Raw genomic sequence first — 142,448 nt, 5'->3', positions numbered from 1 at the left:
GAAGCAAGTTTGTTACCATAAGGTCACCCATTTGAATCGTCAGACTGGGTGGGAAAATCAGGGCGGAGAAAGGTAAATATGTAATGTTCTCCCCTCCCTCACCTCACTGCCAACAAAGTGCCTTTGAGGAAGCCACTTAAGTTGCGATGGCAAAGCCGTTCTCTGCATAAACAAAGGCCGAAAAAAAGCTTCGAGAGTGCTGATATCACAGCGGTTTTTCTTTTCAACTCAGTATGAATGAGAATGACTTGAAAGACTTAACGCTGTGACCCTAGATTAGCACTCCTACTTTAATGGAGTTCATTTATGACTATATTGGCCGGGACTTTACATACACACGCCTCTGCGTCAGCCTCAGTCTCACAACTCAATCCCGTGACTCAAGGTCCAACCCCACCTCCACCTCCTGACCTCTGACCTCTCCTCCAAAGGGGATGTGTCAGCTCTTTAGGCTGTCTGATGACCAGTTAGCACATCTGTCCCGCTTTATGACTTCTGAGGTAAATTCACCTAAAGTGCTTGCTCGCTTACTGCTATTTTTGTTTCTTGAATGGAGGATAAATACTGTTTGCTCTCCTCTGGCTTAGCTCAGTAATGCCTTTGACTCACGATGGAGGCTTTTGACCTTGAGGTGAGGACTCATCCAACCACTAACCACCAACCTCCGCCGCCCACACCTCCCCCAGCGTCCTGGCTTTAGCGAGTGTTAATCTGGCCGTCAGGCAGCGTTCAACCGGTGTGAGTGGATTCTGGGAATCAGGCGGCCTTTATGGAGACGGCGAAAAGACAGAAAGACTGAAACAAAGAAACAAAGGGAAGGGAAACAAAGACGATGAGAGGAATTCAAATGCTTTCCTCAAGCAGAGTGAATCCATTAGTGTGTTTGTTCTCCTTTCAACTGGGTCACTGAACTCGGGGGAAAGGGCATCCTGTGTCAAACTGTGTGTGTGTGCGCGAGTGTGTGGAGGTATGTGTGTATTTATGTGCACGCGCTGTGTGTGTGTGTGAGCATACATGCGCATGTGTGCATACTTGCAGAATGGACAGTGTTTACCTTTGAAAGCATGAGTATGCATGCTTGCACAAAAGGTGACGCAAGCATGTGCACACACAGTAGTCACAGAGTTTATTGGTGCTCTTCCATCACACTGTTATTTGGCCGGGGGTTAGTAGTGTGAAAGATGTGCAGCTTCTCCAGAGGGGCTTTCTGTTGCTTCTATGCTTTGTGTTTACATTACTTTGCCCCTGTGCTTAAAGTACCGGTCCTTGAGAAATGGTAAAACATCTGATCTCACAGGAGATAATCCTTCTCGTCCCGCTCTCTCTCTCTCTCCCTCTCTCTCTCTCTCTCTCTGCACTTGGCTGATGTTTGACCCTCCTTCCTCCTTACTGAGTTCACGTGTTGCCCTTCAACTTGCTGTCCCCACCCTCTGTTACTGCTACACCCGATGCAGTACGATTTTCTTGATTAGGAATGCTTTCTGGTACTTGAACGCAGGTCGCAAAGTTGCTCAAATGAAGTTTCCCTCCCACGTTCCCACTACATTCACCTTTTAAATGTCTTCCCAGGGGAGAGGGCTATTGTAGGTAGGATTAGTGTGTGTGTGTGTGTGTGTGTGTGTGTGTGTGTGTGTGTGTGTGTGTGCGTGAGCTCAGGCAGACTTCTGGCTTGGTGGTCTGTCTGTCTAGCAGGGCCTTTTGTGGCAGGTTGCAGGATGTGTCTTGCCAGAACCTGCAACACTCTGAGTCTCTGACAGACCTTGAAGCTGAAGGCGTTTTTTTAATTAAATGTAACTATTGTGGAGGCGGGCGGGGGAGTCCGCCTCTACCCCAAAGGAGTCATTGGGAGCTCTGGATTTTCCCGTGACCACCCCTAACCTCCCCTCCCCACCCACTACCCTAGTACCCCATACAGAGACAGCTGACCCGTGTTGGAAACCATGGTAACCTCTTTTGTCTCTCTCCCAGATGCAGGAGCTGGAGCAGAGGGTGACAGAGGCCGACCAGCGGGCTGAGAGTGCCGAGAAACAGGTACAGCGACAGTTTATTCATCCCTTTGACCGCAGGATCTAGTTCTGGGCGTACAAGAAAAAAACAGATCTTAAAAATATATATATGTAAAAATACATGCTGTCATGACACTGTAAGACACTGTAAGCCACTTTGGATAAAAGTGTCTACCTACCATACTTAAATTATGTAATGTTTTATCCCAACTAGACATCCTTTCACTCCACTTTCTAAACTGAAAAAAGAAAAAAAAAAGAAAAACAAAGAATGAACTAAACCTAATTGTTTTCAACTTATCTTTGTCACATTCCTATAGGCCATGGTCATCTTTTCCCTCAACAGGATATTCTACATTTTTCATTGCAAAGCATTCAATGCATTCACTGATGTATAAATGAATCCCAAAGATGGGATCAATAAAGTTCCATTACTATGGAACATCAGTCCCGCACACATTCAGTTGGATATTGTGTTTCTTAGTGGACACCTAACAGCTAAGGGGGAGCTAGCCTTTTATAGGGCTTAACATAAGGGGTCAATGGTTTTATTTTGTGCTTTGGGGATACGAAACCCTACACCTTTCACACATACTCTCTTTGTCTTGTTCTGTTGGGTTTAATCACTAATTTGCTGTCATTACTGGGTGTTCCAGGTGTTTTCTGAAGGTGGTAATTTGATGGTGCCGTTTTTTTAAAAACCACAAAGTCCCAAGGGCTTGGAAAGCTTTTTCTTGTCAGAGCTTAGAAATGTATCCTTGGTTTTTTCTTCCTGGCTTTGTCCTCTCCAGAACAATTGGAACCTACCATGCAAATGTACTATCTTCTGGTTGCGCTCCTGCATTCACTTATCTTATTATACATTTCAGATCCACGTCATGGAAGAAAAGCTGAAATCTGCAAACATACAAACCAGCGAATCGGAGAGCTCGTTGTATAGAAAGTATCAGGACCTGACCAACCAAATTCAAGAAAAAGATGCTGTGATAAAGAGATTAGAGATGCAGCTGGAAAAACAGGTATGAAGCCAGTGGATAAGGAACAGAAATGTCCATTTATGTTCATAAAATGTAGGTCGTAATAATCTGCAAACCCTGTTTTCTTTGACTACAGATCTTAGTCAGAGCCCAGGAGGCAAAAATCATTGAGGAGAAGGCTGCCAAGATTAAAGACTGGGTCACCTTCAAGCTTAGAGAGGTAAGCTCAGACATGTATAGTTAAACCCCTGACTAAAGAAAGAGCCTCGTGGAAAGCTTTCCCCTTGCTCAGAGACATTCTGTTCCCACTGAAACAAACTAGAGATTTTGTTGATTTGTGGTCAAACAGTGAATATAAACAGATATTCCAATGCCTGGTCATCTATGATAACAATTGCTGGCATATAATATATAACTGTTTACATATTGCTGTTGTCAGACAAAAACATTTCTCATGAAGCGATGATATCAACTTTCAGTTAAAGAAAGAAAAAGTAAAACACCAAACCTGCAGTTATACGTTATTTATTGCAATAGTAGTGGCATATGCGTGCCTGCTGTCTTTAAGTTGTGTTTTATTTTATGTTGTGTGTTGTGTTGTAGATGGAGCAAGAGAACCAGCAGCTGAAAATGGCCAACCTGAAGCAGACTGAACAGATCATGTTGCTACAGGACAAACTACAAGGTGATTTTGAATTAACTACTAGAGGACTGTGGGCTCGTCTTTATCGAGCATTTCAGAGTAGTCAATAGAGAGTCAGTAGAGTAATCAATAGGGCTCCAGATTGGAAGTCAACTTAGTCTATGTATGATTTAATTTTAGTCTTCTTTTGGTCTTTGTTATGCACTGTTGGTTTGATCATGGGTTAGCATGTACTATTGGTTGATTGTAATATTGTCAATCTAGGAATTTAAACTTATCCTACTGTTACACGCATTGTAAGGGTTAGAAGCATCAGTATTTGCAGTATTTATAGTATTTTTAACATTTGATTGGGCATGGATTCATTTATTATGATATATTTCCAGCACTTTTGTGGGAAAGAGGTTGAGTTGCTAGCTTTCTCTTTCTCCTCCAGTTCTCCTTGAGAAACCTGCATCCTGTGGATCCCCCGCCACCTCCCCGGTGCTGGATACCCACCTGGTGCCCAGCAGCCCCCTGTACCCTCCCAGCTGCCCAGGCACACCACCTGCCCAGGATGAGAGCTGGAGACAGCCGAGTCCCCGTGGGGCCGCCTCTAATATTAAGACCTCACCAACAGGTGTGCTGCCCTTAATTCATATTATCTTGGGATGGGCAAAGGGAAGCTTTTGAAGCAGTGGGTGTGTTCTTTAATTCAAGCCGGGAAATGGCCCATCACATGACCAGACAGAACCGGTAAGGGCAGAGCAAACTAATATGGAAAGACTTTGAGCCGAATGGTGAACCTCACCAAAATGCACCCATTGTTCCAAAAACATCACTATGCCCATTCCTACTCAGTGTTGGCTGATTAGTTACTTTGTAATGCATAAGCATTAGAGTACTCACATTACTTTTTGTGGTGACTAGTAACTTAACACGTTCGTTTTTTGATTATTTACATTTTTCTTTCATATTGTTTCATTTTTTGTTAGCGCAAATAAAGAAAATAAGACGATAAACGTTAAAATCCTGTTGCATCTCATCCAGGCAACATGCTGCTAATTGAAAAACCACAATCTAAGTATGCTTGATATAAATGAGATTGGCTTACTGTTTCACAAACAGAGCAATAGTCTTGCATTGCATTTTAAAACAATGATTGATAACACACTTGGCAGCACAAGCCATATTGCTCCGGCATGTTTTAATGAAGTAAATTAACCAACTACTTTCCCAACATTGTTCCTAATGGTTCCACCATCCACTCTCGCCTGACATTATTTTCATCCATGGTGTGGAAGCTGGATTAAACATAATCAGACCGTATTTCTGTCGCCTTTCAGATGTGAAAAGGACTGCTGAAGCGGCCAGTAAAGGGATCTGCCAGGTGGACCTCGCGGCCCACGATGCTCTCTCTCAGGGTCGGGGCAGGGAGGGTCCCAGCAGCCCGGTGTCCAGCAGCGGTCCGGAGCTCCCGCTGGGCCCGGCGCCTCCCACCAGGGAGAGGCCGGAGGGCCGGGCCGGGGGCTCCGACCGGGACAACTCCTCCGACGAACTCAACAGCAAGTTCCGCTCCCAGTGCCTTCATTCGTCCTCATCCTCCTCATCTTCGTCCTCAGCGTACGAGATGGCCCACGGTCCCAGCACCCCTGACACTCTGATTGGCATGTCACCCAAAAGCCCGCTCCTGTCGCGCTCTCCCTCCACCAACCACCCCTTCCTGACTCTCCCCCAGCCTCTGGCTCACCAGTCAGGCACCAGCATGACTTTACCCAAGGTGCGGACTCCGCTGACCCCCAGGGACAGCATCCAGCTGGTCAAGAAGCACTACAGCCAGCCGCAGCCCAGCCTGGACAGACTGCACCACCTCAACGTTAACATAGACATCATGACCCCCTCCTCCACGTCCTCCACCCTCCAGAGCAGCGGCTCTGCCACCTCGCCCTTCGCTCAGGTCGTGGAGGAGACGGACATTGACGATGGGCCACCTGACAGCATGGAGGGGGTGGTGGAGGGGCCGGGATTAGAGGAGCCGTCCCATGACGGAGTCTCCTTTGTGGGGCTGGCAGAAGAACTGGAGCGGCTGGATCCCGAGGTTCTGAAGCCACCGACTCCTCCCTTACATCGCTTCCCTTCCTGGGTAATGATCCAATAGTGTTATCAACTCAATTTCTGTGTTCTGGCTGTATTACTTTATGCTGTCAAAATCATACTGTCAAAATTTCAACTGATGGATACCAAGGCAACAGACATTTACTGAGGCAAATTACCCAATTGCTGTCGTCAAGTGAAATCCTTGTAACTAACTAACTGTAATTTTGGTGATTTTCATGCTTTCACTTCAACTGAAGGAAAACATGGAATGAGAAAAGCCTAAGACCTCTTGGGCTTATGAAAATCTTTCAAAACACACTGGATAAGCTCAAAAATACATTTTGATCAAGCTAAAACAAAGTATCATTATATATTAACAAATTTCAGCCTTTGCCAGGTACACTGAAAGATTTGAGATTTACCCGTTGAAGGCCTCATGATCAAAACATCAATATATAATATCTAATAAGGAGTTTTTCTGATGAATGTGTAAGTGAAGACAGTCTGGAGGAATCTTTTTGGCTTTGTCAATCCCTGCAGGAGAGTCGTATCTACGCTGTGGCTAAGTCAGGAATGAGAGTATCAGAGGCCGGTCCTGGAGCCAGGGGCCCCGGACGAGGTGAGTGTCCTGCAGGGAGAAACAAGAAACCAGCCACTCGCTCTTCACTGACAAACACAATCCCACTGTTACAATGAGGCATTCACCATGGTCCTTTTAAGTCTAAACATTTTAATTTAATTCAGTATACTGCAGTGAGGAAGACAATGAAAAGCTCTTTTTCATGTTTTAACTGGTGTCTAACCCTCAGTGTGTGTGTGTGTGTGTGTGTGTGTGTGTGTGTGTGTGGTGGTTGGGGCGTGGGAGAGTCAGTGCTGTGAAGTGACATGTCATTCAGCTGATGCTTAAACTACCGTGGGGGGTGAGTGTGGTCGGTTCGGATCTGTCATTGCTGCCTTTGATGTCACTTCCTCTTACCTGAGGCTCCGAACACCTGTGCAGGTGTGGGCTCTCTCTCCTTTTTTTTTAAAGAGCCAAGGAAGAACAGGGGGAGAATAGAGGGAGAGGCTGCTTTTTAATCAGCTGTGATGAAAGGACGGGGGCCAAGGTGTAATTACCGCTACGCTTTCTGTCCCGACATCATCCATTTTGTCAGGATGTAGACAGCGGGACTTGACAGCACTCAGAATATTGAATTTACCGACTGCCAAGCCTCTGTTGTGGATTAAGTCATCGCTTGCTTTCAGTTCAGTTTCCTCCTGTGGCTTTGCCTTAGGAGCATCTGCTGTTGACACATTCTGCACACTGGCTGGGCTTGGTTTAATAAGTACCATGAACCAGCTTTACTTTGTTTGTGCGAAAGACTAGTGGACTTTTTTTTTTCACCAGTTTGTACATCTGGAGTCCGCATACCTGCTGCTAATTACTACAAGGGACTGAAATGCAGTGCAACCGTCTGATTTTTTGCATCTGTGATTGAATAAATGTTTGCATGTGTGTGTTGCAGGATCCACCTTACCCCAGTATCCAGCAGCAGGTCCATTCACACACTTGATCTATAAGAATATCAATGTACCTGTGTATACAACACTGAAAGGGGTAAGGGAAATCTGTATTTCATGTTGACCACAGCCTGTAAACTAAATTTTGCATTGCAGTATACTATATGTTGTGTAATGTGTGATATCGTGCTCATGTTCGCCCCTCCCCTGAGTTAGTTGTGTGTTATAATGTCAGTGCAATTTCCACCTGTACTGAAATGACTTAAATGTGTTTTTTTTGCCTTACCTGTGTTTTTTTGTGTTTTAGAAAGCCACTCAGATCAGCAGTGTGCCTCTGCCTGATGATGAGTCTGGGTCGGAGGATGACAGCAGCTCTCTGGCCAGTTTGCGGACCTCCACCCTCAGTCCTGACAGGAAGGGCAGCATCCCAGGGAGCCCGCGTGCCGTCAAGAGAGGTGAGGATTGCAATGTAGGCAGAACAGAAACAGAATCAGCTCCACGTGTGCCCAAAGGTGGCATTAAAGGGAAAAATCAACCCTGAAACACTTTAACACTGTTAAAAAACAGCTATTGGCGATGACGTGACATTACACTGAGTTATCTCCAGTGCAGCTACAATGGAGTTCCATAGCAGTTTCGGCTGTTTCAGCTATCGAAAATATCAACAATGTCAGATTTTGCTGTCAGTCCCTCAGACATAATGAGCAAGGGCTTCTTTCTAGACTTAACATGTTGCATCAACAATCATACAGGGAGAAATCCATCATTGAAGAGGTAGAAAGACCAATTTAATAACCTAATGGACCAGTGCAGCCACAAGATGTGTTGCGTTTTGAATAAAGAAAGTTCTGGGAAACGTAGAAGTAGACAAGGCAGGGAAAGTGGGTAAACCAACAAAGTAAAATTACAACACTTCACTTCAGTGGCTACACCGACATTCAACACTGACACAAAATAACTCCTGGAATGCATTGAACATCACAGATTTATTATATCTAACGGTGTAAGAATATCCGAGAGTGGATTTTTCCTTTAACAGCCAACAGCTCTCTGTCTTGAACCACCTGTTGCCTGCTGGCCCACAATCAAAAAGTAAAAGTCAGACCATTTGATGTGTTTTGTTTCCCTGTGTTTTTTCCCCTTTAGCACCACCTCTACCAACTCTTTTTTACCTTGTTTATGTGTCATCTCCTGTTTTCCCTGTTACTCCGTTGTGCTCCAGGTGTGTCCATGTCCTCCATCAGCTCAGAGAGTGACTATGCCATTCCTCCAGACGCCTATTCCCTGGACAGTGACTACTCTGAGCCTGAACACAAAGTCCAGCGGACCTCCTCCTACTCCTGCGAGAGCACTGGGCCTGTGAGTAGAGCCTTCCTTTCTATTAGTGGAGACCTTGGGCTGTTGCCTCCACTGTATTATTTTCCCATCAAGATGGATAGTGAACTGACCCACTGTCTGCCAGAAAATAATCACATGTGGATAAAATACAAATCTGGATAATACAGAAGTCATAGAAATTAAATAGGACTCATATTCATTTTCAGTGCTAACCATTTGCTACATAGCATGAGTGGTTATTTAATTTATTTATTGTTTAAAAGAAAATTGCAGAGCCATAATGCAACATAAATGCAGAATGGGGAGGCATTCTAGCTCCTACTGTATGAAATCAAAATCATAATACACAAAAAGAAGAGAAGTTTGTATAGGTGAGATTAAAACAATCCCAAGGGACTTCTTAAAAAAATCACCTCAAAAGAAACGAAAAGAAAATCAAGGTGATAGTGAATTTTTTAGACATTGAATTCAGTATTAGACATGTATTTATTATTGTGCATTGAGACCAGTTGTGTTGACTTGAGGTCCTGTGCTGTGTGTCTGCAGGAGATGCTGGAGAAGTCCGGCTACCTGCTGAAGATGGGCAGCCAGGTGAAGGCCTGGAAGCGCCGCTGGTTCATCCTGAGGAACGGAGAGATCCTCTACTACAAATCTCCTGTGAGTCTGCCCCGCTGTCAACCTGCCCGCCCGCTTCCTTCTAAGGATTCGTTGTTTCCACCGAAAACATTGCACGAATATTTCTGAATTCGGTGTGTTCATATGTGTGTGGCTGCAGCTGAAGGCACGAGCACCGTCCAAACACCTTGTAACTGCCAATGTTGTACGACTAGATGTGAAAAGATCTAATGCATGCATGACTGCTGCAATCACTTAGATAACAGGCAGCTCCCAGAAAGTTTCTGACTGGATTCTTGTATAGATGTAGACGTAAATAAATGCTCCTTGTGTGTCTGTGTGTGTGTGTGTGTGTGTGTGTGTGTGTGTGTGTCCTCAGAGTGACGTGATCCGGAAGCCTCAGGGCCAGATGGAGCTGAACTCGTCCTGCCGTATCGCACGAGGAGAAGGAGCACAGACATTTCAAGTGAGTGGTACACACATTTTAAATGGTTTACACAGGACTCAACTCTTCTTCTCCTTCTACTGCAGAAAATTGGCAGAATTGTAATAGTAGTTAGGACCTTTTTATGGACCTGTAATCTGTAAGACTGTGACAGAGAAAACATACTAAAACCTCTATTCCATTAACAATGAGAGGGTAAATGCAGCTACACACACACACACACACACACACACACATACCAATACTCTTCTTATAGCATAGTGTCACAGCGGAGCTTTGCATACCAGAGAAGCAGCTTAAGATGACATCAGGTATAGCATTGCCTTGGAATGTTTTCCTGGCTCTTTGGCAGCTGATTCTGATCTCCTCCGACACGATGATGCTATCAGTCGGCTTGGCTTTGCATTTTTCCCATATTTCTCTTCTCTTCTAATCAGTTGATTACAGAGAAGAAGACTTTCTACCTGACCGCCGACTCACCCAACATCCTGGAGGAGTGGATCCGGGTTCTGCAGAACATACTCAAAGTCCAGGCCAGCAGCCCCGTTACCGTGGAGACCACCGCCAAGCCCACCGTGAGAGGCTGGCTCACGAAGGTCAGGGGTCACAGGTCATGATGTCATTTTATGATATCATGATATCATTTTATGATATCATTATAGGTAGCACTCTTTGTGATTTGAGTTACAAAAATCCATACTGGCCACTCTGAATGGGCATCCTAATTGCAAATATGTAGAGATATGAAACTATTTTTAGTTATGTGCAATTGTTTGAATTTTCTTTGGATTGTACTGAACATTTTATTAGGTTTTGTAGATCAATAATTCAAAGTTTTCATGAATCTCTCCATTGTCTGACTGCTAGAGGTATGGATTAGCCAGGCTTTCTTTCCAAACAGCATGCCAGAAATATCTCATTTTCAGGCAGAGGAAGGTTTAGCCTCCTCATTCAAGCGGCTATAGAAGTGTCTGTCGTGGGGGCGGGGAGGGCCGGACAGAGAGCTCTCAGGCGGATTCTTGGAGACCTCCTTCACGTTGGGACACGGTTATAAGGCCGGGGCTGCTGGAATGCTTAGAGAGCCAGTCGCCCCTCGCTCCCCTTCCACCCCCATCTGGCTCTCTCCCTGCTTTTCCATACTGAGGCCTGTCTGTTAGTAAGGTTAAGACAGGGGCTTGGAGACCCTTTAACATCAGATGGGTGTGTGTGACGGGTCTCTGATAGATGACTGACAGCCTCTTGCTCAGATGATGATGGACCTCCCCTTCTGGCCCGTTGGCTTTGATCTGCTGTTTATGACGTGATCAGTGCTCAGACAGGGCTGTTCTGCACAGCTCACCTCGGCGACCCTGTTTAAGGGATGCACAGCTGGCCTCCTCCAGTGACATCATCGCTCCATTCATATTTCGAAACCTCTTTAAAAGACGTCTGTTTCAAAAAGTGATGTATGATTATTCAGGAGTTCAGGGGTGCAGCAGGGGAATCAGAGTGGGGATGGACGGCTGTGCTGTTTTCAATTGTCTTCAAACTTCTGCTTTGCCTTAGAAACCAATGATTTGCTCTCACTGCCAGTTTAAATGTTCAAATTGTCAGTGAGGTCACTGGAGGGGGGCGCTAATGATTTGCACACCTACCTGTAGACTCCTGGGACATCTGCTGGTCAGATTTGGAAATTATAGATTTCTGTCACACAAAAAAGAAGATTTTGCTTGAGTATAAAAGGACAATACGGAAATATAGTCCTATATATACACAGACAGTGTTGGGGTTTGTCTTGCAGCCTCTCTCACACTTTCTCTCCAATCCTCTCTCTGTTTCAGGTCAAACATGGACACTCCAAGCTGGTGTGGTGTTCTTTGGTCGGCAAAGTCTTCTACTACTACCGTAACCAGGAAGACAAGGTTCACACAACAAGCCTCTCCCTACCTAAACATGCCCTCACCTGCTTTTCATTTTGTCTGTCAGTTGTTAGCTATTAATCAGACCTTGGTTAAATAGTATTTACAAATACAGTACTTCTTAGCAGTTGTCTTAATCAGTGTAGAGTACTACATTTGACAAACGAATGTTTTTTAGACTGTAGACAGTATGGTTTTATGTGATTAAGAACAAACCTGACACTATGTATTGTCCTGGTGCAGTTCCCTCTGGGCCAGCTGCGGGTGCGGGAGGCCTCGGTACAGGAGGTGGACCGCTCCTGTGATTCAGACGAGGACTACGAGGCGGGGAGTCGTGGCTTCCTCTCCTCCCACTGCACCCTGGTGGTCCAGCCCAGGGAGCAGAGCCCCACGTACCTGCTCATTGGCACCAAGCAGGAGAAGGTACTGGAATAAAGAGTGGTGAAATAAATGGTTAGTTAGGGAAGGAGTAGTAGGGATGGGACGATATATAAAAATTCAATATATCGCAATTCAAAAATGTGATTATACGTATCGTGGGGCAGAAAAATGAATCAGAATATTAGCTCCATTTTATTCTGCTGTAGTAATCGTAAATGAGACGACTTGACCATCATAATTTCACAAGCTCTTCATCCAAATTATATTATTTGCACTTTGTGATGACATTTTTAAATTGTTTACATTCTAGCAAGACAGTGCCATTGCTTTGATTTGTGGCTCAGAAATAAACATAATTCTGCACAGTCATACTTTGTTGTCATTGAACTTTTATTTATTACATCGTATCGTGGTTGTATTGAATCATATCATGAGATAAGCATATCATCCTATCCCTAGTGAAAAGGCAATATATTCATGTGTGGGTTCCTACATTCATCTTAAGGTACTTGATCCAAAGCTGGACCAAACTGCATTTGCAAATACCTTTTGTGGGTTTTTTTGTCTACTAGGTGCCAGATGGATTTTTATCAGGGTATTATTTGAAAGTCATTTTAGTATCAAGTACCAGTAAGGAAGTCTCTGAAACTCTGCACTGTGCAATTATTGCTTCTTCTCCTTGTTTTTATATCTGTCCCAAAGCCTTTTAGTGGAAAACGACATCTCAGGCTACTCATTTCAGTTTATACATTAACGTGTTCTGTTCTTCTACACAGGACACATGGCTGTACCACCTGACTGTGGCTGCGGGCAGCAGTGCAAACTTCAAGGTGGGAACAGAGTATGAGCAGCTCATTGGGAAACTCCTGGACGCAGAGGGAGACCCAGGTGAGAATCCTTATTCTTCAGCAAGCAAGCATCGCCAGTATCCTGATCAGCCATTTGTGATGCGTTTGTTCAATCTTACTTTTATTTAAAGCACTGTGATTGACCTGTTTTTGTTAAAAGCGCTTTAAAAATACATTTGACCTGAATTCACTTGGCACAGTTTCTCCAAAGTGTCTTCAGCAGATAATCTTAGTTCAAATGTGAATACAAAGATGCACAGTCTTGTGGAAAGTTACTTTAAAAAGTAATTAGTTACTTTATTTCATCACTTAATTAAAAAGTAACCAGTCATGTTAAAAAAGTTACTCTTTATTAAAAGTGACTCGTTAGAGTACTTTCGTGTTATACACTTTGAAAACATGCTGTAGCAATATGGCTGGTGCTGTTGTCAATTATTGTTTTATAGTGCAATGCAAGAGTATTGTTTTGTTTTTAAAACAGTAAGCCAGTCTCATTTGTATGAAGCATACTTGGATTGTGTTTTTTCAATTAGAAGCATATTGTCTGCATGAGATGCCACAGGGTTTTCACTTTCTTCTGCTTTTTTTTTTTTCAAATTTGTACTAAAAAAAACATGAAAACAAAAATAAATCCAAGTATCATTCTAATTTTATAAAGTTGCTAATGGATTGCAAAAAATTAAACCTTTGGTCTGAATTCTCCTAATGCGTTGCCCCCAACACTGCATCTTCAGATCTTCAGGTTTTGTAAAACCTACTTCAGTAGATGGATCAGGCTTTGCAAAGTCCCTGTACAGCTGGATACAAATTTAGTCAGTAGCATGTTACATGTTATTTTGATCCAGGACAACTTAAAGCCTTAATCCAGACTGCAGACAGTGTTTATGACCGGCATGTGTGAATGTTTGTCAGCTGTTGGGTCACTATAGTTTTGAAACCCAATCTTTCTGTTTTTCTGTGTGTGCGTGCGTGTGTGTGTGTGTGTGCGTGCGTGTGTGTGTGTGTGTGTGTGTGTGTGTTTCTCCTTCTCTTTCCCAGACTCGGCATTGTGGAAGAGCGAGGCCTTGTGCTTCAGTAAGGAGGGCCTGCGCTCCCCTCTCACCACTCTGCCCTCTGAAGCTTTGCAGACCGAGGCTCTCAAACTTTTCAAGGTCAGTCTCTACACCTCTCTCTCTCTACTTTCCCCTTCTGTCTCTCTCCATCCTTTGTTCTATTCCACTTCCTTTTGCTTTCTCTTCCTTTTTATCTCTTTCTCCAAATCCCCGTTTCCTTTTCTCTCCTCTCCATGCCGCTGACCTACATTCCTGTCTGCCTCTCTCACTGCGAGGGTCCCCCTGTCTGTTTGAGGCATCATCCATCCTACCCCAGCCTGTCCCCACCACAACCCCACCCCCCACCCCCACCCATCGCTTCCTTCTCCTGGATGCGCTCCATGCCCCTCTTCTTCTCTGCCCTCCTGCCTCTGAAACAGATCAAAGGCTCAGGGACGGGGGCCTCCGGCTCATTAAAAGTGTGGAAGAGAGATAATGGCCTTGATTATCTGCTCTGATTGAGGCTAACCGGTCCTCTGGTTTACAGCCGGTGTGAAAGGAGCCCCTTTAAAGAGGAGACCTGGGAGGTCAGGGTCCTCAGAGACTGGCAGCAATGGATATAGAAGGCAGGGGAGGAGGGAGGGAGCGAGGAGAATAGGGATCAAGGCTAAGGAGAGCAGAGCAGGAGGAGGGACCTTGATCTTGCAGGAGAGGGAAGATGGAAGTTCCTGTTCCTCTCTTTTCAACTCCGGAGCCCACAGCTCGCCCACCCAGAAGCCCCCTCCCTCCCTGCCCGACTCATGCTTCAGAGACCCGCGGGCGACAGTAGGGCCGGGGTCGCTCCGTGGGATTGGAGGTTGAATTGGTCCGCCTCTCTCTTTGACCAGCCAGCCTCAAAAAACAGTCCCATACACACATAAAGGAACAGAAAAAATGGAGCTTAGGCCTACACTCTTTTCAAGTCTACGCCCCTACCTCAGTACTTTGAAGCACGCGTTCCTGTTTTACTCAGTTCTTTGAAGTATTCATGAATCTGACAAGACTGATGAAAACTATAAAATGGGTCCTTTGTGTTCACCCATACTATTGGATTAAATCAGTGGCTGCTTCAAGAAGTAATGAAGTTTAAATTTCTTTCCTCACACTGGAGCTTGACCCTGGAAAAGGCTCTTCTGGCCTCATATGATGACTTTTGTATTGTGAAAATCTATTTTTCTCTGCTACCCAGAGTTCCACTTGTTTTGCCGCTTAATGTTGCATTGAAAACTTGCTGCTACCAATAAGTTCGGTGTGTCTGGTGTGTGTTTGCCTCCACCTGATGGCAGTGCAGTGGTATTACGTTTCAGACTCCTTTGGAAGCCATCAGCAAACACTAATGCTAATAACATAACTGCATGTTTATTAAGATGTCTGTCCTGCTCTACAGTCCTGTCAACTCTTCATCAACGTGCTGGTTGAGTCTCCATCCGTCGATTACCACACGTCACTGGCCCAGAATGCCTTGCAAGTGTGCCTGACACACCCGGAGCTGCAGAATGAAATGTACTGTCAGCTTATCAAACAGACCAACCGCCGCACGCCACACAACTACTCCCTCACACAGGTAAAGAGTGGTGTTGTTGTTTCTTTTTATTCTCATTCCATTTTTATTGTCATTTGGTTTATTCCTGTAAAGCACTTTGCAACTTGTGTTGAGAAAAGTGCTCTGTAAATAAACTTTATGATTATTATGAACAAGCTTGTTACACATTGCTGTACAGAAAGGTAGAGACACAAAAAGAAAAAAGAAATTGAACAAATACACCACAAAGAAAGAGGGCCAGAGCAGGGTTGTATAGAAAAAGAATTGGAAAAAAAAAGCTTACAAAAGATAAACAGTGATCTTATTGTCTCTTCTTCACACCTCTCCCTGCAGTGCTGGCAGCTGTTGTCTCTGTGTGTGGCTCTCTTCCTTCCTCAACAACACTTCCTCTGGTACCTGAGACAGTACCTGCAGCGCAACGCTGACCCGAGGTGAGCCGCTCCAAGCCTGCAACCTACTCCTGACTCCTGAAAATACGGCAGAAATAGTCCAAAGAAACTCAAACTCTGTCCTCTGTCCACGCAGGAGCGAGGTGGGGAAGTATGCGGTGTACTGTCAGCGCTCTGTGGAGCGGACGCTGCAGAACGGAGAGCGGGAGGCCAAACCTTCACGCATGGAGATCGTCTCCATCCTGCTGAGGAACCCCTACCACCACTCACTGCCCTTCAGCATCCCTGTGCACTTCATGAACAACACCTACCAGGTAACTCACACACACACACACACACACACACACACACACACACACACACATACACATGCATACATCGTCTTTCTCACTCTCTCTCTTTCTCTCACACTCATGCTTTCTCTCACAGATGCACAGATTTTCTCTTTTTCTCTGTCACACTCTCTCTGTTTCTCTCTCTCTCTCTCACACACACACACACACACAGACATACTCACAGTGACACTCTCACATAAGCACACCACACTCCTGCAGACACACACACGCACACATCCTCTTTCTCACTCTCTTTCTCTCATACCCATGCTTTCTCTCAGACACACAGAATCATCTTTTTATCTGTCTCTCTCTCTCTCTCTCTCTCTCTCTCTCTCTCTCTCTCTCTCTCACACACTCACACACTTACACACACACAACACACACACACTCACACACACACACACACACACATCCTCTTTCTCACTCTCTCTTTTTCTCACACTCATGCCTTCTCTCACAGATGCACAAAATGTATATTTTTCTCTCTGTCACACACTTTCTCTTTCACACTCTCTCTCACACACACACACACACTCTCTCTCACACACACACACACACACACACACACAAACACACACACACAAACACATACACACAGAGCAAATACCCGTATATCAAACTCACCTCTGACTCATTGCATTGTATTGTCAACCTCATAATCTCGCCTTATTAACATCTTCTTATCATGTTTCCTCTTGCAGGTTGTGGGCTTCGACGGCTCCACCACAGTGGAAGAGTTCCTCAACACGCTGAACCAGAGGGTTGGCATGAGGAAGCCTCAGCTGTCTGGGTTTGCCCTCTTCACTGACGATCCATCTGGCAAAGACCTGGAGCACTGCCTGCAGCCGTCTGCCAAGGTGAGGGGGCGGGGCATGGGGCGTGAACTGATGGGTGAACAGATAGAAAGAAACACACAGATACTTCCAAACACACCACTGAGGCATATGGCCTTCTGATATGTAATGAATCAAATCATTCAAGTCTCATTTCCCACCCGTGCTTGTTTGCGAAAAGCAAAGGTGAGATAGAGAACATCACTTCTGTTTTTGTGATCGCAATGGAGAGGCAACTAACATTATTTTTCAACAAATGAGAGTTTCAAAATTGCTATGAGACGTGCTTTCATTATACATAAAAAGGCTTTAAAACAAAGCTAAGCATTTAGCATTATACATCTACTGGCAGGGTCAATATGAATGAATGAGGAATAGCATAAGCTGGAGCAATGAGGCTACACAGTACACATACACACTCTTCTTTTTAAGATATCAACGCACTCGTGTCTATGAGTTTTTAAGCCTTGAGTTTATAGTAAATAAACAAGACCAGGTGGGTCCGGGGCCAGAGTGGTGTTCATTTTCAGGTGTGAAGGGTGTGGGAGTTTACTGTCAGCTTTTCCCAGCTAAAACTGACATTTAGTGTGTAAGCTGCTAACTTGCCCTCATGCCCCTCAGACTTCCAATTTTCCATTATCTCAAACTGCTAGTAGTAGTGGATGGTCTCAAATTTAAAAAAAGCACATGTAAAATTCATTGTCTGTTTTCTGCAAAGAATTCAGAAAGCACAATTTATGTACTCAAATGATATAAAACTGAACTGAACCATTCTTTCATTGCAGTTAGATCACTTAGTGCTAATAGTATAAATACTGTGAGAGGATGGGCAGTGGGTAGTTTAGGAATATTTTGACAAATTAAGGCTATCCAAGTGTCTTTTCCAAGTGATTTTCCAATGTAGGCCAATAGCCACATTGCAGCATAGCCCCATTCTCTTTACTGTAAAATGTCTTATTTTTTTTATTTTCCTGAACTTTGAATCTGTCTGAATATGAATATGTCTTTGTGCACTAATAAGTCATTGTGGTCGCTTTGTAAAACTGTTCCATCCCAACATGTTCAACTGGCCCACACACTCACCGGCCCAATGGGATGGTGAATGGACTACATTCATTATTCTGTCTGGCACACACACATTTTCAGTGCGTCCAACATTTTTCAGCCTGTCGGACGGCCCACCATCATCGTCTCTGGCTACTGCCACCTGCTGGACCGGATAAAAACAAGTTTAAAGGTGCAATATCTCTCTGACTTGTGACCTGTTATTCCTTTTCGCCAGATCTGTGATGTCATTTCCAAGTGGGAGCAGGCGCTGAAAGAGCTGCACCCGGGGAAGTACGAGGGGACGCGGATTGTCCGTCTGACATATAAGAGCAGGTAGGATTTCTGTGGTCACATCTGGTTTCTGTACAAAACAAGAAGGGTCCAGCACACACACACACACACACACATCACCTCAGCATCTTTCACTGTGTGGTCAAAGGATCATTCTTTAGACAAAAAGAGGTGTTTGTCTTGAGAAAGGTCCTTTAACCAAAATGTAGACCGCACAATAAAACTTGTTGAAGTGATACGTGCCGGAGCCTCGTGTTTTTCGTCAGGATTATAAACTTTGGGGTTTGATTCGCTGCACCGTAAAGGAGAACACAAGTGGTCTGTGTAATTCCCTGGCCCTACCGAAATCTCAGCTCTGATAAACAGCTTCATGACAGCTTTTTTTTTTTTGGCGTGCAGGCTGTGTTTCCGGGCTCAGGCGAAGGGAGAGACGGAGCGAGAGCGCCTCCTCCTGGCGTACCAGGTGAATGACGAAGTCCATCAAGGCCACTTCCCTGTGAACAAAGAGCTGGCTCTGGAGGTGGCTGCCCTCATGGCACAGGTGTGTAAAGGGCATCCGGGGATACACTCCAAGTTCAAATTCAAGTTAATTGATTACTCACACGGATGACACATTAAAAGACTGGATCTCACACGTCATTTTCCATCTACAAGTCAAACTCTTTAGTAACACATATGAAGACACCCAAAATGTACGCGGTCGAATAGAGCTGTTTCTTTAAAGATTGTTTCTTTAAAACTGGCACAGCAAGTCACTCATTCACTATCTCTCTTTCCACAATCCTCATCTCCCAACCTCTCTATTTTCTCTCTCTCCGTCCCTCCCTCCGGCTCTCGCCTCTCACCTCCGTCTGCAGGTGGAACACGGTGATTTGGAGCGGCCAGCTTCCTCCTCCCCCACCGGTTCTCCTCAACCCAAATCTCAGCTGATTCTCCTGCAGGCCTTGGAGCGCTTCTACCCCAAACGCTACAAACAGGACTGCAGCACAGAGCAGCTCCGGTAAAACAAGCTCTACTGTAACACTACTGCACACTTTCTTATCCAGAAACTGATTTCTATTGTATACGGTTTTGTGTTTACTGTATTCTGCAGTATCTCCTTGCAACAAAGGATAAGAAAAATTGACAACTACAGTGGTGTCATTCTGTGTCATAATGCTTTATATCTATATGGTAGCAAAAATCGTTACATGACGTTTATCATTCAGTATTTTTAAAATATTTAGGTTCCATGCTTCAAAGGTGTTAGGATATGAACAGAAGCACACATGTTCATAATCATCATTTAGTCATTTTTTTCTATTTTGGGGGTTTAGGTCAGATGACGCTAGATCAGATACTATTAGATATTGGAGGGTGCTGCTGTTATGAGTTTGTTTAAAAGAAGCGACTACAGATGAGAGTCTAACCTACACTATAAAAGATAATGAGTTCTACTTGCCCTCTTCCCCTTTCAGAGATCTGACTGAGCGTCTGGCCACTAAGTGGTCTGTGCTGCGTGGGTGCAGTGCATCCGAGTGTGTGAGAATATATCTGACTGTGGCTCGGAAATGGCCTCTGTTTGGAGCCAAGCTCTTCAACGCCAAGGTAAAAAGTTGAAATACTGTCCACTTCTTTCCTTGCTTTGTGTTTAATGCTACGCTCTGTGCGATTTATTGTTGGTTGTTATCTGTTAAACTCACTCCTCCGGTAGAAATCCTATCATTCATAATAAACAAGAGTGTGCTTTTGATAGAAACACTATCCTTCATCAAAAGCAAGAGTATGCTTTTCATTTGACTTGATCCCTCGCATGGCCATCCATCATGCTTGTAAGCACAGGACTGGACTGGTTTGAGACTGGGAAGGGAGCTGACCTAGATAGGAAGCTGTAGTCTTTGTTGGGATGAATTACACCTGTAACTCGACCTTCCTTTGTCTTCCCTGTCCACAGCCTGTCCCCCCTTCTCCGGTTGAGCAGAGCCAGGTGTGGCTCGCCGTCAATGAGGATGGATTGTGTGTGCTGGACTACACCATGGTAAATCTGCTGTTCTGCAGCTTTGAAACTGTGTAGAGCAAATACCTCCATCAAAATGGGCCATCTCTGTCCTGTGGTCTTGTATAAAACTCTGAAAAACGGAGTGAAGTAATTTAATTTATTCAGAATCCACCTGAAAAGCTGTTGGTTTATCATTTTTGCCATTTTCATTGGCTTAAGACTCACAGCTTTATAACTTAAGATTTGAGATTCCTCTTTATAATTGTGGTGCTGGCCAGACCGCAGCTGCTGAGGTTTGTTGTCCCACTGGTCTGGAATGATTTTTATTCTGTGGTGTTTCAAACACCAGAACTCCACAGGAAAGTAAAAATGGACAGCCTCTGATTTGACGTCCTCGACCCTGAGAGATCCAGCAGTTCCAACATGTAAACAATGTTAGCGTGAGCTCTGTAATTTTCAGCAGCCCATGTTGCTCCAGTTCGTTTTTGGTTTGGCGGCAGCGTTGCTCATGCGCTCTCAGTCACTCAAAAGGCAAAATAAAGTGAAACTCGCAATAAATCACTGGGAATTATGTCACGCCTCCTCACACTCGATTTGTCCCTCAAAAAAGCACAAACCAGAATGATTTCCCAAATGATGGTCTATTCTAGGACCTGAACATGCGCCCTGTTTATATTCGTTTTATTGCATGTTTCACACTGACTATGCTGTCATTTTCAGCACACGCTGGTCACATACTCCTACCAGTCTGTGATTACCTTTGGCGGTTGCCGTGACGATTTCATGGTGGTCGTGAGCCAGCAGAGGGAGCCAGGAGTCGGGAAGAAGAGTGTGGAGAAGCTGGTCTTTGCAATGGCCAAACCGAAGGTAAGCGTCCTCTGTACATCTGGACAAATGTTCAGTCAGATTGATTTGTGGACAGTCGCAGACCTCAAAAGCGAAGCCAGGTTTCCGCTCTGCCGCTCAACTCTGAGCCATCATTTGTCATTTAGCTCGATGATCTGAGGCATTAGCAACCGAGGCGTAAAGTAAATGCGGGTGGGTGGATTGAATGGCCGAGGTGTTGAAGTGCAGTGAGGGAGATCTAATAACCATTGAAGATAAGAGAGGGAATTGTTAGCCCCTGCTTTATCCCTATTCACCTGTCATTAGATCGGGTTACCCTCCACTACCTAGACCTAATGGAAAAAGCAGGTCGGTCCTCTTATTTTATGTGCAGAATCTCAAAGGGGCCTTAACGCAGAGTCACATTACTACTGTAGGACATGCTAATAAGGCTGTGTTCTTGACGGCCGGATCATTTTGGGTTCCTCAGGTTTTCACATTGGATTCTAGTGAGCAGCTGTGGGTCTCCAGCTCCCCGGAATCAAATGAAACACGAATCGTATCAAAATGGTAAAGCCATTAATCCCCGGTCCGATCTGACCTGTCTTTGCCCTCTTCTCAGATCTTGGAGCTGACTCTGCTCATGGCCAGCTACATCAACCACTGGACCCCCAGCCTCCCGTCTGCCTCGCACCAGCCCCAGGGCCACTGGGACGTGGACAGCAGGCACTTCCCCTCCATGAACTACACCACCAAGGGCCCGACACTACTGTGAACTGTGCAGACAGCAACCTCCACAAGGTGCATCATAAGAGGCACTAAAACTGTGTAACTACAGGGTATGACAGGAGAGGACTTTGTGCTAAACACTTACAGAGGCTCGATGACGACGGTTCCCTTTTTGTCCGCGTTCATCTGGTGTGCGTTGGGTTGCATGTTTAAGTTTTTAATTTTTGCAGAAGAGGTACTAGGAGATACATTTTTTAATATCTGTGTTTCATATGAAGATTTTGATTTAGAAATGTTAGGGTCAGTCTCGTTAGACTGTATTTATTTCTACAACAAAAGAGTGTTCCAGCTCTGCTTGATTTAGGTGTAAGGTCACTTTCTTACTATTTGTTACATTTTGAACTTGGAAAAAAGACTTTTGAAATAGAATAATGGTCTGAGGACTGGTGTGAGATCCTTTTAGTAGCTGGCAGCTCCTCCAAGTCTTGCCTTTCCTCTGGCCTCCATCTGTTCCAGCCTTCCAGACTAGAATATTACTTAGAAGTAAGAGAACTTAGCACGGCGTATCACTATGTGACTAGTTATTCACCATGAGTGATCACTGGTACTTGACAACCGACTAGAGTTTAAATTCTGCTGATTTAAGAGGTACTGTGCCAGTAGAAAGGGATTTATATGGCATACATTACCACAGACTCTGGATAGTTTTTCATTAGATGTAATCCACATCTAATACTACTTTAATTCTGTATGGTTTTCCTTATAAAATGGAGGAAAACTTCTCTGTTTTTCCAAAGACATCAAGGCCATGTTAATGGAGCCTTTGATAGTGTGTCATTCCCATCCTTTGCATTTGTTTTAACCTACAGAGAGTACCAGATGGGTGAGATTTACCTCACTAGAACAGTTCAGATAGTATCAGGTAAGTTGCCAATAACACAACAGTATACTATACTGGCTCACTAGCAAGTACTTTTCTATGATTTATGAAATCCTTCTGGCTCTCATTGTTTTGCCCTATGTGGCAAATCCCACCCATCTAGCATCAAGCAGGCCAAAGGAAAAGATGGAAAGGATTTGTAAACATGATTTGGCCCAGATCTGCTATAAACGTAACATTACTTTGAGGTGTACAACACATTTTGCACAAGACAATAGACTAGAAACTCATAAAATAGTGATATGTATCTGTGAAATTTTAGCAGTGAAATCTATTTTACTTGTGAATGTTCTTATGTTCATTTGCTTCAGTTCCTCTAATAACAAATTCCCCTGACAGCATCAAGACATATTTTTCTTAGTCAGGTCACTGCAGTCACTCAGTGTTTTTTTTTTTTTTTTTTTTTAACAAACAGTCTAACAAAAAGAGGAGTGGACAATTAAATAGAGCTACCAAAATGTTTTGAATGACTTGAACTGCTTTTGGATCAAACCACTGTCTTGCTCATTTCCCTATTAGTTATTTATTTATTTCCAGCATTTTTTTGGGCTTTTGCTTAAAGGTAATGTTTCCAGAATTGTCACATTTGTATTTGAAAGGTTACATTTTTACTGTTTGCTTTATGTAGCAGAGTAATTTAAGAGCAGAACATGTTTGTTACTTTACCTGTGCTAGTATGTATTATAAAGATGTTTGAAAGATGATGTCTATTAGTGGATGTTTCCTGTATGTGTGTGTCATAATAAAATAAACGGTACAATCCTTTGTTCGATTTTTTTTCATGGACTACTTTTTACTCTCTATTTTTACTTATATTTCATTTTAAATTATTTTAAGCTTTAAAATATTTGTTATTGCTCAATTTTTCTTTCTCATGTAATGCCAAATTTATCCTTTATACTTTGCTGTGTCATGTCTTTATTTTGTGTATGTAAACACACTTGCATAAAGCCGTCAAAGAAAAAATGCCAACATTGTTACAGTACTTCACAAACTTAAATTCCCCAAAAATAGCATCTGCTCCTCTTGAATGCATCATACTGATTTCCTTGGCCTATTTTCTTGCGTTGGAATAAAATTGACTTTTACTAGCTATAGTCGTCACGAAACAAGTTTTTGCCAGTAAGTATAATCAACTCAGGAAACTCGGTGTTCATGCGGTAGTAATGCAATTTATCCATTAGTCCAAGCTCTCTTTGGAGAAAGAACACTGTTGTTCTACACTGTCTCCCATATAACTTCTTCTCTCATTCAGCGTGTCCATAAACTATTCATTTACCCCTGGTGCTGGTTGTATACAGCCCATCCAGTCTACATGTTTTACTGGAGTTGAAGTTCTAGGGATGGAAGCAGCTTTGCCTTTCTTTATCCAGAAGGGTCAAAGTGGTAATGGCATTTTCCTGCCAAATGTGTGCTGTAAATCCTACATTTTTATGGCTTGTCTGAAGCTCTTGTTGTTCCATAGCTGCTCTTTTACAAAATGAAATGCTCATTATAGGGCTCACTGCTGAGCTGGTGCGTGCCTTCATTGCTCATCAAAAAAGAAAATAACTTCTCTAATTTTTCCATGGTGCAATACGGCTCCGGCTACATGCTTTATAAGATTTTGAATCAACTTGAATTTGAAATAAAAGATGCCAGTGTGGGACAGATGAGCAGCTGGTTCCAAACCCTAATTTTACTGGCTGACCGTATTATTGCTACCATTATGTATGTTATATCAATTATGGAAGGGGCATGATTTGAGAAGCAATAGCTAGAGTAGTGAATGTGTGTGTGTGTGTGTGTGTGAGCAAGCAAGCTAGAGAGAGAGAGAAGGGGGGAAGGTTGCTATGATTCTAGGTATGAAAATATAAGTTTTAATCTTTAATATTAAAGAGGCGTTTAGCCCGTATCATCTATTTGTCCCAGCCTTAAGTGTAATTGCTTCTCCCAGACTGATTTTCACCTTCTTTAATTCCCAAGATATGTAGTTGTAATGCTTTGTTTTGTCTTAGTGAGGCCTACAATACATTGTTATCCATTAAAAACCCTATTCACTTTAGTAAGTATATAAAAAGCTATGTATATCTTGTCTCAGTTGAGGTTTTAGTGCATACAGTTTTACATTTTCATCATTGAATCACTTAACACCTGGACAACTTCACACTCTTAAACTCTCAAACAAAATACATTTGACCAATACTGACAAGAGCTTTTGGGACATTTAAAATAAAATGTACTACTTATTCATTTTTATTGGGTATAGATTCTTCAACAGCCTATAGGCTACTTGTAGATGGAAAATAACGTTTGTAGCCTACTGTAACCTTATGACCCCATATTTCACAGTAGGTCACGTGTATTAAGGAATGGAGATTTAAAACATTTGCAACCTTGAAACAGACATCCTTGATACTGAATCACGGGGGTCATCAATGGAAATGCCACATTGCACTGAATGCAAAATGCCAAGCTGATATCTCCACTCATTGTTAACATTGTTTAAACAGTCAGTAAGTCATAAGATTCCTATAAGCTGCAGCCTTAGGGGGCGTTGGGCGTATCTGGGCTTACATAACGGGAATGTTTCTTGCGCAAACGGCCCCGGGCATTTCTGCAGCAAATGCAGAGTGGACTTTGATAAATGTACAGTAAATTTCAGAGTGTATGGGATAGTTCTAATCGGCCTGTTTTGACAAGTGTGGCATCACGTTTCCATTGTCTTATCAATGTTTAATATCTTGCCTGTTGATTATAAAGTAATTCTAAAAGTGGTTTTGAATTATTTATACGTTCTTTCCTAAAATAAGGCAAAGACAGCGAGACTCACTTGTTTTCTTGGTGCATTTTGTTTCGTATTGTTTGTAACAGCCTAGTCCTAAGCAGGGATGCAGTGGGGGTGAACCCAACTATTTAGGCTGACATCAATCTTAAACTGTAAATTCACAGTAGTAAGCACTGTCAAACTGGTGCAAGTTGCATAAGGACATGGTCTTACAGAGATAAGCATAAATGAGCGCTTTTTGAAAATAGGCCTATAAATGATCTTTGTATTGGTGGTTGTTTGCCTTATGATGATCACTGACCGGAGGTCATAGTTCACCCACCTTTTTATTTACAGTATTCTAGCACTTCATCACTGCTGTTAGGCAATGGGAGGTTAAATTTGAACCAGCAGTTTGCTGGTAATTGATTCCATATTAGCCTAGCCTAGCCTCCGCAGCTCTGGGACAGATATCGCTGCTGCGCTTTCTCCAGCGTGTCTGCACAGAAGAGGAGGCAGAGTCTATATGATAAACCTGTTGGACAAGATACAATCGAGGGATCTCACATCACAGCAAAACGCCAGGTTGGGTTTTTTTTTTTTTTCCAATACAGAAGCAGTTTGTCACAGTGCTTGATGGATTCTCCGTAAATATACACAGTGTTTAATACTGCTGTCTCGGTGTGAATGTTTGCTTTGGCAGGAAAAAAACACCGGAAAACTGAAGCATGACAACCAAAAAGCCGCAGAGTTTACTACGGGAAGCATCCCATCAGATTATTGCCGGTGGATCAGCTGGTAAGTTAACAAATTCTTTCATTGCTACAATTTGAAACGAGTGATTTAGATTACGCAATGTTGTGAGAGCGTGCTCCGCTGCTAACCTACTAGCCTACAATACAGTGTTATCCATTACACGGAACTGAGATGTACCAAAAAAAAAGTTGTGTCTTCCTGCTCAAACAGATCGGTTTATCCTCTTGCTCAGACAAATCTGTATAATGTTTCTAAACGCACATGCGTGGCTAATCGACAACAGTATAAACGATCTCTCTAGCGGAAGTTCTCTGTATCTTTTAACCAAAGATGATATATTGTCAAGACAGTTATCATCCTATTCCTACCATCTAGGAAAAGCGAAGCCCCTATCCGCTAGACCGAAACATCGTAGGGGCGGGAAATCATCTCGCACATGCGTACAACTGTCTAGAATTAGGATATTAATGAATAGTGCTGGAATGTCATCTGGTTCTGGTTCTGGGAAAAAATTTTTTCTCATGTTAGCCAGCGGTATTCTGTTGGTGATAATGATTTGGCCTAACAGGGAACAGGAGCGGTCTAGTCTGCCTAACGGGACAGACGTCCGCAAGTAGGCAGACGTGCAACATCTTGCCTCGCTTGGTTACATATTGATGTAACCTTCAGAAAACACTCCGTTCCGATTCCCACAGTCTGTACCGGGTACGTTGTGTAACATGGCTGACACGTTGCTATCTCGTGTTTGCCGGTAGAGAGCTGCAATACTTTCACGGTAGAGAAGAGAGGTGGAGCGGGGAGGGAGGAGAGAGAGAGAGAGAGAGAGAAGTCTGACGTGGAAAAATCCGTAAACAGGGATGTAGTGGAGAATAAACTCGTCTAAATTCAGTGTACCCAAGGCTACTTTTTATTTGAATAAGGTTTACCAGCCTGACCCTGACGTAAATCTTTATATGGTAAATCATAGTAGGGTATTCATCATAGTAAGGAGTTATGTATATGTTATTATTATATATAGAACTTATGGAAGTTATGTGAAGATAGGGCCTTTTAATGAGGAAAAATCATGAATTAACACTTTTTTTGAAAACATAACAGGCTGTATTTTGGTTATCATAGATCATAGTTTACCCTCATTTTATTTACCACAACATCACTGCCCATAACATGAAAGAAGACACCCTAATCCTAACATCTACTGGACTGTAATCATGTAATAGAACTCATGATTATGAGATAGTTAAGTCAAACTTATGACTTAAGTACGAAACAACTATGTAAGACACCCAAGTCTTCATAAATCATAGGCTAATTAAATATGAGAGAACATCTTTACCGCCCCCACATACAGAACATGAGTCATTCTCTTATGATTGTTTTAATTTCTATCCTCTGCATTTCAAAGGTGGATATTATGTGTTGAAAGAGTCGTGAAATAGCTAAAATGCATGTGAAGTGGGGTGGAATGCATGTAGGCCTATGTACTTTATTGTGATTTGCCAAAAGTGATTTGATATATGATGCACTATGATTTGTTGCACTACTCTGTTACTGTTTGCTCAATTTCAGCTCCAGTTACAGCGATTGAAATCAATGTTGTTATATTGCTGTGTTTTCAGAAAATGTCCATTCATTGCCAATGACAAGAAGGTTTTGATTGCATGAAGTGGTAGTGAATCATTTTGCATATCAGACTGTTTCAGTCATCATGCACATTATGTACAAGGATATGCAAACCAAAAGCAAAGTCAAGGTTAGTAGGTTAGTTAATCATTTCACATGTCCCAATTTTGTCATAATGATGTCAAAGTTCGTCCAACTGCTTATCACAGCCTTTTTGTAAGGGGGGCATTTGTAAATATGTAGTTTGCATATTTCTTGTTTTTTCATGCCTGTTTAAACAAATGAGATCTTGGGCAACTCAGCTACAGTATCCAACTGTCTCTGGAGTTATCAGGGGGTCTGCAGGTTTGGAAATCAGACTTATGACCGGATGGTCACCGGTTTGAACCTCAGGATGGGCTGGGAGCATCTGCATGTGGGACAGTGAATGAGCAATCCTTTACCCTCCATCAAGATCTCCTGTCAGGATGCTATTGAGCAAGGCCCTCAGTCCCCCACTGCTCTAGTGGCGTCGCTCAGTGGCCAACAGTACAATTGTGGTTGAGCTGGACAGCTTCCAGTATATTTGTGGAACTGTGTGAATGTGAAGCAGGCAACTGAGAAAGAACATGGGTGCTCAGAAAAAACACTTCTGTGTATAAATAAAGGTCTTAAAAAAACACAGTCATGATGGGGACAAAATAATTTACTAGAAATAATAAATTCTATATCAGTGAGGAGTCCCTTTTGTGACAATTATGACTTGTATTATTATTATTATTATGGCGTATGTCATCCTAATTATGAATTCTATATCATAATTATTAAGTGTAATAATGGTAACTTTCTCTGTTCTCTTCAGCTGTTCAGTCGGTTTCGTCTAGTCGGTAGAGTGTCGGTTTGTGGCAGGAGGAGTGTCAGTTTTGCATAGCAAATGCCAAATGTTTGATGCATTTGCCTGTCCTGTTTTCAGTGAGAATTTGCCCTTTAACAGATATGATGAATATGATGTTCCTGTGAGTTTGGACTTGTCTGTGAACATGAATAACTATTGCAACAGAACAAAGACTCTAAAGTGACAAAACCTGGAGCTGCTCCACTGTCAATACATAGGAGACTGACTTTGTGTCTGTCTTCGCTTTTCAAACAAAACAAACTATTTCATTGTATTGTGAACAGCTAGGAACCAGAAACTGTACCCTCATGCCTTCATGCTGGGTATTGTTGCTTTGTCCACAAAGCTGATCCACTATTCACTGCCAGTGAAGCACGTCCAGCATTATGTTTCTAAACAGAGTCTTGGCTCTTGCTTCTAGCTTTGGAATAGATTTTTTTCTTGTTCACAAACCATAGTGACACAAATCTGAATCCTGACCGTGAAGATGTTGGACATACGTTTTTAGAATTGATCTTCTCATTAAGAAAACAGTGGGATGAAGAAGACTTCTTTGGAAATTGATTTCCTGGCTTCAGCAGATGAGTTATTCTCCTCAAAATCTCACAGTAGTGAATTACAAATATGAAGCGTGTGCATGTGTATTTGCTCTCAAAAGTAGCGCAGGAGTGTAATTTAGTGTAACATTTACATATTTACATTTTACCAAGCAAACAGTTAAAGGGGAGATAAATCTGTTTTTTAGCTGTCCCACCAACAAATATTTGAGTTGGTGTGAGGTTAATCAGTACCAGTGACTCAACAAATACTTTCAGGCTGAGATGTCTGGCTTTCAAAACTCTCTCTCTGGCCTGTACTCTCTTGTTACAAAAACTCTCCAACCAATGGCATTTCAAGACGTTCCCGATCTCCTCCCTCAACCTACTTCTCACATATTTTGAACTGCTCAACAATGGAGAACGGTGCTACATGTAAGCCGCCAGCGACGCAAGACATCTCTTCTACGAAGGCTTAAGAAGCCATGCCAACCCACGCAGTAAAGTGTGATATATTTTACCTCTTCACCACAGGTTTCTGTTGGATCCCTGCTCTAAATAGCTAGCTTGCTCACTTCCATTGTGAAAATGTGACATTATTGCAGTACGTGCAGTTCCTACTGGTCGCTGATAGAGGTCGATAGAGGTCGGTTAAAGGTTGGTTAAAGCAGTAGTTGACCCCACAATGAAAATTCAGTCATTATCTACTCACCCCCATATCAGTCGAAACTCCATTGAAATTCATAGGACCACCAAAAACACAGTTACACACATTGGCCACTGTAGTTCCAGTGGTCCTACAAATTTCAGTGACATTTCGTCTGACATGGGGGTGAGTAGATAATGACTGAATTTAATTTTGGGGTGAACTATTCCTTTATCGCCCCTTTAACAAACAATCAACTCATGCTTCTTAATTATGCAGTATTCAGGCACGACTCGTCTCAGCAGTTGTTTTATGAGACTTGAGGTGTTGTGTGTACTCTGGCATCGCTGCGTGTCTCTTCCCCCCTGGATCTGAGAACCTGCTGTCCTGCCACACACACCCCCCCCCCCACACACACACACACACCCTCCCTAGAGGCTGAGGGGCCCTCGTCTGTCCTCACCAAGGAGGATGATGGGAGCAGCGTGCCAGACAGCCGCTGAGCAGGGGACAGAGGCTTTAACCCTGAGCAGAATGGCCTCAGTCTTCCCTCAGCCTCCACACCAGCCTCTCCTGTGGGTGTCGTGTTTTTTTGTTGGGTTTTTTTTTGGGATCTAATTCACTGTTAACGAGGTTGGAGAGAGACCAGTGTTAATTTATGTGCGACCCGGTCACAGAGCCCGAGTTGTATGTGAATTAAAGGGGGGAAAACGCTGCCTTTGGTGCACAGTTTGGCTCTCTTTGGCTGTCTGGACAAGCCGGAGTTATTTTTACCTTGTGAGAGGTCAGCGCACCGGCTGAGCTCCACCTCTCTGTAATGATTGGTTGTTAGGAACTAATTTTCTCTCCCTTGGCATAAGCTTATACTCAGTTCTGCACCAGTCCTGCTGCAATGTGATGAGTGCCAGAAACAGTGTGTGAAATCACCTGTTTGGGTTGCTTGTAGTACGTATTTGTTGGGTATATGCATGTGGGAGTTATTACCAGGGTATTTGCAATAAGTCTAAATGTGCATTGATTTTTTTTTTATTTCATATTTTAGACAGAAGTATGTTTTTTGTGCAGCGTATGAGTGTGCAGCATGCATGGGTAATGTAGTTCTTCAGCATCAAAACGTGCATTTATGTTTTAACCGCAAGGGGGCAGCAGTTGCACACCATATCTCTTCTCATAGTAAAGGGATATTACAACTCTTTAGTGGGTGTTGCGTTTTGGTGAATCACTTTTTGCATAGGCTACAGATGAGGAGAGTGTGTTGGGATGCAGGCAATTAAATTGTGCTGATTCTACAAAATCATTTTTATATGCAAATTGATGTTGTGGAATTTGAAAAAAAATATTTTATGTATAACGAGCATTTATGTTGTCAATTAAATAGAAATATAAAGGAAGTAAATAAAAAATATTTGTATTCTTAAAAATAGTGCTTACACTATAAATAAACAGCCTATACATTTGTGAATAAATCTATCCATGTATATATTCCGAATTTGACATTGTAACGTTGTAACATTTGTAGTTCATGGTTATTTCCTGAGTAAATGTATTTTTTATATTCCTTGAGTAAATCGATCCCACTCTAGCAAATGGAGTGTGACGACATGAGACAGACGCCCCGGGTATGATTAGGTTTCTCCCAGACTGTCAAGAGCCTCGTTTGAATTACTCTCCAGCTCTCTTGATTTAATTGGTTTTAAACAGTGAACCTGAAATTAGTCGGGAAAGAACAAATAAAGCCACTTAGGTTAAATGAAGGAGAGGAAGAAAAGAGTAGGGAGAAAATAAAATAAATAAAGTTAAACAAAGTGTGCGTGCGTGCGTGTGTGTGTGTGTGTGTGTGCGGGGGGGTTGTTATGAGGATTATTCATTGACAGAGATGGCCGTTACCATGAGAGTTTCCTCCCTGAGCCTCGATTGGCTGCACCAATCAGAGCTGAATTAGGCCTAATATTTATTTCCAGAAACAATTGTACATGCTTTAGCGGGGCTTTGATTGAACTCCCAGCGGACATGTTGTAGACAGATGTTTAGATGACCTCATGTTTGAAGTAATGTTGATTTTGGAGGGGTGCTTGGCCTGTTCCTCTAAATCAGCTCCCTCTGCTTCCCATCCTCAGACTTGTGTGTCCCAGTCTGGAGGGGGGGGGTGGAGGCTGGGGGGGGTGCAGGCAAAGGCACATCCCTCATATTTAATGTGTGCTTTGGCTCACATTAAATAGGAGCCATTTACATTTTCTGTTCCATCCTTGACAGACAGATGTCCGTGGGGTTGTGGATGGCTTGGTTAAAATGAGGCATGATAGTGCTGAAGGATGGCTACTTAACTGGACACATCTGTCTTTTGTTCTCAATGCTTCTCTTTATACGTGTCTCTTTCAAGCCAAGGCAAGGATAAGCCATCAAGGCAGCTCTTCCGACAGGCTTCTAAACACGAGAGGAGATTGTATTGATTATTAGAAGCTCATGAGGGAAAATATTTACTGGCGATTGAAGGGTTTTTCTCCCGCGTGCTCTTCAGTTGACTGATGATCTATTTTTTGATAGCAGTGATGTCAGAGGTTTAATTTGAAGGGAATTTCTTCTGATGTTTCTTTATGAAGAAATTGCATGCTGCGGGGTGTATAATTAACGTAACCCCTCATTTAATATGGGAAAACTGGATCAGAACACACCAAGCATTCCAAAAATAAACAAAAAAAAGATTTATTATCTCCTTCAACTAATTACCGTTCCCGGGAAATGTGAAGGATCACAATGTCATAAGAAATTAGTTGACTGTGAACAGGCATAAATGGTAATGGTAATTAATCTGCTGCAAATGCCTCGCATCCCAAAATAGATTTCATAAACCCAGCAGGTAAACTCACACTGAAATGTTGATGATAAAATAATGGATGCTTTTGCACAAGTTCTGTGGTATTGGTTGAGATATTTTAAGTCAGTGACATAATTAAATGCGGTATAAATTGCTCTCATAGCTGAAATCCATCTTACAGGACAAGGCTTAATAAAGAATAGAAAATATCCCTGCATGCCGAAAGTGATCTATAGTGAGTGCATTACCACTCATAGACAAGACATTTTTTTTTTTATTATCGGAACAGTTGACTTTTTTGCTGAGTTCTTCCCCCTTATAGGAAAGAACTGTACTCCTATAATATATTTTAGAAGGATGCTATAAAAATATCACTGCAAATATATAATATATATATACCATAGAAACTAGCGATACCATAGAAGATAAAAAAAATGCCAAAAATGACGATAATGTCACTATAAACCCACTATTGAGCCACATACACATTACAAATCCATATATAGGAATATTTAAGTAGTTTTCGTTAGGGACAGATATTTACCTCAACTCATGCTTTACTCTAACGACCTTGGGCGGTGGAAGTCTTGTGCAATTTGTCTGTCTTCCTGCGCCACAATCAGCATACATAATGATGACTGCAGTGTATTGGCAGCCTCTTAAATCAGCAGTTTCTCTGAGGGGAAGAGCGGCGCTGTGCAGCTCCAGCAAAAAAAAAAAGTTTCTGGATTTCTAAGTCTTTCACATTTTTTAAACATAGTCTATTGAGCGAAAAAAAGCATGCTGCAAATAGTTTTTTTTTTTTTTTTTTTTTTTTTCCGAACATTATTTTATTTAACAATACATTATTGTAGCCTATGTGTAATGTAGCGGATATCAAGGCACAATTATTTATTTATATAGTATTTCTGTGCTTCACATATTACATCACCACTCATCATCATTTCAAACAGCTATCAATCAAATCCTAATCACTTTTCCCCCATACTGGATGCCAGACAGTTCCTCAGGTGATGCCTCTCTAGCTCTTCCTCATTTTCAAACACTACTTCAGGATCTTCCTCATCTGACAGGTCTGTCTGAGTCTCCCTCAACAATCATCGTTAAAGATCTCCGTCTTTGCGCTGTCACCTATAAATCTGAGTGCAGCAAGCAAAAAAAATATTCTGTGAATCCTGATGTCCACTATAGTGCACCTCTTAAAATGGTAAAAACCCTCTCTGAAAACTGAATTGAACTGTTTCTAAGATGTTCGCATAGGCTACAAGAAGAAATCAGAATATTAAACTCACAAACACCTAAATTAAATATTAGGCTATTTTTTACCTTTCCTCTTTCCATATAATGTTGAAATGCCATTCTGTAAAGCCAGATAGAGGAATTCCCCCGTGTTCCCACCCCGATAGATGTGATATAAAATGCTTATGTCCTCTTTAAAGGTACAACAGGGTGCAGCATGGTAGCATGTATGGTTTGGGAGATGCACTTTAAAGCAAATGTCCCTCCAGTGGACACAAATGAATGGCTGGCTGTGTGTCATGCAGGAGGCTGGAGGAGAGCTGAGTTTAGCCGGGGCTCGTGCTGTGATGTATGACCCTCCGTCGCGCTCACGACGTTATCTTAATGACATGATTTATGAAAACGGCTCACTGGCGGAGTTGGGGGACCGGAGGAAGCCAAGCGTGGGAGACTCCTCTGTTGTTACCGCAGAGGGATGTGAAATGCTTGTGGACGCAACACACAATGCACGAGCACGCACACGCGCGCACGTGCACGTTTATACTTAAGCCAAGAGAGGCCGCGTGCTTTAGGCCTACAGTGATTTTTGAACAGCTGAGTTGTTGTTAGGCAGGGAGCGAGTGGCGTGGTTTATTGCTTTTAGGTGGCACAATAGGCCTACTGCATTAATAATGTCATTAAAACGAAAGCAAATGTTCAATAAATCTGTCATTTTTAATTGATAATAATTAGTTAATAAACATAGCCTAGTTAAAATGTTATTCTTCCACGAAGCAACATAATAGCGGCTAGTTATTCCTTTTATAAGATGCAAATACAACATCACTGCATTATTAATATCATTGAAAAACGAATACAAATGTTTAATACACCTTTTTGATAGCCTAGTAAATAATAAATTATATTCTTCCGCCAAGCAAAATAGTTCCTGAACAGTGGCTAAACCATAGGGCTAAACACAGCGGTTGCTAAGCGACATGTTCTGTAATGTTGCGTTCAAGTTATCAGATTTACCATATGAACTGCAGACTGGGGAAAAAAACATTTATTTCAACCTCCTAGTGGTAATTACAAGTAGGATAGGCCTATATGGGAATTATTGTGCGGGCTCTGATATCTCCATGTGGCGTCACAAATTGCGGAAGTATCTCAACACAAGCAATGAACATAGCAGGGAATCCACCGATGTTGGCAGATAGAAATCTAAATGATCAGTTATATTCGCACAGTCAATCCTACTTACGAAAAGTGAGCAACATCTGCTGCAGTTTGTTTATGGTTGATTTCATAAAATTCATAAATAAAAAAATTTTCTGGGTGTGCAGCCTACGTTCCAATGAGCTAAAGTTGGAACTTAAAGTAGCCTAGCAACAAAATGTCATCCTGTTCTTCTTCTTCTTCCCATATGAGCATAATGTTCATGTCAGATGGGAAGAACCGATGACATCTCGCTGCTACACCTTGGAAGTGTTCACATGTAACCCGTTCGAATGCCCATATTCAAAATATTTTTTATTTATTAATTTTATAAAATCAACCATAAACAAAGTGCAGCAGTAGCCTAGACTTGATTGTATTACTGTGAAAACAACCGATTGTCTTGGACAGCCGACATTGCTGGATTAGCTGTAGGTTGTTGACACACTTTCCCAATTCGTGACGCCAAGTGGGAGAAATCAGAGCCTGCTAAAAAGTCCCATTTATCCTGCTTGTACTTAGCTACCACTAGGAGGTTGATGTGAATGTTTTTTCCAGTTGACAGGTTGTATTTATGGTAAATCCGATATGAAATGAACGCGGCATATGTAGGCTACTGGTATGAACAATGATTTTTGGTTAGTGTATTAATATTTAAGTCAGCTATTATGCAGTCACAGGTGCATGTTTATCAGGTATTTTATTTTACACTTCAAAAGTGACTCAGCCAATAAGAAGTGAGCGCCGGGGCTTTTTTTTTTCTAACCTTCTCTTTTAAACCTCATGGTCAGGCACAGCAGTACACAAAGGCCCAGGACATTTGTCATGCATGCAAGGCCTTTGAGCAATAATAATAATTATACTGTTATGGTAAGAGCGGATTCAGGAGATAATTATGATTGCTCAACATGGGAGGCTTTCCCTGGATCATTGCCTCCTATTTAGAAGAGGCAATTATTAAAACCAGCGCACTGCAGGAAGCACACTGTAGCTGGTTTTAGATTATGGAGGTACTACAGTCACTGCTTGTGTCAATAACAAGCCTTTTTATCACATCATTGTGTGACTTAATATCACATAAGATGATCACACAGCTCCTCTACACCTTTCGCCACATTTTCCCAATTCCTGTAAGTCAAGTCATTATTAGGAGCACAAGGGATATTCAAGCAAGAAAAAAGGCACGTGCTAAACTGGGAAGAGGACAGATGTAAAGCAAACACTGAGATCACTCAGAAATTCCATGGCAATAGAAAAGTGAAGGCATACATAGTACAGCACATGGCAACAATAATATAACTGGGAGGGAAATCAGCTAAACAAGCTATGCTTAATTGAGCACTTAGACTAAGTAGTCAAGGGGCAAGGAGAGAGTGACCCTGTACCAAAATGAAAGTTTACAGTTGCTAGACTGGACTGTGTGTGTGTGTGTCTCTGTGTGTTTTGCATGCACATGCATCTGGGTTATGTATTCGTGCAAGAAAAATGACTGTGTGTGTGTGTGTGTAGCATACACGTGCATCTGGGTTATGTTTTCGTGCCACAAAATGGCTACGTTGTGTGTGTGTGTGTGTGTTTGTTTGTTGTGCGTGTATATGCATCTGAGTGATGCTTTTGTACAAGGAAAATTGATATAGTTTTGTGTATTTGTGTGTGTGTGTGTGTGTGTGTGTGTGATTCGCGTGCATGCAAGTTTTGTTTTTGTGAAAAGAAAATGGATATATTTGAGCATGTGTGTGTTTAGTGGCATATGATTCTGGGTTATGTTTGTGTGCAAGGAATAAATATATTTATGTGTGTGTGTTTGTGTGTGTGTGTGTGTGTATTGTCTGCATTTTTGAGTCCAGTCCTGTGTTGAACCTCCTAATTAAGTTACAATAGAAACAAGCCCTTTCGAGTAGAGTGCCACTGTCTGTCATCCCTGCAAATTCATCATCTCAATGTCTCATTTCTGTGATAAAGAACCGGCCATGGCTTCATTCTGTGTTCTATCAGCAAAGAAGCCGAAAATCTTCCGCTCACCATAACTATTTGTATTTTGACTTGTGAAGTTTCTACTACGCCGCGGTGCGAGAATTACTCACTTTTCAAATGAATAAGAGCGCGGGCTTGTCCTCTGTCTGTCCTCTACCGCCTTGTTCCTCATGAACACTGACATGTTTAAGTGTTGAAAAGTCTTGAATTGGGCATTTAACCTCCTGCCCTGTAGCCCATAGCCACAGTTGGTAGCAGGTCAGACATATGGGCCTGCTGCTGCACTGCGGTAGAAGTAACTGCTGGACAGGTTCCTAATGCTGATGTTTCAGGCTCACCGGTTTTTGATCTGTTGTTTAATAGTTTTCGTTTTGTTTTAGAAAATCTTTGAAAAGTCAAGGCCAAGGCAAACCTCATGTTATTTCAACTGAATTTGATACACGATTCAAGAGTTCAGATAATTACAAACCCTCTGTGCTTCTGCTGTAAGCGCTGCAATATAAATAAACATAATAAGTACTGTCAAAAAACAAAAACAAAACCGGACTTCAAACTAAAAACCCTGAATTACATGGCAGTTTCCGTGTATATATCTGTGTGTGTGCGTGTATGTATGTGCGCATTGTGTGTCTGCCCTGTGATTCTCTGGATGAGCTGGAAATTTATAACACAGGTTTTACAGTAAGCCCTGGCCAAAAACTGTAATTCTTTCTCCCCTTTTAGCTCCCACTGTCTGTGTAGTCGGGAGACGGGCCTGCCCCCTTTGGGTTAACTCTATCAAGATGAACAGCATTTGGGCCAGTGCAGTAATCATAATGTAATTTGTTGTGCTCATGGGCCAATTTGTGTCTTTTCAGGGGAAATATCCCGTGCTTGGTGGCCGTGCGAGAGAATGTCCTGGGACAAGGCTTTAATTAGGGAAGCTCAAATTTATAGACACTTTGTATTATTTCTGATCTGGAGTGGCTAAAAAGATGACATACTCTAGGAGGAGGACATTGGCAGTGGAAGAGGCAAAATTTGATAATGAGAAACAAAACCGAATGAAAGGTCATGTTTGGAATTTGTTTACCATTTCATTATCATTTCGAAAGCAGAGAGTCCTGCAGAGAAATCAAGGCAGACACAAATGTCACAATCGGGAAAGTGCTTATAAAGGACAGCGAGAGGTATGCGGCCGTTCATTTTTATTTTGTTTGAAATAACAGCGAGCGAAAGAAGTCGTCGGGTCATGGAAAAGAGCAGTGTGTTGATTCTCATCTGTCCCCAGTATACTCTCGTACTCCTGGGTAGGGCTGCAAGCCTGCGGAGGAGGAGGAACGAAAAACGTGCACAGTTCCTACAGTATGTACCACCTTTGTCTGGTTTTCATTTCTGATAAAAGACATATTGAGGGTAAAACATCTGCGCATATAAAGTTTTGCAAAAGAAAATCGGCGTTTTTCAAATAAAGTTAATATGGTCTTGATTTTGGCATCAATTTGCTGCACAGGTATTTAATGAGGATCAAAATGTTTTGCCCTAAGAACAGAATCTGATCCAAATCTTTCATGAATATGTTAAGTTGGTTAGAGTGACTAGAGGGCAGAAGAGAGCCGCAGTGATGTTTGTTACTCCGTCTCAGTAAATCGTTGTTGTATTCGAATCTGCGTTGCTAATAGCGAGGCTGACTTTGTTGTTTATCTTTTCAAAGATTTCATCTTAGAGTTCGGACTGTCCTCAGCGCCACTTTTTAGGAGCAAAGCATGATGATGTTCATGGATTTCTAGGTAATATCAAGATGGATCGCCGTGTTGATCCTGTGACATGTATGTGCAAAAGATTTCACTTAGCCAAGACATACAGCTCTTAAAATATGAGATAATCCTTAATATTTTCCACATCTGTGTGTACTTTATACCACAGATACGGATGGAAGTGTTAATATCACATATATGAATGACTTGCGCAGCAGACAGCGTCTACATTTACTCTGAAACGCTTCCAATCTTTCATCCAATGCATGGATACTTTTGTAATCGTTTTTCCCCCACACTGGGATCCAAGCGATGACTCAGATATGACGCAGACAGTATTTTCTATGGCCTGCGTTAGTTTAAAACAAGAGTTCACACTGAGATGCGTTTAGTAGAACGTGGACCACACAGGGCGCCTGCCCAGCAGCTCTGCAGCGTTTGAAGTGGGTCCAGGGGGAGAGTAGTGGCCGAGAATGGGGTAGTGGTGGTGGGTGGGTGGGGGGGGGGGGAGTGGGACAGAGGAAGGTTAAGTTATCAGCAGCCTGACAGTGCGAGCGCTCAGCTGGGCAGCTCGGTAATCAGAGGCCCTGACAGATGCTTTCTCGATAAGAATCCCCCAGAAGCTTCGCTGGAACACACAGGCGGCCCGGTTGTTTCCACAGCGAAGTATTGATGTTAATGTCTTCAAAAGGAGAACGTGACTGCAACAATAACTGTAGCAGAGCATGGCTCCTTCAAGGGGTGGCCCAAGTGTCCCAAGAGTCTCTTGCATATGTATTACAGCAGGTGATTTTTTTTTTTTTTTTTGCATCCCAACTTCATGTACTGTACACTTGGAGGTTTGACTTTTCTCCTGTGTTTGTGTTTGCCAGGTTGTTTGCACGTGTGACTGTGTAACTTTTAGAGGGGATTCTCAGTCAAAAATTTTCCTCCGTCCTTGCCTACCGCACAAGAAGAAACCTTTCGAGAGCTTCATTGGTGTTCTGGTCTTTCCTGAATTGCGGTACTCTCGGGTGTGTTTCATAATGGTACTTGGACCGGAGCAGCCTGAATGTATAGCACCCAAGGGAGAATCTGCACTCTGCACCAATCTATCAGTCCCCAGCCAGAGGAACGCAGAGTGACACACTCGGACCTCTGCTATTACAACCCCCAGCATATGCAGAATTTACTTGAAATTGATGGTGAGGCTTTTTTTTTTTGCCTTAAAGGAAATGTCTGGTGTGATCATACACAGGCCATTGCTGTTTTGCAGATGTTTTTATTGTGATTACTTGAGGAAATGTTTTGTTAGCCAAATCTTTTCTTTAGGATTATTTATTTTGTAATTTCTCAGTCATTTTGTATGTTCTTGGATAAACAACAGAACATTATGGTCAGTTACTAGACCACCAGTTGTCAGAATCCTTTTTTTCTTTTACATCGCACACTAATAGTCAATTGATATTTGCTGCACTCATAGTTTCTGATTTAATACATGCATTATCATAATTATAATAATAATTATATGAATATTAACCATGCTAATTGTATCAAACTTTATTTTCTACTTCATATAATAATACCATTGCTCTTGGTTTTGCTTAAGTGGAAAGGAGACAAGGTAATTACCCTTGGGGCAATTAGAGAAAGGGGCTGAGGGAGCGGCAAAGTCATTTTCTAACCCAAACATCCTGGTCCAAGGGGCCGGAGCGGCTGGTCAGCCTCCTGGAGGCCGCTGGCGGCTCGCGGGGAGCCGTTTGTGGGGAAGCGGATCAGGGTTTGTTTTCTTTCTCCGGAGGCATGCCTCTGAAACTTCTGCCAGATGAACAGCACCTGAAACGCAGCCCTCCGACCGTCAGCAGAGGGAGTGATTTACTGTACTCGGCTCGGCGCGCTTGTGTACATGAAATCCTCCAGTCAGCTTCATCACAGTGTAAGCAATATGGTAGATCAGGGAGGGAGGGAACTTTGATGGTGGTTGAGGCCCAAAAAAATTATTTTTCTGCAGCCTCAGTCTTCAGCCTTTAAAAGAGCTAGAAAGGGTTTATGTATAGGCCTATAAAAACGCAGCAGTCTGAAACCCACATATGAAGTCAACTCATATACTTTGTAATAAGCTGGTAATAAACAGAATAATTGCTACATAATGATAATAATAATATGAATATGCAATGTCTGCTCAGCAAATGTGGCGCCCATGGATTCCAAAAATTTGGAAAAAATGGTACACAAATTATTCACACTTTTCCCTCAATATTTCAGCAAATCATAATAAGCCCTGTATTATAGGCTAGTATATATTTGATGACAGTTGCATTTTGTAAACAATGTAGGTTGTTTATAAGAAAATCATTATGACTAATATGTTACTACCTGGAACCTATCGGGCAGTTGGAGCTATTCATCTGTGACACTCTTAAATGTCATACAGTAGAAATCCCAGAAAAACTTAAGAATAAGAAAACAGAGGAAGATTATTTCCAAGATTTCCAGAGATACGTGACAGAGCCGTAAAAACATATGAAAGATGAGTCTATCTCTTTGACGATACCAATGCATGCATACTGGAGGTTCAGAAGGCTGGTTGAAGTTGGTGAAGATGTCAGTCAATGCGTACTACTGCACATACAGGCAAGAAACATACTGTATATGGGGGCTGGATGTAGCGTATTTGCCCGTCACTTTGTTGCCCTCCAATGCTACAGAGAATGCAGACAAGCTGACCGATAACTGATCAATTCATCAAGAAGACTAGATACAAAAAGGGTTCACAGCAGACAAGCAGAGGAAAGAAGACGAAAACAGAGAGGGCAGAAAGATTGTGGACTGGCAGCAGGGGATAGAGAGAGAGAGAGCACAAGAGAGCATTTGGGCTGTCCTGCTCTCCTTCTGGTCCAGTTGTGCATATGATATGAGCATCACTCTGCGGGCTGAGTCACCGTACCGACAGTATGGGCCAGAGAGCAGTTCAGAAGCTTAACGGCTTGTGAGTGATACCCATCAGAGAAGAAACGGGGCGGAAAGCTCTGCATAAAAAGCCTACATGAAAAATTGAGCTTTGTGGGAAAGCGAGGGGGGGAAACGGGTGTTTTGCATGTAGGTGAATCAAGCGTCATTTCATCTGAGGTTTAGTTAGCTGACCGAACGACAAAAGTAATCCATTTATTAGTCATTCCAGAGGGGCTGATTTTTTTCCTCCCTTTTCCATCATTTCATATTGCGTAGATCTTACTTAAATCTCTCCTGTGAAAAGGGAGAGAGAGAGAGAGAGAGAGAGCGGGTTCATATTTGCATTCACGACTGAATGAGAATTAGTCTTGGCCTCCTGACAAGAATCTCTAATGAGCAAACATTGCATGACATCATTTTGAGGTTTGGAGGGAATTAGCTTGATTAGAATAACCCTCCACTCTCACCTTGGCTAGGCATCCAACTCCTCTGCAATCTGCCTGTCAAAGCCTCTCTCAACTCCCTTGGTTTTGGGGAGAGTATTTTTTTTTCTTTCTTTGCCCGCACTGTGGTGTGTTTAATGTGGAATAAGTACACTTGAGGAGGAAAGAAAAATGAGCGCTGGTGCTGACGTTTCGTTTAGCTCAATTTTGTTATTTTGTTGAACATTTTTCGCTGTTAAGAGAGAGGGGGGCTACGGTTTATTTGTCATTGTGAGTTTGCACAGTTCCTCCTTCGTTGGGATGAGTGAGGCTTGCCATCGGCCCTCTAAAAACAACAAGCCTCGCCTGCCAAACTTCCTAGATAATTAGTGAAGCATTTCACACGCTGCAGAACATCAAAAAGGAAATGGAAAATTGACAAATTAAGCATGGTCCATGTAGGGCGGGGGAGTTGTTCGGGGGAGGAGTGTTGGTGGAGCTCCAGTGCAGCACATGGTCATTCTAAAACAAGCTTACTGTATAACTTCGGCCAATTTACACCAATCAGCAGTGCTGTGGGTTTTTTAAAGCCTTGCGTTCATTCTTACAAGACATTTTTATTCTGAATTCATTAGAGGTAATTTGTTTACAATTGTTTATCATAGAGGCCTCATAACTGATTGTAAGCACTAAGATAAGTGTGAAAAGAATGCGTTAAATTGTATTTTAATGACACCACAACATCTCTTGAATGGGATTTTTCAGACAGAAAGAATGTTTTTAAATTCGGTTACCGCATTTCCTGGGTGTGTCGGATTGGTTCTTAAAATGTAATCAAACGTGAAGACTGAAATGTGATCAAAAAGTGTTTGGTTTCGTTAAGTGTTGATTATTTAACTTGCTCGTTTGTGTAGTCTGTGCCTACTTAGAATGCCAGTCAATTTACATTCTCATTAATTGCTCATTCGCACATGATTGTTCTTGCTGGAGACAGGAAAATTCCTGTACATGTATTGTATTTGGCATTTAGAGTGATTCTGATTTTGAAAAATCCCCTCAGAGCCAATAAGTTATCAACATGATTTTTCCCAGGCACCACTCACTGATATCAGAGCTTAAAAGGCGAAGACTCTTTTTTCATGTGATAGTGAAATGATTTTACGACCTGAAAGTAGTCAGCAGCTCAATTTAAATAGGAATGTATGGTTTTGTTGTCTAGAAATTGTCAAATGAAGCAGAAATACTGGGCTGCTGCTGTTGCTAAATGAAAGAAAGTTGCATTGCAAACATAACTTAGTATCTCCTATTTTGGGGCAAAATCACCCTTTTGTAGTGTAAAATAAAGAATTGTTTATTGAAGTTGATTAAAGATGATTTGGTCATGAATTGTGAAACATGTCACAATTCTTTTTTGGTCCTGATTCATTTAGCTATGGCTGCTGATGTTTGTATGGCAACTGACAAAGAGCAAAACAATGCAATCCATCTTCATCTGGGGCCACAGACTCTTCTCAAATCAAAGAATCATCTGACTGGTAAAAACACAATGGTAAAAACACAGGATCATCATTTTAAAACCATAGACACGCATAAACGCACACTTTTTGTAACACATGTATACACACACACACACACGGAAGACACACTTTTTGTAACACATACACGCACACACACACACACACACACACGGAAGACACACATACACACACCCACATTGATCCACACCACTCCCCATTTAGTCACTCTCCCAGCCCGAGACCATCAGAGCCAAGCAAGCAGGGGAAACTGTCACTGTGTCCACCGTGGCATTCTGGGGAGTTGAACTTGACTGAAACATATGTCTTCAATTTTAATAGCTCTCCATTCCCCCAGATGGCCTGAAGGGGGGAAGGTTGCCTGAGAAGCTGCGTTTCATGTAAGAATAATTTGTGTTAAGTAGCTGGGCGATCTGTTTGTTACGCTAGAGCTGACAGTTTGTTTATGTTTCTTGAGGAGTATGATGGATGGGGCAGGAGTTGATGCTAATTAGTCTAAATTGTTGCGAAGAATGCTGAGGGTCTGCACCGCACTGCCGAGGCCAGTTTCCATTGTTCCTGCCTCTTCGCACTTTGGGCGTAATTGAATGGAGCTTGAGCCCATTCATCATGGTAGTGGGCGTCTGGGGCAGGAAGCGAGTGGCTCAACCTGGATGTGGAGGTTCTGGGGGGGAGGGACTATGGGTGACAGAGGTAGAGCCGGCCATTGGTGAAGGAAGATGTCACTTTTTTTTCTCCCCTCTCCAGACCAATTAGAACAGACACAACCTGAGTCCAACTGGCCATGAAATTAATGTTTACCCAGCGACTCTTGACCAGGGAAGATTAGCGGCTCCTAAACTCCTCCCCTTCAGTCTGACAGTCATGGTCAACAGCAGAGGAAGGCCATTAGGGAAAGTGTCACTGCAGGAGCTTTCCCCCAGAAACGATGTCAGCTGCGTTCTCCACTGGTTCATGCTGCGATTTCAACTTTGAAGAGGAACAACTCTCAAATTTAGAATTTCTGTTAGTTGTTACTATTAGTCATCCAGTCGATATTTGTGAGCATTAACAACTCTCTCCCAGCGCCAGATACATAGAAATAAGACCTGTGATGTAATGAGATATAAAGTCTGGAGCTGCCTCCTAGACAATAAAAGGGAGTGCTGTTCCCCTTTAACTTCTATAGAATGATGACTATTTTGAAAGTAATTTATCACTGGTTTATTCTTGAAATATGAGTCCCTCTGATGAAAATGTATTAGAGGAGATATACACTTTAGACTCATCATGTCTCCTGTCTGAATGAAAATGGCATTCCTCAATGCACAGCTGCATCCCAATTGACCCCTATCTCTAATACCAATGTGTGTCAGTCAGTCCCTATCTCTGCCTAGTGCTTACTGTATCTGGCTGTGTGTTGTTCTCTTGTGTGGCTCCCTAGGTCAGAACTCGGGGTGTTCCTCCACTCAGTGTCGCTCACGCTAATTTGTTTTTGCCTCTTTTCCCCCCGCGTTTATTTTTTCTCATTTGCTGTTTTTCCTGCAGCAGGAACCTCTGGAAAAAAAAAAAAAAAAAGTGAGGAAATGACTTAAACAAATAGTTAGGCCTGTAAAGCCTGCCAGCCATGCATTGATGCTTGGCTTGACCACTGCACACATGTCTGAAACAAACACACATATACACACGTACACACACACACACACACACACACAGGTGATTTGGGATATCTCACCAGTATAGGATGTGGGAGATTACTCCTGCATGAGAGCCAAGCGAACAGATGTGCATTATCTCACACTGGACCCCCTACCATACCTCGCTGCTGAGTTAAGACAAGCTCCAGCGGCTGGCGTGTTGCACTGTGTCTGACAATACAGCATACTTGACCCCTCGCAACATGTCCAATTTGTAACGCCCTCACCGTGTTAGTCCCTCATGCTAGAAACAAACCCGACGCCGCATCTGCAAGTCATTAACCCTTAAACACGTACGATACAACAATGCTGTAAACAAAATGGCATTGTCACAATCCGCTACGAGTCGATGTGTGAAGTCCCAGCTAACAGAGAACAGAGCAGGGTCGAGCGGAGTGGACCCAGCGCATGTTCAGCCTCACACAGGCACACGATCTTGACAAGGATTTGGTCCCCCCCACTTGCGGCCTAGTTCAGCTTGAGTTAAGTCTGGAGTGCCCTCGGTGTTGCCTGTGCTAAAGAGACAATGCACAGTTTCATCTCTTCTTGGTAAGCAAAAACACTTCAAATATCATTTCACCCTCGGATACATTGTTAGATATCGTCAATCTGTGCTGTTCAGTGGCTCCCAGGAGTTATTTTGTGATGAGGTGTTGTCATTTACTTTGTTGGTGTTCCCACTTTCCCTCAACCTGCCTCGTCTGCTTCTGCTTCAGTTAGTCATTTCCTACATTTCCCAGAATGCCTTTCGACACCTCCCAGAGAGCGTGCCTGAACTTGTCGCATTCAGCTCTGACTTATATGTGCACAGTAGGCAGATAGAGAGATAGCGATAGCATAGAAATAGCAAGGGAGCAGGTTTTTCCAGTTGAGTAAAAGTGACAGTTGTGCCCTTTTCTCAAAATACAACATGTCTTGTGGCTGCATTGCATTCTGGTCTACCGAGGCTACTGTCAGTGGAGAAATTGGTCTCTCTGCCTTTTCTATGATGGATTCCTCCCTGTATGATTGAACGTCGGTGCAACATAGTAAATCTAGAAAGAAGCCTTTGCTCTTTGATTCTGAGAGGCGGACATCAAAACCTGACATTTACTGTTGATAGATAGCTGAAAAAATGTCTGCTATTCAAACTCCATTGTACCCGTCCTGGAAATCTCCATGTCACGTCACGTTGTCTATATTTGGGCAGTTATCCATGGGAATATGAAAAATACACCACCAAACAACAAAATGGACCCTGAAATGCAAGGTTCATCACCAATAGCTGTGTGTTTTAAGGAGGATTTTTTTCCTTTATCCATGTTCCCGGAGAGTCAGATGGTTAAGGCTGCTGCCTCTGGAGCCACATGTGTGCTCCTTCTGGCCTTCAGGACCGAGTCCTGCCAGAATTTGCTCTCCTCTGTCTCCCTCGCTGCTTTCCAACTGTCTGAATAAATAAAAAAGATGTATTAAAAGGTACGTGGACTGCCCACTCTCCTTTAAATAACATATTAAAATTTACCCAAAAATATATTTTTAGGTTTTGAGAAATAGTCTATGTGTAATATTAGGCTGTCCTTGGAAATTCAGTATTTAAAAAAGCTGCTATTTCAAATGGGTTTTGAGATAGCAGCTTTGCCTTTTCTGTATAGAAATACATGTATATTAGACTATGAATTGATACTATAGGGATGGGATGTGGGTTAAGGATGGGGGGTAGTGGGAGGGGATAGAGAGAGAGGAAGTGTGTTAGCCTCGGATGGGCGAGAGTGAAACCTGAGCATGATTGAGTTAGGGGAAAGGAGACGGGAGCCCCGGGGCTGCCAGTCGGATGCTGTGTGTGTATACACGGCGCTCTTGTCATGCTGCCCTGTTAGCATGGGGAGATTGTGATGGAGTTATCGGGCCTGGCCTAAAACCGGCTTGTCATCTTGTGTATACACAAGGAGGTAGCGTTAGTCTGTGTGTATGCTTGTGTGGTGCCAGCAACATTACTCACGGGCCTTCTGGGACACTAGCAAAGCCCTGCCTGGTTCCTTTCCCTCTCAGTGGAAATATACTGTCTGTATCCTCTAAATTCGCGAAAGATGAAGGTTATACAAACGGTGACGCAAATTAGTTCGTAGAGGGTTAAAGGATTACCTTTCTTGTGGGGATTCATCCTCACCTGCTTTTCAAATGGTCTGTGACATGGTTGAAAATGGGGATGAATTGAGGAGCTTTACAGTGCCCCCATAAAAACATGCTGTTGCTGTTGCCAAAGATTTCCTTTACTGTCATTTTTGTTACCATAAAGAATATGTTCCTTAGGCCTGAGCCGCTTTTTTACCCTTCCCATCTTGCACAGCGTGTGAGGTTCCGTTTAAACTGTGGGAAAAAATGTCCCAAACTGAACACAGTATGGAGCCCCTGCTTCACACTGCACCGGCACTAAGCAAAAGCAGATGTTATAAAGTTTACAGAAATCAGAACATTATTTTCCTGTTTCCATTGCATTCTTCTAAACACTTAGTGAACAAGCTTTGAAGTCACCCAAGAAATCTAGTCTGCGGGAGAAATGATAGGATCTCCTGGAGCAATGGAGCCAGGGAGGGGGAAGGAGGATGAGGAGGAGCCTGAGGAAGAGGAGGAGAGGGGGAGGGTTTGATGAAGAGTTAGAAGCGTTGTCAGGTCTAGATTCGGCTTCTTGGATGATTCCAGGTTGAATCATCTGATTGGGATTTGTTCGCAGATCTCCAGAGTTCTCCCAAACCTTTCCCCCGGGTTTGATGTGATCTGGGTTGCAGGGGAGATAAGCTGTGTTTAGGCAGGTCTGCTGTGGGTCTGATCACAGCAGCAGATAAATCCTTCTGACTGTGTTAGATAGCCTCACCGCAGGCAGTGAGTAGGACTGCCAGGAGCCCACATCAGGTCCATGTTATGCGCAGCCACTTTTATGATAGACCGTCCAGCTACATGAGTAATATGGCTGCCTGGCAGGCATGTACAGTGAAAGCTGTCATAGAAGTCCCCCATCATGCATCCATCCTGCATCTATGTTCCATTAGTATTGCGTTAGCGGCCATTGCAGCCTGTTCTTTCTTAAATGTTCTCAAATATAATCTAACTGAATGGGCATGTTGTTGTAACACAAAACGTGTGTCTCTTGATCAAAGTGGTTGCAACATCATTCCTTGCATCTCCAGATAAATAGATACAATTTTCCTTCTCTAAACATCTCCTTTAAGGGACAGAGAAGCAGAGAAGCAGCAGTGCAGCAAGCCTTCAGTAAAATGTGTGACTTCTAAGATGGCTACATCTGCAGCGCATTAGGGTGCAAGCACGCTCTCACAGGTTAACTAACTCTTCATGTTACCTCGAGTGACTGACTCTCCTGAGAAGCAAATAGATTGCAGTGGGGTTCGATGCGAAACACACTGAGAAGCTTCGTCATCTTAGGACGCATTAGACTTCAATGTCACCATCACTTGGTTTTGATTTAGCTGTGCAAATCACCCTTGTTACCATGTATTATGAGTACAGGAGAATACAAATGCCTTCTCCCTCTCCTCTAGCGTTACAAGCCAATCTGCCTCCTTTCAGCCCTTGTTGTACACTAATACAATGTGGCATATGAATCATACACACAATGCATGTCTTCATCCGACCTCTACAGACAGGACCTCACAGGACAGCCACATTGGCGTTTCCTGCTCTCTCATCTTCAAGGCTTAGCAGAGACATGCATTCCTCCTCTACGGATAATTCAATAGAGAGTTTGACAATCACAATTAGGGAAAAGGCAGAGCAGCCTGGCAGCTTTCCTTTGGTAATATGGAATTACAGTACTGTGCCCAGTTACCCACCCATGTGTGGTGGGTCCATGCAGTGATGCATCTTTGTTGGGCTTGACCCAAGAGACCCCCCAAAACAAAAGTGCCTGCAGAGATTTTTGGAAGATTTCCAGGTTTGATAGCCACTGAAAACCCATGAGAACTTCTCTGGGGCCGTTTTTTTTTTCTCTTTGAGAGAGAGTCTTGAAGATTTCTGTATGTGTGTGAGTAGGTAAGAGGTCTACCTCAGAGTGCGATGGGAAGGGAAAGGATGATGTATATGTATAAAGTAGACCTGCAGGTATTTCCGTCCAAGCAGGCCTTTTCCTCTTTGTTTGGCTTGTTTCTTCTCCACACGCTCCATTGTTTTCATTGGCTGCCCGGCCGGTGATGCTGCAACGCTGGAAAATGGCTGGTGTGATTTTTACTGGAGGACAGGGAACATGGGTCATAAAACTCGCCTCCATTTTCCACAACCAGAAAGAAAAAAAACACGACTGACTCGTTTCCCCCCCCCCCCATCTTCCCTGTCAAAGCACAGGACCTCTGTGGGATGGCTAGACTGTACTGTATGGAGGGATGTGTGGGAGAGTGGAGATATGCACATGCACACACACACATACATACACACACAGTCAGACAAGGAGGTCTTACTTCACACATGAGTGAGAGCACCTCCAAGCACCACAAGAAAACACACAATCTCCAGACTGGTGGTTGGTGACGTGACGTCACAACCTGAATATTTTTCAGTGATTCCAGTTATTTTGGTGCTGTGACAGGCAGTGAAGGGGATCACTGGGGATCATAGAACAACAAACTGCCATCCTGGTCTCAGGTCCCTTGGGAGGGGGAACCCACAGCTCTCCTCCCCCAGCAGCCGGCTGCCTCACCCAGCCAGCCAGACAGTCAGGGAGGCCGTCCATCTTCCTACCCTCCAGAAGCCCTGTGTCCACCTCTGTTTTTGCTAGCAGTGCTAAACACATGCATGTGGGAAGCATGGATCATGGCCACTGTGGTTGCCATTTGACTATTGAAAGTGTGTGTGTTAAAACACGAGTGCTAAATACATGCAAACCTCTCAATACTCCAGAATGCACAACAGTGTGTTTTTTTGCATGAAAAACAACTAGAAAAATAAATCACGACTGCAAAGATAGGTCCCCAGTGGATATGGAGCCTAATGAATAATGAGCTGTTGTAGTGGACATCTGTATGAGGATAGATTTGTCTGTATTTGATGGCTTGTTCTGTTTTTATCTGGAGTGTGCAGAGTCCTTACAACTATTGTGTTAATATGGCAAAAGAGTAGTGAATCTCTAATCTCCATCAGAAGCTCTCCACCCTGGGTTTAGATCTGCTTTCAAGGTATAGAAAGTTACAAAAGCCATCTAAACAAAAATGGTAATCCATACTACCTACAATACTGAAGTCATCCTAAATGCTGAACAGTTAAGAACAAGATAGAAATTCAAATAGATTCTGTGATACGCTCGGAATGATTTATACCACATATTCTTTGTAAAATGTAATGATAGAGACAAATATCTAGTGATTTCCACTACAGTCAAACCTTCTACAACCAGTGAAATGGGTTGATGAAGCGGCTGGTTGTCTTCCAGTGAGATTGCCAGGCGCACCTCTATCTGAACCCCTCACACACTGGGAACATTCCCATTTTCCTGACCTTACCCAGGGGTCAGACTGACCATGGAGACGGTGGGGGGGGGGGGGGGGGGACACCTCCCATATGAAGCTAGTGTGTGTGTGTGTGTATGAGTGCACGCTCCTTGTATTCATGAGTTAGTGTGTGTGCATGCGCTTGCCTGTTTAGGATGTATATGTTAGTCGGGGGGTTGCTGCAGGAAACCTCTTCCGCTGCGTGCTGTTTTTGGGTGTGAAGGAGGGAAAAACGTGGGGTGAAAGATGGCCCTGGAGGACTTGAGCCAAGCCGTGAAAGTTTAAGTAAATATGGAGGGGAGAATCACCCTGGTGGTCTGGGGTCCCCCCCTTCTCAGCTGATGTTTTCTCTCTCCGCTACCCTTGTTTGGACAACAGTGTGCAGTGTTGTGCGCTGCCCCAGCGGCCCAGAACTCCAGTTTGCCTCTAGTGTGCTGAGAATGCCCTACTGTATTTTCACGACTGCGCTGGTATGAATTCAGCCTAATTCCATGTTGTCACAAGTCTCTAAGTTTCTATAGATACACTTGGAGAGGTGGGGCCAGTCAGAAAAATAACCTGGTCCTAGTACATGCTTGTTTCCATAGATACGATCCAAACAACATATTTTTAGATTGTTGGTTAACTTAAACATCTAAACATCTGTTTAGTATGTCTTTAGCCTGTCATGATGTTGGTCACGTCGACTCTTACAGATTTGGCTGTCTCCACTGTTCACGCACAGTAAATTGGTCCAAAATGAAAGCTTTATAATGCAAACGCATATTAAAAGAGACTGGTACCGTTGCTAGTGTGTTACAGTACAGTAGCTGTACTCAAGCTGTACCCAAATAGCTTGTGTATCTATAGCAGTGACTGCATGGGTTTGAATTCTGGCTCATGTCATGCCAACAGTGTCAGACTCTGTGTACTACATGCATTTCTTGTCTGCCCTCACTGTCTACTACCACAAAAAACAAAAGTAATGTTTTTCACTTTGCTGCACCATTTTCAACTTTTAAAACACTTCATGCATGGTAAACATCTGACATTGGTTGCTGCTGAAGAGTCTATTCACACTCTGCATTCCAGTCTTTATATCCAACTGGCTTTATACATAATTAAAAGCAGGCAAAATTGCTTCTCAAAAACTTCACACCATTTTTTTGGTATGTGTAATTGAGCCTCAGGATCTATGCTCATGCTTCACAAGGCTCAGAATTATCCCATGCATTTCTATCCCAGTCATTACTAGTATCTTGAGGTATGTTGTTCCATTGCACTGCTGGGCATTCATCTATGACTGCAACCTACTGCAAGCCACGCTGCCTGAATACACATCGTAACAGAATATAGTGATATAGTCTCCTGTCTATTGCACTGTTCCTCTACCATGTGTGGCAGTATGTTCTTATGTTACTATCTGAGTTGTCGGTATATTCCTGCACAAATGTCACAGATTCCTTCGCATTTACTTAATGTGGCGAATAAAGTGATTCTGGTTATGATCAGTACATACTGTAGTAGTCTACCGGTAAGAAAATGGAAGTGAGAACACTGACAGAAATACCAGGATTTGTAGCTCTGAAAATGAAGCGGTGGAATTTCATTAAGTGTCACCATTAATTAGACTAATACAAATATTAAGTGTCAGGTACTGAAAAAGTATTCAAACTGGAATTACAAAGACAGATTTTTTTATTTCAAGTTTGCAAAAATGTCCTAACCTCAAACACGAGTACAAATTAATTCCTGCAAAGATTCAAAACTGAGCTTCAAACTTTCTAAACTAGTTTCACGCTGTCAGATCGTGTCAGTTATTTCTCTTCACACACATTACAACCACATATTATCCATAATGAACGAGAGAACAGTAAAGTGCATGTGTGTGTCTGTTGGGGGTTCTTGCTTCATTTGACCTGCTTGACAGATGATGACGGGGGGCAATGTTGGCTAAGGCGCATACCATGTAACCACATCGTCCTGGATTTGAATCTGGCTTATGATCTTTGTTGCATGTCATCCCCTCTAACGATGCACAGTAATGCTGCTTAACCATTTGCTTTTTGGGCTTGAGAACGAAATGTGTTGCAACGGCAGTCGCTCGCTCGTAGCGCCGTCCTCCATCTTTGAGTAGTTGAAAAAGTGAGAGGGGTTGCTCCAAAACAGAGTAGCCTACAGGCCGGAAAGTGTGTTTCGAAAGCCAGTCAGCACCAGTAATCGTTGAGTCATTAGGAATGATCAACAACCCTATCAGACCGGCAGAGATATTATGGTCATTTTGTGCTGTGATAGACTAAAAATCGTATTTCATGCACCTTTAAAACAGCTGTTTTGAACTGATATCAGAAAGATATTGAGGTCCAGATTTCACATAATGCTTCAGGTAGCAGCTATGGATGACTATGGAAATCGTCTCAACTTTTATTTTGGTATTATATTTATGTGTGTTTTCAACACTGGTGCAGGCCGTCATATAGACACCTATGCAACGTCAAAATGTTTTTGTTACAACTATAATGTTTGCCAAGATGAAATATAATTTTAAAGAGAGACTGCAAACAGTCTGCTTTGTGTTACAGTGTAATGTGGTGGCATGGAGTGGTATAGTGGCAATATTGCATACTTATTCTAAAGATCTATAATTACATTATGCCAGGTATTATGCCATCCTACTGTATTAGAGCTCATGTCAGTAATTCATAAACATTTCCAAGAAAATAATTACTTTGGCTTTGATGGTTATTTTGTATTTTGACCACTTTAGCTACATGATTAGTATCATAAGCGGGAATACTTCATTGTCAGTCTTGTGAAATATGCTTCTCTTGTGGAAATGCTCAGTTGAGCAGGTGTGCATGCCTTGTTGAATCTTTCCCTCCATGATTAAATTGGTATGTTTTAGATTATGGTGTGTTTTTTGGCTCCCCGCCGTTCTGAGGTTCTGTGTGTATTCATTTTGAACTCGTTGCTGCTTCTCTTTTCATGTGCTGCTGGGCTGAGTACCTTAGCTGGGAGCTGTACGGCCTGAAATAGACTATGTATAAGGAAGGGAAAGCTGGACTGCAGCTGTTCAGTCATTATCTCCAATGTGAACTCAGGACACCTTGAAATTATAATGATAGGACCACGATACCATGGCTAACATCAACAAAACAAATTCTGTTTTACATTTTAACAAGGAAAATGATTTGAGATTTTAAGGGTGGGACAGCATAATATCATAATCAAAATAACCACAGATGAACAGATAAGCTTCTTACAGCTTCTTCCTTAAACAGAACAAACAGAAATGCTGTGCTGATGGGTTATTTTGATTGGACATCCCAGGTGTAGTACCAGTAGTATGGTAGGTAGGAAAATGGAAAATAGGAAAATATCCCAAAAGTTTCTGGAAAAAAAAAGTCCTGGAAATGTCTTAATAATATTAATTTTCAACCAGTTGTGTATTTAATGCTGATTTTGGCTTCTGATAGATCTAGTCACCTTTTGAAGTAAGTAAGTAAGTTTGCTGGTTAGACCTACATGAGTCCCAAATCAAGACCTGGGGCTTAAAATCAAATATCTGACAGAAAATGCAGCATTTCAACCTAGACACAGACACAAATTGGCCATGAAAAGTGCGCTGTTTCTCATGAAATAGCCATCAAAATGTTACAGAATTTAATTAGCAAACACCACCCATCCTGAACTCTACCCAATTTCCAGGGTGTTCCTATAACGCAGCGAAGGCCCCGAGTCTCCAATGGAGGCTCTGAAACCTCAGCTCTAAATCTGAGGGGTGGATGTAAGAGGAGAAGGATGGTAGAATAACAGAACGTGCACTTTGTTCACCCCAGCCTGCAGTAAAAGCTCAGAGAATTACAGAGTGAGAGACAGTTTAACTCTGGGTCGTAAATATGTGTTTGGACCATTTTCTCTCTTTCCCTCTCTCATGCTCCTCCTGTGACTCTCCTGTTACCATGCTATATGGACGCTTTAGTTGCTATTGTGTGTGTGTGGCTTTATGTATTTGTGTATGTGTGTGCAAGTTTGAGATATGAATGTACTGTACTTTTTTTCTCAGGCAGCCTCTCTCTCTCTCTCTCTCTCTCTCTCTCTCTCTCTCTCTCTCTCACACATGCACGCACACACACGTGTTTCTGTGATGTCTGTCTTTCTGTCATATGTGTGTTTACAGTCACGCTGTTTTTTTCTCAGGCAATCTGTCTCTCTCTCGCTCTCTCTCTCCCTCTCACACACACATACATACAAACTTACACACACTCAAATACACACCTAAACAGACAGGCATGTGTGTGTGTATGTGTGTGTCTTTTAAGAGGGAGAGGTCTCCCTCCTTCCTTGTTTCCAGCCTGTGGGAGAGTCCCTACCCAAACCGCAGCAGGGTAATAATCACTTAACCCAAATCAGGCGCAATCAGGAGGAGCGGGCTGCAGCTGGGAGGCACCCAACCCAGGGGGGTGGGGGGTGGGGGGTGGGGTGGGGGTCGGATGGGTGGTGGGGGTGGTGGTGGGATGACGATGTGGACACTGATGACCAGGATGAAGATCAAGAGCGCCAGCCTTTGTTGTACCAACCACGTACTCATCTGGCTCCAGCAGGGAGGGAATCGATGGGGGGGAAAGGGGAAATCAGAGAGGAGATTCCCCCTGCAGAGTGGAGGTTAAATGCTGTTCCTCTGGTGTGTGTGTGTGTGTGTGTGTGTGTGTGTGTGTGTGTGTGTGTGTGCGATCACCCCCGCCTGTCGGTGTGTTTTGTCTACATGTGATTGTTTCGTTAGTGCTCCCCAGGCCCCTCCTGAGTCACTGAATCTGATCTTGTGTGATCCAGTGATTGTTCTGAGCTGTTTCCCTGATGTTTGTGTTGTGATGTAGGTCCTGTCACAGCTGCAGGCCCGACAGGAGGACACACACATATATATGCACACACACACACACGCACACACACACACAAACACACACACCCACACGTAGAGAATCACAAACGGAGAGGCACGCACACATACAGTACACACAGATACGCAGGGGTGTGTAGCTCCTGTCAGAACTGTACGCCCACTGGGGAGACATCCACAAATGGGCCTAGACATGCACACACACAAACACACACACACACACACACACACACACACACGCATATACACATACACAGGGCTGGGTGGAACCATGACAGAGCCTGAAATCCAGGCGATTTATTGGGCTCTGCACCAGCCAAGACCTCCAGCACGTCAAAGCTGTCTCAGTTTCCACGTCCTTCCGCCCCGCGAAGCTTATCTGCTCCTTAGTGACTTGGGCCTGCTCCTAATCAAATGGAGATTGCAGCAATATTGTATCGGAGAGAGAAATCTGCAGTGTGTGTGTGTGCGTGTGTGCGTGTGTGCGTGTGTATTTGTGTGTGTGGTATTTGTTGTAGTGGCCTCGCTGTTGTTAGTAGCCTACCTCGTAGCATCTGTCATTCATTTGGAGTGGAAGACAAACACACTGATGAAAATGACTCAGATCACAGGATCTCCTCGCTCTCTCTCTCTCTCTCTCTCTCTCTCTCTCTGTCAGGCTTTCTCTCTTTCCCTTCACTTTCTGTCTCTGTTTCTTTCTCTGCCTCTCTCTCTCTCTCTCAGTCAGTATGTCTTCCTGGGGGGTTACAGGAGTAGCAAAACAGGCATTTCCACTCCATTGTATATGTATCCACTGCACTTCAAACATCATATGTTTGCACAGCACATGGGCCAGATTTCAAACTCCAGCTACATCTCCGCAATTCAATTTTACTTTGTTTAAACACACTCTCCGCGCTGCCTCGGCAATGTCGCCAATCTGCACCGAACCCCGCTGAAGGCTCTAATGTATGTGGCTGCATTTGTAGCGCATCTGGGTTTGATTTTTCTAGGTTTGAGATATGGAAACTTCAGGGGTAAAGATCATAATGCAATGTTGAGGCATTTATTAGTGACTTTCCAAAGCTATTTGTTGTCCGTCATCTCCTGGGTGAATCGATAGCATGGCTGTTTATTTATCCAGTACATTATGCCTCAAGCCTGGCAGGCAGGGTGGCCTGGTGGTTGAAGTGCTCTTGAGCAAGACACTGAGCCTCTGTCTGCCTCTATATGTCTCCCAGATGTATGTGAGGAGGAACAAATTCCTAATTACGCTCCATGTGATATGGTGTTGGAAGTAGTTTAGATTCTGAGGAAAACTTTGATTTCTTATCTGAATTCTCTTAAAGCCATGATGGAGTGTAAGGGGTGGGTGGTTTTGTGTGTGTGTGTGTATGTGTGTGTGTGGTGGGGTGGGGGTAGACAAGGTGTTGAAGTGGAACAGCCCACAGATCAGTAGGGTGGACACCTGCCCCTGCAGCAAGTGACCCAGAACCCTCCAAATCCTCCCTCACACTCCTTAATGGAGGAATGTATACACACACGGTCACATGCACAAGAGCACAAACGTGTGCATGTACACACACACATACACACACACACACACACTTTTCCTCTTCTCCTTCCCCGCACTCTCCCGCATGCACCCACTCTATTACACTCACACACACTTAGCATACACTCCTGCTGACTCAAACACACTTTTGCACCAATATCATTCATTGCATGGGTTTTCAAAATTGAGTGGTGATTTCCTTTTTTCCCTTTACTTTTTCTTAGTCGGGGCTTTTGATAAGATAATGGGTGCAGTTGCACAGTGAGTGTGTTCTGAAGCACCTGACCCTTAAATAGGTGCTGAGTGGAGGGCCCAGCCTGGACTGCTGAGACGTGCTCATGCACTGTTGACTTAAGCATTCAGACTCAGCCATCAATCATCTGTGTGTGACGGCGCTGCCCCTGAACTCTGCCGTACTTTATCTGCCAGCAAAGCCTCCTGCTCGGTGTGTGCATGTAAAAACCAGCCCTAATTTAAATGAAATAAAGTACATTTTTTCTCAGCCTTAACTTTTATCTCTCTTTCTCTTTCTGTCTTTATGTCTTTTTTCGCTCTCTCTCTTGCAAAATTCGCTTTTTCTCACACACAAACTCGCACACACATACTTACACGCACACACACACACACACACATACGCATTAACAAACACACCTCCTTTTCTCTTTCTCTCTCTTTTCTCAGAAAAGGCAGGGAATTGGTTTTAAATCCTTCCTTCCTATTTTTTCAAAACCGCCGAGGCATTTGGAAAAGGTTCTTTGCAATTATATTTAATCATACGCGGCCGTCCCAATCAAGGCCAGCTCTGGTGATCACATTTGCATGGGTTTCAGGTTTTGCCCTTCACGTCAGTGCCGTACCCATGCAGGCTCCGGGGGTAAGGACCACCTGGACGATCCACAGATCCTCTCTGTGTCTCTCTCTCTCTCTCTCTGCACTTATCCCTTCTTTTTCCTCTTCTCCCTCTGTCTTTGCCCAGCTCTTGCCAGTCGATGTGTTCACCTCACTTTGTATGCGGTGGACAGTGGAACTTCCCAAAGTGAAGCGGGTTGGCAGATGCTCGGGAGTTATTCAGAAATCCGAATTCAAGATATTCCGATTTTTTTAATTTTTTTTTTTACTTTTTTACTTGTTTTCAGCACAGTTTTTTTCTACAATTTCTTTTATTTCAACTATTTGGTTTTGCGTTTAGCACAAAATGGTAGTGGAAGGGCTGATAATACGTTTCTATGGAATAGAGAAAATAATAAAGTAAAAGTGTGTGTATTTGCATGTGTGTGTTAAGCGTTTTAGCAGAAATCCCAGACGCACTGCCCAGCTAAGTCCAGCTGACCAGCCCACCCAGCCTGTGAGAGAGTGGGCTTCCATTTTTCTTCTCTCTGCGGACCATAGGGGTCAGTGTGACTGTGTGTGTGTGTGTGTGTGTGTGTTTCTGAGCACATCAGGCCATCGAGTGTGCGCCTGCCTATTTTTTGTGTGTGTTTTTAAGGCCGCTGAGCATGTGTGTGTGTGTGTGTGCGTGTGTGTGTATGCACGCTCATATGTGTCACAGTAAAGCAGAGCCTGTCTCTGATCCCCTGCTCCTCTCATTTTCCCTGGTGAAAGGCGGCATTATAACTGATTTCCATGACCTCAAGCCAGGGCCTTCACTGCCTTCACGGCCTGTGTGTGTGTTTGTGTGTGTGTGTGTGTGTGTGTGTGTGCGCGCATTATAACTGCTTTCCATGACCTCCAGCCAGGACCCTCCTCTGCGGCCTGCCTCGCAGCGCTTGTTTAGACAACAGTGGTGCACATGTTGGCTGAAATATGGCTGCTGTGCTCGTTTGCTCGGGTGAATTAAGCTACGGCATGTGTGCTTAAACCCAGACGGCTCGCTGATTTATCCATATATTTAAATGATTGATTTAAGAGTCGCCCAGCCAGCACTTGTTGAAGCTGCGGGGAGGGGCGGGCCTAAAGAGATGAGAGAAAAGAGGGATAGAATTCAAATCAGAAAATATACATAGGTAGTGATATTTACGCCATCCATCGCGGGGCCGAGGCAAATTATTCACAGAGCTGAAATAAAGTGTAAAACTTGTGTAAAGCTTTACTTTGCACAAGATGGATATTTTTAACGATGTACTGATTGCTTTTTAACATACTCCATTTTCAAATGAGCTATAAAATTTTGTTTATTATGGTTCAGAACATGACATAGGCAATCTATTTTAATGTCAGGAGAGCCTGGAAGAAAGCGTATGAAAACATGTCCGCCCGTCCGCCTGATATGTGTGTGTGTATATATGAGGGTACGTGTGCCAGTGTGTTTTATTACCTGTCTCATTATTAAATGTGTTGGAGGCCGGCTGAGCTGGGACAAAACATTCCAGCTCTTTAATGTCTCCCTCTCGTCTCCCCCGTCCCCCTCACTCCTCTCTTTGATAATACTTTTCCTTATGAGCCCATAAAACCAGACGCTTTCTCAGAGAACCACCTTTTTTCCTCTGCGCGCTGCAAAAAATGGCCATCTTAACACGCCTCGTCTTGCATTCAATCTTAAAATCTCATTTTTCATAAGTAAGTGAAAATGGGGTGAGAGAATTTCACTTGTTTCCAATGCAGTTTCACCTGTTTCAAGAATGTAATATCTTGAAATGAGGCAGATAGCACCACTAGCATCAAGATAATGTCACAAATCAAGAAAATTCTTGAAACATGATGATTTGCGTTGGAGGCAAGTGGAACCACCGCACCTCGTTGGCAGGTTTTTGCACTTGTTTTCAGAAAAATACGATTTTAAGACTAAAGCAAATGAGTTGTTAAGGTGGACATTTCTTGTAGTGTGATCATTTTCATCCCTCCAGTATGCTCGCTGGTCAAGTCATGTTTCACAGCACAGTTCACTGTTTGGGAATTAGTCCCCTCAAGTTAAAAAAAAAAATGCACTCGGCCTAATTTTTTTTCTTTTTTCTTTCCTCTTTTTCTCCTTGCTTTTTTCTGCCTTTATCCCACTGTTTCTGCTTCTCTCCTCCACTCTTCCTCCTCCTCCTGCCGCTCCTCTCTCCCCTCTTTCCATCCCTCCCCTCTCTCCCAGCTCTCCGTCTCTTACAGGGTCGAGTTAGGCATAAGCGAATAATTAGGTAATTGCCCCCTTGATTGAGCTCAATAGGAAACGTTTCAATTAGGCTAAAACTGCGCGAGGAGGAAGTAGGCTCTTACAAAGGGAAACATTCCTTGTCATGCAACTGTCAGCCCCCGAGCCCACACCACGAGCCAGGATTAACTGGATACTGTGGGGAGGAAACGCTGGGGAAGAAGGAGGTCGTTCTGAAAAGCCAGGGGGAAAAAAGTTGAGGAATTGGGAACGGGGAGGGCTGCTGGAGCGGTGGGGAGACTGGAGAAAGTTAGGGGATGGAGGGTGGGGCCTTGGAAGGGGAGGCGAGGGGGGGGAGGGGGGGGGGGTGAGGGTGGGTGGGGGTGAAGAGACAGCAAGAAATGATTGCCGCAATTACAGCTATATTTAAACACGCCTTCCCTCTGATATGATTTTCCTGGTGATCCCCTGTCCAGATAAGAGGGAGACCTCTCTGCCCGCCCAGCCGCCTGTAACAAATTACAACCTCCCAGCCATGGAAGAGACATAGTTCCTGAGCGAGAGAAGGAGGGGAAAAAAAAAAAAAAAAAAAAAAAAAGGAAAGGGAAACACAGAGAGAGACAGATAGCCAAGGAGAACAACTCAATACCTCTGAGAGAGCGAGTCGGGTAAAAAGAGAGAAAAATGGAAAGCAGAGATTGCCGTTTAATGGAGGGAATATAAATGTATATAGGAGAGGAAGAGGCGGTTGTTAGGCATCAAAATGATCTTTTTTTTTTCCCTCTTAACCCGAGTCATTTTTTACTTTATTTGAAATCGGCACTGTTCAGTTGCCTTTTTGTCCGTTTCTGTTCTTCTTCAGAGTCTCCCCTTGAACAATAATGGTCCCAACTGTAAATGTATTGGTGTTTTATGTAGATACCTGATACTCAAAGGTTTAATGGTAGGTGTGTGTGTGTGTGTGTGTGTACATGCGGTTCGTGCACGTGTGCCGCGTATGTGTGCATGTGTGTATTAGTGAGTGATAGTCCGCAGCAGCGCAGCCCGCCTGCCCTTCTGTCATCACATTCACCTTTGCTGCCCTGATACATGGGCCATGAAATTGAGGAGCTGGGCGCTGACCTCTAATAGAATACGGGTGCCTGTAGGTGTTTTATGTAGGTGTTAATGGATAGTGTGTGAATGTCTATGTGGACAGGTGTTAACATGGGGAGAACAGAATGGAGTAAATGCCTCTCTCTGTGTGAGTGTGTCACTGGGTGTGTGTGTGTGTGTGTGTGCGTCAGACTTTCTGTGTGTGTTTGTGTTTGTAAATGTCTGAATTTATATGTCTGAGTCTATGTATATTTTCCTAATTTCCTAATTTCTGTGTATGTGTGTGTCTGGATTTGTGTGTTTATATGTGTCTGTGTGTATGCCCTAATTTGGGCATGTGTATTTAAATTTCTTTGTGTATGTATGTATGTTTGTTTGTGTGTGTGTGTCTGTGTGTAAATGTCTTAATTTATGGTTTAAATTTGTCTGTGTGTGTGCGTAAGTCTAAATCTCTTTGTATGTGCATGAGTTTGTTTGTGTCTGTGTGTGTGTAAATTAATCTGTGTATACCTCTGAATTTCTGTGTATGTGTATATGTGTGTGTAAATGTCTTAATTCCTGTTTTTTATATGTTTGAATTATTTATAGGTTTGAATTTGTGTGTGTGTGTGTGTGTGTGTGTGTGTGTGTGTGTGTGTGTGTGAAGAGGCTTTGGCTTGAGCTTTTTATCCGCGTCCCTGTGGGACCCAGTGTGGTTAGGAGAGTAAACGGTGGTCCATGTTAATACGTTTCCTGTGTCTGGCCCACCGTACCTGTGTGGTTCACCTCCACACACAGCTCCCAGTACCGCCTTCACAAACATTCGGGACTCAGTTTACAAAGTGTGAGCGCGGTAGATACAGATGGCAAAGACATTTTGTCCAGTGTAAAAAATTATGAGGAGTATTCATTTTTGTTGCTTCATTCATTATTTAAAGGTTCTACATGCAGCATTTTAACATCAATAAATCATTACCACTTTAACATCAGGACATTAGTATAATTACTGTAAACAAACAAGACCGTCGGCGAGAAGATTGGCAGCCTCTACCGGCCTCTACGTTGCATTTTGCATTGTGAGCCACCGGGTCGCATTTCATGAGAAATCTGCTGGATTGCTTTATGGCACAAAACAGGGAGAAGGTGCTGTTCTTAAACATCCTGTTTGCGACAGGAAGCAACAAGGCTTATGGGAAATACATTTTTAGAAACACTGTCTGTCACTAACAATACCACTGGTGTGAGAATGAGGCTACCCGTCGTCTCGACCATGATCTTATTTGTTTATGGTAATTATACCAAGTTATCACAATTAATTTGACAATGATATATTGATGTTTAAACATTCTACACTAGCAGTTATGCATCAATCATCAATCATCTCTCTCCCTCTCTCTCTCTCTCTCTCTCTCTCTCTCTCTTTCTGTCTGTCTGTCTGTCTGTCTCCCTCCCTCCCATATCAGTCGACCATGCATGCACATTAAGTGTTTCCCCCTATGGACACCCAATAACTAGAACCGGAGTCACCCACGCTGACCCGCGCTGACCTGGGCCACCCCCACGGCCGTCCCAGAGACCGGCCCCTCTCGTGACGGCTCCCAGCACTGTCTTGATTTAGCCAAGGCAGGACACACACATCCGCAGTTATAATTCAGTAATTTGTGTTTGTGCATTGTGTGACAATTGTGACAAATGACTGGCCTGGAGTGAAATGCCTACCTGCCCCCCCCCTCCTCCCCTTGTTTCCTGGCCAGACCTGCGCACGCTTACACTGCTCAGGTGTATGCTGAGTGGGTTCGCGTGTCGGGTATGAATAGGCCAGCTGACAGGGGAAATGGTTACATGGTTGTGTTTATTTTAAATGTGATTTTTATTGATGAATCATATCAACTCCGCGGGCCTGTATGATCACGTTAAGCAAGTGGGTGGCAAAGCGGCTTTTTCATTTTTTTTTTTTCTCTTGTGGTGCAACGAACCCCAAATGGGCCTGGCGCACATAGCTTGTGCCCTCGTGGAGCAAAACATGCTTACAGCCTGTCCGAACACACACACACTCTCTCTCATACACAGTAATCGTTTCATTTAGCCAACCCCCTCATTTACATTTTCCGGGGCATTTTTCATCATAAGCGGGCTCTGTCATCGATATTTGCGGGGAGATTGAGGGTTCGCATCGGAGCGGGCCGGCCTCAGCGGAACACGGAACCTATTATGGAAGCCAGGCAGCAACAGGAGGAACGCTGGTAATGTTTTACCCACGAAATGAGTTCCATTCCCTTGGAAGTCCTGCGTAGAGTTAGGGATGTAATACTCATATGGAGCAGTTTATGAGGATTAAGAGGTTTTATTTAGTCTGCGGAGCCAGCGGGCCTCCTCTCTGCAACTCTCCCTCATAACATCCTAGCCTCTCCCGGCTGTTGGGGGCGGATGGCCGGCCCGCTAACGGATGGGACGGCAGAGGAAGGCTCTGAGTCTATAGAGGACAGAGTAGTTGGCTGGCGACGGTGTCTGACTTTGCCCAGTCCTGTGTGTTCTCCACCGGCCTGTGAGAGTCAGCAGACCTGAGCTTTAGCACCTGTGGCAGGTGGGCCTGTGTAGCTTTTGGGTCTGACTTTGACTTCTGGCCTCTTTCCAGCTCAGATCTGAGTTTTTAGTCACTAACTTTTATCCTCAATGAAGTAGTTGTGTGATGAATTTGGCTAAGCAAAAGAGCAAAAGAGGTTATTTTTTAAGTAGTTTTTTTTGTGTGGTGTACATTTTTCATGTGTTGTCTTTTCATCTGTTTATATGTAGGGCATGTATTTGTATATGTGTGTGTGTGTGTGTATGAGAGTCTGTGTACGTGTGTGGCTTTCCTCCATCTTTTTCCCAGAAGGAAAAGTCTCATGTTCACTCTCTAACTCGTCCCGGTAGAGGGTCAATTGCAACCAGTTGGCCGCCAGTCTGGTCCAAAGTAAACATTTGGAGAGAGGGGACTGTACAGGCAGGTACCTGGGGGCTCTGAGCTGCTCAGCTTTGCTTTTCCCCCTCCTCCCCCCCTCTCTTCCTCCCCGCTCCCCCTCTACCTTTCCACCTTTATGCCTTCTTCATGCGCGGCGGTGGGCCACACTCCCCTAAGGGCAGGAGGCTGCCAGGGCTGCCGCTCTTGGATCCAGCCGGCTGGTCGGCCGGGCTCCGTGAGATGGTCCGTCTCCTGGGACGGGCTCTCCAGAGAGAGTCTGCTTCGTGGACCTGCTCGGTCCTGCCTGCCTGCTGTGGTCTGGCTAGTTTAAGAGCACTGGAGGATCACAGACAGAGACAAGCCAGCCCGGCTCAGCAAGCAGGTCCATTTGATATGTATACACTTGAACATAAAACAAAAAGCACATCTCCTTCATTGTATAAGCTGTCAGGAATATGGTTTTCATTGTGAGCTCTGTGTGCCGGCGAGATTTATTCAGGTCCAGGCAGGGGCCACTTGTGTTTTGTGTGGCAGGGGAGGGAAGGTCTGCTGGAGATTTGCTGTGAAGTGTGGAGGAGCGCTGCAGGCCGGAGCGAAGGGGAGCCTGCTCTGCAGCCTGCAGCCGTTTGAGCCTGATGGCAGGCGACTCCTTTAACTGGGGCTGGGGAGCGGTCTGCACAGCTCAATTTTGCCCACATTAATCAAACTCACATTTCCTCACATCAGCCTGTGTGCCTATCAGCATGGCTGGCTTGTTAGCATAATGAATTCAGGTGATTTTACACAGAGGGCCACAGTCTTCTGAAAGTGAATCCGGTGCTTTGGAATATGAATAAAACAAGAACTTACTTTTTACTGCTACATTTAGTTTGAAAACTGAAATTTCCATTCATTTTGTCAGGTGAGCTTTTTGAAATTCGCCTTTTTCTACAGAAACCTCACTCAGACTTACCACTTTATAACCTAAATACATGGCTTCATAATTTTTTGCACGTTTGATATTGAATGATATAAAATCATGTCACAGCCAGGTATCACAGATTTGCTTTGCATGTAAAGTTTTCCTGTACAGCTCCAATAAGTTGGCTCTGCATAAAACATCAAGATCTATTATTTCATGGAGAGTATAAGTCAAAATGGCCTTTTGTGTACGTGGTGAGTTATTTCTTCTCAGGCAGACTTCCTCTCGGTATGAGTGAGGGGGGCAGAGGGTCAGCGAGGAGAGGAGGGGGAGGGGGGTGATGGGAGGGGGCGGGGGTGATGTGGGGTGGGGGGGGGGTGGGTGGGGGGGCTGTCTGAGAGAGTGAAAGCATGCAGTCAGACAGTGGGGAGAGGGCTTTGCTTTGCCGTCCATTCATACAGGTGCTTATAATTTGCAGCGCGTGATTAATCATTGTTGTGTTTGGGGGTGACATCTTGTTTAATGGATCTGTCCATCTCCCTCCTTTCACTGTTCTGGGGAGGTAGGCAGTAGCATGCACAGCGTCATATAGGGGGTAGCCTCTACTCTGGACAGACACCCACCCACACACACGCACACACACACCCACACACCCACACACACACACACAGAGTTGAACGTTGAAACTGACCTCATATTGTAATTTCACCCTCTCCTTTTTGCTCCAAAGCACACCCAGACTTAAAGCTACACTGATGTTAAAAGTCACAAACTGACCAGCGTACAAAGTAGCCAAATGCAACATGTGTGCAGGCCCACCAGCTGCCAACACACAGAGGCGGTGGTGTTTTCTGTGTGTGTTTGCTTTGGGTGGAGGGCAGGCAGGCTGGTCAGCGTGGCTGTAAATCAGAGTCTTCCTGATGGACAGGAACCTAATCTGTCCCCGGTGTGTCATTACGCTCAACCTCCCAGATAGCTGCAGATCCTGCTGCTCCTCTCATCTCTCCCTGGCCCCAACACACATACACACACACATAGACTCACACACATACCTGCAGAGCCGTCCAGGGCAGCCTTCTGGAGACCAGAGACAGTAACAGACACACATGTTGAGCATAAACTGGTTGAGCCAGTGTCAAGAGTTCATCGTCAGCATCTGTCATAGCAAAGCTAGTGCCCAAAAAGAATTTGCTACTCTCACACCGCAGCGCCTCGCTCTTGCTTCAGATATACACAGCCAATGCAACTACTGTCGCCAAACTGGCTTCGGTAATAGCTGAACGTAAGCAAACTGACGGATCCTTTTAGGACACGTTAGGACCTGTCTCAAGACCTGATGGGTTCCTGCACAAGAGGCCCCACACATACTAGGGCTTCCATGCCAAAGTATCATCTGTTAGCTTTATGAACCCTTACTCTCCATGTCCAAACAAAAATGGTATTCATCCATTTGGGGGAAAATTGTTCCATCAAATGTATCAATCAAGATTTCTACAACATTGTTGATTTTGTCTGTTAAACATGTAACTATTTTGTAATAAACTAAAATACCTTAAAACCTCAGTAATATTCCATAAAAAGTTATAGTTTCATTCCAACAATCATTTCATTTGAACAATCAGTCAGAAGATGACAATGTTTTCAGATGGTCCGTATATCGTTTTGGAACAAAACGCTTCAAATTGCTCCTTCAGACTCTTTTTTTAAGTCTGTTACTGGATGTCTTTTACCCGTTTCCTGCAACCGCTTCTCATTCATAATTCTCTGCTGACAGTTTGGAGTTATTTCAGGTTTTCTGACAAATAGCTGGATAAAAGCGACCACCACATCCGTGCATGGTTCAGTTGGAGTTTGTCCAACAAAGAGATCCTGACCCCTCAATTACAGGATGATGGAGCTATTTCTTTTTCGTGTTGCTGAATTTCATTAACAATTTTGCGTCCACACATGTGAAATGAACCCGGTGGTGCTTTGGATATACTTCAGTTTTTGAAGTTTCTGCTGTTATTTGTTGACTACATCTGTTATTTCTGTAGTCTTTGGTACATCAGTCTACCTTTGGGAACATGAACAAGTCTCTCACAATGCCAGAAACCAGAGAACCAAGGCCATAATCTGATGTCATCAGGAGACAAAACGTGGATCTGCTCCACTGACAATGAATCGGAGACTTATGGACTCAAAGAATGTTTGCTTGACCTTTTAAAATCACCTTGGACACTGAACCTGCGTCCAGAAAGTCAGTCTGTCATTCAGTGCCAATGGAGCAGCTCCAGGGATTGTCTCTTGATGACAACTAGAGAGTCTTGTCTCTCATTTCCAGGTTGAGAGAGATGTGTTCACGTTCACAAAATCTTGTCTGAACTGTCTAAGATTACAGGAATAACGCCGTATTTGTTCTAGTTTATGCTAGATTCCCCTAGTTTGCCCATTTTTTTCTGCACTTTATTCATATTCCACATGATAAATATGTTTGTGTGTCCCTAGGCCTTTGCATTTGTCCCCCTGTGTACAGACCTACAGTCTGTCTGTATATGATTTAGAGGGGCTTAAGCACTGATAGGCAGAGGCCATGGTCTATATTATGAATTGAGCTGGGGTATGGTTTCCCTGGCGCTGGGTGAGCGACGTGGCACAGGGCCATCTGCCAAAACAACAGCCGTCAGAGATGCCCTGTCACACGGTGAGCCACTAAGTCCGCCTGCCCACCCGCCTGGGACAATTATTTACCCCAATTCAAATAATGTTCATAAATCATACACACAACTCAAAGCCGTGCTGCTGATTGCATAATTATTGCATCAAACCGCCGCCGTATGTAACATAATCACAGTCTCTCATCAGGCCCAAACCACTAGTGTGCATCTGGAGCTGCATTATGCAATGTTTGAAAAGAGAGCCGGAGAGCTTGCTAGCTCTGTGTGCGAAGCTGGTCGGCCTGCGGAGGGCCTTAACTTCTCCCAGGGTCTTTTCTCTCAGGGCGAAGGGGACAAGAGAGCCCTGTTGTGTTTGTATGGCAGAGGACACCCCCCCGCCCCCCGCCCCTTTTTCCAAGTGCTGAAACATATTTCGACTGTGTTTGAGCAGTGATGGCTGAGTGCATTTACACTTTGGTAATGGCTTCCTGCCCTTTACTCTCCCGGCTAAAGACAAGAGGGGAACCATGAGAGCGGTTCCCTTTAGGTCCCGCCGCAGGTCCTGCCCCAGCTACTGCTGCAGCCTCGCAGCTCTTCTCCTCTCCCTCCACGCCTGTCTGCCAGCCCAGTTACAGAGAAGAGGGACCACCCTGTCGGCTTATTCACTCTCTCCTCTACTGTATCACTCCCACCATGGATAGTTTGTGGACTGAAAGATCATATCACTCTTCAGGAATGTCCGTTGGTTTTTCGCTCCCTGCATCATTTGCATTTATCTACCTTGCAGCTTTTTTCCCAAAGATTGTATATTTGGCAGCGTGTCTCTCCCATGATGCATCCCAAAATGTCAGCCAGCAGGGTTTCCTTCCAGGCGGCATGAGGCCTTGGCCCCATTTCCCAGAGGGGCCCATGGAAGATCACTACCCCGCCTGCATTAATGAACCCCAAGCTAGATCCAAGGCTCCTGAGCTGCAATGCTTCCAGGTTAGCCTGTAGACCACATGACACATGACAGCTTTCACAGCTTTAAACCTCTTCTAGCACCTTGCTAAGATGACATGGAGGAGTTCTACTGCCGTTTAACAGGTGGTGGTGATGGTCAGGGTTTAAAATGTGTTACACATAATTGTGGAACTTGTGAAACTTTCAAGGATGAGCCACCTAATGTATGGGCCCCATGCTTCTAGCCCGATCCAGAGAGCAACAGGCAGAGAAGGAGGGGAGGGAGCTTCAGCCTATCCATATAGACACAGGGTGTTAACAACTAATTAAAGAATTTACTGCCTCACTAAAACTCCATTATTGCTGTTCCCTCCCAATTATTGGCTCCATTATCAGCTTTTATGGACTCAGGTGAGCTTCTGGAGAAAGTGGGCTTGTTTCGGCCGAGTGGTCAGCTGATCTAAAATAACAGGATTGACCCTGACAACCATGAAGCTCAGAAGCTATGTGTGAGCTAGAATTTAGATTTAGACCTAATCTGTAAATTTGTACTGTAAAGAGAGATTCTCATCTGCAAAGTAGCAGATTTTGGGCGATAGATGTTTATCCTCATCGCTCTTCTCCTTGTTACATTAAATGGTTTCTGCAGCTATTTTGCTTTTCTCTCACCCAGAACACTACCATTCCCTCATCTGTTTTCCTAGGTCCCCTCTCTGTGTCTTACCTTTTTGTGTGTTAATCAATCTCTGTCTCTCATGTGTCCACTAGGTGACAGTAACGACACAGCTCTCCCCTCTGGGTGTTGGGATGAGGTGTAATCTTTGTTTACACAAGGTGAATTGGCTGAAGACTAGAGGTTAGGTCGGGTGGGTGTGTCAGCAGCGGTGGTGATGTTGTAGTGATGTGGTGACGTGGTGGTGAAGTTAATGATGGTGGTGTCTACAGTGGGAAGTCCACTTACTACCCCTTACTACTTCTGTGCTATCCATCACTCAGCAGCATATAAAGGCTCACCATAATGGCCCTCTCTTTGTGCTCCGTGTAAGCAGCTGGCTTATATCTGACAGAGTATCAGAGGACAGGGAAACTTCTTAGTCTTGATTCTTTTACAACTGTGAAGCAGTAATGTTTTATTTTTTTAAACCATTATTTATCCATGGAAGGGTCTTGCTGTTTTCCAGGACCGCCCTGCTTCACATTCATATGGTTACACATATTCAAACAGAGAGATGCTCAGTACAGCCAGTCTTCTACTGTCGGGCCGCTAGACAGCTCAGCTAGGGGTTAAACACCTGGTCCAGCAGCACCTGGGCAATAGCTTTAGAGGGAGAAAAGAGTGTTACTCCTTCACTTTCCCACCCAGTATGTGTGTGACAGAAAGGACATTTGCTTAATGGTGTAATAATTTAATGTGTGCAAACAAGACCAATGTGGGATGATTACCGCAAAATGGCATGTAATGACTGTAATAACATGCATGCAGGCATGCCTGCCCACACATATACGCACACACACACACACTCTCTCACACACACACACACACACACTGTGTTGTGATAGAACGGATGCCAGCCCACACAAGTATTGGTGCTTCACCATACAGTTGTGTTCTTCTCACGAACAGATGAGATTGCCCAACCTTTTCCTCTTCAGAGTTTTGATCGATAGAATTTCAATGGAAGAGACACTAATGCAGGAAAACGTTGAAAATACACACCCTCTTTCACTTTTAAAGTGCAAACTAGTTGTGCTCTTCTCACGAACAGATAAGCTTGCCCAACTTTGGAAAAATATTGTGACACCTTTCACTTCTCAGGCTTTTATCTTGTATCGGTTTCATCGATAGAATTTCAATGGAAGAGACACTGATGCAGGAAAACCCTGAAAATAAACATTGTGTCCCTGTTTCACTTTTAATGTCAGGCCTTGCGAGTTCTTTAAGTGCAAACTAGCAAAAGAGTTTGGTGAAGGGACGGGTCTTTGTTTTGGTTACCTGTAGGCTCATCAGCCTGAGAGCCTCTAAGACCGGGATTTAATGGATTTAAAGGGAAATCTGTCTTCTTCACTGACTGATCTTTATGTTTTAGTTCCAACTTTTAAACACAGCTTTCTGACATTTGATTAATATTTGAACAGTGTTGCAGCAGGGTTTTTCATGCTCTGTTATAGCGTGCAATGTAATTATAGTCTAACAATCAAGGCATTTGGTGCAACCAGCCAAGAAGACTGAGCTTGTGAGGTTTGCAGGTTGTTGTTTGACCTGTAGGCATGTGTGGAGATTTGATGAAATGGTGCAGACAGGTGAGTTAGGGAAAGTACACAAGGAGGCTGTGTCAGGTTAAGTGAAATCATTTAACATAGCAGTGTTGTCAGGTGAAAACATTTTAATGCCAGTCTTGGTGATTTTCATGTTTTTATTTGAATTAAAGGATTACATGGTCTTCTACGGCCGATTTAGAAAATTTCATGATCCTTCAGCTTCTTGTGAGAGGCAATTGTATAATTTCTAAAATGTGTGGTCATCAGTCTAAACCTTAATGAAAAATCACTATAAATTCATATAGGTGGTGGTGGTGGTGTGTCTATGGTACTCAACTGAGTTTATATAGTGACCTTTTAGTACTTTATGGTGTTTGTTTGTTTTTTATCCCTAAGGTATCATTATGATATTCCTATAATACTCCTATAGGGTATTATACTAGGTTTTAATTTTGCTGTGATATCTTAATAGTGTCATAGCAATAGTAATAGTTATTTTTATAATGGTAAAATATGGCTGTTTTTTTTGTTGACAGTATTGTTTGGAGACCTCTGTCTTATAGGAACTTCATATTGACTGATTAGCGTTCACTAACGAAAAAAACACTTTAATGTTAGCCTATTATAGCAACTTAGTAGTGTGTGTGTAATGAGGTTATTGTAGGTCATGCTAATATTTATCTCCTGTGATATTATTTTAGGATTACCTGCATGATATTTTGTAGGCCCATGGCACCCCCTATTCTGGGTTTACTATAGGCTAGTTTATACAGTTTCAGACAGGTGTCCTGCAGGAGTTGGAGACAATTTGTTTAAAATGTGATCCTCATGAAAGAATCAGGCCGGGATGACACGGCGCACTTCCTCTCAAACATCAGTTACAACAGGTTTTGCATCCATTTTGTCCTCTTTTCTTCTCCTCCCGTCATCCGCTTCCGTGCGGTTGGCGCATCGATTTGCATCGGATGGGTCCTGTATAGAAAATATGACCACAGGTGTCAGAAAACAGTGACAGTAATGGGAGCAGAGGCGCTCACACTGACAGCGTCGCTCCTTCTCGGCGCGGTGAGCATGCAGGCCGATCAGTCTGTCTGCTGCACGCGCCTGTCAGTCTGTCACCGCCTCATCACCAGCCTGACCCCGCCACCAGCACACACACACACACACCGCAGATAAACTTTTACACTCCCGTCACTGTCAGAGAGTTCACCTTCACTTTGACAGACAGGGACATACCCGAGCTGTCTGTGTGTAGTCGGTGGGGTGAAATGCATGATGACGCATGACTTCCAGCGATAAATCTCAGCGGGAGACAAGCTACTGTACATGCTCCTATATAGGCCTAGCCTGTTGAAAAATCACTATGATATTCACAAAAAATATTCCAATATTCTTATAATATTCCTATAGGGACGTATAGTGTGTAAATGCTCCTATGTAGTCGAAAAAATAGAATAATACTCCTATAATATTCCTATAAGGACTTAAAATGTGTAAATGCTCTTATACACCCGAGAAATCTCTATAATGATCGAAAAATCATTATGATTTGATGATAAGATTCCTATAGGGACATAAAGTGTGTAATTGCTCCTATTTAGCCTACCCGAATAATCATTATAATATTCCTAAAGGGGCTTATAGCATATCTGGGTTAGGGTTAGGGTTATAGTGACCTTGTTGTACCTATATTTTTCATCTCCTATGATATCACTGTAATAATCCTATAGTCATTTATAGTATGTTAACATATTTTAGGATTGTTGTAGTTATTTTTTTATTGTAAGGATGTTGTCCAAGAAGTGTGATCAATAGTGAGATTATATTGTGACCGTATTGTATTTTATGGTAGCCTATATTTAGCCTATATATTATTTTTCATCTCCTATGGTTCCACTGTAATGGCATGTATTAGGCTATATGTTTTATTACAAGATTAATACAGGTTTTTCCTTTTTTAGAGGATGTTGTTCTACAGCTTTGCTTAAGGAGAGATTTCAGGAAAAGTAAAAAGATTAATCATCTCCTGTCTCTCTTATGCTTCTCCCACTCATCTTTCTCTCGTCTCTCTGTCTGTCTCCCTCCTTTCATCCGAACTGATTCACGACCGCTGACCTGCGAACAAGAGGGGACGCGCTGATGCGCTGCAAAAGATGTCCAAGTTATGGAGTGTTAAAATTTTGTTTTCCTAAAAATAAGTGGGGAAAAAATCTCTCAGTGGGGTGAGAAAGTTTCACTTGTTTTCAATGAAGTTTCACCTGTTTCAAAAATGTCATGACACAAGTGGCATTATCTTGGAAAAAAGGCCGATAAGTCCACCAGCATCAAGATAATGTCTTTATTCAAGAAATCACAAGAAAATTATTAAAACAAGCTGATTTGCATTGGGGAAAATGAAATGATCTCATCCAGTTTTCACGTTTATAAGAAAAAAAAGCAAGTTTCAGACTCAAATTTAGACTAAATGACTTGTCCAGGTCAATACTTTGTGCAGTGTGGAAACCGACACCGCGCGCCCTCGGAGGCGATAACAGATAAAGCAGCAGCACCAGTAGCCGAGGCAGGCCCGAGGAATGCCGGGATGTTTGCTGCCCTCGACAGGGGCCCTCAGTTAAAAAATCCCCCGCTGTCATTGGAGATGGCCCCGCTTGTTTTTCTAAGCACCCTTTGAGCTTTTTCAAGTGCAGAATTAGGGACTGTTTGGGGAGTTAACCGGGACGCTTCTGCACTCCCGAGACAGGAGGCCTGATTGGTGATATCTGTGATTAATAGCTCTCTCTCTCTCTCTCTCTCTCTCTCTCTCTCTCTCTCTCTCTCTCTCTCTCTCTCTCTCTCTCTCTCAATTCAATTCAACTCTTTATTGGCATGAAGTAGCCTACATGTGCACATGTTGCCACAGCATAGATTCGTACATAAATGAGATAGAAATAAAGTAAAATAAAATTAAATAAACTGCATATTAAATACATAGATTCATCACATAGAATCTATGTATGTAATCTCTCTCTCTCTCTCTCTCTCTCTCTCTCTCTCTCTGTCTGTCTCTCTCTGTCTGACTCTCTCTCTCTCTCTCTCTCTCTCTCTCTCTCTCTCTCTCTCTCTCTCAGATGCCCTGAACCATTATCAGGCCTTGTTTTTTTTTTATATGTAAATTCCTTCATAATCAGCACCTTCACTCCAGTGTTTGTTTTAGAGGAGATGAAGTTGTTGTTTTTTTTTCCTGCTGGGTTCAGTTATTATTTTTTCTCCCCTAATTTGCTGAGAACAGATTCACATCCCCTTCTGACAGGAGAGGAGAGCTGGACGGGGAGCATCAATCACCGCTCGTAATGGTTGCCTGCTTCTGCATTAATGAACTTTCTTTCCTCTGCTTGAAGCCTTTAATTGCCCTTTAATATCCAGGACTGTATGTGCATTTACCCATGAAATACCATTTCTTTTGCCATAACCCCCCTCTCCCCATGAGGTAATTATATATGTGCTTATGACGGATTGGTTTGTGCCGTTTTCGTATGAAAATGGTTTATATTCCAATTTCAATTTTAATGGGATTACTTTTAAATTGTTGCGCTCGCTGTTTGCTGTAAAAACAGGTTTGACTCTCAGGCAATGTTTCAATACTATACTGTGCCTCGCTTGGTAGTAAGTTTAGTTTATTGGCCTGACCTAAGGCAGCCTCATGTGATTTGGGTGCCTATATTTTACATTTATATTCTCCACTTCCCCAATTTGCCTTGTTCATGCCAACCGTAATTGTTGTCTACCAATGCAGTATATGTTCATTGTCCACTGTCACATTAGGTTTGCATTTTTCATTAAGTAACACAATAAATGTCCCTTGTCTGTCTAGTAATGCAGTCTTTACATAGTGGAACATCAACCCACTTAAAATGAATACAAACTTTTTGCGTTGGTGAAAGAGTTTATCCACCCTTTTCAGCCAATAGAAAGCTTTATGATATAAATTTATAGTACACATTATGGGAAGCAGTAGTAGGTAGTATAAGACTGATGTAAGGTGAATGAAAACGGGGTCTTTTCAAGAAAACAAAACATGAATGAATACCATCCTGAGTATCTGTTGCATCTGTGTTGTATTGGTGGTTGTTTACTTTATGGCGATCGCTGCCTGGAGTTCATAATCTCAGCCTGTGCACCTTTTTATTTATCACTCCATCATGGCATTGTGTGCATTCTTCACTCTTTCACCTCCTTCTCTGTCGAGGCATTAAGAGAACCTGAAATTAATCTGTGTCTCTGAGTCAAAGAGGCTGAAATGCGCGAGCCCGGCCCGGCTGCTGATAGATATTACATTGGCTTTGTTGCTGCGGATGACAAATTGAGGGAGGCAGCAGCTCCGAGGGTTTGTTTAGCATTCCAGATTCAATGTGTTTTGAAAAGTATTAATGGAGGACATGGAGGCATGAGATATCACCTGCAGGTTCAGCCAGGGGCTCTGTCAGACTTCTGAGGTGAAATTTCGGCTCTGTCATCATGCCACTCTCTGCCTCATCTCACGCCTTGAAACCACAGGATGAGCTATTATTTTCTACTTTGGCGGTCAATGAACCAAGTATTGTATCGTGTAGTAACAGAATAGTTAAACAGTCACGGGGAGCCAATTATTGCATGATGGAACTGTTCATTTCCAAAATGCTTTAGGCTATATACATTTTGGGAAAAATAGTTTAAGTTTCAAAAATCAATATTTTTGATAAACAAGATCCAGTTACTGAGGGTTTGAATTATTATAAATTATCCTTTAATTTTTGTGCTATCAGTATATTTATCAGTGTCACTGTTTTCAAATACTGGATACATCATTTTGGAATGAAACTTCTCAATTATTTTATTAAGATAATTAAGAAACTATTAGTAGCATAGTTAGTAAACTAATATGTGAGTAGTTAGAAAGACTGTAGCTTTACTGGGTCGAGTAAGCGTGTGAAATGACCAACCAGCATGTCTCTCATGTATTAGTCCATTTAACTGGGGGAGTTGTACTTCCTGTGGCAGTGACCTTCTCCCTGTGGCTGCTGGGAATTACAGTCATTCACTGTGTGTCTCTGCATGATGGATGACACCTGCACCCGTTGAGCAATCACTCCCTGGCGCACTATTGTTTTTCTTTCTCACTTTTGCGTGGGAGCAAACTGCGTGCATTCCCGAGCCAAAACCAACTCAGATAATCATCTCATCTGCATGATGTATGATCGTTTCGCTTTGGAAGACAAGCTATCGGTCTACTTGGAATGTGTGGTCAATAGAGCGGTGGCCATGCTAATGCTACTAGCGGGGCTACTTGTTGGGTCTGTCCCAGAGACCCGCTGCATCGTCCACATAACCCCAGAATCAAACCACCCAGGCTGAATGGAGTGATGTAGCACTTTGTTTAGCACCCTGCCTGCCTCATTGTTTCTGCTGGCTCTGACATGCCACCATATGGTCCTCCTATCCTATACCCAAAACCAATGCCAAAATTCCATGCCTGTTAAAATGCTGCACATGACGTAACTCTAGGCAATAGGAAAACCAGGCATTGAATCAAGTCTATATGTTGCCACAATGTAAAATCAGTGTAATATCTCGCTGAATCCTTGCAGCTCTTTTTTTCCCCTAAGCGAAAATTTAGCTGCAAAACACAATTAGCCTCTACACCGTGACTTGGCACAGAACGCATTTGTGGCAAAGAGCAGTCCTGTACAGTACGTGTAACATTGTGTGTTAATGGCTGTGCTCCAGACTGTGCTGCTGACGCTCTTGTTGCCATTAGCAGTTGTGACTAACTGTGTGTGTGTGTGGGTGTGTGCGTGTGTGTGTGTGTGTGTGTGTGTGTCTGCAGGCGCAAGAGTCCTAGATGACAAGCCCTGTCACTGCCATTGTGGTTCAGAAACAAAAGAGCCTTGAAATAATGGAATCTCCCAATATGTCACTCACTGATGCGGAACAAAGCTATAAACGTCAACCAGATGGCAGGTCACTGTAGCATTAGGTCCCTCCTTGCAGCTGTAGGAGGTGGCTGCCTGCAGGGGAAGATGGAGCAAGACTCAGGCAGAGGAGGAAGGAAGGGTTGAACTCAGTATCTCAGCTGCATCTTCGGCCCGCCGTCGTTACTCCGTCCCCTCGGTTCGCCTTCACAGTCCTCACAGTGAGTGTGCATCAGAGGCTGCGGAGGGGCGTGAAGTGCTGCCGAGAGCGTGTGGGCTGCTCACTACCGCCGGGCTCTATGATTAAACAGTAGCATGTGCTGACAGCTGGGTTCGAAGACCAGGATGCACTGGGGCCCAGTGGAGCGAGAGGCTGCCTCTCCGTAGGGTTGAGGAAGGTGGATGTTTGGTGTTTTTAGGCCTTGGAAGAGCCTTGACTCAGAGGCAGTTCCAACATACGCCACCATCAAAGTAGCTGAGAATAATACTTAGTGTTTGGTTTAGGATTTAAAGGAAAGATCCACCCTAAAACACTTTAACACTACTAAAAAGCAGCTACTGGTTATGTACCTTGCAGTTCTGGGCCCATTTTGTTGTTTGATGGTCTATGTTTCTTATTCCCGTGGATAACCAATCAAACGTAGACGTTGAGATATTTCCCGCACAGCTACAATGGAGATGATAGCAGAAAAATGAACTAAAAATGATCTAAAACATCAACAGTAAATGTCAGGTTTTGGTGTCAGCCTCTCAGTATCAAAGAGCAAGTTCTTCTTTCTAGACTCACCATTTTGTACCGACGTTCAAAAATCAGGTAGGGTGAAATTCATAGGCAGAGAGGCAGAGAAACCAATTTCTCCACTGATAGTAGCCTCAATAGACTAGAATGCAATGCAGCCATAGCTTGCATCTTTGTGGATCTGTCATCATGTGAAACACAACACCCGCCTCTACGGCTTCTTTGTAATTTCAGCAACAAGGGCACGGCACACCACTGTTGTGTTCTCTCTCCACTCTCACTTTCTCTGGAAAAACTATCGCTATCACTGGGAAGCGTAGGATATCACTAACTGAAGTAGACAAGACAGGTTGAGGGAAAGTGGGTAAACCAAAAAAGTAGATTACAACACTTTGTAGCAATGATAAGGAATGCACTGAAAACCACAAATTGATGATATCTAATAGTGTAAGAGTATCCTCCTCTGCCTGAGTCTAAGGTTTTTTTTCCTTTAATGCATCAGGACACTTAAGGTAGTGTCAGGTAAGTTGTCAATCACAAATACAAGGTTTTCTACAGTATACTATATTGACTTTAAAATAATTTCTGGTGTATTGTCCTATTTGGCTCCGAAGTAGAAATAAACTTAAATTTGACTAAACAAGAGCTGTAAACGAGTCATATGGAGGTCACTATTGGATTATGGTCATACAGTCTCTCTCGTTTTGTTATTTCTTCGAACCCCTACAGCCTGTCCTCTCATCTGCCATCAGTTGTTCTTAAGGCGTCTCGTCTGCAAGGGCGTGAGACAGATGCTCAAATAAACACAGCCTAGTTTTGCATTCATGCTTGTCATCACTTAATCCTCTGCAACTGCCATCTTGGAGATGCAGCATGGGCTCTTAACTGACGTTAACCTCATATCTAAAGACGCTGGTCCATAGTGCAGTTAGACACACACACCTTAACATACTGAAAGTTAATCACTGAACACTGAACCCCTATTACACAGCAGGGCAAGACTGAGTGTTCATTATTGTTCCCACTGTAAGTGATTAAAGTATTTTGAAACTTGTGCCCTTTAGTCTTCCTGGATTCTGAGGTTTACAATAACTAGGTCTAAAGTTCAGACTGAACCATTATAATTGAAGTATGTAGATACATACATTACATGTGGTTGCTTGCGGGTTCAGCGAACCAATAGCAGTGCTCTTTATGGATATTACCATTACAAAGTTACAAATTCTTGCATTTATAGTCTGTTGACAATGGAAACATGAAAATATGTAAAAACTGGCATGGTTTACATCATGATAATCTAAAAATTGTTGGTTTGGATGTAAATCTATGAGCTGGGACAAGTCTGTACCCCACTAATGCATTTTTTTAGCCTCTCTATTGGAGTATTGACTGGTTTACTCTCCCAGCTCTACTCTATTTTACATTTATTCCAGTCTAGAACTATGAGAGAAAAAACATACTCTACCCATAAGAATGTGAGACTCAGTACCCTTTAGCTACACTGGCAGTAATGATTAATTAACGACAAACGTTCTCTAATGTTACTGTGTATCAGACTGAAGTCTGCGGAGACAGAAGGAATCTGGTAGATGTTTTGTTTGTCTTGTCTGTGTTTGGTTTCCCACTTAGCGTCCAAATGTACGTTTTGGAGGGGATGGGGCTTGCAGAAGTTCTCCTTTTTCCCAGACTCTTTCTGCTCTCTCCGGTGGGTCACCTGTCGGAGCGTGTTCGGTCAATTCCCAGCATCCTTGTGTTTGAACAGGCTGATTGAGCAGGCAGGCAGGTTTGGCGTCATCGCTTAATCTGATTACCCGTGGAAAGATTTGATGCGCTCGGGTTTCACGGCAGGTCTATTCATAGCAGGACCTGAAAATGAGGTGTCCAGCGCAGTCTCCAGTAAATTGTATTTACCCTTTCAATGCAGCCTCATTAACAGCCTTAGTCGGGTCAGCTAAGCCGTTACAGATGGAATTTTGTTTGACTCTTGCACGCCGGTAGCTTGGTTCAATAGTTCTCAGTTCATTTGTAAATTCAGATGCAACTGTAGAACAAAGTAATTTTTCTGTGGTATTTCACATGATAATTACTTCCTTGGAAAAACCCCAGAGGAGACACTCTTTTATAGACAATATGTTTAATTGGGCAAATTAGAAAGAGTCCGTATGGCACGGCAGCTGTGTACACACAGTGGAATCTGCAAGGGAAGCCCTCAGAGCAATAGCAAAGGGATGCAGTGAGAATCATGAGTTAAAAAAACCTGATTGAGTCAGAATGCCTCCGTGCCAAACCAGTGGCTTTTCAACACAGATGCACATAGTTAGTGTGTGTGTGAAACCTCAGAGTCCCTCACTGATCACCAGGCTCCATTGATTCTCCAGCTGTTGGCACGTTGCTGATGTACTGGGTTTGCATGGATGATATGCTTGGTGGCTTCAGCCCTTCATCACTTTGAAACGCCGAGAATTATAGTCACTTAGAGGGTTTTTGGATAGAGGTCTCATTGGCTCCCTCATTCAGACCCCACGTTCGTGCACAGACACCACAGAGCCCAAATCACATGTGAATTATTGAGGTGGTTGGCATTTAAATTAACCAGAGTGATAATCAGAGTGATGATAAGGTTGTCTTGGAAGGTTGGCTGACATTGGCTGTCTGTCAAAACCATCTTCTAACAACAACAACAAACGTATTTGCTCAGCATTTTTTCTAAAGGACAAGTTACAATCTGCTTTAAAATGAAAAGGAATAACACAGTCACATGAACAAGCATCCAAATGACTTTTGTCCTGGTTAGCAGTCTGCAACTTTATTCACATCACACATCACATCAGGATGCATTGTGACAGGGCTTAACATGCAATATCAGATTTTACTTATGCTGCTGTCAGATCCTCCAGGGCCAATATGGACATGCACAGGTTCAATTTGTGATAGGAATTTTAAATACTAGATGTTATGCAGCCACATTGCAATATGCACACATGTAATGTAAAAAGATGGTGAGTAAGTACAGTACAAGAAATGATAATGTGGACAAATAGGACAGATTTCAGGCCAGATGTGCTCTCACAACATCAGATATTGCTAATCAGATCTCAAAAATCACACTGGGTGTGAAGTGTAAACAAAGCCAGCGAATTCACCTTTATTTTATTGGTGAGTTATGTGACTTAACCTGGTTGTTTTTACCTCATAGGTCTGGTGGAGATTTGCCTAATGCATCCCCTGGATGTGGTGAAAACAAGGTAAGACCCCCCCCCCATCCCGAACACACACACACACACACACACACACACACACACACACACACACACACACACACACACACACTCACGACTCATACATTAACTCATCTGTTGTGCAAGTGAACCTACTGTTTAAGCCTATGAGAGAGAGACATTTTTCCACTTCACATCTGCCTTGAATCCTCTCCGTGGGCACATGGGTCTATATCGTCGAGTTCCTAGCATACCAGCTCTGTTTTCCCGGCTCAGCGGGCCTGGCCAGCTCCGCGTTCTCCACACAAGCGGGCACCAATGCCAAGAGCCTTAGACATTTTGTGGAAAATCAAATGCATCATTTACCCATTCATTCCCCACACAATGTTGGAGTAATACGTTTTTATGTTTGCAAATCGCTCAAATTTTTACCTCATTACTTCATTTAACCCGATCCATTTTTTTTTAGTGCAGCGCGGCCTGCGGTTCCTGAAAAAGAAGGGAACATAGAAGAATAAATCCGATGCCACAGAGCGCACTCGCTGTGTTTCACGGCATGTTTTTAGTTTCCGTTTCCATCCTCTGTCTGTTATACAAGAGTGGCAGCCGTGTTGGGCTGTATGGTGATCAGGACCCTCACACCGCAGTGTCTCAGCCAGCCATAAACAGGTCGTGGGCTACTACTAAAGCTTTATAGTCTTTCACAGGCCCAGCCAAGACCTCTGGCTTAGTTCTTAGCCCCCCCTCCAGCCCCACTCACTACTTGTCAGTAAATTGTACTGCTTTTCTGTCATTTATGGCAGCAGTTTCTTGGTAAATAAACTGCTTGGCGTGCCTTTTAAAAAAGTGAGATGGTTGCACTTTGAAGGCGATGCCACCACCAAAACACAGAGAGGAAACACGGGGATAAAAGCCGAGGGTGAGCGGTGTTGTATTAGTCGATATTCGATACTTTGAAGGCACGCCGTGTGATTTATGGGCATGTGTAGAAGGTATGGGGGTTTATTACAGGTAAGTCTTGAGCCCTGCCTGTCCGTCTTCACACAGGGTCAGGGTTAAAAGTGCACGCACTATTTTCTTTGTAATGCTCTTCCTTAAAAAGCGGTAAAAGCTCCTCTAAAACTGGACAGGTTTATCTGTTTGTTTTCTGTTTGTGTCGCCATGTCTTTATGTTGATAGGCGTACTGTGGGCGAGAATGGCTCTGTGTAAATTGATTCCTTTTTACTCTTGGCTCGGGAAATCCTCAGGTTTGTTTTAAATAAATGGAAGAAACAGAATAGTCTTTCTGTTTTTGAGTTGGGAACCATAGTCAAGGCCGGTATTATGGTTTATTGAATCTCTGCCTTTCTAAACCACAGGAGGTTGCTGGTTACTGAGCGACAGAAACACAGACAGACACACACAAACATTCATGCATAGATGTAGATACACATGCACACACACACACACACACACACACACACACATGCATGTTTACACACTTAACATCCACACATGAATTCATAGACCAAGCATACACACCAGCTAGCTAATTGGGACACTGAGAGGGAGCTGAAATCTATTAGCAGGAACCTTGGAGCCGAGAGTCAGACACAGACACACCTCCACTGGGTCTCTCTCTCTCTCTCTCTCTCTCTCTCTCCCTCTCTCTCTCTCTCTCTCTCCCTCTCTCAGCTCTTAGCTTATGGCTCTTAGGCATGGCTCTTATTAGGACCTGGCTCCTGCTTTAATGTCCACTGGCCCAAATTGGACGGCAACTGGAGTAAATTTACTTTTTTCCACCAAGCCGCCAACACAGTATCAAAGGGATTTTTTTTTTTTTTTTTTCTGGAAGGGAAACCTGACAAAATGTGTACCTGGGAGTTGATGTTTACCTATTTTCCAAATGAGGGCCTATCTTTCTCCCCCTCTCTTTGAGTGAAAGCAGAGAGGGAGGGGAGGGGGGAGGCTGAGGTGCAGCGTTAGGATTAGATTAGTGTAGAAACGTTCCACCAGAGGCCAAATACTGCAGTGATGAATCAGAAAACATTGGGACCATTTGTCATGTCATGTTCCTTTCAAAAAAATAATGATTCATCCTTCTAGACCACAGCTTTGGCAGATAAATGAACAGTTTTGCTCCAGAGATTTGAAAAATGTGGCACCTATCTTCCAATATGATTGATAGCACAAAATAAAAACAACTTATGGCATTTTTTTAAAGAACAGTAGACAACCAAGTCCATGGTAGACACAATTATAACAGGATATTCTATTTGTAACAAATACTGAATGGCAACTCTTTGTCATGATAGCATTTTGGACTCTTTGACTCGACACTTCTCCATTAAAGTGCAGTACATCAGACCACACCGGACATGGCTTTAGATATGGGGCCTAAACTGGATGTCCTGGCAGATGATTCACAGTGTGTCTCTTTGCCTTTGTTGTTTCGCTTTTACTCCCCGTAGTGCGCTTACTCACCAGCCAAGCCGTGACCCCTGTTACTCACCTCTAGTAACAAGTACATCCATCTTACATCTGAGAGACTCCTGGGCAGCTTGACCATCCGTATGACTTACAACTTCTTTCATCACTGTTTAAATGCACATAAATTAATATCGGGCATTTTGAGATCAGTAGGCAGATGCATTCACATTTTGGGCATTTAACTGACGCTCTTATCCAGAGCAACTTGCGATGAATGAGCTGGTAGGCGTTCAACAGGACACATGGCTATTGATGGAAATGCATTGGTTGTAGCTTTAATTGAACCTGTTACCTTTTAGTTACAGGATGGTACTATTAGGCCACCTGACCGCCTAATAGATGGATTGTGGAAACATTGTTGCGAATGTCCCATTTAGCATTTATATAAAATAACATAGGGACACAAATTATAATATTGGCAATACAGAAATTAAAGCTTAATCGACTTCTTTTTTCATTGTGAGTCGCTCTGGATAAGAGCATCAGCTAAATGCCCAAAATGTAAATGTAGCATACTTCACACAAAGTAAACAGTTAATTGCCCCTGACCCTGACCCCCTCCCTGGGTAGGGGCAAGAATGTGGGGGTAAAGATGGAGGGTGTGTGTGGGGGGGGGCTTGGCAGAGAGAGACAGTGGGACCGGAGTTACAGCTTTTCATTAACCTGGAAACCACCTAGTTACATGGTTCATGGGCTGGTCTCAGCTCACTTGGAGGTAACAAAGGGTGTCGGGCGGCACTTTCTGCAGGGGGCTGTGCGCTCGGGGCACCCCATCTGACTCTGATCAGGTCCCCCCTCTCATTAGAGAGTAGCACCAAGCCCGCATTTCCCTTCATGTCGAGATCCTGTTACACGGAGCTCCACCCTTATACACACGCTTGTGCACGCTCACATACACACAGTCATCTGAAAACAACTTCCCATCGTCCTCTTTGCTCCCGCCCAGAGACTGAAGCCACGCCTTTCCCGTGTCTCTGTGTCTGCCTGAGCAACTTCTCCTGTCACCATGAGCTGCCTGCAGCCTCCACCATGATCTGACGTGTTTGCCATAATGAGCCGCAAACCCCCTAATATTTTCATTTGTACATACCTCAGCCTGATCTGTGCCATTCCCTCCCCTTCCCTTTTCGCCCTCTCTTTCTCACTCGCTCTTTCTCCCTCGCTATTTGTCTCTCTCGTTCTCGCTTATTCTTTCTGATTCTTCCCCTCGCTCTTGCTCGCTCATTCTCTTTCTTTCTCTTTCTCAGATAACCACTCATCCAGCTTTTTGGCTCCTCCCTCTGTGCATTAACTAACAGTCTATTCCTCCACCTACTTCTTATTTCCAGTCCTATTAAGTTCTGTGTTCAGTGGCTTTAGCTATTCAGCAACCATCTTGGATAGCCTGTTAGAATCAGTGATACCACTTTTAGTACTGTAAACCTCATTATATGGAAAGTATTGTTTCCCATCATCACTTCTTGTAGCTTGTTGAGCGATTATGTAATATTTTGTTTTCAGTCCCTGTCGTACATGTGTTTTGGAAGAATTGAATTGCATTATGCAATTCTGTAAATTGTATTGTATGACATGGCTGTCAGAGCCATTGTAAACCGCTAAGCCTGCCAGTAGCCTGTTTGGAGCCTGATTAGAAAAACCTGGCTGTGGCCCTCGCTCGCGGCAGTCGCCATGACAACACTACCTCCATTTGATCACAGCACGCATGAAAGTGTGTCCCTCTTGGGGGGCTGGAAAGTGATCTTTGACGAGGGCTTTGACAGATGACGTCCTGTCCTTTCGGGGGAGCGGGTGACAGCGCTGAGGATGGCCCGGAGGCTCCACCGCCCGGCCCTCCCCTCTCGCCCCCAACTGCTCGGTGAACCCCAGTGCACTCGTGGAGGAATCCCTGACACAACCCTCAAACAGCAGGGCACAAAGCAGCAGCAGCCTGATAGCTGATCTTGCCTTGTAAAGGAGCAGGCAGGTCAGCAGTCGTCAAGCCAGCTCCTAATCCCCCCGGCGCTGTGAGACTACAGGGCAAGTCTTTACTCTGTGTAGACTCAGACACACGCTGTATGGAGAATAAACTGTTGTCTGTCTGTGCATCACTTCACTGCATGAGTGAGCAGTGAGTCTAGTGCCACGACCCAAACTGGGTCTAGTCAAATCCAAGTCAAGACTAAGACCAGTGCACAGTACAGAACAAGTCATGACCACAGCATAGCCGCATATTTGACAGGATGTATTAAATATTATGTGGTTGCATTCCAGTCATACTCTCTTGGATAATGACTTAATCCCCTGTATGGAAAAAATTGGCTGAGCTAAATTATATGGCTAAGATATTATTAGTTTTTAAATAATGTGATTATGTGCAAAAGGCCAAAGTCCAAGAACATCGAAGTCTGGACTCAACATCATTGAGACCGACACCACACTTAAGTACAGCCACGCGAGCACTGATTTTTTTTTCAGTCACTCTGTTTGACACATAGCATAGCATAACATAACATAACATAACATAACATAGCATAACATAACATAACATAACATAGCATAATATAACATAACATAACATAGCATAGCATAGCATAACATAGCATAGCATAGCATAGCATAACATAGCTTAGCATAGCATAACATAACATAACATAACATAGCATAGCATAGCATAACATAGCATATCATAGCATAACATAACATAGCATAGCATAGCATAGCATAGTATAGCATGACCCTTGTGGGGAAATTTGGTTTAGTTTCAACAAAGGAAAAGCCAAATAGAATATAAAATGAGCAATGAAAAGTTTAAAAAAAGAAAACGATAAAGCAATAAAATAGAATGTAAACACTTGTGGGGTTATATAAACGTATGCTGGTGTCAATTTAAACGTGTTAAATAGGGTGTTGGTATGAAGGTCTTTGGACTTACAGATGTTATATAGAGATGTTACCAGCAGTCACGACTGCTTACTTAAATGTTGCTCACTAAATTAAAAATATGTGCTATATATAGCCCAGCAGTATGTATAAACATAATGTAAACTCCTCGTCTCTCTTCTCTGTGTGCACATGTGCATGTAAATGTGTGTGTCGCACTAGAGCACATGTAATCATTATCAGTGAAGGGGTGCACATTCCAGTACAGTAATTACAGAGTGCAGGCATTGTGTGCTTTGATTCCACTAGACCCTCACTGTGCTGTGGCCACAGACCTGCCCCCCCGCTGCCCCATCTCTCTCTCTCTCTCTCTCTCTCTCTCTCTCTCTTGCACACACGCACACACATCCTTTGTCCCGCCTCCATCACCGCTTTTCCACCCTTTCCCTCACTGACAGCCTTTTCAAGCGCCGTTTCGCTCTCTTAAGTCATACTCCTTGGTCCTTTCTCGATAATGTTTCCTGAGAACGGAGCGGTAGTATCTGTCAGAGAAAGATGAATGTGTCAGATAAACGATGAAAGGAAAGCTAAATGGAGACAGGAGAGGGTAGATAGAGAATGATAAGAGTGATAAGTGGTATCCTATGCCTTGGAGCCCTCCTTATCAATGTAATTTTTTTAACTAGCTCCCATGAATGTGCAGTGGCTCCTCTGCCTCCTGCTGATCCGCCTGCCACAGGACATTACAGCCTGATATTAAACAGTTCCGGTCCAAGTAGGTGTCACCAGCACCCAAACACATCATGTTACTGATGTTTAAATAGAATAAATGATGTCCCAGGGAGCTGAAATGACCCATTTTAAAGAGACAATAATGGGCTTGATGAAATCTCATTTGTTTCCAACATGCTAGTTGGCATCTGCAGCATCCTCCACATTTCCCTGTGCCGTGATCTCAGTAGCTTGGCCTCTGGAGGCGGGGGGGTGTGGGGGGACAAGACAGTGCAGTGTAGTAATATTGACTCTCAGGTTTCTCAGTGGAAGCACGCAGGGCAGTTGTCTTCTGTCTGGAGCGGCCAGAGGTTACCTGCTGTCAGGGGAGTCTCCAAAATCCTACGGCATTTCCTCACATCAAAGTGGCCTGTTGCTGTCGCTGGGCTGGACCAGGCTATCCCCAGGTTATCCTGATGCAGCCAGTCTGGGCTGCCATCATCTGTCATGGCTTCAGTTTTTCTCTGTTCCTTCCGGCCATGGATTCACATCTTCCATCTAACCTGTTGTAACCATGAATCAAGTTAATCTTGAAATGATTTCAAAATATTCAGTGATTGTCAAAGAAAGGTTCTTGAAGGTTCAGCACGTTTCCAGAAAAATGAATAGTTTTATGATGCTTTTATTATTGTGTTATGCTAACTAACATTATGGCACTAACAGTAATGTTAGCAGAATAATATTAGTTAGGATATTGGCAGAGGTTACTAACACCCAAGAAGTCCCTCTATGTTGTACCCTGTTCTGCCTTGACCCACTGTAAATGTAAAAATAAAAGTAAAAATAGATTACTCCTATTTTTCCTTTTCCTATCTGCTGCAGTTCAGCATTAGCCACAGTGCCTTTCTGAATGTGCTACAGTCCACTGTAGCCTACAGACTGATCTGTCAGTCAGTAGCTGGCTCTGCACAAACATCTCATCTGGTTGAGCCTCAGCCTGCCCTGGCCCTGCCCCAGCTCTCCTCGTGCTGTTTTACGCAGCTCTTCCTGCTCTGCCGTGGTAACGCAGCCTGATCTCAGGTCAGAAAGGTCACAGTATATGAGGAGACATCTGGGCCGGCAAACCGGTCCCAACATCACCATAGGGGACCAGAGGAGTCGGTTTTATCTGCGTGAGGAAGAATCCGGAGTGGCAGAGGGATGTCATAGCCCTTTAACAGCCATGTAACTGCTGTAACTCCTTCTCCCTTATCCACAGCGCAGCCTGGTCCATAATCCAGGACCGTCTCTGGTCCAGTAGGCCTGTGGTGCTGGTGAAACCCAACCTGGCTTGGTCCAGACCAGGCCCTGGCAGCCTGCCGTGTCACAAGCGCCAAAAGTTTATCACTTCCCCTCTACTCCCATCTCGCATCTTCTTCCCCTCGTCTTTATTTCCGTATTTCTCTCTCCAAAGGTCTGTCTTTATTGGCCTCCTCCTGCCACGCTCAAACCCTCTTCCTCCTTTTACTAACAGTTTGTCAAACAATAAATGTATTGATATTAAATTCCCTTCCTTGTTTACTTTGTCATGTTAGTGTGCAGGATGGAGGTCAACTGAACTTAGTATCAGATGTCATTGTCCTTGTTTGATGTGTTCTTATTCCAATACAAACAGTCTGACATCTTTTACACAGAAAGGTTCAGTCAGCACTGTTGTCAACACTGAGTTGTCAAAACAAGCATCCATTGGATGTGAGGGGAACCATTTTGTTTGGTCGCACTGTTTTAGGCTGAAGAGTGATTGGTTCGTTGAAGTCGTGATTTGATTGGTTGGCCGTGTTTGCCATGTTGGATCATTTAGGTTGGAAAGTGCTCTTAACCTCATGTACCGATGCAATGGACTTTTACCATCTTTATGATCCCACTCATTAAAATTAACTGTCTGGCTGTAAAAAATAGATTTCCCTTTAATGCTGCCTTCTGGATTGTCTTCAGATCTAATATGAGAAATAGCTCAACTCCCCCCCCCCCCCCCCCCCCCTCCTCTGGTCATTCAATTCTTCTCTTTCTTTCATCATTAATTTTGCCTCTCCCCATTTTGTCAAAGAAGGCACAAGTAGATCAAGGCTTTCACTCTATAGCAACCAGTCCAAATACACACCAACAAACATGAATCAGAATTTTTATAGTTACAGAAGATTACATCATTTTAAATCTTACAACATAATAGATAGCAAAAGATAACTACCTTCTGTAGATTAGGTCATCGTTTTTGTATATAGGAGTTGGTGTTAAGCATCTATCTATGAGAAGCTATAAATGTGATGTGATATCAGTACTTTAGTATTGGAGACCCTAAATGTTAAAAATGAGCAACTCATCAGATTTGCTGCACTCTTTCCCTTGTACAGGAGTGTCACCGAGGGAATACCCCCTCATTTAACAAGGCAAATTTTAAAAGACCCCCTTAAAAGCACGGCTTGCCCCTTTTAAAAGTAGGCCCATCAAGCCTCTGCCTTTTGATCAACCCAATAACTCTCCCACCCCTTCCCATAGGCATTTTTTTAACACCATCATTATTGAGCCTCACCTCAACAGCTCGTCCTCTCCGAGGTGACAGCCCGTCTTGTTGGTCCCGGCCCGAGCCCATTACCACCGGGGTCTGGGAGCGGACACGGCCTTGTGGCTCCACTTGGCCCTCAAACACTGCGCTCCTGTCCATAAAAATACAAAGAATGGGGCTCTAGCCTGCTACTCCGCCCTCATTTACCTTTTTGCCTCCTTTGTGGACGCCTAGAATTTGTACTTTTATAGGGAGTGGAGGTCAGGTGGAGGAGGGCTTCAGGATTATTTACCCCAAAGTGCTTGTCTCGCTCACAGAAGCACCAACCTGCCCTCGCCTTCACCCTCACCTGGGCAGCTCAGGGCCTGTAAAGCAGGGACAGGGGGAGAGTAGGGGTGCGGGTGGGGGTGGAGGAGGAGGAGGAGGGGGACTCTTGATGAACTCACAGATCTCATCACCTCAGAGTATATCTCCACTAGCTGGGGCCAACGAGTGAAGGAGATGCTCAGAGCGGTGTGTTTTAAAGAAGCCCCAGGGCTTTGCTTGGTTCTTCTGTCTGCTGAGTTTACAGTCAGGATGGCTGACTCCAAGGCCAAGTGGATCTGCCAGAGCCACGGAGGCCATCTTGTCCTCTTTACCAGCCAACCAATACATCTCTCCACTCGCTAAGGCCTTATTAACACAGAGCTCCTTGTCTGTACAAGCCCTTTAAAACAGGACATTCACCCAGGACTAACTGAATCTTTCCTACACACCTCATCGTGATGAGTACGTGTTGTTTTCCACTGTTGGTTGCTGTGAAAGGCGACATTAGCAGCTTCCTAGCCAGGGGCCTGAAGGTTCCCCTGCTGCCAGAAGTTCTTCTGGTCCTCCCTATTATCTCCCACTCCCTGGGCCTTGCTGTTTGGTCCTTGGCTTTTATGGCAGGGTAGGAGAGGGCCATGAGGAAATGAGGTGACCCCAGGGTCACGAGTGGAGTCAGGGGGCTGGAACCGGACCACGGCCCTGCCAGCCCCACTCTCTCAGGGCCGGTTCGGGTTGGGGCAGCCAGAGCAAAGCAGAGAGGGGGAGACTGGGGACAGGACCCCTCCATCCTTGACCCTGGAGTCATATGCCTTTAATTAAGCCAGATTTGAATTTGTTTACAAGCCCCAGTGGTCTTAAATCTTCCGGGTCTTTGCCCCCCATACCACCCCCATGCTCCTCATCCCACCATCACCCCATCCCCTCATGCCTCTGTCCTCGAGTCCTTCTTTTCTTCTTCTCTTTAATATGGTGTCAGACGTCTATTTATTATGCTGTTTTAACTGGTTTTCAGGCACGGGTTACAAGCTATTTGGGAATCCACCAAATAGGATTTGAGGGACACCCCTCTAAGATGTTAATCTGTTAGCGATATGAAAGGCCGCTCACCCCACTAAACTCCCCCTCCACTGGAACCCGGGGGCTCTTTATGGCCCCATCAGGCACCCGCATGGACGACTTACTGCTGACCTTGTGACCTGGCAGTTGAAGCCATATGAGGAGGGAATCTTTCTCCTGTCCCTTTCCCTCCTACACACTTCACTTCTGTCTCTGTCTGTCTCTCCCCTCAGAATCCCTGATGTCCTTTTTACATCTGTCTGAAAATGAATTCTTCAAGTCTTTATCATTCAGTGTTAAATGTGAAACAGATTCACACAGTGCTTTCTTTTGTCGTGTTTCATTAATCACTTAATCAAATGATCGAGTGAGTGACTTTAATCACATTGTAGTCTTATCTAACCATGTAGTTTGACATGTTTTTTCTGGGGGTCCAAGCCATCCGGCATTACATAATGGGATCTTTTCTTATCCTCTCAATACCCATCAATACCTCAAACTCTTCATTTCCCTAACAGGCCCCATTCATTCATACTTTCACCCCCAACAGGTCTCTCATGTAAAAGATTTACACACAGCTCAGGAGCCTTTATTAGGGAGGTACCAGCGTGTTTGCTATACAACAAAAAGACCCTCGACTGGCTCCATCATATTAAAAATTTACACGTAACTGAAGAGCTGTTACAATTGGCTTACTAGCGTGTTAGTAGCAGCAAAGCTTGCTGCAAAAGGCCCGGTCCCGGGGAGTTGGGTGGCTAATTGGATCGGTTGGGTTAAATAAATGTTTGAGTTCTCCCCTGTGCTGGGGGGACCTGGTGGCAGGAGCCTCTCGTCTTAGCTGAGGAGGGAAAAAAAGGGGGATGAAAGGGAGTGGGGAGGAAAATACAGGAGGAAATGAGCTCATTATTATAAAGGAATCAAATTTATTCAAAGGGCATTTCACACAGAGGTGTCACAATGCACTTTACACAGACACTGATGACAATAAAGAAAGTAAATAAAGAGGTTAAAGTAACAATGATATAAATGATATAACCATGATAGAGCCAACAAAAAGGACTAATACAAGCGCAATACAAAACAGACAGCAGAACAAAGACGGCAACAAAAACAACAAATAACAACAGTGATGATAATGATGGTGATACGATGATGATAAAGATGAATAGAAAAACGTTCAGTTTGAATGTACTGTATATCATATTAACTAAGATTATGTCACTGTGAAGCTTTAATGAGGAATGTCTCATTGCAGGTTCCAGATCCAGAGGGGAACCAGCGACCCCAACAGCTACAAGAGCCTGGGTGATTGCTTCCGGACCATCTTCCGCAATGAGGGGTAAGATATTCATGGCAGTTGTTGCCAGCTACCAATTGCTTCCTGTTCATAGTCTGACAATAGTGAGTGTTTTACAGGGAAATAGTGATTTCTGCTGGTGGACAGTCAACTCCAATGGGATTTCGGGATGGGATTTTGAATAAAAATGTTATGACTGAAGGTAAGGTGGCAGAGGGGCTTAGTGGCTGGAAAGACCCTCCTGTAACTAGCAGGTCACAGGTTCAATCCCTGCAGCAGCCAGTGTGTCCATCAACAGCCATATGTCCTGTTGAAATATCCTGCAGCAAGCCACTGAACTTACCTGCTCACTTATTAAGTTGTGCTGGATAAGAGTAACATCTATTAATGCCTAAAAATGTAAATGTAAAAAAAAAACTTTCACTTTCAAAGTACTATACTGCAAGTAAGAAAGTGAAAAGAGTCATCCCTCCATGTCCCGCCCCCTCTGCCTGGCCTGTGACAGGCCTGTGAGACAGTGCAGACCTAGGAGAAAGTGGTTGCCACTCGGTCTGTTTACGGCGAGCCGACAGCTTTATAGCGGATATAAAGTTGATCTGCTGCGAGGTGTGAGCGAGCGCACTGCGAGAGGCTGGTTACTGACAGTTGGAAGTCCTCCGCTGGCAGCCGCTCAACGGACACAGCTATCCTGCTACTGTTCCTGTGCCCTCTTCACCCCCGCCCCACACACACACACACACACACACGCTGTGCCGGCTTTGTGCCTGCATGTGTTTTTTGGGTGTGTCCGTTGAGAATAGGTGCGGATGAACTTCCATAGAACTCAGGTGACATCACTGAAACAATAAAGTGATTGCCAAATTATTTGCCATACACCGTCAGCTATGACAGCTACTTTACTGTGCGCCCTCGAAACTGCGGTACATGTCAGAGAGTCCCCACAGACAGAAGATCCACTTTCATGTGGACCAATTATCACTAACAGTATATTTTTGCTGAGGCTGTAATCACTCCCCAGTAGCAAGTAGCGGATTACCTCCAGGCCAAACCACTTAGTTATAATTTATACAAATAGTTTTAGGCCCCACTGTTGTAGAATTATTATTAAAAATAAACTTCTCCCGTCGGTACATGGCAGGACCGAGCTAACACTAGGCCCCGCTCTCTCTCCCAGGCGATGAGGGAGGAAACCTGAGCCTTCAGCCCGAGCCCAGTGATTAGACTGAAGACAGACATGGAAATATGCACATATGTGACCCCATCTCTTTAGAGACTCTGAAACACTGGTTAGTATGGACGCAGCAGCCTGGCCGGCTTCATATAGCTGGATAAATTTAGAACAATTCTAGTAGATAAATGAATACTCCAACGTTGCTGTGTATTATTCCTGTTAGAACTTTGGATTTGTTGTATGTATTGTATTTGGATTGGTTTGCAAATGAATAAGAACAACATTTTAACTTCGGTTTTTGAGTGAAATTGGGAAATATATTGTGTCTTTTAAGCATTAAATGCTGTAGCTCTGCTTGTGGAGTGTGTGACATGTGTGAACGACGCTCAGTAAGGCTGTGTTGTGTGTTCTCTTTTTCTGTTGCATGAGGGTGCAGCAGCGTGAGCATGTGTTAAGTGTTTCCGTCTGGAGGCAAACAAAAAGACTCTATTCTCGAGCATTCTTTACCAGTGTTATCCACACACTGGGTCGGGACCCAAAGCATGGTCGCAGGAATATTAAAAGGGTCCTCACGTCAGTGCGGAGAGAGTTGGCCTGCATAGGTCAATGAGTCGAGCCTGGCACTGACACTGCAGGGTGGGGGTCCGACTCCTGCTGGGACCACCCGCGTTATAAATGTATGCACCCATGGAAGTGTGAGGCACTGCAGATAAATGTGTCCACCAAATGGCATGTGTTTTGTTATGGCAAAACACTCATGGTTTTGGCTAGAACATTTGAATTTTGTATGAAGCTACCAGGTTATGTTATCCTCACAAAGAATTCCTGGCAATGTGACATAGTTTATATCCTGGAGATTAGAAGCAAGAGTTTTGCAAGATGAGCCGATACACAAAAGCCCACAGTTTGGGTTTGGAGGAAAAATCTTGAGAAAATGAGTTCCAGCCAGGTGAAAAGTTTTAAAACCACTTATTTTAGAGTCTTAGAGTTGCATTTAGGTGCATTTAGGTGAGGAGAGGCAGTACTAGGCCACCAGAATTTACTGTTTTGCTGTTATGGAGGTGTTGTGTGCCTAATTTAACAAAACATCTGTGAGGGAAGATGCCTATTTATGCACCCAAAAGACCCACCTTTTCCTAATCAGGCTTCTACATAGACACTCACCCTCATTTAATAGCATGGAGTGTAGTTTTCTCCAATCCTGTGTACTGGTAAATGACCATCCTTGTATTCTTATAATCAGTGTGAGTAAACCACCTCCACTGTCTCAGTCAGCAAGTCCATAAATGGGACATGTAATCACAAAATTGTATTCTTTAACCTTTACATTGTATTCAGTTTGGTAGATGGATGTGAATTGATAATTATCTGATGATGTGCATGATGCTCCAGAATAAGTTTAGCTGGTCTCTATGATATACAGCACAGAATAGAGAAATGTTTGTGCTTTTCTCTTGTGAAACCTGGTCACTGATCTTTCTGCTGTATTGTGTCTGTTAGTGACAATGTCAAGGTTACAGCAGACACTGGGAAAATGAAAATATTTGCAGATGAAGCATGCAGGTTGTTTACAGGTTGGTGGAGAGTTCCCCGTGGCTACTCAGATTTCTCATGGATTTCCTCACTGCATGGTGTGAAAATTAACGCGAGTCCACAGCACAATCTGCCACGAACACGATGAAGAGATCAAGAGACTTTTTTGCTAAATTCAAATGATCCGTAACTCTGACATATTTACGCAATTAATTTCTAATGTTAAGAAATCATAATTTGTGGCTGATGGCGATTATCCAATTTGACTAATTGGTTATTTCTGCCCGGTTATTTCAGTGTTAAGCTGCTCTCCAGATGGATGGGGGTTGTTAAAAAAGGAAAGGTTTATGAAAATGAAAGACAAATCATACACACATACACACACACACACACACACACAAAGCCAGCTGGCCCCCACAGTCGCTTGCTGTGTCAGGAGGCCATTTGTTTAGGAAAGCCAAAAAGGGACTTGGTGTGTGCTTTACATTGGAAATCAAATCAGGATTCAAATGATGGCCAGTCACTGGTAGCCATATTTGGTCTGTAACAAATTTCACTCCTCCTTTGTCACCTGGTGGCTCCCCAGTCTGACCACACCCGGGAAATCTGTGGCCACCATTTGCATGGACAAAGAGATCCGAGGGCAGGGGCTTCCGTCTGACTGAAATAACTTGTGTACACAGACGATACAAGGGATTCATTTTGGCTTCCAGGAGGGATTTCCCTCAGCCATAATCTCCTGCCCCAGCATTATTGTGGCTCCATTACTCAAAGCCAGTGCCGCTCATGTAACTTCAGGTGTTGATGAAATAGGTTGATTCTGTCACTTGATGACAAGTGTTTTGATAATTAGCTGTGGGTCACTGCGGTTTTTGGAAGGCGGCCTGGGCGCTGCTGTGGATTCAGTGCGACTTTAATGGCCTGTCCCTTCTCCGGGTGTTCAGCTGATATGTAGTTCCAGCAACAAAAATATTTACACTTGGACGCAATCAGCCGAGAACATCTCTGTTGACTTGTGGAGCATGTTGCCACAATAGATGTGGTGCCACAGTTCACAGGCTGGAGTCAGTCACGCCACAATGTCTTCCCTGTCCACAGACCTGTGTTCAATATCAATATGCACTCTCTCTCTCTCTCTCTCTCTCTCTCTCTCTCTCTCTCTCTCTCTCTAATTTTTGAGACGTTTATTCCTTTAGTCTTTCAAATAAAAGTTGTAAAGACTGGGAAGCTTTGAATCGGTACATCGGTAGAGAAACAAGGAAGCGGGGAAGTGTGAGTGTTGATGGCTGGTGACTGCAAAAAGTTTTCTCGGCTACAAGCTTGCTGACTGTCCACACATCGGCCGAGTTTCCCCGGTCGCTCAGTTCTATAGGAAATTAATGGACTTCAAATGACTTGTTGATCGTGTTGCTTGCAGTGTGAACACATAGTTAGACATGGCTTGTATAGGATCCTGTCTTTTTTCCCTCTTTTGGTCTCTCTCCTTTACCATTCTGTGGCTCTCCTCTCTTTCGAAGTCTCTCATTTTATCCAAACTGAGCAAATCCTAAGCATTATCTTCAAATTTTTTTCACCTCCACCTCATTTTTAAGGGCTAAATATGAAATGATGTGTCCCCATATATTGCAATTCAATTAGCAATTGCAATATTCATCAGAAATATTATAAACAATATATTTGTATATAGTACACTGTATGTATACATATAACTATCATGCAGCCCTGACCCATTCCAGGTGGTTGAATTGGTTAATAATGCATTAGTTCCTACTGTAAATGCAGGAGGAAGATGTCGTGTTTACTGTTGTACTTGTTTAAAGATTTAGACCTGTTCTACCTGTTTCAGTTTAAGGCAGTCCCCTTAAAACAACATTTAGGAATGAGAGAAGAGGAAAACAAGAGCTGTAGTGGTTTGTTGTTGCAAGTGACGGTTTGTTATCCACACAGTAACTAATGACAATATGTCTGACACTTGAGGTGATGCATGTTCCAGACCAATGCCAAATACTTTATGCAAATACTTATCGCGGCTTAGTGTTGTCTACCAATCTACCAGATGGGTGTGTTTTGCCAAATTGGAGTGTGCAAAGAGTGCCAGAAAGTTTAGACAGTAACAGGAAAGTATTTGAAAGTCAATTATATGTAATTTTCTGTGATTGACAACTAACCTGACATTATCTGAGCTGTGTGTAAACCATGCAAGTTCATTCAACCTTGTAAATCTCATTGAGATTAGGAAACTCGTTTCCAAGAAAGACCTGGCCAAGAAAACACTATCAAAAACACACATAAAGCAACATAACGACAATGTAAAAACATAATATAAATAATCACATCAGTTAAATAATACAAGATTCATGAATAGACAACAGGGACAGTTTCCAATAGGGTCCATCTCCATGCCCTTCATTAGCATTTTGAATTCTCCCATAGAGACCAGATTCGACAGGTTTAGGTCATTCAGTAATGAGTTCCATGTATTGGGTGCAGAATACATGAAAGCCTTTTTACCAAGCTAAGTGTGGACATTCAGTACAGACAGTAGGAAAAGCTCTGTGATCGTAACCTATAGCTTCCAAGATTGGGAAAAGTATAAGAAGGAAGCAAGCCAGGAATGGATTTATATATGAAAGTGTACCAATGGATAAGTCTACATGGACAAAGAAGGCCAAGAAACTCTGGTATGCCAGGTACAATGATGGGTGTGGGCTTCACATCCAGTTACAAACCTCAGAGCTTTTTCTAGATTCAGAAGAAATACACAGGACTTATTTCTGAAGAAGAACCCTAATTTCAATTTCAACAAATGCTAGATTTGACCGCAGTGTGTGTGTGTGTGTGTTTTCACTAAATTGAAAGGTGGGGAAAGTGCACATGCATGCACTTCTGGAATGTATATACAACACATTTTGTGCTCTCTTTGCAAAATGGAGAACATACTACTGGCTTCTCCCAAGTAGGAAAAAATGACATCAGAGTTATGTCATCAAAGACTTGACCATAATCACTGGTCAGGTGTTTGGGGGAGACCCTCACTGTGCTTTAAATCGCTATCAACAGATATTTTTGTGAAAAAGTGAAATCATATCTCCCTCAATCATCATGTTCCCCTGAATCTCACACCTATTATATTTCCCTGCTTCACCTCCCTGAATAGAAACATCCTCATCCTGATACTAAAAGCTTTATTAATATTTGATTATGCATTGGGTAGTACAACAGAGGTGTTCAGTTTTGTTTTGTTGATTGTTTGTATAATTGGTTTCATGTAAAATTGGTAAGATGATAGTTGACTCAGTAAGAGTTCTGTACAATTCAAAAGATTCCAATAAGACATTTTTGTACAGTTCAAAAAGATCCAATAGGACTAATATCTATTTTAACAAAGGTATCTAAAAGGTATTAAAGGATTATTGGATGGTTCCAAAATACAGCCCGTTTCAAAAGCAGGTATACATTTTTATATACATTATTAATACTCACTGTATTATTAAATATTTTCCTGTTTCCAGGTACACTCTAGGTCATGGCTGGAAATGTAATTATTGAGCAGAGGAGAATTACTAAATTATTTAAAATGATCAAGCTTTGTCTATTATTATTAATAATATTATAATTATTATTAGTAGGGTAGCAGGACAGGGGTAATAGCAGGGTTTGTGGTTTAAAAATAAATCCTAGTACTAGTCCAAATGGCAGCAGTGAAACTTTCTACTGCCATATTGTGGGCTTGGCATTATAAGGTCTGCATCCCTTTTCACATTAGATTCTCATCTAACTGTCACAGGTTCGATCCCTGCAGTAGCCATGTGTCCTTGAGCAAACACTGAACCACTACCTGCTTACTCAGTTGCTGTGACTAAGAGCATCAGATAAAGGCTTAAAATGCAAATTGTGTGACTAACGTCTTTTTGATCAAAACGACTGATAGAGCCGTATAACTCATTTAAGTCACAATATGTGGAAAGCAGAAACATCAGATTGCCATATGTAACAGTTTATTTTCTCTCCCTGCAGCATCTTTGGCTTCTATAAGGGAATCCTTCCTCCAATTCTGGCAGAGACACCAAAGAGAGCAGTCAAGGTGAAGTAAAGGATGTTGCATGCTAGTCCATACAAGCGGTTGAGCTGTTTGCACCGTGACGCAACCCTCAGACTCTGGTTTCACCGTCGCGGCTGGAGTCCTGCAACACCATATGAAAACAACCCGACTTACTCTAACATGGAACACACATGTTGCTCAAACTCGTGACGCCCTCCGCCATGTTTGCCTTTCCTGCTACTCTTATTTGCTCTGCCAACCTACCAAATATTGACCTACAAGCATTTACAGCAAACGAGCTGTATCTGTTTGTAGGGAAGCTTCAGTGCATCTCTCACTCCCCGCTAGTGTGTAATGGGGTGACGGGGAAGGAAGGGGGGGATGGAGGGGGGGGGGGGGGGGGGCTGGCATGGAGCTGCTCTGTAATGAGATGCTGGAGACAAGGATGTGTGAACTTTAAACATAAGCACTCACACTGAGAAGATGGGGTAATCGCTCACACAGCGAACAAAGCTGGCTGATGGTGAGAAATGTCTGGAGCGAAGAATTAAAGCAAATTAAAGCTCAGATTAAAACGCCTCTGCAGGCATTTTGCCCTTAGCTCAGATAAACAAATCAGTGGATGTGTCTCCTTTCGAGAGCGTGCGTTAGACTTGCTGCTTTCCACTGAGACTGCGGCGTAAAATTCAAAGTACTGCTTAATGTTCATGTGCTAGACACGAGCCTCAGCCCTGAGTCTCTTAAACATAGTTGTTTTCAATAGTGTGTTTGTCTCTTTGTGTGTGTGTGTGTGTGTGTGTGCGCGTGTGCATGAATGTGTTTGTGTGTAGAGACGTCAGTTTGTGAATGCGCTGTGGATTTTGACAGCTCATTTATCCCAATCTTTCTTCTGCAGTTTTTCACCTTTGAGCAATACAAGAAGCTGCTGAATCTCACCCCTTTGTCTCCTGGTGTGGTGAGTCTTAAACACGGAAACACCTGAATACACTCACACCTGATAATTACAAATACACACACACACACACAAACACACACAGGATGATCTGCAGGAACCAGAAAAATGGTTACACCCAGTGTTCAAAATTAACTTTATAGCTCACCTGTCAAGAGTTGGTAAACAAAAAAAACTGCCAAGAATAATTTGTACCGGCCAAATTAGTTAATATATATTTTCATGTCACCCTACCTGTTTTCAGTCCTATTTACTGTACAGAGTCGTGTAATGTGTGAGTTAATTTAGAGTTTTAATTTAAAACTTGCTCACTCACTTATGCAATGGATGTTTTCTTGCCTTCATTTTTTTCTTTTTAGTGGCTTCACACGTGCTATGGAATAACACAAAGTTTCTACTAACTCTAGGCTGGTTAACCATCCAGGCAACAGAACAACAGGAGGAAAAGTTTGCAGAAGTTTAGATGCTACCGTTTTGTGTAAAGCCCGTGTTGCAGGCAGCCAATCAGGAACCTGTTTGATATAGAGCCATTCTTTTGCTTTGATTTGATTGGTTCATAGTTAGAGAGAGAGTATGGTGTTCAGCAGGGAAAAAGTTTGAGAACCAAAGACTTTATATAACCGAGGCATTCAAATGTTGTCGTCTTAAACAGTTACCGGTTCGTGTGGTTTAGCCTCCAAAGGCCAATTTTACCGGCATGTGGCGCCTGGTGGGTGTTAATTTCTCACTCTGGTTGCACCGCATGCCGTGAAGATACAAGTGATTGCATCCTTCTTGACTAATCTGGTTTCTCTCATACTTAGTCAGAGTTGTAGGCAAGACAGATTCTCGTTTATGGGGTGTGGTCGCCACACACTACCTATTCAGGTGGCAGCCAAGTGTCAGGCGTGATGGATGGCCTACCTGTAACTCAGCTTTTCTCACAGTGTGGAGGCTGCCCCGGCACGGCGCATATCCTCGGCTTGTTTGCACAGCCATCGGAGGAGAAATGTTTACCTGTCCCATCCATCATGCTCTCTTCCCCCTCCTCTCTGTCCTCCTCCTTCTCCTCTTCCTCCTCTTCCTCCTCCTCAAGTGCCTCCAATCCCATTTTCCCGAGAGGCCCCTGGGTATCAAGTACTGTAATCACGTAGGATCATTAGTGCTGGTGAATTACAGATTGGGTCTGAATGGCGTGGGGCTGCCCCCCTCTCCTATTCAGCATGGCACAGCTGAATACCTTCACTCTGATTAATGAGGACGCACACAGTAATAATACAAATAAGGAATTAAAACGTGGCTGGCTGGCTGTGTAAACAGCGCGAGGCATGTCTGAGAGGATGGGTCCCGGGGCTCTGACAGCAGGATAAAGAGGCAGGAAGAGTAATGAGCTATAGACACGTTCTTGACATGTTCCCATTACGCCTCTCTCTGAGCACGCATGCACACACACGTGCGCGCGCATACACACACACACATACACACAGTCACCCATCATCCTCCCCCATGCAGATATATAGATATTGTTGCAACATACACTGACTCTCAGATGCATGCCAGACATATATTTCTATATAATACATAGTCTACTTGTTGCATTATATATAACTACTTATGACACAGTTTTATAATAATTTGAGTGCTTTGATTATTAGAAAATTCCTCCTTGTTTTGCTAGCCAAACATTTGTGGCCTGAAGTTGTTTTTGATCTCTTCCTTGTATTTAGTTTTCTGCCTCGTTAATGCTTTAATTATACATCTGCGTCTCGATCAGCTTTCTACTTCCCTCACATTCCTATCGCCACCTTTTGTTCACCTTCCTCTTGCTCGTGTCTGTCTTCTGACATTTGTTAAAAGATAACAATGACAGTTGTGACAGAAACGAATGGCCATTGTAGAGGAGACAGAGAAACTCGGAGAACAAGTTTCTGAAAACAAAACCACAATTCAGCATCAAGCCCTGGCTTGGATACATTAGTAAACTGTATGACTTTCGACTACTCTGATTCACCAATTATACCCTTGTTCCTCATTGCTCGCATCAGTTTGAATATTCTGCTGTTTCTCCAATCGAATGTTTTCACACTTTCACTCCTATATTGTGACTCCCCCCCTCCCCCCTCCCCCCTCCAGGCGCTGTCTGTAGCAGGACTGGGCGCAGGCTTGACCGAGGCTGTGGTCGTCAATCCATTTGAAGTGGTGAAAGTCAGTCTCCAGGCCAACAGAGATTCCTTCAAAGAGGTCAATAACAACAAAAGGCTTTACCAATTTAGATCATTTCAATAATCTACTGATTTGTTTACAGGCCCAGTGGTTTTGACATGTGTTTTCTTTGAATTCAACCCCCCCCCCACCCCCCACCCACCCCCACTACAGCAACCTTCCTCATTTGCCCAAGCAAGACGCATCATTAAAACAGACGGCTTTGGACGGAGAGGTCTGAATAAAGGGTTAACGTCAACGCTGGGACGCCATGGCGTTTTCAACATGATCTACTTTGGCTTCTACTTCAATGTCAAGGATGCCATTCCTACCAGCCCGGTAACATGCCAATCAAAATCTGTGTTCACACCTATACCTCCGGTCCTGTTTGGGTTTTTGCCCATTCTGCCAGACAAGTCACTTTAGCTTTGCTAGGCTTTGGTGTTTGTATCCTTTGACTAGAACTTTTTGCTAACCTCAGGCTATATGATATGCACGTGTCCCAGCCACCTAGCCAGTGGGGAATAGCAAGTGTTTGACAGTATGATTGGTTAGCCTGAATACCGTGGCAAGGAGGAAAGAAAAATCAGAGAGGAGCTTGTAAGATCAGTCCCACTAATGCCTCGTCTGTTTGCTCTCCATAACATCCTCAAAGTTTCAGATTACACATCCGGCAGAGCCTGATGGCCCAAACAAAAGTTAATTTTGTTTAATGGAAACGTTACCATACGCCAGTTCCACATGTACAAACTGGAGCATTAGATTAACTCCAATGGACTAATTGGAAGCAGACAATGGTACTACTTTCAAGAGGAGGTTACAGTGGGAGCCCAATCGCTGCTATATTCCACATTTTTCCAGTGAGGTATGATGCACAGAGAACCAAGTGGCCATCCTACGTGAATTATAATGATCTGGCTGGATGACTCAAATAGCTCTGGTCTTAGATTGTGGTCATTGCCTTTGAGAATGATCCTCAGGTATGTGGTTTGATGGAGCTTGTTTGTGAGAGGCTGACTATGACCATTGTCGAGGCAGGAGAGGATAAATATTGTGGCCACGGACAGCTCCAGGCGGGGCTGATGATGGCATCGCTCCAAAGCCCTTTTGTCAGCAACATGAGCAATGAGCTTGCAACTCAAACGTGTCCGTAGTCAAATTCAACCAGCCAAGCTCCGGCTTCTCTCATATCACCATTTGAATAGCACAGAGGGGGCAGATAGCATACTGCCATCATTCAGAAGTGAATGTGTGAGGAGATGTTTGCTCAAGGCTGTTAGGAAGTGGGTTGATGGGTGTACTTAGGCCGCGGGTATGTTACCCCCTTCCCCACATCCCACTTGAAAAAAACAGAAGAAGTGGGATTAGCTGTTGATTTACCTCAGCTCTCAGGGTGTCCAGCCGCTTGAGAAAGGCCTGGACCAGAGAGGCTGCTGTCATTTGTAAAAATATCCTGGCCAATTAGCTGTCAGAGCTCTCTGAGTCTGGGCTTCTTTGGTACAGTAATACCCCTGTGCCGAGTCACAGCCCAATTACCCAAATTGTCCCCATATGCCTCCCCAGTCTGCCTGCATGAACCCTGTTTATAAATCCTCTCTCTTGGCTCCCCAAAGAACATGTGCTTCTGTTCAGCCAATCAGAAAGCCGCAGCTCAGTCAGGAAGCACTAATCTGCCCCCCGCTACCATAAAATGATCAGGGCTTTCATGCCAGCTTTGCAATCATATGCACAAGCCCCCTCGTGCTCTCCCTCACTTTCGCTCTCATGCGTATACACATACTGTCTCCCACTTTTTTATCAAACCCACGTCTTTCTCTCTATTGCTGGTATCCCTATAAGTTTTAATTGCTGTCGTATTTTTGTTTTGATACTACATATATAACCAAATTTATCATCTGAGGTCCTCTCCAGAAATGACGCGTAGAATACAGATATGCCACACATACATAGACGCCACAGAAACAGCCGTAGTAAAGGTATCTCTGTTTTTCACTTTTGTCCCGTCTCTCCTCTCCAGGATCCTGGACTCGAGTTCCTGAGGAAGTTTACCATCGGCCTGGTATCCGGCACCATCTCCTCCTGTGTGAACATTCCCTTCGACGTGGCCAAGAGCCGCATCCAAGGCCCCCAGCCGGTACCAGGAGAGATCAAGTACCGCACCTGCTTCCAGACCATGGCCCTGGTGTACCGGGAGGAGGGGTAAGGACCGGGGGAGGGGGGATTCTCATGCGTGGGGGGGGGGGCGGGGGTTGTTGTCTGTTTCACTAGCAGTTGATTATTGGATATCTGCCAGTGTGGCTGTTAGAGAAGACAAATGTACCAGTAACAGCCAGAAGTTACCAGGAATTGGCTAGTGTGTGGTGTGAATTTCCCACTCTAACTACAGGGGAAGTGTATGCATAACTTGATGTAAGCTGTTTTCTGATGAATGGAAACAATATAGTGACGTTACGTTCAGAAATCAGTGCTGGGCTATATTCTCTTGTGTGTGATCATACATTTCTGCAGTCTGTCAGTTGTACAGTAAATGTTAACATATTTCCAAGGCTCTAAGGATGACAGGTCTAAATTGAAGCTTCAAGGAAAGATCTAGTGTTATGTTAGCAATTGCCTTAGGCTTTCCACTTTCCCCCATGCAGCCACGCTAGACAAGGGCCAGCGAGATGTTTGTAGTTAGTGGACACAGGAGCCGTGGGGGCTGCTGCTGCAGGAACGGCACTGAAAACGTTGTCTTTGCAGGGGTGCAGAAAGGGTGCCCCCTCCGCCACATCCAGTCCCCTGCTCTAACACAACACAGTCCCAGCTAATTAGTGGTCCCTATGGGAGACGTCGTTAAGCAGGCCCTAACGAGCCGCGCGGCGCTCCACGGGTCAATCTAATCAGACAGAGGGCCAGGGAGGAAGTGGGTCGAGCCTTATTAACGCCATCAGTGGCGGGGGCAGGGAGCGGGACGGGGAGCACGAGGCGGAGGCGGCCAGCCACTGATCACCTTGAACGCATTAAGGGGCAGGTACACGCCAACACTGGCCGTTAGACCGCTCTCTGTACCTGACTGGGGTGAGAGACAGGCAGGCTGCCAGACAGACAGACAGGCAGACAGGCAGGCAGGCAGGCAGATACTCACCTCCACTCTCTGCAGCTATGCCAGCCTATGCATACACACACACACACACACACGCACATGCAGGCACACTATTACAGACACACACATTAATTATAAACACAGTCTACGCCAAAATTGAAATCTTGACATAATTTACAGTTAACCATTCCATAGTATTTCGTGTAGTGTTTGTGCAACAGTAACATCATGTTTCCTTTCACTTTCTCCAGGTACTTGGCTCTCTACAAGGGGTTGGTGCCCAAGATAATGAGGCTTGGACCAGGTAAAATAAAAAACATTCATTTGTTTCTCATAATGATATTAAAAACTTCCTCATTATCACTGACTAGTTGTTACAACAGAGGTGGTTCAGCACTAAGTTCAGTTAATAACTGACTTTGAGATTGTTTGGATAATTGGTGTTTGAGTTGGAAAGATAATTGAAATCATTATTTTTGTATACCCATCAAATCTCTGATAATCAGTTTGATAATAATTAGTAGTAATAGTTAGTCAGGATTTCCCAAAGCATCTTAGTGCTTAGTCATCTTAGTCACAATTCCATTGGAACCAATACAAAGGATATTATTTTAGGTGGGGGGACAGCTCCTTTAGGTGGGGTAGCCCACCCTGATTATGGGAATAAAGATACATTCACTGTATCTCTCCTCTTCTGTTGGGTTACAGGTGGGGCAGTGATGCTGCTGGTCTATGAATACGTGTCCGGATGGCTGCAGAGGAACTGGTAAAGGTTGAGAAAGGAAACCCACCAGAGTGCCTTATGGATCTTACCTCACACCCTCGACTGATCCCACTAATTACAGACCAAAGTTGTTGTTTTTTTACTTAGTATGCACACTACTATTATGCATCATACCCCCTCAAAATGTGACCATGTGACCATACCAAACGAGCATTTTAATAAAATATCTTGTAGTGCAGCTATCTGAGGAAAAACCTACATCTCCATCTAAGTCAGTTTATCAGGGATGAAGAAAAGCCACATTATTTGCAGGTTGACAAAATATATTTTTTTAATTATACAACAGGTTTTTAATAGCTTCTTTGGACCATAAGTGTTGGTACTCAGTTCAGACTGCATGGCAAGAAAAAATTAAAATGAAGTAAAACGCTAACAGGCATGTTTACATCACGACAGGGCAGTTGAGAAGAGATAATCAGTACACAGCTGCACAGTACGTATTGAATTAAGATGACCACACCTCTGCTGGATCATCCGTCTCCATCAAACATCACACACATCTTAATGTAAACCTGCTCATCAAGAAGCAGCTTTTGAGGTCAGCAACAGACAACGAGCAGCATGCAGACAACACACTGCACACACACCGCAGCAAAGGCCTGACGCACACATGTCTGTATGCACATTGGCACACGGTAAAGGAGGAACATACATATATATTTTTGTATGTACACAAAGGCACAGATATGTACACACTCATTCACGCATACATGAACACAAATATAGACTCAGTGATCACACCCACAGTACTGAGCCTGACATCATATGGAAACAAACCAAACGGTTACAACGGTCCCTAATAATTCCCATACAGTGTTATTGTTAAGGACTATTGTGGAGATTATTTCATGTACTCATTATGCATGACTGATATTTTTATGTACTCTATACAAATTTCCAGTCTTTATTAATTGAAAATTACTTTGACATGTTATGGATATATGTAAAATCCATAGATTTCAAGCGTTTATTGGCTATGACTTTTATGTGAAGAAATTTTGTTAACCTGACTTTTACATTTCAATGTAGACCTTTTTTAAATGGAAAACATTTGAGCATTTATGGAAAGTTACTTGCATGTATTGGTAACAAATGAATTAAAAGAAAATTGAACTCTGATTTGTAATTTTTGTGTGTGTGTGTGTACATGCATGCACTTGTGTGTCCTATAAATGTGTGTGTTGCTGTGTGTTTGTGTTCTCTGGGAGCATTTCAACATGGCGATGTTATAAGCATATCACTTTCCTTCAGTTTGCCGCTTCTCCCTCCACCTCTTCTTTCCCCCCATTAGAGCCCACTGTTGTTTGAGAACCTGTCAGCCATGGCGGTTGTATTAGCCAACCGAGTGTCAGTCTTTTCTCTCTCTCTCTCTCTCTCTCTCTCTCTCTGGGGGAGAGAGAGAGAGAATCAGTACCTCAGCATAGCTTAGCGCAAGCTAAAACAACAAGCTCAAGAAAGTCAAATGCGACTGAGGAATGGAGGTTACCGCACACATTCTCTCCCTGTGCCGATCTATCTCTTACACAAATATGCACACCCTAGGCCTAGCACACATGCAAACACACACACACCTGTTGCTCAGCCCCGGGGTAGAGGCTGTTCTGTACGAAACCCACCTTCACCTCATCTGGTAGAGAGCAGTAGGTTGTACTGAGCCACGTTGGCATTTGACAGTCATCATTAATGTGGGAGTTGCGCTCTGCCAAAATGGAAAGGCTCCTGGTTTTTTGCCCAGAGGCCCGTGGTGATAGACTAACAACTGTGGCTTGCAGACTGATGGAATTGTAAGCGCTTAACCTGTCTTCTCCGTAATGGAGTGGTGAATGCGTATGTTTGTTTCAGACTTGACAGCTTGTAACATGTGCAGCATGTATTGGTGGTAGCTAAGCAACAGAACCACCCTTCACCTGAATTCCCTACACACCGCGCCGATCATAAATCTTCAGTAGCCAGGTCCCCTTTTCCTCCTTTTCTTACCCCCATCCCACATATATTCCTCATCCTCGCCCTTAACATTTCCATTCCTTGGCTCCGCTTTGACAGGCATGTAATCAGGACATGGCTGTACCTGTCTTTTCCCATGGAGCCACGGTGAAACGTAATGATTAATATGTACTAATAAGCCCAGGATTCATAGTAAGTGTGAAGGTGGTGTTTCATGTTCGTATGATTGGAAGGCACACGCACATGCATACATACCGAAGACGAGGAACCAGACATGCGGTGATTTTCCGAGCACGGCTGATTTTTAAAAGGTTTTACTCACCTGTGTGTTCAACGTTGCTGTTTTAAGGCATTGAGAAAACATTCTGGCTGTTGTCAGCTTCTTTTAAAAGTCTTCCAGTGAGCAAGAACATACATAAAGTCGTGTATTCACGTAGTGTTACATACCCTGCTCTGTGTTACTCTGGAAAAGCCTGTCTTGTTTCTGATTGCATGTGGAGAAGTAAAGATAACCATATGACACTGAAGTCAGACTCAACATCATTAATTATAAACACGTGTTTGCCCCTATTTTTAAAACTACGCCTTTAGACCTCACTTCCATAAAGTTGACCAACATTAGACACATTATTAGGCTTTCGAGAAACTATTTCTCCTGTCTAGAAAACACACTGTTCCTATTTTTTAAATACTGGTGTCAATTAAGACAACCACACTTTAATTTTGTTGTATGAGTCAGAGGAGACTAACAGGACAGGGCTGATGTGTACCGAGTTCATGTAGCTAGTTGAAAGGAAAAGTTGTGCAGCCTTGTGTGTAGGCTGGAGTAAAAAACAGAGGGCATGTAACGACTTTTTCATGCCACTCTTGTCCTAAGAACTTTAACGACAGAGAGTTGGTTGTAACTATCATTTACGTGATGGATGGTGGATGGTAGGGGTGGCCGTGAGGGTTGGCTGGTACAGTGAGTGTATGATCATCACGTCCCTGTGATGTGGTTCACATACGGTCAAAGAAACACTACGATCCCTGAGCAACGGTCCGTGACCACTGGATGCGGGGGAGAGTGCTTTCCAAGTCAAATCAGCCCCTGCGTGGGGAGGACTGTTGACACTCTCGCACGGAGGGACTGTTTATGCTGTAACACAGGAGGAATGGGGAACTTGGGGCCATGACTAAAGCAGCCGTCCCGTCAGCCTCTATGTAAAAGAGCTGGAGAGTAATTTTATAAAGCTATATCTGCAACCTCATTTCCACACTGATGCCCAGTTTGTACAGGACTGAATCGCCTGGGCTAGACAGGGCTTGCCGGACTTACTCATAATTTATGTCACTACATTTTTCCCCCAAAACAGCATTCTGGAAGTATTTAGCATCATTTTTGCAACATGTTATTTGTCAACTGGGCTATGTGCTTTTCTTCTCGTGTAATGAACATGTTGAGTTGGCCCTGACATGCCCTATTTGGCCCTTTGGTGGAAAAGTGGCCGCTGAGAGTAGAATTTGGGTCAGATGCCTGATGACCTAGGAGACCACAGTCAAATGAGCCCTATTTGTGTCACTCTGCATGCAAAGTTGACTCAACCTCACCTCAGGAGCCTGATGAGAGTCCCCAGTACACAGATGTCTTGTTTTAATGTAACAATTATGTTTTGATTTACTGTATATTTTACATACACCTAAATACAACTGCAAAGATAGACATATGCCTGTTTCAAAATAGTTTAAATTTTAAATTAATGTCGCAAGCCCCTCACTTATATTTACGAATTATAGTAGGCCTTTCCAAATTATACCATTAACCTATGAGACATTTACTGAAGGCTTAGGCTACATTCATGTCCAAGAATAAACAGTAACATTAGGTCATTTTGTGGTTTTGTATTTCAGAAATATTACTGGGTTTTAGTAAGATATTATGGTTGTCATGACTTCACCCTGAACATAAAATGCCTGTCAGGCCTACCATAAAATAAATTTAAAAGTGAAAATAAATTTAAACCTATAAAATTATTGTAGGATTACTACAATATATCTTTGACAATTTATTTAAAATCATGAAGTCCTATAAGTCTGACCGGCCCATCTCCTGTAGGCCGACTCCAGCTTGGAAATGCCAGAAGTCGGACAGGCATGTTGTGGATATATTAAGGGCCACGTTTAATGAGGTGAGAAGATATGTCAGTGATCCATGTTCTTTTTAATGCTCGAAATTCTTAAAAGGCATTTTTTTTTAACTGGTGGCAATTAGGCCTACCACACAGTGCAGCAGGTCATGTCAAATAGACTCTGTGTGTACAAAGTGTTTTTGATGAACCTAGTGGGGCGCATGGCAGTGGAACATATGGGCTTTGTATGAGCACGCACATAATATTTTTTTGAAATGAAATTAAAATTAAAATCTTGAATTACTACACCTTTCTTTTGCAAATCCTCTGCTTGCATGGTATGTTTGCGTATATACCCATGATGCAGTTTCCTGCTCATGTAAAACAGGCAAGTAGGCTAATTTGACATAGCTACAGTTGCATAAAGAAAGCAATTAAATATTTTAGTTGTAAAGGTGTACATATGATGTCTTTCTTGTCACAGTCAAAAGTGTTAAAAATTCCCCAAACAACTGGCAAAGTTCAGAAAGACCAATAACAGCCAAACAATTTAATAAGATACATTCAATTTCATTGTGCAACATTTGGAACTGTGCAGCTCAACTGTTAATGCTATAGACTCCAACATCAGACCAATGCCAATTTTGTCTAAATGTGCGTGGAGATTCCCATGCTGTCTGTGAGGCGAATTGCACTTCATTCAACGTACCTTAGTCTAATAAATAAACATTATGTTAACTTCTCTTGGGAGCTCTTGCATAGGCTACATTTTTAGAGAAGTGGGGAAAAAACAATGCTCCATAAGACACTTACTTTTATCAAAACATAGACAAAAAAAAGCATACAAACATTAAAAAACAATAGCAAATAATAAGCACCCTGAAACACTTAAATGCAAACTTTTTTCCCTCTTCTGTGATTGCTTATTCATGAAGTCATACGTTACCCCATTTTCCCCAAAGACATTTGCAGAAGTGTGCAGTAAAGAGGAATTGTGAAGATGGATGGCAAAGTGTCCTCATCATAGTAGCAGTCATATCAGTCCTTCAATACACCTGTCCTGTCCTGCAAGTTCTTTCAGAAAACAACACGAGTTTGTAGTACAAATTGACAGACTGTTTCCCCCATGTCTCTTTGGCCTGACTGTCTAGCTGGCGTCAGGGGGTCACATACAGAGTGTGTGGAGGAGAACACCACAAATATGGGTCCCGGGGCCGAGTCCTGCACAGGAACACAAAGGAGGCGGCGGCGATGAGGTGATGCAGGCCAGAGGGGACAGACTCGTGTCCTCTGTCCCCGCCGTCTGCCCCCTCCCGTCTCCCTCCCTCCCGTCTCTGTCTGTCGGTGTAGCTGACTTTACAGTGCTGAGGCGGTGACTGGGTGAATGGCGTCACGGTTGGCTGTCATACTCTTGAAGGCCAGAGGGGTGGCGATGTCACAGCTGTGGGGAGATAGAGCACTGCCACTGGCTGGCTGCCATGTGGGTCCGGTCACATAGGCCGACGTGGTGGCGCTGTACCCCATGTAGGGCGACACTTGGGTGGGTTGGTGGTAGGGAGGGATGCTGGGCGCTGTGACATAGCTGTTCACTGTGGGCAATCCATTCGGCGTCTGAGAGAGAGAGAGAGAGAGAGAGCGGGGAACAGGGAGAAGATTAGGTGAAGCTCTGCATTACAGGTCTGAAAGGTCACTGATTATAGGCGGTTAAGAGGAGCTTCTTTGTACTGGCTCCCTGCTTGGAGTAGACATCAGGGCAGGAGTCATTTTACTACCAATTCAGTCAATTCAGTAAGAGGGTTTTCTTCAGAATTCAAAAACAGGCCATTCTTTGCTATAGAAAGAGTTGTAGAGCTAGTAGTAGAGCTTGTAGTCTATTGAAAAATGTTTGAGAAAGGAGACCTGAATCATCTTTATCTACAAACTAAGTCAGTCTCAGTTGAGTTAATTGAAACTGAAGTGACTGCAACCCAGGTAGACACACACAATGTGGCTGAGCTGCAGTAATGTGTAAAGGTGAGCAAAGTATAGAGGAGGGAGAGGAAAGTGAAAGGAAAAGTGCAGAGGAAAATACGGTGCCGTTATAAACAGCAGAGACTTAACTTGGATATAGCAGATGCCGCACGAAAACCTCATTTTTCCCAATTTTGCTTAAAGTCTGCATGCACAATTATGTGCCGAGTAACTCTCCGGACCCTGGAACTTACTAAACATATACAAAACCCATTGTGTAAATTCACAAACGCATGACTGTCCATCTGTATGTAAGACTGTTGTTTTGTTAAAAGTGGACTTTCCTCCAGCGGAGGTGATATACCATGCCAGACGATGGGAGACAGGGTGGTTGGGGGCGCCACAAAACAGATGTCATGAGAGATTGAGAGTGAAAAGGCAGGAAGAGGGGAAATATGATAGAGAATGAGGCAAGCATAGGGTTCGAAGCATGAATGGGCTTTGCTTTTCTGGCGCAGCGACAAAACTTAACTTGTGGAATTCACCAAAGCATTTCAACAGTGAGGCTGAATTTCTATCCCTGGGTGGTCCATGACTACTGAGAATCATTTCTACAATTGAGATCTTTTCTGTTTCTGTGTCTTATTTGCCTAGACTTGCTTGGCCGGTATAGTCAACGGCTATTTCTTCAAAAAAATGATACACCGAACTGACATTTATGGTGATTATAACACGCAACTATGTAGAAATAAACTGTGTGGACGCGTGCCTGTGTGTGTCTGTGTGTGTCTGTGGGTGTCTGTGGGTGACTGTGGGTGTCTGTGGGTGTCTGGGTGGGTGTCTGTGGGTGCCTGTCAGTGTTTGTGGGTGCTGGGGCCTTTGCTTGATCCAATCATACTGCAGCTTACTTTACAAAAAATGGCAGACAGGCTTTAAGCTATGTTAAAAAAAATAAAGTAACATTCTTTTCTCATTAAACGTTTTCTAAACATTATCACACTTCCTTCTGATAATAGGTAGGTAACACACATACATATACACACACACATGCACACACACACACACACACATACATACATACATGCATACATACATACATACACATACATACATACACATACATACATCGATACATAGGCTACATACATACCTACATAGCCTACATAACTGTGTATAGCCTACGTTTACCTTGTTGTGTATGGCCTATCATCCATTTAAAAAAATTGTCTTACCACACTATAATTTAATGTAGATATTAGGCCTACATACGATCAATTCTGTATTCTTTTTAAAAAGGTTAATATAGCCCCATGCGCGTTGATAATCAAATTAGTTTATTTTTATCTTGTCAGCTGGGCAGCCTATTTTCTTAATCAAAATTATTTTGCATCAGCGTGAAATGTGTCGCTATGTTTCTAGAAATAATTCAACACAAAAGTTAATCATAATAGAATAATGAATAATTAAAAGCGATGCAACAACGCCAAACAAGCTTATATCAGTGTATTAATTTCGGTCACGTCCTCGCGCTGCCAGTGTGGATTGACACCTTCAGCCCAGCCGGGACAACTCAGAGATTCACCTTGAGTTATATCATGCCAGGCTGTAACCGTGTCATATACGGCCATATGTTTAAAACAAATCATGAAAATATTTGGACCTTTTAAAAGCAGGTTAATCTAGCAAAAACAAAATTGAAAGTAATTTTAAAATAACTATTGTTATGAAAATTCGGTTTTAGACAATGTTTGATATAGGCCTCGTCCTATAGGTATCAATCGTTTCAATCTGTTTGGGAAGCAGAAATGGAAAAAGGCATTAAGAATCACTTCCGAGCCGCCGTGCGCCTGTGTACATGAATTAACCTTAAATCTAAATTTAATGATCCACTTCTTCTTCCAAAGAAAAACCTGAGAGTCCCATGGGCGCATCTGATTGCTCAGCGCCTATGGGCCGTATGTTAACCATAGGCTTTGGGCTCCGAGAAATGAATAGGCTTATATGTGATTTAGGTCGATTGATATTTGACACAGTGACACAAATGACCTGGAGAAGCACGGTCACTCAACTTTTTAGGGCTATAAAAAAAAAGACCAGATAAATATAATGAGAGTATAACCAAGAGTTAATCTGCGTGTGTGAATAGCAAGACAACCTGTTGTGAAATTTAGAGGGAAAACAATTTCAGTTGGAAAGATTCAGGTAGCTTATGGGCCTATACCTACTATATAAGACACAACATGACTATTGCATTAGATATCTCTCTCTCTCTCACTCTCTCTCTCTCTCTCTCTCTCTCTCTCTCTCTCTCTCTCTCACACACACACACACACACACACACACACACACACACACACACACACACAACATTGCACAAAATATAGGCTAGGCCTATTTACCATTAGATCTTGCTAGGCTAAATTGCAGCCTAAAATAAAATGGTAATGCAAAAGGTAAGGTTAATACTCCAGTCTCTTTGAGAAATAGTTGCATCATTCTTGTTTTTCCTGCAGTAAAGGCTGTAATTTATAGTTATTTTCTGCATTTTATGCTTCACTATAACTCAGAGTTTTGTGTAGTTGGTCGGCTAACCGCTGAGACAGTTGCTTTGTGCAGAGTTGTGTCTCTCTGCCATAACTTTGAACGCTCAATCTCAGAGCATCGGCTTGTTTTCTGCGTAATGAGCAGGAAAACTCCCCGTGATAAAGTGGGATAATAAAATATGTGGCATGAAATTGTTTTTGTCTCCAACTAGAATCGCGTGCCTTGTCAAAAAAAAAAACATGTGCCAACACGAGCACGCATGCGCGCGCACACGCACACATTTACACACACACACACACGCACACACACACACACACCTACACACACACACACACACACACACACACACACAATGCTGTCATCACAGCCTCTTATTTGTTGCCTCTTCTAGAAAACCAAAATAGGCCTGATGAGACGTTTTTATATAGCCTGTCGAAAATGAGTCTTTGATACAAATGTAACCACTGATAAAAATAAATAAATCAAAACACTCAAAATAAACGCATATTTAAAGCGAACAACCAAGACTTGACACCAGGACTAAGGTAAATTTAATTAAGACTCAGCGTGTGACGGATAGTCACAACAATTTAAAAACAGGAAAACTTGAAATATTTGTTAAGTCCTTTAGAGAAAATCCATCCATTTAGACACAATTTCAATGAACTGCAATCACTGCGTTGACAGGTAAATTGACCTCGACCCTGCTTCTTTTTACATTGATCACGTTGGATTTGACCGTTTCAAATCTAACCATCGACCTTCATAACTCCATGCAGAATAATGCTTTCTCCCTGAAGCTTTAGGCCTATTGCACGACAGTTCTTCTTTAGACAAAATAGCCTACTATCGTTGGTCTACAAATCTGGGATAAGTCAAATGAATCAGTAGTAATGGTTCCTCTCCATGCAGTTCAGTATCTTGGCCCAAGACCTTATCTAGGCGCTAAAACCTCTGACCTACCAAAATATATAATAGGAATTTAGCAGGGAAGCGGAAACAGACAGATTTATATTAATTTCCTTTTAAATTTAAAACATTAAACTTCCTTATGGGTCTAACCAATCTAGTTTCCTTATGGGAATGCAGGCTGACTGTTAAGCAGGCTAAAATTAATTTCTAAAAGATACATATTGCAAAAAAGTAATGAGGATGACTATCTAGGACTGTTAAACCTATATTATTCAAATAATTTGCAATCTACTGATTCATACAAGGCATCGACCGTATAGCAGGCCTATAGGAAATACACCGACTGCGTAAAGCCAAAAACAAAAAAATAAAATGCACCCACTAGCAGCTACAGGAGGAGCGTATTAATATCGTGAAAGAGAAATGTCCAGGGCATGTAATTATTTAATTATTAGATAATCAAGACAGTTAGACCATTGCCAGGCTATTACAGGCTGTTTCACTGTGTTGCAGATCTCAGTGCTGGAGGTTAGTGCTAAAAAAATGAGAGGTGTCCATTTTTTTTTACCTGTGTGTATTTTGCTTCAGGTTCTAAATGCGATTTATCCACGCCATTGACTAGTGGAGAGCTTGCTGGTGGAAAATTAGTCCTGTTTATAGCGCTCCATTCTTCTAGTTTGGCGCTGGAAAAGGATGGACTGTCACTAACTGGGGGGCAAAAGAGAGACAGAAGAGAAGAGAGGGAAGTCAGAGCGGATTAAAGAATAGACCTGCATAGGCGACTGCTTCTCATGCAATCACCTCGCGACCCAACAGGCCCAGGTCTAAGCCACAGGTTCACCAGGTTGCATAAGCTATAATAAATCCTGGCCCTATAACAACAGCACCGTCATTTGTCATTTTCCGCACAAACAATAGCTGATAAGCCGATGGGCCTTCGTGTGCGTAGAGTTCTTTCAAACAGCTGCTCAAATAAAAAATAAAAAACTATCCATTTTAACAAGTAATCCACAAGTAATGTACAGAATCTTAAAATCTCATTTTTCTTAAAAGAAGTAAAAATGATAATATCGCACTGCACATACAATAATATCTTACAATCTCAGTGGGTTAGATAATTTCACTCGTTTGCAATGCAAGTCAACCTGTTTCAAGAGTTGCCTTGAATCAATAATCTTGGAGTGATCTGCCTCACTCTGTTTTTTTTTTTGTTTTTGTTTGTTTTTTTGTTTGTTTGATTTTGTTTGGGTTTTTTTTACAAGATATTGACAGAAAAATCAGTCAAGTCAAACTGCATTGGAACCAAATGGAATTATCTCGATTCAATTTGCCAGGTTTTTTTGCACTTACTTTGAAGAAATTAAGATGTTTAGACTGAATGAGACTAAATGACTTGTTAAAATGGACATTTTTTTGCAGCGTGTCTCCTAAATATCAGACTGAAGCGCAGTTCAAGATGGACCGAGGTAAGACGACTCTCTGGTGGGATAGCCAGGAACATTTAGCCCACCAAACGCCTTCCTGTCAAGGACAAATTAGATTTACTTTAACCGTTTCCCCCTTTGTGCGTGATGGATATTATATTATACACGGTTCCCAACGTTCAGAATGGGAAAAGCAAGCCCACCAATGTTGTAACTCGATCCGCCTAAAGAGTGCTTTTTAAATCTACGTTTCGCGTACATCTTGAAATGTTATTTTTGATGTATATGATTGAATTCACCCACAGCAATTTAGTCTACTCTATGTAGCCTATAGACATATAAGCCCCGCGTGTGTGTGTGTGTGTGTGTGTGTGTGTGTGTGTGTGTGTGTGTGTTTCGCATATTGCAGAAAACTCTGGAAATATTATCGTAAGTGAAAACACCAATAGCCTATTGATATTAAGCCTATGCATCTTGTCTTGATTTTTAAAAATTATGGGCTACAATATAATAGGTAGCCTACGTTCATACCTGCCATTCTCTATAAATGTTGATATATAATTTCATTTTTTAATGAAATCCTATGGCTGGTGAAATGGTTGTGGCGTAAAAAAAAAGGCCTCACGTCGTTGAAAGTACGTTATACTTATTCCGGCTTTCAAAAACCTGCCACAAACATCTGCTAATAATTTGGAAATGCATAAATTGTTTATAAAGGCAGCCTCTGAGAACACATTCCTCCCTTGCGATTTCTTGTTCAGCATGAATATCTGCCTTGCATTTGTCTTGTTTGGATTGCCCGAGTTAAGTCTGCATGGCACTGCAGAGGACCGGGGCAAGTTTCTGCATGGCAGCCTGCGTCCTGACAGCAGGACGGGACGGCGGACTGACAGCACTCCCCTCTCTGACACGAGAAACACGCTCTCAGAAAAATCCATTTCACAACAACGAGCCTACCATTAACAGTGATTTATGGTGGATCCTATATCACTGTTTCCAAAACAGTTGTGGTCTTATTGAGTGCAAACAAAACTGATCTGCCTGCATGTGACACAATATACGACAAAAATGAGCGATGCAGTAGAAACTCTCTTAACTCGAGCTGACGCTTGAGGCCTGCAACTGAGTATCACACCCAGACTCCACAAAAGGCAAATCCCGTTTGTGTCTAAAAACTGCTGAATGCTCAGCCTGGCACAAAATGTCTGGCTCTCAGTCATGGCAAACATTCAGCACACCTCATTTTGATGCAGTTCATCTCACCGCTGCGCCTTTCCCTTCGTTGTCCCTCTAATATTCCACATCCGCTTCTTAATTATTACTGCAAGCTGGACCATCTGTTCCTGAACTAGCAGCGTTAGTTACCTGCCTGCTTCCAAATCACTATCAGCCAGGAGGTCAAATGGCATTTAGTCTCACTCCATAGAGGCCTATGAATTTCTAATCTTCCAGTAGTTAGTTTTGGGCCTATAAAAACAATTAGGGTACATCAGTGGGAAAAAATAGATCCTCTCTTTCTCTCAAACACACACACACTCACACTCTTGCACGCCTTCAAAGCCTTCAAAACTACATTACACATTTTGTGGATTAAACTGGAGAAATGCAACTGCCCTCCAGGGAGCCATGCTTACTTTGTTGCTCTGTTATAGACCGTATCCCCAGAATATCTGTAACAGAGTGCGAGGAAGGCCATATCCTGTGCATGGCCATGTGTCCAGGAAGGGTGGGCATGCCGGGAGGAGTGGGCACTTTGGGTGTTGGATATGAGTACAAGTGGTTGTACGGTAACGTAGGCTGTGGCGGTGGATGAGGCCCCTGCTTGCCCGACTCATACTGGCTCTGCTGGGACAGATTCCCGATCTTGTTGCGGAGGATCCGACTGATGGAGCTGACGGACGGCAGGTTGAATTTGTCGCAAACCCCGTCGGCGAGTAGCCTGTCCCGGATTTCCCAGGCAAAAATCCCCGGGTCTCTCTGCTTGTATGTCCGAATGTGCTTGACCACGGTTGGGGTGGTGACCCGTGGTTTGCTGCCTCCGATGGCGCCCGGGAGGATGGAGCCGGTCTCGTTGTACCGGGCCAGGATCTTGCTGACGCACCCATGGGAGACGCGGAGCTGCCTGCTTATGTCGCAGGGTCGAATCCCGAGCTGGGCCAGCTCCACTATCCTGAGTCGGATAGCGTTGGGAAGCGGCCTGCCGTTCACGAAAACACCGCCTAGTTGGTTCACCTCGCCGAAGGCTGGCTCTGGTTTCATTAAAACATACAAAGGGGCAGAAAAATACAACAGCTATTAGGCGAAGTGTGGTTCGTAACCAATCCGAGGCCTAGATTAATCTAGGCTAGTAGCCTACGATAAATTAGTAGGCCTAGTTATTAAGCCTGCTATTTCTAACTGATTTCTAGTGTTCATTGTAGAAAATCAAATAGAAAAGAAAACTAGAAAAGGTGTAGGCCTACAGTGTTAAATTGTTATTTCAATCGTGTTATTCCAGTGAGGTTGTGATTTATAAAGGCAGGCTGTAACCCATAGCCTATATTTAATCTTGTTTATTAAAAAAAAACACACAAAAAAACTTTAAACACACACACAAATTCACACCTTTAAACAACTACAGCGCGCGATCTTTTCGGGCTATAATGTTAAATGAGTTCACCAAATGTGTTTACTCCGAAATATAGGCCTATTATCATGAGTTATGGTGTTTGGATAAGAAGTAACGAATAGCTTTCTGTTTGCTATCGTGGGCTAAAGCTCACACGAATAGCCAGTGGTCAGTGCCAAACTTCCAGCATAACTGACACATGTAATAATGCCTGCCTGGTGTTTTATTCCCGCTCGAGTTACGGCTAAACTAACCCATCACAACAATACAGACAATATCTCTCTTTTTTTCCCCACCTTGCCGTTTGGACGGACCGTTTGCTCCATCCCTGACAAGAAAACGATCCAACATTAAACTTACCCATTGTGTTGTATCCACAAAAGATGAATACGGTGTCAGGTTTGTGCCTGCTGTGTGGGTCCTGCTCAGCGTCCAGCGTGTCCAGTGTCCAAAATCGCGTCCAGGAAATCCTCTTGTGCGATAAGGAACGAGAGGGACAAATTTCTCGATCTGTTTCCTGACGGCGCTGGAGACAGGCTTACATTTCAATCTGGAGAAATCAGTGGGCTGGACTTCCAAGACTTCTGCCCCTCTGATTGGTTCGGTTCGCCAATAGAATTTCGAGATAGCGCAGAGCAGCTTTCCCATTGGTCCAAAACTTTGACATGACATGTCCCGTACCGAGTCTCCCCTCCCTCCTCCTCTCGTCCATCAGAAACCAAAGCGGGGATATACCACCATGAATTGCGTTTGTTATTGAGACAGATAGGGTGAGTATAATGCAATATCAAGATTGTGATTCTGGATCAGATCTTCACTTATCAACAGTGATGTGGCCGTAAATAGAAAGGTGCGTAAAAAAGCTCCGGGTTGTGAACATCACAAGGCAAACATCACCTATAAAAACAGAAATCATTAATATTTTCAGAATATGTATTTTTCCTTAAAATACAAATAAGCTCGTGTAACTTGTACTAGTTTGATCCTATTTAGTTTGATTTTTACAATGAATGTGTCATAAATATTAATATCAGACTAAAAATGTGTGTAAACTCTATTCTGCCAATAGAAAGGTGGGTAACATGAGTTTAGGTGCCTTCACCCTCCACTGCATCCCTGCTTATCATTCATTTGAATGGCATCATTAAGGAGCTGGCAGGAAAGGAATGGTTGGTTTTCAGTAATGTAATTGACAGGGTGATGGTTATAAATCGTATCTCCGTGCGTTGGAGAAATGAGCGCTAATCCCAGTTTGTATGTTTTGATTGTCCATTACGCATCAACAATCGACTGCTACTTAACCTACTTATAAACATATAATAACTTAAACTTGAAATACTTAATACACATAAAAAAATAAACCATACACAGGATGATATTTTGCTCAAAATGAGGTCATCAGAAGACAAACATCTTAAACCTTTTGAAAGAATTTGCCTGGTCTTGGAATTTGGAAATAACTGTCAGAGTTAAACCTAAAATACAGGAACATGTTGCATATGACGCTCGAGAATTTAATATTGATTATTTGATTTATAGGCTACTGTTTAGGCGTAGGTATAACGAACATTCATCCTTAAGTATTTTTTTTACTACATCATTTTCACTTTTTCTTGTCAAAACGTAGGTCTAATTGAATTGCATTGATAGGCTTTGCACCGGATAGGCCAAACGTTGCCATTCTTTGCCAATTACGCACAGCAAGCGTTAAGAATACGCTCTTATAGCCCTGATATGATGAAGAAACAACTCTTTACGTATTTATGTGAAGCTTTGTGTTTAAAGTATAATCAAATGCCTAAGAACTTCGGATAGGCTATTACGAAACAATAAAACGAGGATTATGTTTAACTTGACTAGCTCTGCATCTATTGACTCGCTCTATAGAAACTCCACTCGCGAGTAATAAGAGAGATTTGTTGCTTGCCGACACGAGAAACAAACACACACCATAAGTTAGCGCTTTGAATCTTTTCCCCCCGCCTGACACATGCTTTCGGTTTTCCCATGTCATACTGCAAAAGGCCACGGAACAACAGTGACCTTCGTCTCCATGCCGTAGAATTTAAAGGGATCAACGCTGTGTAAACACCAAACACTCCCCCTCTGCAGCACTGCTAGTTAGGAATATTGATGGAAATCTCTGCACTATCAATAGGCATTAAGCATCAAAACGAGTCTGAGGGGAAAATAATAATACACAAAGTATTCTTCAGTATTTGTTTCAGCGCGCACAGCTCTCCAGCACTATGGGTGTTCCCTGTATATGTGGGCAGGGATGTCGTGGAGGGTAAACCCACCTAAATTTTTTATTTGTGGAATGGAGTTTACTCACCTTTTTAGGCTGGCATAAATCTCGATGATGTAAATGCACATTATGTAGAGCGTATAAACCGTTATCACACTGATGCAAGTTACATGGAGATAGATATGGGGCCTTTTAAGGGGGCAAAAGCATTAAATTAACGATTTTCTGGAAATTATATATATTGTTGTTTATATTAAGGGTTTTTTGCCCTGTGGTGATCACCGACTGGAGGTCAGTTAACCCAGTTTTTTATTTACATTTACCACTACATGACTGGTTGTGGTCTCTCCCCCAGGTCGCCCCCTCCACCCCCCCCCCACTCCTCCCCACTAATGCGTCAAGGATAATGTTTACCATTGGGAAACGTGCTCAACTTGTTTCCATTGAGGTGCTTCCGGTGGCTGAAATAACAAAAGGTCAGTTGTGGGGGATCAAAGGTCTCCCCAAAGTACTAGATCTTCAGGGTTCAGGCTGAGCCACCCGGGATAAAGACGCTCTCCTGCTTCCAGTGAGGAGGCAGGAGAGCACTTCACTGATAAAACCTAATGTCGATCCCCTATAGGCACCTGAGACTGCGCAGCGGGGGCCGTCACCTCTTTTTTATGCGTTTACGCGTCCAAAGTCTTCTCTGTCAATGAGATTTCAGAACTTCATGGGATCATTGGAAAATGTTTAATTATATCGCTGGTTGAAAAAAATTGAAGTTTATTTAAAATTCTCATCTAGTGGCAAAAAGATGATTATTACTTTCAGAATAATTATTGCGATTTTACTTTGCAAATCATGACTGACAGTGATTGACACATTATTATTATTATTATTATTATTAGGATTATTATTAGTTATTATTACTGTTATTGTTATTATTATATCAATAGTTAAATCCAAATACTGTCGTCGTCGTCGTCGTCGTCGTCGTTGTTGTTATTAATAATAATAATGAAAATAAAAAAAAAAATAATAATGATAACAATATATATATTGTTTTTTTTACTACAATATTTTACTTTTATCGCTGAACTGCCCATTTAACAAAGTGGGAACTATTAAGGTGCCTCATATGCTTATCATTATCCCCTCAGGATACGTTGCGCTTCCTATCGGATGTCTATGGGATGTTTCACATTTGCAGTGTATTAAATGTATATTTAATCCGCTCCCATTCCCGTGAACACATCTTCTTTGATAAATAAGAAATTCAGGCTACTGTATGCGACCTTTACTCAAATTCAGGTACATTTTTCGCTATTTACTCAACTGAGAGACCGTGAACGTCACAATGCTAATAACCTTGCACGCATGATTTCTAAAGACTATATGGCTGTCATATGCCTGTGTAGTTCACAAGCCTAAAATTGTCCATGTCGAATTGAATTGTTCATACCGCCAGTGAAGGCAACGCATCACTTGTCAGGCAGATTGTGTAACGATGGACTGAGAGCTTTCTGCAGCAGGCCGACTCGCTCCCTCCGCCTCAGCTCATGTTCTCCCTCCCTGTGAACTTGGAAAGTGATACAGAAACAGGCTGCCTCGTCTTCCTGTGTGATAATGGCTTCAGGAATATCACGAGGCTTATATCGTTTGCTTGTTCAGGTAGGCCTATAGCAAATACAAGTTTTGCATTTGAACCGAGATTGTGGTGTAACCATATTTGCAAATAAGAATCATATTTCAAGACAAAAGCGTATTTCACGTACTTATTTACTCGGCTACGCAACATATAAATTGAACAAAACATACGGTGTTGCTTTGGTAATCTGCTTTATTGGCTGTAACATCAAAATCCTGCTAGATGTATAGTGGATTTTTATGCTGTGCTCAGCAGCCAGGCAGGCCACAGAGGCTAGTTGTCTGCTTCACACACACAACCACGGTGTGTGTGTGTGTGTGTGTGTGTGTGTGTGTGTGTGTGTGTGCGTGCTCTTTGGATATTATGCGCAAAATTTGCACTAGTGATGGCGTCACACAGTTTCATTGTGCTTTGGTAATCTACATACCATTTTTCTAATCTAATGCTTGAGAAACATTTTGAAAATAGTATAATTCTCTGACACATTGTTGGGTTTCTCATGTTGAGCAGCATCAGTGGCGCCCCCCTCCAGAACAGACTTGTACATCAACTTTCTTCTGTCTAAAACTGCTGTGATTTTTTCCCCTTTTTTTAGCAAGTTGTTCTGTCTCCAACTTTATTCCACTTTACAAATGTACTAAAATAATAATTATATATATATAAACTTGATTGAAAACAAGATAACGTACCTCAATTAATGCCATTAAATTATTGGGCGATGCGAAATATAAATGCACCAACGACATTGATTAGGCCTATATTCTACTGAGGCTTTGCATCAACATAATGATGATGATAATTATCAAATTTCTTCCAATCGGTCTCTAGAAAATAATCGCAGGCCTCTGCATTCATTTTCTTATTCATCTTATCTGTTTGCAGACATGAAACTCTCAGGGTTTTTTTATTTACCTTTCTTTCTGTTTTAAAAATCTATTCAGCAAACAAAGCTAAGCTCTTGTCCCAACAGGATCGTGATGCTGCTGTCGCTGCGCTGCCTGGATGTCTGCACTTGTAGGCCAATCTGTTTATATCACAGGCTTTCTCTCTCTGTAATGTGAAAGTGCCGGTGTTTGGCTCGCATTGTTTTCACGGGCTGGAAGTCCTTATTGACTCAAGATGAGCAAAGAGGCATGAAGGCCAAAAATGCTTTGTGAGGTGCTTTTTTAGAAGATTTCTGTAGCCTACCTTAAGAGTCCTGGAGGTACATTGAATGACAAAGGATATACACCAAAAAAACATCATGAAGTGGAAAGTAAGTCCGACTAAAATCAGCTTACCCACCTTTATATTTGTGGAATAGAGTTCACCAAGCTGACATGGATCTTTATGAGGTAAATTTATAGCAGGCCAGAAGTAGGCTGAAACCGATGGAAGTTATATGAAAATAGGGAAAAACATAAACCATAACCGTTTTCTGAGAATGTAGTCGATTTTTCTTTATAATGGTCGTTGTTTGCCTTATGATGATCACTGACTGGAGGTCAAAGTTCACTCACAGTTGTATTTATCAACACATCACTGCCTGAAACCAATTACATGATATGAAGATGGACACCTCTGACCTTATGTTTAGGCCTATCACCCTCCAAGTTTTAATTCGTTTACGCAAATATGGTCTAGAATCCAGTTCACGTGTTTTATGGGAGAGGATGAGCTTATATACAATTCCAAATAAGACAATGATAAATGTTTGTATAGGTTTTCCTTGTGTTGTTTTGTTTCTAGATTCGAGACGCCGTGAAGTCGTTTGAATAGACGAAAGAAAACGGCGAATGGTGGCAACAAATTGCTCAGTTAGTTTACATCCCGTTGAAAATAGTTACAGTTATAAGCTGTGATACAACCACTCCCACCTCAACTATCCTCTCCATGACTGCTTTTTCCACTCAATTTTCAGCATTTTCAGCAAGTGAAGACATGAGGAACATTTTTCTCTGCAGTTGCAGCACCTTGAGAGAAATGTAACGCAGTGTAGCCTATTAATTCTTGAGAAAAAAAACAAAAAAAAAAACAATTATGCATTTTGGTTTGTAAGTCTGGGACTGTGTGTCACTTTATACCAGCTAAAATCTGAAACAGGCGAACGAGCTGCTGATTGCTTCAGGATTTCGATTAAGCCTGATCGAAAAAGTACAAGGAAGATCTGCAAAGTCATTAAACGTTTTCTTCGCCCCCAAAAACATCCAGATTCCTCTCCATCGACGATTGCATTTTGGAGTTTAGTATCACTCGTGGTGTTGTGGTAAATAAAAGGTGGACATGCTAAACTGTGACCTCCTGTCGGTGATTATCATATAAACAATCAAAAATCAAACAAAAATGAATAATATTTACAGAAAATCGTTTTTTCTTTAGTAAAAGATGCTCTCATTACATTATCAGTATCGGTTTGACCTCATAAAGATTCATCTGAGCCTAACGAAGTGAGTAAACTCTATTCTGCCAAAAAAAGGAGGTTAAAGTGGGTTTGCCCATCACTTCGATGCTCATCAGTAACCAAACTATTTCCAAATGAGATCGGTGATGAATAACGAAGACATCGGTATCTCATTTAGTTGTGAAATCAAATTATTCACGAGTGAAATAATGCGATAGAGACTATTGAATAGAGATCGAAATGTTATGCTGTCAAACGTTTTGATTTATCAGCATTTAAATATTCTCTGTAGCACCTGTCACGTGCTTTTCTCCTCAGTAAAGACGAATGATGATGGGGATGATGATGGGGATGATGATGATGATGATGATGATGATGATGATGATGATGATAAGGAGTGGATTCCCCCTCCATTGATCCATCAGCCATCATAATCTTTTAATAACAGTCTAAAACGCCTGTGATCACGTTAAGGCGCGGGTCTTATTGTTTCTTTATTTTCTTTAAACAGCCTAGGCTAGTCTGGGTTTCCAAATATCTCTACTGTCTTTATCTGTTTTGCTTGAACGTTCACTTTATTATATCCAATATCCTTCAGGGCTGCAGCAGGCTGCAGCAGGCCTGTACAGGCTGTAGGGATATCTACACACTAAAACAAAAACAGGCCTAAACACACCTAGAAGTGGGCCTACACTGGCTCACTTAACATCATTTGCATCGTTGAGGCATTACAAAGCAGAAATTGGGACATCACTTGCATGCAGAGACGTAAACGGGTTGAAGTCCATTATTATATTAAGGATAATTAGCAATTACAAAAAAATAAAGAATAATAAAAAATAAACAGCTAATACATAATTAAAAAAAATAGAAATAAAAAAAACAGAGAACAGACAAGTAAAAAATAGGAAATAAATAAAATAAAGAAATTAAAAAAAAACAGGGACAACATATCAGTCGAAGTCAGACTTTAAAAAAGATTTCAAGCAGTCAACCGGGTCTGTCTGTACACAGCCTATAACGACGCTCTTGGTAGGCCAACATTTATACATTTTACTATTATATTTATTATTGAAAGTATTTTATCATACATGGTCAGTTATTATTATTATTATTATTATAATTATAATTATTATTGCTGTTATTGTTATTATTAGGCTATTATTATTATACGACTTGTTAGAATAATTATTATAATAATAGTATATAGTAGGCTATTATTCGTATTATTAGTATTATTAGTATGATTATTCTTGTTATTATTATTATTGTCTTGATTTACAGCCTGTATTTTCCACGCAATGAGCCGGCACTTCACATGTGTTTTGCCTATCAGACTTAACTCTAATCAGATCCATCCGCGTAAAATTCATTGCAACTTGATAGCATACATGGCTTTGTATCAATGGGCCTGAACATCAAAACACATCTTATATCAAGAGACAAGTAATTGGAAGTGGATTGAGACGCCTTGGCTGTAATCCATCCGCTGATTCCTCTTTGTGGTCATTCAGAAAAAAAAAACAAACAAACAAAAAAAAAACATCATATAGTGGTGCTGTACTGTGAACGCAGACTTTCTTATCTGCAACACATGGATGCAAAGCTCCCCTTGCTCCCTAGACTCTCCGTGGAGCAAGTTGGAGAGAGGTGGATAAATGTTCCCAGTTCCCAGTTACTGTTCCCAGTAACAGCCCGGGGGGAGTCCCAGTCACCACTAACAGGTTATTATGGGGACACGCAGTGATTTCTGATTTCAGAGAGGGTGGGAAGTCTGTCATCTCATGCTGCCCACGTCCCCAACTGATTGATATTCTTCACACTCAAATAAGATGAGACTGCGTGGGGCTGTTGTGTGTGTATTGCTTTGGGAAACACACTTGTCACCTAAATGGACGCGCAGTGATTTCTTATTTCAGAGAGGATTATAGGGAAGTCTGTCATTTCATATTGGCATCGTCTCCAACTGTTTGATATTCCTCACACACACATAAGATCAGACTATAGGGAGCGTTTGGCTATTGCTTTGGGAAATGCCGTCGCTTGAGCGCCTTTAAAATAACCAGCGCTGATGACTCTAACCTTTAGCGTCCAAATGGCGGTGACACCATTAAAGTCTTTTGCAGGTTAGCACTTCTCCAAGGTTGAGTGGCCCGGTAACTTTAGTGCAGCCTTAATGAGGACGAACGCAGGTTAACGACGTATGTAGTCGTGTTTCAGAGGCCAAGGCTGGGTTTCAAGAGAGAGGGACAAAAGAAACAATATTTACGACACTTTTAAGCATCCATCACTTTGACATCTGTTCGTCTGGCACCTGGCATTCATTAGTATTAAATATTACATTCCGCCCTAATTTGGAGCCCTCTTTGTCCGGTCCGACCAAGGACACTGGGAAAAATTGAGAGCTCATACCTTTACTGCGCTTTTATGTTGTGTTTCTGTTGTTAAAAAGTGCAAATGGGGTGCTGATATAGACTACACTACTGTAAGCACTAGACGTGAGGAATCGTTGAGTCATAACTGAATTATACCTTTATTAAATTTCCTCATCCATTAAGACCCCTGCTGCACAAACACAGAACCATTCCCCGCAATTGGTCAGTTTGGGGCACACGGGGTTTTAGACAATGTTATTAGATTACCGAGTAGGCTTACTTTCAATATCCCTATAAACATAGACTGGGAAAAGTCAGATGTGTAATGTCAGCGGGAATTGTGACAAACTCTTCGGTCCTTTTTGTGTGATTTATTTAAATGTGGCCTATAGGAGCTGGGTAACCTGCAGTTCTCCGTTTACAGATTCATTATGTGTGATGTACTTCTTCACGTACAGTTCTGCTTAACGATGAAGAGGACGGTTGACGGGATTACCTGCACGGAGGGCCTTCCTAATCCATCCGGGGTAGCCTACCGCTGCAAAATGAAAATGGACAAGCGAGATGCATGTTAGCAGAATCAGCAGCAGCATCGTTGGAAGAAGGATCAAGTACACTGAGGTCAGTTGATTCTTACAACAAGGGGTAATAAGGCTAAGAATAAGCGTCCACTCACATTTCTGAGCAATGTAAATGGCTTCCAGCATCAGGCACGGGGTTAAATATCTATCCAACCGTTTCCTGGCAACAAGACTTCCCACTGAGAATAAGGCAACAACAAGCTAAATCAACTCCTTGATCGCCATTGCCCAAGTTGCCCTGTGCATCATGTCTTAAAAAACCACTGTCAGTTTGGAGCTGTACAGTGGGGCCACTGTCGGCCACTGAGTCAGTGCCAAGGCAGACCAGGACCAGACTCAGACCAGTTATTCTGCAATACAGTGGCGCCATCTGCTGGAAATTTTGGATGCAAAAAGCAATGCAGCAAGAGTGACAAATGTCATTGGTGTCCCTCCCAGCTCTACCAGTCTTCACTCAGCTAACAAACTGATGCTCAAGATTTCCCAGGTTTAATATTGACCTCTAGGCCCTCACCCCCATGTAGGCTACTTGCATATAAGAAGATATTTTAGTAGGCAGTAGGATAAGAAATATATAGACTGGCCAACATTAAGGATCTTCACAAATGCATAAATTGTAAGATAACATTAGTTGGAGTAGGGGGGTGAATAATCTATGTATATAATATATTATTAATCAAGAAGAAGAAGAAGAAGAAGAATGTTTGCATATCAGCAACTTCAGTGAAAGGCGCTGCCTGCTAAATCAGTGTGCAGGTCGGGTGACTGCATAAGACCCGGGCTCGGAGGAAGGTGAACGGTTCGAATCCCAGCTGAGAAACCTGGGTCAGGGCAGTGAATGAGCAACAGTTTCCCTTCCCTCTGCAGCTACTGTCAGTGCCCTTGAGCAAGGCACTGCATCCCCAACTGCAACAATGGAGCTGGCCAACAGTGTTCGTCCTATATGCATCTCCCAGGTGTGGCTTCATGTAATTCTCCCTCCTCCGGTAACTGCTGTCCCAGACTGTTGGTGAAAGTAAGAATGACTTGAATAAGGGTTAGAAACATCTCGATTCATGCTGTCACTTAATGAGTGTCCTGAAGAGGGCAGCAGAGCATCATACATGTCAGTTGTAGCACTGAGAGTTCAAAGTCTTCATCTCTTTTTTGTCTTAGGTAAGAGGATCAGTGTTCAGGGATTACTTTCCAAAAGACCAAAATTGTTACAGTCAACTTTTAAAGAACAAAGTGAGGGGGGGAAACTACAGTTTTTATTGGTTACCTGTTTTGTTTCAGGATAATAGGACATGTCCTCAAGTTGGAGTGGCATGAGTCACAGTGACTGACCCAGTCTATGGCAAGGAGGTATCAGTTTCCACAATGGATCTCAGGAAAACACTTGAACAGCTTCGGAAAGGACCAAAAGAGGTGGAAAGGTGAAACTGTTTTGCCTCTAATGCAAGTTCTAATTCACACAGAGCTCTTATTTCTTCACACAGCCTCTATGTCATCTTCACCTTGGATGGCAACAGTTCTGGAGCGGACAACATGTAGCACCTTTTATCAAATCGTGCTTGAATTAGGCCTCAAAATACAGATTGATGCAGATTTATATACTGATTATATCCTAATGTCTTTTCCCAGATCTTTCAATTCTTCAAGTGCTTGAGGACCAAGAAAAAAGAACAAATATTTGGAAAGTTCTTATCAATATATGCAGATATTGTCACTTTTGAAACAGTATTTTTTGAGTAATTTTAAGTAATCAATTTTTGTATTCCCAGATATTAGTCAAAAGAAGTCATGCTTCTTTTTCTTTGCATTAGCTATTGTTCTGTTGCAACAGAAAGTATAATCACTGACCATCGACTTTCAGTAATTGTAGATCTCCTAAAGAGCCTGTCTTCACATATTTAAATGAAGTGAGATTTCCTTAGATGTTAGCATATTGGTGACATTGGTGCCATAGTGAAACTATAGTTTGCAGAAATCACAGGTAGCCATTCCTATCATAGTATAATATAATATAGGAAACTGTTTGCCTTACACAATATGTCCATAATCATTGCAATTACAAATAAATCTCATTTTTGTATTCAGTCTATTGCTATCATTAATTGGGTAGGTCTTTAGGTTAAATCATTTTATTATTTGGATCTCCTCTTTGCCAAGGGTGGAAAGCATCTAGTTAAAACTACTGCATTTGGATACGTTTAAGAGTAGCTATGCTTACTTTTATCAGTCTGTACTGTATTTATGTATTTCCTCCAACTTTTATTTGAGGAAGTTTTATTTTTAGGCTCAGGAGTTTGGAGTATGGTAACACCTGGCACTTAAAATACAATAATCATTCTCAACTCCCAGAACTGATGCTATAGCTTTGTTGATATTACCTCAATCCCAAATCCCAAACTCCATCCCAAACCACATTTGTGATGGAGTTTGGGAGGTAGGGAGAGGTGTGGATGGAACAATTCAACTCAAAAGCAACTGACCATTTCAATATTTTTGTGAGATACTTTTACTTTTGCTTGAGTTATTTTCTAGACAGGTATTCTCACAGTGACCTGAGTTGGCGTGGCGGTAAATATTTCACCTTTTTTTTACAAGTAAACATAATCTGAAAATAAAATACATGATATTACAACTTTCCAAACAAACCACATTCAAACCATAATGGATTTGGCAAACCAAGAGTGACACTTACAGGATAGGGCTTTCGTCCTGGTTGTACTGAGACTGTGGAATAGCCTCCTCAAAGCATCAGATCATCCAAATCAGTCACATTTTTTAAAACTCCTCTTAAAACCTTTTTTGTTCATTGGTTTTTCTCTGTCTTCTTTTACGCTCTGTTGCTCATATTATTTGCTTTCACCCTTGCTCTTATTTCCCTTTCGTCTTAACTGTGCTGTTGATGTTCCAGGCTCTCTCTCCTTTCCCCTGTTTTGTGGATTTGTAACCCCCCATTTTGTAAAGCACACACTGGTTTTGTATTTTAAAGCGCCATATGAATAAAGTTGACTTGACTTGACTTAGTGATTGCATATTGACATGCTCCCAGCAGGCAGAAAACCCACAGCTGCTGCATGCTCAACCAACTTGAGCCTCACAAGACCTCAGTTTACAGCAGAGAGAGAGATGTGGCTGCCAAGTCATTAGACACCCCCCCCCCCCCTCATGATAATGCTAATAGTATTTACAGGACAGGGAGAAGGGGAGAGGATACCAGAGGCAGGTGCAGCTGCTGAGGCATCATGCTACAGTGAGCCACCATACTGTTAGTTTTACCCATTGAGATATTCAAGGAGTAACAGCGACCTCATTGTAGCTGCTTGGTTGCTGGACAATGACTCAGATTGAAATCAATCACAGCCGTTCAGGGTTTTATCTCTTTATGTGGTTCAGTGGTAAATAGTGTTTAAAAATAGGTCAAAATAAGAGCAAAGTAGAGGAAATATTAGAGTGTTAATAATGCTTGTTAATAGCCATTGCAGGTGTTTGGTTAGAGGACAAAAATTCAGATTGAAATCAATTAACAGTTCAGGAAATGTGGTTCATTGGTAAATTACGAGCTTTAAGATTGTTTTTAGGGTTAGGGTTTCAATTTAATTTTTATTCATTATTTGACCATGCCATTTTTAAAATGTTAGAACCTCCTAGTCCTAGTCGTTCAGTTTGTAGCTGCTAAATCCAGAGCCAAGTGAGAAAATCTCCATTTGGTTGAGAAGAGATTGGAAATGGAGAGTTGAACAACAGAGTAAATATTTGGCAGTGGAGAGCTCTTGGGAGCTGCAGAGGACCCTCTCTGGCTGAAGCCTGCGGGTGTTAAATAGATTAAGGGGCTGCCAGGTCATTGTGGACAGAAAATTCCCGCTCTTTGGACATGACTTTTCTTTGCCTTTCTGTGTTTTTGCTCTCCAATCGAGTGCCCTCTGCAAACTACCCACTCCAGCAAACCTGCGTACTGTAATCCGCTGGTGTTTGTCAACCACTGGTAGCCTGTGTACACAGAATGCTTCACAAGGGATTCACTCCTCCAGCTGAGGAGATGTTGTGTGTTTTGGGTGCTTGTATACGTTTCATCTTATGAGTCGTTTGAATAATATTTCCTTTTCAACCACAGGACTTGGGATGTACGTAAATAATGTTTTATTTATTGTTTAAGGATAAAGCCACAAATTAAGGCTGAATTAAGCGCATTTTGTTTGCCATACGGACTAGTCGTACAGGTCAGTGACTTTGCTGAACTGTGAAAAACTAAAAGGAATTTAATACGTCCCAAATCACACATATAATATTGCTTTGGACTATAGACTTGGCGGCAGTAGACGTAGAGCAGTAGATAGTGGCCCGGATCCTATTCAGCTCCATTCAAAACCATGACAACAAGGAACAAGCTCGGATTTATCCTAGAAAGTTAAAGGACATTGTGCCGGGGCGTCAATCAGGCATTATTGCGGGACTGAACAAATGCAAAATCTTGACTGGAACAAATGCTTCCAACGGGTCTCGGACGCGGGGCTACATTTTCCCCTTTTGTTCTCCTCCTCTGGTTGGCATGTATTTGTGTTCCCTCTCGTACGACCACCCAGGACGACTGGGAGGCATGTCCACTCTCCTCCCTGCCTCATGCACCTCACTGAAGTGGATGAGGACCAATATCAAATACGAAAAAAAAAATAGCCTATATACGCCCCACATTAGACTGGAATCACGCAATGCATTTAATACGTTTTCCCTCTGACTGGGCAGAGTTAAAACAGATCTGCACATAGGCTATGGGTGTCAGTTGGCTTATGGGAAGGTGTGGGCACTTGTGATACCTTAGTGAGTCCAAATTTGCTCTTATAGTTTTTATTATTAGATTGGAGAGCTAAAGATCAAGCAACGTAGTACCAGAAACCTATTTGGAAGCCATAATGTTCCCTCTAAGCTTTGTGCGTCTGTGCAGGATAGTTTGGTGACCTATGTCTAGCAATTTATCACAATGATGATAATATCGTGTCAGTCATCAATCATTGCAATTAATCAATAATTGGATGTTTTGGTTTGGCAGCAAATTATATCAGATGCAGGGACTTTGCCTTACCTTAGAGTTTAGTGAATTGACGCCCTTTGACATTTGCCTCTCCAAAAATATAACTTTAAAAAAATCCTTTCCAAGTCATGTGATAATATATAAATAAATAAAATGTCACCTGGGTCTACAGTTAGGCTATCAATAGGTTCGATCAGCAAAGTAAAAAAAAAAAAAAAAAAAAGGGAGATTTTCCTATAAAAGTCATAGAAAAATCAGGGAACAAACCTGCTGCTGCCTAATGCTCGGAATTCTCCACATCCTAAAACGTCAAAATTCTCACGCCTGCAATTAATACGCCTGTAATGGGCCGCACACCAATACGTGTATTAGTTAAACCAACTCAAGGCATCACGCTAATTGCTCACTTTGTATGCAAATATTGGACACGTTATTTTGGTGAGGGGAGGAGGGGGTGATGATGGGATGGGCTGTGTTGTCAGTTGCCACCCAAGACGTGATTCAACTACAACAATTACCATTATCTGTTTCCCAGTTTGACGATACGGGACGAATCTGTAATGATGACGAGTGTTTCCTTCGGTCATTGTTGAGGCTCTGGGCTTTTTTATTCTGCGCGTCCACACCTACCATCATTGGGTGACAGCACTCGAGCCATTCAGGTACTCAGCAGAGGAGAGGCTTTATAAGCAGCCTGTGTTTGCGGCTTATGGAGTGCTGTTTGTATAAACACTGAGCCTAGTGCACACATTGGTATTCTAGCTGGTGTTTTGACAGTGTGCAGCCCCGCTTTGCCTCGAGTGGAGAGGATCCGCACGGTATACACTCTCTTGGATAGGGTTTTATTCCATTTGGAGAGCTTTTACGCAAACGGATTGGATTGCACGGACGCAATGGCTGTACCGACAAAGTTCAGTTTTTCCGTCAGGAGCATCCTGGATTTGCCTGAGCATGATGCGGAGACGGCGCCGCAGTCCTCGCCGCTCCACTCCTCCTGCTCCTCCAGCTCGCCCTACTCCTCCTGGATGGACTGCGACCGGAGTCCTTGTATATGTAAGTGCAGTAAAGCCGTGACACGTTGATGATGTTGAATTTATTTATCATTCGATCAATAAAGGCTGCGAGAAATCCATCCTCCCTCTTCCAGCCTATTCTAAGTCTGGTTATGTTTATTTTAAGAGATTTACTTTAAGATTATAAGAGACTGTCATTCAACCGGACAACCCGGGTTCATGCTTAAGTGATGGGGCATGAATCCGGGTATCCAACCGGGTATCCAACCTGCTGAAGTGTCCTTGAGCAAATTACCTACCATCCCTACCAGCTGACCCTACGCTCAGAAAAAAGAGAATTTCCCTGTACCACATTATATCTATATTATCGATTTCTTATCATTTGGTAGGCTAAATTGACTAACCTCTTGTTTTCATTTATGCAGCTTCAGATGAAGGCAGCCTCGAGGCCTCCCCCGATTCAACCAAGCCGGATGACTCGGCCATGGACTCTGAGTCCGAGAAGAACAACAGCAAGAAGAAGAAGCGCCGGGTTTTGTTCTCCAAAGCCCAGACCCTGGAGCTGGAGAGGCGCTTCCGTCAGCAGCGCTACCTGTCCGGCCCGGAGAGAGAGCAGCTGGCCCGGATCCTCAGCCTGACCCCCACCCAGGTGAAGATCTGGTTTCAGAACCACCGCTACAAGATGAAGAGAGGACGGGCGGAGGGAGCGCAGGAGATGGAGATACCTCATCCTCCAATTCTGCGCAGAGTCGTTGTGCCAATCCTGGTCCGGGACGGGAAACCATTTCACACCTGCTTATTTGACACGGATAAAGGTGGCTGCATGGCGCCGACCACCTCTCCGGCGGTACCCTTCACTTTGGCCTACCAGTCTCTTCAGCATCCGTCCCCGGTTGCCCTTCCTCCCGGATACCAGCACTTTCCCAGCCCGGCGGCCTCCAGACACTCCTTCGCCTGGAGAGACTTTTGGAGCGACTCGGTTCAGTTCGGTTCTTTCAAGTGAAGCCTCCTTCTAGCCTCAATTCAATGCACAAGCTCATTTAGAATTGCATCAAATGTTTTCTGAATGTTTTCCCTCTGCAAAAATTTCGAGCAACTTAAAATATTTTAGATTCTCACTAGGATGAAACTATTTTGCACATTTTATTTTGATATTTTGCGTATGTCTGTGACTATTTTGATACTTAAAATATGCTGATAATATTTTCTCATGCATGGGCTTACTGGTGTAGCCTATAGAAGATTTTGTTTATCCTGTAAAATAATGTATTTTTTATGTGTGTATTGGTGTGAAGCCGTTTATACATAGACAGTATTTGTAAAAAATAACTTTTGTTGAGGTCAAACGGAGGCTGCGCTTAGAAGAGTATAGCAGCAAAGCCAGTATTATCCTGAATGTATGAAGGAAATTATAATGTTATTTGTTATCTTCAAGTAGCCTTTCATTAAAGGCCATAACTGTTTAAATTGTTGTTTTTTTTCTTGAACAAAATGATTAATAAATACTTTCTCTTATTTTGTATGGTAATTTTTCCAGTGTAACCTTCCATATGACTTTTTTTTTTTTAGATATAGACCTAATAATATTCAGTGTATAATCTACACTCCATGGACACGTTCATTTCTGACCACGAAAACAAATAGATGTCTCTTGTTTTTAGAGTTAAAGCTGCTTATTTGTACGAAAATATGCTTTTATTTAACGTAAAGCAAATTTGATCAATTTAGGCTACCATTCCAGTCTAACGGAGGTTTGAACCTAAAATATGTAGCAGGTCATGACACAGGCCCAAAGGCTTTTATAATGTTAAAAACTCATCAAGAACCCAAAAGCTGAGCAAACATCACTTGTAAAAGGAATGGATTTGGTTAAGCATAAGAATACCCAGTAAACATTACAGCCTCACTCACTATAGCAGCCTATTGTCGTCTGGGCCCATGGGCTGCTTTTCACTTTTACGCAATTAACGTTTTGTTATCCTAAGTCACAGGAAAGTAGGCTAAATAAGGCTATCATTACACTGAGGGTTTATCAGGAGACCTTACTGTGTACTGTATGTTTGAAGAGGATGTTATTTTTACTCGTATATTTCCAACAGGCGGTATTAAAGACATCAGCACATCATAGTAGTCAAGCCTGTTGTCTGCAGTCTTCATGGCTGTTCATATTGTTGGCTTACACTTCACATCTTACTAGATTGCTGAACAGATGCAGTTATGAAACATAATGCTTTCCATAGTGGCAAGAAGAGAGTTTTATTCAGTTTATTCATCATTTAAAATTGGGTAGATGAAATTATAACACACAGCAAATTTTCCAGAGTTGGTTGATTTTTCAGTGACATTTACCGTAATTGTTTGTCCACTCATTATGAAACATAATGCTTTCCATATTGGCAAGAGCTGATATGGCTCTAAACTACCCAAAAGTGTTAAATTAACTCTAACGTGTGTGGACTTATATAAACACTGATTTTTACGCTCTCAGAGTAAATCAAACACTTAAATTAAGCTGATTTTGCGCAGCATTTCCCCTATCTTTTGGTTAGAATAAAATATTTTATTATGAATAAACGCTGTATTATTGGGAAGAACGTAAAGTGTTCATCTACAAGGAGGGGTTTCCTTGCTTTCACGCCCCCTGTGATGTTGTTTGCTCGTCCTGTGACCCTGCAGCGCATCGTCCCTGTCACCTGGCCCTTTGTCCCTCTTGCTGGGGCCACCTTGTATCACATATGGAGGGGACTGGCCAAACCCCTCAGCCCGCTGCATCTCCCCTTAAACACTCTTTTTGTCTGTGTGTCTCCCCGTGAATGGACCATTGTCCTTCATCCAAAAGGGACCTAGACAAAATCTTTAGTGTTTCAATTCCCGTGATGTTTAATCAGTCCCTGCGACAAATTTATGAGGTTTAACTGCACAATGGTGTTTTAGAGCATCGTGGGGTTTAAGGGTGACAAAGACAGGCTTTTAGAGGTTGCCATTGGTTTTTTAAGTTGGTCAGAGGAATTGTCTGAAAAGGATGGGCTCGGTATTAGCCTGCCCATCCTATAGTTTTACTCGTTGGCCAACACTGGGCCCCTTTAGGAAAGTTATATGTTCCATGTAAACTAGGCAACAGGAGGCGCTTTGACAAGTGTTTGCAAAAGATGTTCAATACATATTAAGATTTATTATATTAGGATTTACGTTTTCAGCTAAACAGCTAGAAACTTTGGTATTATTTTCAAATGGTGGCATGGGCCATTGGCGACTTGCACATGCACGCCTAGTTAGAAATGCACTTCAATCATCAAAGCTTTACCAAACATTGGCTTTTGCTACTCTTTGTATTCAACAGATTTTGTTATAGTTAGTCTGCAGCCATATGTAAGGGAATCATTGTCTAAAAAAAAGTCAACATTCTTGCAGTTTATTTTCTAAACGAAACTTCTGTTGTTGTTTTTTCCGTATAGGCTACGGCCAAATTGATAATGAACAGTTTATACCAAAATCGTGTTTAACCTTTACTCAGGCGGAAGACTATAAGGCCTATTTAGAAGCAGGAAAAATCCTCTAGGATTTCACTATTATTTATTATGCATCTATTTCCAGTAAAATGTTTCACAAAGACACTAACATTTCTAGTGTTATTGTATTAGGTTATTTTTTATTTTATTGATTTAACTAACTTATTATTAGAGACCGATTGCACTGACTTCTGTAAGCTATGTGCCTAAACTCTTGAATATTTGGAAGTGAGGTAGGCCTATGTAAACTGAGTTTGATTTAGTGCCTCTCCTGGAGCCATGAGTGATGGGCTGCCAGCCACAATCCACTTAAGATGCATGACAGTGGGTGGAGAGAGGACATGGTTGACTTTATAGTCTCAGAGTCAGAATACAACAGTACTGGTGGTAAAAGGTGAAAGTTATCACTCTGCACAGATTTGACTGCAGCAGTTGAATCAGGCTAAAATTGATGGTGAGCCTGGATATGGACAAGAGTGTCGGACTGCACTCTTTTCTTCTCACCCAAAATTTAAAAACAATAGTGTATTGGTCAAAGAATAGACCCAGTAGAGTTTTATGTGTGAAGATGAGCATTTCAACTGCTCATCTGTTTCAAATGTTTTGGCATTGCCTGCTGACTTCTTCACTGGATGGTGTTAGGTTGATTAACAGCATTTTACCCATAATCATTCAGTTCAAATGCTACAGTTTTCCTCATGGAACAAAAATTATGCAAACTACACAGGTTCCTCAAGCTTTCTGATGCTTCTCTTTATTTCAGTTGATACAAATAGCCTATTTTTTAATAAATCTATGTCAGTAAATTGAAGAGAAGGTACTTTAAGCATTCATCTATCTATTAACTGGAGGGAATGTGTACATATAGTGCAAGAACTGGGGACACATATGGGATGATATGAGAATAGAGGATGAATTCCAGTTTTCAGGGATTGTTTTTATGCCCTACACACTGCAGACAGCAGCTACTAATAATACTCATCATATTTGCATTGCTTATTCTTAACAAATCTACAAACTGCTGTAAAAAAGAAAGAACAAAACAATCACTTTGACAAAAATATAAGCTATAATAGAGAGAAGACTGAGATTTTGAGCTCCATTAAGGTCAGCTTTGCAGAAAAGAAACAACTAAATTGGCACTGTGAACACGACATCGTTGTTTTGAAACATGTTAGAGGGAATAACACTAAATGTTGGAATTCCCTCCTGAAATTCTTCTTGTCCACAACGATTCAGTCAACACATGATGCTAACGTGCTTTCTCGCCAAGCTATAAACCTCATGAGCCAAGACTCCAAAATGATTGCTTTACAGCCAAATGTGCTTCAAGTTGTTGCAGTGAACCGAAAAATATACCCCAAAATTAATCTTAGTACCCTCACAATCAATCCATTCTCAAGACAGCTGTGCATCTGTGTGACGTCACTGATTTGGGGGCGGGACAAACTCTCCTCCCTCATTTCTGACTATACTGCCCTACATAGACGCAGAGCAGTTAACTGCATTTTGAGTGTTTTCAAGATCAAATTTAATAAGTAGGGTTTAAATTTCAAAAATGATATGAATGCTACCAAACCATACAGTCCACTGCTGTATACCAACAATACTTTAGTTGGGACAGGAGATAAATGATGAAATTATTTTTCTCAGTTTCACTACACTGCAGTTACTGCTTGTAGGGCAGTATATGAGACAAAAGTGGATGTACAGTAATACAAATTGTTATAGGACAGACAAAAAAACATATTTGTGCAATAATATTCAGTGTTCTTCTTTTATACATTTTAGAAGTGCCGTGTTTTGCTGTTTCAAAACGATAGAGTGTAGTGACATGCTGCCAGTTTCTTACCTGCAGGTCCCTACTGGCTGAGTGAAATAAGGTTTCCTGTGGTTTGTTATGCAAACCTCCACTAGATGGCAGAATAACACATGCTATCAGTTTGCAAAACCGCTCACTCACTGTCACTCACTGTGGTTAATGTGACCAGACGGTGAGTTCAGTTCTTTAGGTGAAAATAGCTAGATGGTCCATTAGGGGCCGTGCTTCACCGCTGAACCACATGCTGTACCTTTGAATCCTCCCAGCTACACTGGTTTGCGACAATGGACAGAGTGCGTAAAGATGGCGGCCTGGTGTGACGTCATTCCTGTAGCGTAAAGCACCTATGCGTCAACACTTGCTCAAGGGCTGTGCTCAAGCGCGCCAAAGTCACTCCTCCAATAATACCTGCTGCTTTGCTCCATGACCATAAAACTTGGAGATTCAAGAAGCTGCTGAAAACATTCCCTGGCGTCTCCTTCAGTGGAGAATGCTGAGTATGTGCTTTCTGTCCAAGAAGTGAGTTGTGTGGTTTTTGAGAGCATTGACCTTCCAAGTGTCATCTTTCTCACATGTGAGATGATCGATGAAGAAACACAAAGGCGTATTATAAATCATAATCCGAACCCCTAAGTTCAATTTACTTGAAAGTTGATGTCAAGTTATGTCTTTAACTGGAAAAAAAAAGATCCATTTTGAGGACCTGGTGAGGTCATCACCAGTTGACCCCTCTGCATCTATGATGGTGGAGCACAGAAAGTCTTTTCTTCTTTTCTTGCCTTTCTTTCTCTTCACCTTCTTCTTTCTCTTTTCCTCCAACTTACTAGGAGACGAGTTGTCATGAAAGAAGGTAGAAAATGTACAGAAACATGAAAAGTTTTAGCAGGAAACCAAAAGACTCAGAGAAAGTGGAATATGAGCCAAGACACCGTGAAACTATTTTTATATCTAGGCCTATTTGTCAATTGTTTCTTCAAAGACCCAGGATTGGTATTGTAGCGTTGAGTGATAACGTTCAACATAAACTGGTATAACTGGACAGAAAATAAAAATACCTTGAAAATGAATTGGTTGGCCTATAGTTTTGGAATGAAAAATAACCTGAAAATATAAAATCATTATAATATTCCTATATTCCTGAAGGGATTTATTTATATACTTTATGGTATCTCCTATGGCAGAGGGACTTACAGTGTCTGGTTATATAGTGAGATTTTCGTATTTTATGGTATTTTATATCTCTATGGTGTCACTATAATATTATTATAATATTACTACAGATACTCAAAGTGTGCCTGTTATACTCAATAGTGAGTTTATAGTGACCTTGGTATTTATACCTCCTATGATATGACTATAGTATTCCTATACAGACTTAGAGTATGTCTGGTACTCAGTAGTGAGAGTGATATTTTCGTACTCAGTGGTATTTTCTATCTCTAGCCCATAATATTCATATATGGTATTTTCTAACTCTATAATATTCCTATTGGGAATTGTACTTTTGCCAATATATTTGTAAAGTACTCTTCTAAATTGTGTTTTAGGATAACTATAGTTGTTTTTCTTAAGGGAAATAATAACAATGTGAAACTTTTACTTTTTATTGTACCCTTTTATTTTACCGTCGGCTAAAGTTGTTCCCGGGATTATCATGCGCCAATCAGTTAATGAACAACAACTTGAAGCCTTCATAACAAAGGCTCGGTAGCCTCTACCCGCCACTTCAAAGTATGCTCATTATTCGGAGGAATTAGCCGGAACATTTGGACTAATTACCGCTAATTGGCCATAATAGCCGTGTTCCAGAACAGGGAAAAGGTACTGATTTAGATGATTAAGAATGCCTTTGGAAATTCCGTAATTAACGAAGGCATAGGCTAGATTTACCTTGGATTCAGCAACATGTTTTAATTTTAATTGCCTGCGATTACATGGCCTGCGGAATTAGGCGCCCGCACCTATCAGACACACAATTTAGTTTGGCTGTAATATTTAGCCTGGGACTATATGATAATATTGTTTCATTTAGAATAAGTGTAAGGCGATATAGAGAGATAAGGCGATATAGAGAGATATGGATCGTTGTAAGGTAGACCAATATTACAGTCAGGACCCTTTTCAAATTAGGGTCAACGCAGCCCCATCCAGCACTGACATCTACAAATACGCACTTGGATCAGATTACCCTATGCTAACATTTCACGTGCCGTGAAATATGCTGCTCAACGACATTAAAATACAAGACTGTCACTGGAGGAGCCCACTGATGACAAATAGCGAGGGATCTGCATGTCACTGCAGTAGAAAGAGGGAACTTTACCCCATATATCCCACTGCTGGTTTATTTTGGCACTATTCCTGTGAGTGCACATACACTCTTGCATTTG

At 42.8% G+C, this 142,448-nt stretch overlaps 4 protein-coding genes and 1 long non-coding RNA gene across 9 annotated transcripts in view; 4 read left to right on the top strand and 1 right to left on the bottom strand.

Moving 5' to 3' along the window:
• Positions 1-22,466, top strand: part of plekhh1 (pleckstrin homology domain containing, family H (with MyTH4 domain) member 1) — a 32,799-nt gene extending 10,333 nt beyond the window's left edge. The window contains exons 3-30 of the mRNA XM_071915668.2: positions 1,969-2,031; positions 2,876-3,025; positions 3,120-3,203; positions 3,587-3,668; positions 4,063-4,245; positions 4,952-5,748; positions 6,243-6,321; positions 7,208-7,299; positions 7,510-7,657; positions 8,425-8,561; positions 9,087-9,197; positions 9,535-9,621; positions 10,038-10,196; positions 11,421-11,501; positions 11,742-11,921; positions 12,656-12,767; positions 13,766-13,878; positions 15,185-15,361; positions 15,674-15,771; positions 15,866-16,043; positions 16,769-16,924; positions 18,183-18,280; positions 18,638-18,779; positions 19,096-19,238; positions 19,696-19,825; positions 20,172-20,255; positions 20,937-21,083; positions 21,664-22,466. Coding sequence (XP_071771769.2) covers positions 1,969-2,031; positions 2,876-3,025; positions 3,120-3,203; positions 3,587-3,668; positions 4,063-4,245; positions 4,952-5,748; positions 6,243-6,321; positions 7,208-7,299; positions 7,510-7,657; positions 8,425-8,561; positions 9,087-9,197; positions 9,535-9,621; positions 10,038-10,196; positions 11,421-11,501; positions 11,742-11,921; positions 12,656-12,767; positions 13,766-13,878; positions 15,185-15,361; positions 15,674-15,771; positions 15,866-16,043; positions 16,769-16,924; positions 18,183-18,280; positions 18,638-18,779; positions 19,096-19,238; positions 19,696-19,825; positions 20,172-20,255; positions 20,937-21,083; positions 21,664-21,816 — 4,164 coding nt within the window. The 3' untranslated portion in view covers positions 21,817-22,466. The remainder of the gene's footprint in view (positions 1-1,968; positions 2,032-2,875; positions 3,026-3,119; positions 3,204-3,586; positions 3,669-4,062; positions 4,246-4,951; positions 5,749-6,242; positions 6,322-7,207; positions 7,300-7,509; positions 7,658-8,424; positions 8,562-9,086; positions 9,198-9,534; positions 9,622-10,037; positions 10,197-11,420; positions 11,502-11,741; positions 11,922-12,655; positions 12,768-13,765; positions 13,879-15,184; positions 15,362-15,673; positions 15,772-15,865; positions 16,044-16,768; positions 16,925-18,182; positions 18,281-18,637; positions 18,780-19,095; positions 19,239-19,695; positions 19,826-20,171; positions 20,256-20,936; positions 21,084-21,663) is intronic.
• A 3,455-nt stretch (positions 22,467-25,921) lies between these two features.
• slc25a21 (solute carrier family 25 member 21) lies at positions 25,922-107,363 on the top strand. 2 transcript variants are annotated; one of them, XM_071915670.2, is made up of 11 exons: positions 25,922-26,041; positions 26,160-26,254; positions 80,986-81,034; positions 92,207-92,290; positions 98,970-99,036; positions 99,890-99,949; positions 102,059-102,166; positions 102,302-102,466; positions 104,145-104,326; positions 105,461-105,513; positions 105,918-107,363. In XM_071915670.2, exons 2-11 carry the CDS (start codon positions 26,185-26,187, stop codon positions 105,977-105,979), a joined length of 900 nt encoding a protein of 299 aa, XP_071771771.1. In that variant the 5' UTR covers positions 25,922-26,041; positions 26,160-26,184; the 3' UTR covers positions 105,980-107,363. The 2 variants fall into 2 exon arrangements, with proteins under 2 accessions (XP_071771771.1, XP_071771772.1); XM_071915671.2 differs by lacking the exon at positions 25,922-26,041 and having other exon boundaries at positions 26,120-26,254; positions 105,918-107,362.
• A 3,199-nt stretch (positions 107,364-110,562) lies between these two features.
• On the bottom strand, positions 110,563-119,988 carry pax9 (paired box 9). The gene is made up of 4 exons (XM_071915655.2): positions 119,844-119,988; positions 118,510-119,124; positions 116,020-116,159; positions 110,563-111,656 (listed from the first exon to the last, which is right to left on the bottom strand). Exons 1-4 carry the CDS (start codon positions 119,845-119,847, stop codon positions 111,402-111,404), a joined length of 1,014 nt encoding a protein of 337 aa, XP_071771756.1. The 5' UTR covers positions 119,848-119,988; the 3' UTR covers positions 110,563-111,401.
• Positions 119,989-120,165: 177 nt separating this feature from the next.
• LOC139924597 (uncharacterized) lies at positions 120,166-131,675 on the top strand. Of its 4 annotated transcripts, XR_013507303.1 has the most exons (5): positions 120,166-120,333; positions 122,087-122,207; positions 128,575-128,737; positions 129,981-130,112; positions 130,321-131,675. It is a non-coding gene; the product is annotated as an uncharacterized LOC139924597 (long non-coding RNA). The 4 variants fall into 4 exon arrangements; XR_011785238.2 differs by lacking the exon at positions 129,981-130,112 and having other exon boundaries at positions 130,176-131,675; XR_011785237.2 differs by having other exon boundaries at positions 129,981-131,675.
• A 2,932-nt stretch (positions 131,676-134,607) lies between these two features.
• nkx2.9 (NK2 transcription factor related, locus 9 (Drosophila)) lies at positions 134,608-136,081 on the top strand. The gene is made up of 2 exons (XM_071915675.2): positions 134,608-134,767; positions 135,153-136,081. Exons 1-2 carry the CDS (start codon positions 134,608-134,610, stop codon positions 135,728-135,730), a joined length of 738 nt encoding a protein of 245 aa, XP_071771776.1. The 3' UTR covers positions 135,731-136,081.
• The last annotated feature ends 6,367 nt before the right edge of the window (positions 136,082-142,448 follow it).

The sequence above is a fragment of the Centroberyx gerrardi genome, chromosome 17 (assembly GCF_048128805.1).
Source record: "Centroberyx gerrardi isolate f3 chromosome 17, fCenGer3.hap1.cur.20231027, whole genome shotgun sequence".
Lineage (NCBI taxonomy): Eukaryota > Metazoa > Chordata > Actinopteri > Beryciformes > Berycidae > Centroberyx > Centroberyx gerrardi.
This window is presented reverse-complemented; position numbering and strand designations above follow the sequence as displayed.

What these genes read in the sequence shown, in the direction of transcription:
- nkx2.9 (XM_071915675.2), top strand. Translation starts at nt 134,608, where the DNA reads ATGGCTGTACCGACAAAGTTCAGTTTTTCCGTCAGGAGCATCCTGGAT. An exon ending in CGACCGGAGTCCTTGTATAT is followed by an intron (nt 134,768 to 135,152) that starts GTAAGTGCAGTA and finishes TCATTTATGCAG; the next exon opens with CTTCAGATGAAGGCAGCCTC.
- pax9 (XM_071915655.2), bottom strand. An exon ending in GTCTATAACAGAGCAACAAA is followed by an intron (nt 116,160 to 118,509) that starts GTAAGCATGGCT and finishes TTTGCCCCCCAG; the next exon opens with TTAGTGACAGTCCATCCTTT. An exon ending in CTGAAGCAAAATACACACAG is followed by an intron (nt 111,657 to 116,019) that starts GTAAAAAAAAAT and finishes TCTCTCTCTCAG; the next exon opens with ACGCCGAATGGATTGCCCAC.
- slc25a21 (XM_071915670.2), top strand. Translation starts at nt 26,185, where the DNA reads ATGACAACCAAAAAGCCGCAGAGTTTACTACGGGAAGCATCCCATCAG. An exon ending in TATTGCCGGTGGATCAGCTG is followed by an intron (nt 26,255 to 80,985) that starts GTAAGTTAACAA and finishes TTTACCTCATAG; the next exon opens with GTCTGGTGGAGATTTGCCTA. An exon ending in ATGCCATTCCTACCAGCCCG is followed by an intron (nt 102,467 to 104,144) that starts GTAACATGCCAA and finishes TCTCCTCTCCAG; the next exon opens with GATCCTGGACTCGAGTTCCT.